The sequence below is a fragment of the Trichosurus vulpecula genome, chromosome 3 (genome assembly GCF_011100635.1).
Source record: "Trichosurus vulpecula isolate mTriVul1 chromosome 3, mTriVul1.pri, whole genome shotgun sequence".
NCBI classification, from domain to species: Eukaryota; Metazoa; Chordata; class Mammalia; order Diprotodontia; family Phalangeridae; genus Trichosurus; species Trichosurus vulpecula.
In genome coordinates, this window is record NC_050575.1 from 114,453,752 (window position 1) to 114,597,930 (window position 144,179).

General features: G+C 44.0%; 1 protein-coding gene across 1 annotated transcript; it reads right to left on the minus strand.

The window, feature by feature from the left end:
* Positions 1 to 27,386: 27,386 nt before the first annotated feature.
* On the minus strand, positions 27,387 to 95,140 carry ANGPT4 (angiopoietin 4). Its single transcript, XM_036751699.1, has 9 exons — positions 94,841 to 95,140; positions 49,970 to 50,125; positions 47,622 to 47,743; positions 45,901 to 46,133; positions 40,744 to 40,859; positions 39,970 to 40,071; positions 35,066 to 35,232; positions 29,294 to 29,424; positions 27,387 to 27,913 (listed from the first exon to the last, which is right to left on the minus strand). The coding sequence occupies exons 1-9, from the start codon at positions 95,138 to 95,140 to the stop codon at positions 27,753 to 27,755; spliced, it is 1,488 nt and encodes a 495-aa protein (XP_036607594.1). The 3' UTR covers positions 27,387 to 27,752.
* Between the last annotated feature and the right edge of the window lie 49,039 nt (positions 95,141 to 144,179).

Sequence of the window (144,179 nt, forward strand, 5' to 3'; positions counted from 1 at the left end):
GGTACAAGAGAGTGAAGGTTCATGGGGTGGTGTTCTGAAGTCATGTCCAGAACTTATTTCTTTATCTAAACAATGCTATTCTTGGTTCTTCAGTTATTTAATTCATTCCAATAAACATTTATTAAGTGCCTTCTCTGTGTCAGACACCATGTGAAGTGCTAGGAATTGTGACCTTTAAAAGGTTCAAGAGATGCAGTCTCTGGGTGATTAAGCATTTTATTAATAGTGCTAGAATTTTATTAATAAAAGGGTCAGTGCCACTCTTAAATGCCAAAGACCCCACATGGTGGTGGGCTCACAATTTATATGCCCTTGGAAGAGTGGGTGGTCCTGAGGATGGCAATCAACTCTGATTGGTTAACAAGTAATGGGAAGTGGGCTCACTTCAGTGAGGGGCTGGGAGAGTGAGATATCACTCTTGGACAAAGAGATTGTCTCTGCACCCAGACCCCCCCCCCAGACTTGGGCAATCTAGACAAAGGATCTACCTCCACTAAAACTTGCTTGAGTGGAACACAATGGGCAGGAATTCACCTTAGATTAGATTCCTTGTAAGGTTGGGTGACCTTACGATTGAGGAGAAAGTTAGTTTAACCTTCAGAGTCTTGAACTTTGAAATGAGGACTTTAGAAAAAGGGGCAATTCTGTATCTCCCCAAATCACTGATTGTTAATAATTGTTTCTCTCAGGATACAAATAAGAAAAAGAAAGATAGTCCTTGCCCTCAAGAAGTTTGCAATCTAATGGGGGAAGACAACACAAAAGAAAGCTGCAAAGTATGTGTGTGGGAGGGCCACCAGGAGATACCCAGTGGAAGGGGTGTGATGTTCCATGAAGTGGAAACCAAGCCAAGCTGCTGAGGGAAAGTGGAGAATTACCTGGGCTAGCCTACAAAGGCTATTTTATCCATATCACAACTGAAATACCATTCATATGCATTAGAAAATAAAGTGCTAGAAAATAATATTGTTGCAAGTGGGTACTGTTTCAGGAGTGGGGAACCTGTGGCCTCCTCGAGGTTCCCCACTCTTGGTTTAGCCACAGGATTTATATCTTCCACAAAAGTCCTATCTGGTGCCTCGTTTTGTTGGGGAGGTGGTGGTGTACTCTCTGAGTGTGTGAGTGTGAGAGTATGCTCTCTGTCAACTCCACAACTCCCAAAAGGCCTTGAATACAGTACTGGAAGCAGATTGCCTTTACTGCCCAGGGTCCTCACCAACAAAGGAAAATTTAAAATGAATCTCTGTCCTTTGCAGCCTCGATTTCTAATTCCTGACACTAGATGATGGAGCAGCAGAAAAAGGTACAGAGTGCCAAAGATTGCACTGTTTTTTATGTTGTCTATAAACAATGATAGGTGTATGCAACAACCAGAAACTCGGCCTGCTACTATAGGAACTGATAGGACTAGTGATTTTACCTGTGATTTCGTTGGTATGAGGAAGTCCTGGGTGAGGAACCTTCCTATGCCAGTGCAGGTCAGCACCTTCCCTGCAATGTGTTGCCTTGGGGTACTGATTGAGAGGTTGAGTGACTTGCCCAGCCAGTATATGTCAAGGGCAGGACATGAACCCAGATCTTCTTCCCTTCTCTGTCCCCTACTCCATGCTGCCTCTCAGTAGGAAGAGAAGCACAGCAACACTGACATTCTTGGTATAAGTGAAGTCAGAAGGTAAAAGGAAGCTGTGGCTAACTGAAAGTAGAGCTCATGGATTCTCCTTGAAGAGGCAGATGAAGGAAGTAAAAGACATCATTCCATGGGTCATCTCACCTTGCATTGGTCTGGATGAGCAAAAAGCAAGGAGGCTAAGAAAACTGACCAACATCTACTGCAGAGGATGAGAAAATCAAGAAGATCCATGAAGAACTTGGCAAGATTCTCCCAGCTAAGCCCAAATGGACACGAATATGCTGTGACTTCAATGCAGAGCAGAGTATAGGAGAAGAGAGCAGAAAACACAAAGGGAATGTGATTCAGGACTAATAAACAAACAAGGCCAAGGGCTTGGGAGAATAAATAGAAGCCTCACACCTCTAGGTGCTTTTTTTTTTTTTTTAAAGAAGACAATTGGAAGGTTTTGGTTATGGTGAGTTCTGAACACGAATGAGATCTTATCTTAGCAGAAAGGAACTCTCTCCTTAATGTGGGAGTACCTGCTTGTAGTCAGACCATCGACTTGTTAGAGCAGAGGCGTAACCTTTTTTGTATCATAGGTGGCTTCCTGGGAATAATGTTTTTAAATAAGTAAAGTGAAATTCATAGGATCATAAAGGGAACCAATTATATTGAAATATAGTTATCAAAATTTTTTTTGGAGGCAGTCAAGGTTAGGTGACATAACCAGGGTCACACAGCTAGTAAGTGTCTGAGGCAAGCTTTGAACTTAGGTCCTCCTGACTCAAGGGCTGGTGCTCTATTCACTGTGCAGTCTAGCTGCCCCTCCCAAATATATTTTTCTGAAGTTCGTAGACCCCAGGTTAAGAACTCCTATATTAGAGCAAATTAAAAATCATTATTAAGAACAAATAATTAGAAGAAAAGATGAAGATGAGAAGATACAAAGTACAATTACAGCAAATCCAATGTGACCTATTCAAACAAGGCAAATTCTCTGTCCAAAATGTAATAATGAAAAGATGTTGACATAGATTATTACCATTTCCTGCCAAAGTTTAGCCTACGTAGAACAGTCATAATAACAAGAAAGCCAGAAGAGCTGAAAAACTTCCTCAGCCGACAAACATTTGCTTTCCTTATCAATCATAGAGACATGGCAGCCAAGGGCAGCACCAACTTGGAATATGAACTCATTTGTTAAGCCTTACTGGAGAGGATGGTGAAAGCTTAGGAGCAGTGTCATCTCATAATGGAGGGGAAAACAAGCTTGCCAAAAGCTAGGCCTGAGGCCCAATTAAGTTAAGAAGATATAAAGATGGTATTGGAAGGAAGGGCAATGAATAGATGAAAAATGTACCTATTAGTATAAAAAGAAACTATTTCCTGAATCAATGTGAGGAAGTAAAATTGGCACTAAAGAAGACAAAGATGGGAAAATCAGCTGGACAGGACCAATTATACATCAAGGAGGTCTGTGCTAGAAGCAAGAGGATTTTGAGGACTATGAAGGACTGATTTTCAAGCTGTTTGCAAGAGGGGAAGATACTAAATAAATGGAAAAGACATTCCTACAGAAAAGAGGTGATTGGAAGGACATCAAGGAGGCAAAGCCAAGAAGGTAGAGTAGTAGGAAGAAGTACAACCAAGCTGTACCTCCCCAGCTCCTCCAAATAGAATACATCAGGCTCAGTCCTGATCTGGAAATCCAGGGGGATTTGTCATGGTGAGTCATTTTTCCAGCTCAGGTTGTCATAGGGAGATAGAATGGTCTACAGACATTAGGAAGAGTCTAACCAGGAACACTTGCACCAATCATTCCAGGGAGGCTGGCACTAGGACAAGAAGAGCATTGAAAGGCTTAAACTTGTGCAGGATTGCAGGTATAGGTACAGTCTAACGGCTCTATTTGCTTACTACCCAGCTCTTGGTCACAGATCTAGGGCTAGCTAAGGAGAGGACCTTTGTTTAGGGGTGGCATTCCAGGGTAAAGAGCTGTTGTGATCTGTGTACCAAGCAATAGCAAATTCAGAAGCAAGCAACAGCTTTGTGACTCTGACCTCAGAAGTGGAGCAGGATATTCTAGCTTCCAGCTGAGTTTTAAGCCTGCAGTGGAATAACCGAGGTATTAATCCTAGACCAAAGAGGAGTCTGCAGTTATGTCATTCTGAACCAATAGAGCTTTCCAGTTGGCTGATAGAGGCTGAGTCCAGCAGCAGTATACTGGAGTTCCAACTAGGGCAAGTCCACTGGCGTGGTGCTCAGATTCAAATCCAGACTAAAAATTTTCAGGTCATAAAACTGAAGAATTTAGGGCAGCAATCAGATTTTGTCCTGGATCAGAGCCCTTTGTAAGCACTAAAAGCTTGCAGGTCTCCAGCCTGAGCTGTCCCTGAGATCCTGGAATAGTGTGATACTGCACACCCCAAGAAAACAGTAGCAGGATGAATCTAGGCATTCCCTTCAGAAATTGTCAGAGCCAGGCCCTAACATCACGTCTGAAGTCAGGAAGAATAGGAAACAAACAAATAAGAATTCCACCATAAAAAGCTATTATGGTGAAAGGGACATCCAAATCATAAACCCTGAATATGAGAATGACTCTAAAATGTCTACAAGCAAAGAAAAACACAGCATGGGCTCAAATTCAAATAGAATTATGGAAGAGATATATTTTTTCTAATAGTATAAAATGGTTTTATAAATGAGAGTGCTTGTGGGGTAGATGGGATTGGGTAAGAAATGAGAACTATGAAAAAAAGACTTAGAAAAGAAATTAACAGCTTGGCACAAAAGGTACAAAGCCTTGCACAAGCAATAAACTCCCTAAAAATTATAATGGATTAAATAGAAGATAATGATTCAATGAGACAACACGAAGTAATGGACAAAGTCAAAAGACAGTTTTTAAAAAAAGCCAGAAGGAAATGGAAAGTATCTCATAGTAAAAACAAGTGACCTAGAATCATTGTATTACCTGAACTCTATGACTTAAAAAAGAGCCTAGACATCATATTTCAAGAAATCATAAAACTACCCAGATCTCTTAGAATCCAGGGGCAGAGTTGAAATAGAATCCACCAATTACCTCCTGAAAGAAACCCCCAAATGAAAAACCTCTGGGAACATTATAGCCGAAATCCAGAGTTTCCAGGTTAAAAAATATATTGCAAATAGCTAGAAATAAGGAATTCAAGTATGAAGAAACCACAGTCAGGATAATACATGCTTTTGCAGCCATTCCTCTAACGTAAGTTCCCAAAGTGGGCAATACTGCCCCCTGGGGGATGCTGGACCTATGGTGAGTGGTGGTGGGGGGGGGTAGTAGCCTCAGGTGCAATTGAGGGGCGTTGAATAAAAATAAGAGGGTGGTGGAAGCATAAGGAAAGAAGAGAAGAAAATTTTGAAAAACTGTTCGTACATGTTTCATCTGTTGTGTAACAGAGTTAAAGTCTTAGTGATTACATTATTTTCCAAACAAACACAGAAAATGCAAGTTATAACCAATCAGTGCTCAAGTCCTCCAACAAGCAAGTGTTGGCAGGCCAGCATGTCATGCATTGGCAGGAATATGTATGTAATGACTTGTTTACAAGACAGTAATATATGGTTACATGACACAATATTGCATCATCAAAATTTCAATACAGGAAAAACCCCACAAATTTACAATAAATTATTCAATTTAAGGTGTACCATTTAAAATATTTTATATTTTTTGAAATGATGCAAATTTGAAAAAAAAAACTGTTAAAAAGGGTTAAAGACAGTAGATTTCCAGGGGGGCACTGAATCATTTTATTTTATTTTTTTTTTGAAAAGGGGGTGGTAGGCCAAATTAGTTTGAGAACCTCTGCTCTAAAAAATTGGAGAATTTGGAGTATGATATTTCAGAAGGCAAAGCATATAGGCGCACAACCAAGAAAAATAACTCGCCCAGCAGAACTGAATATATTCATGATGAAAAAAAATATTCCTAATGAAAAGACTCCACCTGAATAGAAACTCTGTAGTACAAACACAACAGTCAAGAGAAACATAAAAAGGTAAACATAAGAGATCAATCATAAGGGACTAAACAAGGATAAACTCTTTCCTTCTAATAAAGGGAGATGGTACATATGTCCCCTCAGAACCGTATCATCAGCACTCATAGAGGGGGATCTAACTAGAGATCATGGGAGTTGTTCTGTCATGTCTTAATGATCTTAAAAGAAAAAGGGGAAAGGAGACAAGGAATATGTTGGGTGGGAAGTGGTGGAGCTGGGGGGAAGGGATGGGGAAAATTATTTAACATCATTAGGGTGGGCAAGTAGAAGTCTATAAAAACAAAAAGATGGAAGAGCAATCATCTTTTGGACCTCACTTTGATCAGAAATGGTTGAAGGAGGGGAGAATACACATACAGAAAGTTGGGTACAGAAATACATTTCATTCAGCAAGGAAATGAGAGAAAAGGGAGGAGGGGGGAATAAGAGGAAGAGAAGATTAATGGAGGGAATAGTGCTAAGTAAAACAAACTCTTAACTAAGGATATACAAAAAGATTTATGGCAGCTCTTATTGTAGTGGCTAAGAATCAGAAACTGAGGAAGTGCCCACCAAGTTTGGGAATGGATGAACGAGTTATGGTATACAAATCTGATGATAAACTGTTGTGCCATAAGAAATGATGAAGGGGATGACTTCAGAGAAGCCAAGACTTGTATGAACTGATGCAGAGTGAAGTATGCAGAAACAGGAGAACAATTTATATGCAATGACAACACTATTGTAAAGACATTGACTTTGAAAGACTTGGGAACATTGCTCAGTGTAATGACCAATCATGATTCCAGATGAAATGTGCTGCCCACCCCCAGACAGAAAGGTGAAGGACTCAGGATATAGACAGTTTTGGGGGAAGGAGGTACAGATTTTTGCTAACTGAAAAAAAAATGAAATGAATTATTTTAAAAAAAGAAAGTACATTAAAACTTGGGATTCAAGAGAACTGAAGATGAAACATAGCACCTACCTCTTGCCAGAGAGGTGATAGACTTAATCTGCAGAGAGAGAGGTGTACATTTTCAAGCATGGCCACTGTGGGAATTTGTTTTGCTGGATTCTGCATGCGTATAATGAATGAGGGTTTTGATTTCCTTTTTTTGTTTTGTGGTTGTTTTTGTTATTGTTCAATAGGAAGTGGGAATCAAGAGGGATAGGTTAAAATGCATGTAAAAGTAAATAAATGAATTTATTAAACATGAAGTATAGGTAAGTTTATAGGACATCAATTACTGCTGAACCATATTCTTTTTCATCTTTTAGAAATCTTTAAAAAAATCATATTGATGTCTTGTGGTACTGCATCATAGTCATTTTTGGAGATGTAGCCCTATCTTTCAGCCTTGCAATTTAACTTTCCCTTGTAACAACAACCAACCAACTAGGCACGAAACAACTAATACAATGACTCCGTCTGATAATTTATATAACAACCTATTCTCAGAGTCCCCCATCTCTAGGCTGAGAGCTGGGAAGTATGTTTCATTATCTGTTCTTTAATAATGCTGTTGGTTTTTCAGTTATTTGGAGTTAGGCCTCCTTTTTGTAATCTTTTAATTTACATTTTATTGATCATGTATGTTATTCTTGTAGTTCCACTTATTTCACTCTGTATCAGTCCATGAAATCTTTATGAGTCTGATCCACTTGTGTATCCAGGGTATTCTTATGAAAACATGAGAAGGGAACAGGTTGGCTTTCTTTTTTTTTCTTTAATTAAATTTTATTCTCAGATCTGAATTTTCTTTCTGCCCCCCCCCATTGAGAAAACAAAAATCAAAACCTTTATTACAAATGTGTATTGTCAAGCACAACAAATTTTCCACCATTGTCCACATTTTTAAAAAAAGGCTCTATCTGCACTTGGAGTCCATCACCTCTCTATCAGGAGGTAACATGCTTCATCCTGAGTCTTCTAGAATTGTGGTTGGTCTTTTTGTATTGATCAGAATCACTGAGCCTTTCAAAGTCGTTTGTTTTTGCAATTCTGTTTCTATTGTGTCACTTGTTCTCCTGGTTCTGCTCACCTCACTCCGCTTAGCTTCATACAAGTCTTCCCAGATTTTTCTGAAACCATAGCCTTCAACCTTTCTTACCACATACTTATACCATAACTTGGTCAGTCATTCCTTAATTGATGGGTACCCCATTAGTTTCTATTTCTTTGCCACCAGAAAAGAACAGCTATTAATATTTTTGTACCTATGGGTCCTTTTCTTATTTCTTTGATCTCTAGTAGTAGTATTGCCAGGGCATGGGGTGTGCAGGATTTCGTAGCTTTTGGGGCACAGTTCCTAATTGCTTTCCAGAATAGCTGGACCAGTTCACAGCTGTATCAACAGTGTTTGAAGATGCTGAAAAGGTAGACTTTCACGGAAGATATTTTAGTGCTGGAAGATCATCTATTCCAGCTACCTAATTTTATACATAAAGAAACCAAGGTCCACTCAGGTTAAAGTGACTAGCTCAAGGTCATACAAGTAGCAAATGGCAGAGTCTGGATTTGAACTCAGGTCACCAGATTTCCAAACCAGCACTCTTTCTCCTGGGCAGCTAGGTGGCACAGTGGCTAGAGTGCCAGGCCTAGAGTCAGGAAGAACTCCTTTTCCTGAGTTCATGTCAGGCCTCAGATACTTACTAGCTGTGTGACCCTGGGCAAGTCACTCATCCCTGTCTGCTTTAGTTTCCTCATCTGCAAAATGATCTGGAAAAGAAAATGGCAAACCACTCCAGTACCTTTGCCAAGAAAACCCCAAATGGGGTCACGAAGAGTCGAATGTGCCTGAAATAACTGAACTCTTTTAACTCACCGCTGATCATGTCTTCACAGCTATAAAATTTAAACAAATAAGATCCCACTATGCATATTGTTGATTATTTTTAAAAAAAGCCTTGATTTGGTACAGCAAATAATCCTTTGAATTCTCTTCTAGGCAGTTATATAGAAATGACATAATGCATAAAACACTGGGACTGGAGTCAGGAAGACCTGACTTTAAATCCAGCCTTGGACCTTACTCGCTGTTTGACCCTGGGCAAGTCACTTAACCTCTGTTTCCTCAACTGTAAAATGGGAATTGTAATAGTTATTGTGAGAATCAAATGAAATAATATTTGTTAAGTGCTTAACACAGTGCCCGGCACATAGTAATTGCTTAATAAATGCTTATTTTCTTCCCCTTCTCTAATAGGGTATCTCCTATGAATAAGTTTAGATCATCCAAAGATCTTTGATAGATGCAACAAGCAAACTAACTTTGGGAGGTTATACTCTGATTATATCAATAGCAGTATGAAATGAGACATAAGATAGAGAGACTGGTGCTTAGCAAAGGTGTTTGCCCCTGTTCTGGAGGAGGTCCAATGTAGAGTCCAGACGGAGGAGAGATGACTTACAGATTGGGAAGCCTTTCTCATGCTTCTGCTGGTAGGTGACACAGTGCCAATTATAACAAGCCCAGGTGCATTGCCACGTCTCCTAAATGAATTTCAGCGCTACTCTAAAGGCTCCATCCAGTCTAATAATCTCCATGTGAATTGAGTAGAAAAGGCTCTGTTTGGCATTCAAAGCCCTTCCTAACCTAGTGCCTCCTACCTCCAGTGTTCTTACACCTTACTCCTCTACATTCTCAGATCCACTGACACTGGCCTCCTTTCCATAAACAAGACCCTCCATCTCTTGACTCTGGGCATTTTCTCTGATGGTCCCTCATGCTTGGAATGCTCCCTCTCCTCTGCTCTGACTCTGACCTCCCTGGCTGCCTTTAAGTCCCAACTAAAATCTAATTCACTACAGGGAGCCTTCCCCAACCCTGCTTAATTCCAGTGCTTTCCTCCTCTTAATTATTTTTCCTTTATGTAGCTTGTTTTGTATATATTCATTTGCATGTTGTTGACTCTCTTGATAGAGATGCTCCTTGAGGTCAGGGACTGTCTTTTGCTTCTTTTTATATGCTCAGCACTTGGCACAGTGCCTGGCACATAGTAGACACTTAATAAATGTTTATTGAATTGAATCAATACCTTTTGTCCAGACTATGGCATATAGTTGGATGGACAGTTCATAAAACAAGCTCATTAGAACATCTATTTTTAAAATTTTTTCCCCAGTAGATAGAATTTTATTTTTTTCAATTACACATAAAGATAATTTTTAATATTCATTTTTTATATAAAATTTTGAGTTCCAAATTTTCTTCCCTCCTTAAGACGGTAAGCAATTTGATACAGATTATGTAAGTGCAATCATGTGAAACATATCCATATTAGTCATGTTGTGAAAGAAGAAACAGACCAAAAGGAAGAAAAAAGGATCATTGTGTTTCTGAGAAGAGCTCAGTCTATCAAAGTTGGTCATCTCACAATGTTGCTATTACTGTGTACAATGTTCTTCTGGTTCTGTTCACTTCACTTTGCATCAGTTTGTATAATTCTTTCTTGGTTTTTCTGAAATCTGCCTGCTCATCATTTCTTAGAGCACAACAGTATTCCATTACATTCACATACCACAACTTGTTTAGCCATTCTCCAATTGATGGGCATCCCCTCAGTTTCCAATTCTTTGCCACCACAAAGGGAGCTGCTATAAATATTTTTGTACATATTGGTCCTTTTCCCTTTTTTAATGATCTTTTTGGGATATAGACCTAGAAGTGGTATGGCTGGATCAAAGGGTATACACAGTTTGATTGCCCTTTGGGCATAGCAGAACATCTATTTTAAGCAGACACTGCATCTGGATAATTATCTGTGCCCAGAATTGAATAGAAGGGAAAGAGCAGACCAGATTGTGTTTGGGAAAATGTATTTTCAACAGTCCCAATTTGGCTCCCTGACACAAATGCCAATCTTTTAAACACCAGTATTCTTTCAAGGTTGTTACATGATTGTGAATCATGAAACATCATAATTGTCCAGAAATCACAATTTCCAGGGACCCAAAAAGGCAATGAAAAATTGTTCAGTGAGCATAAATAGACTACTATTGTATTACCATCAATGCCTTGCATTTAAATTCACTTAGGAGATAATATGATCAAAAAAGAAGGTGGGCCAATCCTGAATCAAGAGCCAGGGATGAGAAGATGGATCCCTGGAGCCAACACAATGCAGTGGAAAAAATGCTGGATTGAAAGTCAGAGTACCTGGATTTGAATCCTGGTTCTGCCACTTAGTACCTGTGTGACCTTGTCTAAGAAACAACTTCCCTGGCATTAGTTTTTTCACCTCTAACATGAGGGACTTTAATAGATGACCTCTGCAGGTCCTTTCAGCTCTAAATATATGATCCTATGTACCTGTGTCTCACACAGTTATCTACATAATGTTAAGAGACTTAGGAGGAGGTATTGAGCATACTGGGTGACCTTTGGGTCAAGGACTTGTGGTAGGACATGGACAAAAGACCCACAAGATGAGAAAGTAAGGATGACCTGAAATCTACACCATTGGAAGGAATCCCACATTGATGAGATCACAGATCTATGGATTAATATGAATTAATCTTTATTTAGCATTTCAGTGCTTACAAAGCACTTAAAATTTATCACTTTATTGGATCCTCACTACAACTCTTAGAAGAGAGTGCTATTATTATGTGCCCCATTTTATATAAGAGGAAACTGAGGCTGAGAGGGTAAGTGACTTACCCAGAGTCACATGGACAGTAAATCTCTGAGGTGGGATTTGAACTCAAGATTTTCTCACCTCAAATTCGATACGCTATCCATTACATCAAAGTTAATTTTGGTGGGCTAGCCTGGGAAGTTAAACTACTCTGAGTTAAATGAACTTTGGTGGGCTAGAAACAAGTCACATTGTGAATTAATTTGTATGTGGGTGTGAGTAGAGGGGTTAGGTATTGGTATTCTAACTAAGCCATATTATGAGTTAAATGTGGGCTAGCCTAGAAATCTAACCTTTATGTATAACATCGTTTCTATGAGAAAATACGCTTCCAATATTTGGCTTACAAATGAATTTTTAGGTAATATTTGAGACAGGGGGAGTCTTTACTTCTGTCTCCTTTATAATGCCTAAAATAGGATTGGGTATGTGTATAAACTACTATGTTAGGTTGCCAAGATAGTAAACAGGCAGCCAACGGATCTTGTTTTATTGCACAACTCTGGGTATACAGTAAGCCTCTTTTTGTTGCTTACATTTCCCTAACACTTGTCATCCTTTAAAATCCTTTCTTTACAAATGCTAAGTGAGTAGGCAGCTGATAAGGAACTGAGGCCTAGGGAGGGGGCGTCATTCCCTAATGGTCGCACAGCTAGTTAAGTAGCAAAATTGAAACTCCGTGGGCCTTCTCGTACCAAGTCCATCACAATTTCAGCTAGGTCGCATTTACTCTATGATGGAGTTCGATTCTTAGAAAGCATTCCTTCAGGTGAAACATGTTATGCCTCTTTTTTCTCCTCAGGAAATCAATGATGCATCAACTGAGTACAGGTTAAGAGATGCAATCTTGGGCCATGACTTACAAAAATTATTCAAGAAATTCCTAAGCTCATGTTGCCACATCAGGGCTGGTCTGCAGCAAAGCAGACCACGGATCATAAAATCACAGAAGCAGAGCTGTGTGACCTTGGATAGGTATCTCCCTTCCCTGGGCCCTTCTGCATCTCTAGTCTCAGCTTCCTCCAGTAGCAAGGATCATAGGCCCTGCCACCACACCTGGCTCACCTGATTCTTTTTACACTATTTTATCACTATTCTGTCACCCTAGTGTATGCATATCAGTGCATATATTTGTGTGCAGAGGTGGGGGTAAAGGGGCCTATGAGTTGCATATCAGGTTTTGGGTGGAGGGGGTAGTCCGTGATGGTTTTTCCCTACTCCCTTGCTGAAGTGTCCCCAGGACCTCCCTCTGTCCAGGAGCTCAGTGGCCACTCTGCTGAGCTGGCAAATTGGCAGCACTATTCCTGAACCATGGGCACATGGGGGAGGCAGGTGTGTTGTAACTGTTGTCTTTCAAGCTTTTTTCAAAAAATCCAATTAGCAATTTTTTTAGTCTCCCCATCAGCACAAAGCACAGAGGAGACTCAGTCTTAGGATGCTTCAGCTAAATGAGACTTTAGAAGAGAGAATGTAGAATATCAGAGCTTAGAAGAACCTTAGGAACCATCTTCTTAGAAATTTGCAGTTGGCAGAAACCTCAGAAGCCGTCTAGACCAACTCCCTCATTTTATAGATGAAAAAACTGTGGCCTAGGGAGCATCAGAGACTCACCCACGAAGTAAACGTCAGAGGCAGGTTCTCCAAGCCCAGAGCTTAGTATTTTTTCTACTATATGATATCATCCGTGGTAACATGGTGAGTTAGGGTCTCATCTGGAAGTTGAAGTATCCAGACTCCCAGGTTAGGACTCTTTTATACATCCCACTGTCTCAGGTTGTAAATCATTGAAATGTTGAATTTTTGGAGGGGGAGTACAGATATGCGTCTTTCCACCACATGCACACATACGTACACAGATTCGAGTACACCATAAATTTTTGCATGTACATGTTAGACATATACACACACATGCACAGTCACAGAAGCACATACATAGGCAAGAGAACCAGTCTTCTTGAGCCAGCAGAGGGCCTCTTGGTTCAGGGTTTATTCTGAGACTCCAGGCTCAGATAAGAATGGGAAAAGCTAAAGGAGATAGAAACAGCCCAACAAGAATAAAAAAGTGTGTGTATATGTGTGTGTGTGTGTGTGTGTGTGTGTGTGTGTGTGTGTGTGACAGAGAGAGATAACTAGACAGGCAGAGAGAGATGGAGAGAGACAGAGAAAGAGAAAGTATTGATAGTATTATCTACCTTATTCCAGCTACCATGCTAGGTAATGGAGATATAAATACAAATGTCAGACAATCCCTGTCCTCTTGACACTTGTACCCTAATAGGGTGACACAAGACAAATTGGGGAACCGGAGTTTTCATCTGTAGAGTCACAGGGATTGGTGGGGGAGGTAGTGAGTAGAGCCTTAGGGTAATTGATTGTCTCACCTTTCTAGCAGTAATGGGGTAATGGTGCCACTGATCAAGAGCTGAGGTGGAAAGGGCTTGACAAGGGTATCTACAGAGCAGTGGGACAAAATGCCTGCAGCGCCTAGGCCCTGGTTTCCTGGTGGATGGCTGTGACACGTCTGGTTCATTCTGACTCGAAATCTCTGTTTCTGTGAGCGTTGAATGTTAGAGCTGGGAAGTTAGAAATTCAGAAATTATTTAGTTTAATCCCCTCCTTTAATAGAGGAGGAAACTGAGTCTCAGAGAGGGAAAGTGACTTGACTATAGTCACATAGCAAAGTATGGCAGAGCCGAGATGGGGTCTCGTAGTTCAGAGCAATCTCCACTGTGCCACACTGCCTCTCATGTTCATGAGTTGCTCTGTGTGAAGCCCTGGAGATAGGAACTAAGAGCAGCTAGGTGGTGCAGTGGATGGAGTACTAGGCTCTGGAGTCAGGAAGACTCCTCTTCCTGATTTTCAAATCTGGCCTCAGACCCTTATCAGCTGTGTGACCTTGAGTAAGTCACTTAACCCTGTCTTCCTTCAGTATCTCTGCCCAGAAAACCCCAAATGGGATCACGAAGTACCGGGCATGGCTGAAAGGACTGAACGACAATAGGAACGGTAACCACACTCCATAGGATCCCTCCCTTGTGGGTTTCTCTAAAGATTGGTTTCTTAAGATAGAACATAGAATGTCAGAATTGGAAAGGGCACTAGATCATAGAACATAGAATGTCAGAGCTGGAGGGACTTTGGAATGTGGAACTGTAGACTTGTAAGGAGACCTAGGACATAAAATGTCTAAGCTAGAATGCAGAATGATAGAACTGGGAGAGAACCTTTCACCTTGCTCTGGATTGGCAGCCAGATGGTTCTAGCTCTGGTTCTACCACTAACTTGTTGCGTGAAATTGGATAAGTCCAGAGGTATAATGGGGTGAATAGAGCTTTACTCCAGGCCTCCCATTTCCAGAGTTGTGTGTATGTGTGTGTGTTTATGGATATATTTCCTTTCTGCGTCCACCACCATTCTTGTGCTTGGCTTGGAGGTCATCTATCACCCTACACAGAAATTGAGTTCTGTTGTTGCAACACAGTTATCCCCAGCTCCCAAGGGAGAGAGGGGGCAGATGCTCGGTGTTCCATGATGGAATTCAATTGGACTACCCCACCTACTATTCTTTAAACCAAGCTTTTCTGTCCCAGGTGGGAAGAAAAAATCATAGCTACAACTCTGGGTGAATCCTTTTCCCTCTGTAGGCCTTAGTTTCTCCATTTGTAAAATGGGATTGTGCTAGATGGTCTCAAAGGGGCCCTTTTGGCTCTAATGTTTTGTCTTGTGTTCTAAGGTACATTTAAGCTCTGCGACCAATTGATTAAGATGGACTCTCCTTCCTGGCAAGGATGGAGCCCAGCTGGTTGACCTCATAGGGTACAGGGCAGAAGCCTCAAGGGCTGTGACGTTGGGAGCTATGGAATTTGAGCAGTTGGATCTTATCTCCAGCAGGGAATGGAAAGCTTGTCCAGTGCCCAGGGGCCCTAGGACAGAGGGCACATTCAAATCAATCCAAACAAGCACATTTTGTAGGCAGGGCTGGGCCCCAAGGGCCTGCCACAGGCCTGACAGAGGAAGGCATTGGCCCACATCCTCTGGGTCCCTGCATGAGAAATCTGGTTTCTGAGCAGAAGAGTCCTAACCCCACCCCTGAGAGCTCCATGCATGAGATGGGCTGATCTGGAGGGGCGGGGCGGGGGGGGGGGGGGAATGTGTTTTTTCTCAGTTACATATTGGTTAACTTACTGTGTAGGAGATACAAAGATAGATCAGACTTGTGCTCTGTCCTTTGAGGAATTCATAGCCTATTTAGGGAGACTGGACTCACACAATTGCATACGTTGACTCAAGACTGGGTGATGGGGTGTATAAATGACCAAGTTGATTTACCATCCAATGTTTCAGTTCCTTCACTTGCCAAGCAAGGAGATGAAAGAGAGTATCTCCCTGCTCTGTGGAAGGGGACTTTGTCTTTCCAGAAAAGAGGCCTCTGGTCCTGAAGCTCCAGAAGACATTACAGGTTTCCCTGCTCCATTTGCCTTTGTCCAACAACTCTGACCAGCTATTCTGGGATCAAGTTATCTCTTCAAGGCTGGTTGCTAATATTTTATAAAGAATAGCAGGTCCGCACAGTGAGATGTGGTACATCCCCCGCTTTGAAGGCTCCCCATGGCCTCCTATTTGAGCATAGCATTTGGGATATTCCCTTTTCCCAAGCCTTTCTTTCCAGCCTTTCTTATGTTGCGTCCCTCCATATACCGTTTGACCCAACTAGATAGAACAAGTGATTGTCCCTCAAACTCAAACTCAAATGCCCTTGCAAACTGCTATCTCTGAGTCTTTGCTTATGGTGTGCTTCTGTTTAGAATGCTTGACATCCCCTGTTCTACCTACCTGTCCAAATTCTACTTCAAGGTCTAGATCAAGTCCTCCTTCAGGAAGACCTTCTCCCCTCACCCCAGGTCATGGGGAACTACTCTTCTTCCTCTGAATTCTTCTAGCCTTGCCTGGTAAAGTTAGTGATCTCTCCACGTGTTTGAGTTTTCACTCCCTTACTAGATTGTAATCTCCCTGAGGGCAGGTACAAGGCTTTAAACATCTTTGGCTTCCAACAAGGCTTAACCTAAAGCCAAACAGCTACCAGAGATCTTTCCTGCTTCCCCCCAGGCCACTAATGCTTTCCTAGCTCGGAGTCCCTCTGGTCTGGTCTACAGTATATATTATCGTTTAGTCATATCTGACTCTTTCTGACCCCGTTTGGGGTTTTCTTGGCAAAGATACTGGAGTGCTTTGCCATTTCCTTCTCCAGCTCATTTTACAGATGAGGAAACTGAGGCAAACAGGGTTAAGAGACTTGCCCAGGGTCATACAGCTGATAAAAATCTGATGTGAGATTTGAACTCAGATCTTCTTGACTCCAGCCCTGGCACTCCATCCACAGGGCCACGTAGTTGTGGCTATATACTCTGTATTTTGTGTCTACCTTGTTTGTTTACATGTCCTGTCTCTATTAGAAGATAAACTCCTTGAGGACAGGGACTGTGTTTTTGCCCTTCCTTTTATCCCTACTCTTTAGCACTCTTTAGCTGACACATAGTAACCATTTAATAAATGCTTCTTGACTTACTGACTGTCTTCTGAAGCCAAGACCCCAAGGCCCTTGATTGAGAGCCAGCTTGGTATACGTAGAAAGAGCGCTGGATTGACAACCAGACACCGGGCCCCCGATGCCAATGTTTTCAAGTTATATGATTTTCAGCAAGTCATTTCTTCTCTCTGAGTCTCAGTTTTTACATCTAAAATACGAAGACAACGATCCCTGTCCTGCACCCCTCCAAGGGATACAAGACCAGGGCAGTGTTGGACCTAGCTCCAACTAGTTCCTGATTAAATCTTCACTGTGAATATTTACACATTGGAAATCGAAAATGCCACAAATCCAGGCTTTGTTGTATTGTGGATTGTGTAGATTTAAGAAAGTGATAGAGAAAATTTTAATGTAGATTAAACTGAAAAGTGTGTCTTGCATACATTTCCCCTCCAAAGACCTGGTTGTTGGAGACACTTGTATGAGGCTCAAATGAAGTCATATACGTAAAGGGCTCCAGCTCCTTCCCAATACCCAGCACATAACAGGGGATCTGTTAAACGTTGAAATTCACCCTTTTCTGCCTGTAAACAATGTCCCCTTCAAGAATACATGCATTTGGGCTAACCCTGGTTTTTCTCTTTGTCCTGAGGACCCTGGATTGTGTTGGAGGGGAGGAAAGTGGGACTTGGTGGTTAGAGAAGGGGGAAGCACAAAGCTTGTGCCTTGAGGCCCCTTAATTCAAGTCCCTCCTGTAAATTGCATTTGTTTCCCTTACATTGGATGTCTGTTGGAGAATAGGGGAGGGTAGCAACAGGAGCAGAGGGCCTTAGAGATGCCTGGATACCCGCGGTTGCCTGTTCCTAAGAAGGTAGTCATCAGTGTTGGGGGCCAGGGGTTCAGGAACAATCTTTTATTTGGGATTAGTAGACAGAATGGGTTGTTGAAACGCAGCATCAGAATTATGCCAGATATGGAAGGATCTTTAAAACATGGAATCTTAGGGCTGGGAAGAGACCTTAGGACATAGAATGTTAAGAGGGGAAAGGACCATGGTACACACCGAACACAGAACTTCAGAACTGGAAGGGAGTCTCAGGGACCATTTAGGTTAGCTTTTGCCTTTTCCCAGTAGATTGAGGCCCTGAGGGAGGAAGTTATTTGCCCAATAATTTTGCCTGGTCATTTAGTGCCGGAGCTGGGGCTTTTCCTTCTGTACTTTGCTGCTTCTGGGCAGCTAGGTGGTGAAGTAGATGAGGTGCCAGCCTTGGAGTCGGGAAGCCTTATCTTCCTGAGTTCAAATCTGGCCTCAGGCACTTACTAGCTGTGTGACTCTGGGCAAGTCACTTCACTCTGTTTGCCTCAGTTTCATCATCTGTAAAATGAGCTGGAGAAGGAAATGGCAAACCACTCCACTATCTCTGCCAAGAAAACTCCAAATGGGCTCATGAAAAGTTGGACAAGACTGAAAAGAACTAAACAACACGCTGCTTCTCCTTTTGCTCCCCATGGTAAAATTCTTTCCAGGGAACGGGGAGGGAAGGATTCTCAGCGTGTCTCCCAGCCTAAGTTTGTAAGGGAGCTAAGGCCATCCAGATTGCTTGTGGACTAGCTCCCCCTTGAGGTGCTGGGCATGTGTGGGGAGCCAAATAAAAGGAAGCAGCTCCCTCCTCCTTATGCAGGGTTGGGAAGCTGAGATCTGGATTTTATCCACCTCCCATGGATGTTTCCCAGCCCCTTTGGCTGGTCTCAACTCCATTCTCTGGCCTCAGGCTGTTTTGAAGGAGGGCCAAGGGTGAGGAAAATGGATGGCTATCTCTACTTGTTGTCCTTCCTTAGGAAGGAAGGGGACAAACCGAACCTCCTTCAGGCAAAGGTTGTAGGTTTAGGGGGTGGGGTAAACTGTCTGAGGAGATGGAATATCCCCCAGCCTTCTGCTGCTCTATTTCTCCAGGAATGCTTTCACTCTTCCCCAGCCCCATTCTGATCCTTCCTTCTCCTCCCTCTAGGCATAACTGAAATCCCATCTCCCCCAAGAAGCCTTCCTTGACTATTTCAAATCACAGAGATCTCTCTTTTCTTCAATTCTTGTAGGCCTTATTCCAGTAACATAATGCCAGAGCTGGAAGGGACCTCAGGAATAATTGAGTCCAACCCCCTTACTTTATAGATGCAGGTTCTGAAGCCTAGATGGGGGAAAAGTAACACTCAAGTTCAAACTGTGAATTAGTGGCAAAGCTGGGATTTGAACACAGGTCTCATGACTTCTTTCCACCACATGACTGCCTGTACCCTTCATCTGGCCTGGCATTTGGAGTGTGAGTCCTGTCTGCTCTAGGGCACCAGGAGTTCCCTGAGGGTTGGGCCTGGGACTTAGACATTTTTCTGTTCTAGCAGGTGCCAAGCTCTGGGGTCTGTTGTAGCAGAAGGAGCTCTTGTCTAGAGGCCAGGGGAGCCAGATTCAAGTACTGGCTGGGCTGGTTACTAGCAATATGACCTTGGGCAACTCCCCTCTGATCTTTGAACCCCAGTTCAAGGATTATAGGAAGGGGAGTGCCTTGCAAATCTGAAAGCCTTACAGAAATGGGAGTTATTACAAGAAATTCCCAAAGAATCCTGTGCTTGGAGTCCAGAACTGGCTTCTTGACCTGGATGCACTACTGAAGGGTGGCATGGCCTTGAGGAAAATCACGTCCCCTACTCTCGACTCCAGTTTTATCATCTATAAAATGGGAATAATCTTAGCCTCGTAGGATATTAGGGGGATCAATGAAATGCAGCACCACAAAAGTTTAGCTACTGTTTTTATTATTATTGTCATTGCCAGCAGCTCAGGAGCTGGTCTTCTCCCAACTGTGCACTCAAAGACCCCGTTTCCTGGTAGGCAAGCAGCAGAAAAGGGAAAGGGTGGATCTAGTTTTTCCATCTGTGCCCTGGCAAAGTACAGGCACTCAGCTTCTGTTCATTAACACAGGTGGCTTTCTCAGAGCAAAAAGCCAAAGGCCTGCTTTAACCACCCTGGAAATAATTCACCAGAAAGCAGCAAGTTTACACTGTATATGGCATATACCAGGGACTTATTTTGGGGAAGTGCTCAGGAAAACATTTTCCAATGATGACGCAGATGAGGGCGAATGGCAGGGGTCCATCATTTCCCCCGAGCTGACTGACTGGATCTTCTCTCCACAAGGAACTAGACTCAAAAGGGCACAATCTGACAGTTCCCAAACCTTACACACTCTGGCCTCCATGGGCCTCACATTTTCCCTCTCCTTTGCATGAAGTGGCAACATCACACCTAGATCAAAGAGACAGGGTGATGTGTCTTGGCCTTCTGCTCTCAGTGAGCAGCAGGTGGCCTGCCTTGTCTCAGGAGGAGGGGAGGGGAAGGGGGGAGGTTCCTGGGAGATGGGAATTCCAGCCTAGTGTGGGAACGGTTGGTTGCCCTGCCAGGGGTGAACCTTAATGAATGAAACCCACCATAGGAAGTTTCCCCCTCCAGCCTCATGCCCTAACATGGTTCAGTATGGGCCTGACTTCTCTCTGTAGAATTATCCTTTCTCTTGCCAAGAACTTGGGTTGGGAGAAATGGGGCAAGTGAAGAGGACACCCCTTAGAGATCTCAGATTCCAGATCTTGGAGCAGGACCTTCCTGCTTCTCACTTTAGGAGGATCTCTCCTCCCTCTTTTCATAAGACCCAGCCTGTGGTGAAAATCGCATACGCCATAGCCAAAGCATGATGTTATGTGTGCTGTCCTGGCTCCTTCTTAGGCTTCCAGAGATGTTCCCTCAGAGCCCAGCATCTCATTATAATAACACAGGAAGGGCTCTCGGGACATAGAACATTAGAATGGAAGGGAGATTAAAACAAAATGTCAGAGCTGAAAAGGATCTCAGAACAGAAAATAACAGAGCTAGAAGGGGACTTGGACTCTAGAACATAGAATGCCAGAGCTGGAAGGGACCTTTGAGGTAATCTAGTCAGACCTGTCTGTTCACCTTTACGATTACTCACTCAAAGTCAGTGATCCAGCCTGGGCTTAAACCTTTCCTTTATGGGATTATTATATATTCCTCCCCTTGAGATACCCTATGGTTCAGTCAAACTGACCTTTGACTTTCCTTACATGCAATGTTCCTTGTCTCTAGTCCTTTGCCCTGGCTGTCCCCCATACCTGCCATGCACCCCGCTCCTTGCTTAGGTCTACTGGCATCTCTAGCTTCTGTCAAAGCTCAGCTCAGACCCCATCTCTGGGGGACCTTCCTGAGCCTCCCAGTGGCTTCCAGCTCCCTTCCCCTAATACCTTATATTTACTTTCCATATATTTTGGGTGAGAGGCAGTTTGGCATAGTGGATAGAGAGTGACCCTTTGGGTCTGGAAGACCTGGGTTTGAATCTCTTATCCAACACTACTGTATGAATGACCCCAAGCAGATTACCTAACCATTGTACCTCTGAGAAAGGAGCTGCTCTGCACTGGAAAAGGAAGTTTCCTCATTAACACTTTCCTAAAGCAGTGAAATCACTGATCTGGCCCAAAAGTATATATTTTGTGTATACTTATATATGCACCTTTTGTCTCTCTACCCTCCTAGTTCTGTGAGGGTAGGAAGTTATTTTATTTTTCTCAGTATCCCTAGCAACCTGGCACACATTAGGTGCTTAATAAATGCTTGTTGATTGATTGAACCTAGGTCTCTTGAGTCCCAGTGTAGGACTCTTGGCTGCACCATGCCTCGAGTGACTTAGAAATGAGTTGGCCTCAGGCTGGGCACCAATTTGTGAAGGCTGCTGGTGGTTTGGGTCTATACTTTCTAGAGCTGGAGAAAGTAAGTGGTAAGGGAGGAGGGGGAACCCAGAGGGAGGCTGAGGAAGGAGAGCAGAAAGCGGCCCAACTCCTGGGCAGAAGGAGGAGAAGAAGAGAGGCAGAGAAAGGGAGGAGAAAAGAGGGAAGGAGATTGAGTTAACCTATTACAATGGAAAAAGAACTGGAATCAGAGGCAGAAGAGCAAAGTTCAGATCCTGACTGATCTGGAGGCTTCCTTCTTCTGTGACCTTGTGCAAAGCATTTCTGTTCTCTTGGCCTCAGTTTCCCCATCTGATCTGTAGATCAGGGGTCTTAACTAGGAGTTTGTGGATAAATTTCAGGGGATCTGTGAACTTGGATAGGAAAAAGAAATTACATCTTTATTTTTACTAACCTTTGGTTTTCTTTGTAATTCTGTGTATTTTATTTTCTGCATTTAAAAAACATCACTCTAAGATGAAATCCATAGGCTTCCCCAGATTGCCAAAGGGGTCTGGGACAGAAAAAAGGTCAAGGACCCCTGAGCTAGAGGATCTTTAAGGTCTCTTCCAGATTTTGAGAGACAAACCATGAGGGGGCCTTGTGATCTTCCAAGGAAAAATTGGCCCCTTGGTTTCTGCTTCTTTTTTCTAAACACAAACTGGGCAGAAGAGGCAGCCTGGGGTCTAAGCTTTCGTTTCTCCCCTAGGGAGTTGTTCTGTTGGGTTAGGCCAAGCTTCTCCTCCCAGGCTGGGCCCCAGCCCCTAAACCCCCATCATGGCTCCCCTCCCCAGCTGCTCCCCCCACCAGTGTCCCTTATGCCCTGCTTATACAATCTGAAATACAAAAATAAATATTTGTCGATATAAAAATAAAACAAGCACTTTTCTTTGGCCTGCCTTGGAGGAAAGGGGGAAGGGAGGGAGGAAAGTTATGAGGGAACAGGCTTGCTTCTCTCCTTGCTGCTCTGAAAATGCAGGGTTGGGGGGGCTGGAGGGAGGCTGGAACCCAGGGAGAGAAGGCTCCAGTAGGGGAGGTCTGGCCCTGACTCAAAAGCAGATAGCAGGTTCCCTGTGTGGCAAGGACAGAATCTGGGGCCAGACTTCAAGGTCTGCGCTCAGGTTGGTCTACATGTAGCTTTCCTTATCTATAAAATGAGGTGGTTGGGCTAGTCATTCTTTTTCAGCTTTAACATTTTATGCTTTAAGATCCCCTCGAGCTCTGACAGTCTGTGTTCTGAGGTCCCTTCTAGCTCCAATGTTCTCTGGTCCATACCTTAAAGTCCCACTGGTGCACTCTCTACCAAACCTCAGTAACACAGATATTCTGTTTCATGCTCTATGGCCTGATCCAGCCCCCAGTAGTCTGTGAATGCATATGCCAATGTAAGTAGCTGGCTGCTTCTACCATGGAATATGAGGGACTCTGGACAAGCCCACCTACTGCCCACAGGCCCTTCATACTGCTTTAAATTCCATCATTCAAGAATCATCTTTTTGGTACAAAGGGCCTGGCATAGGGAGACAGAGCTGTGCCCTGGGGGACCTTCTACCCAGCCAGCACAAACTCCAACTGAACTTACTATCAGGGCATCTGCTCCATTGGGCAGTGGTGGGGCTTGGTGCCTGGGATGGATTCCTGAGAGGAGGGAGCCCTTCTTCTGTTCCCTTCCTCCTGCCTGGCTGTGGATATTCAGTAACTGAGACAAGCCCTAGCTGTTCTCTGCCATTCAGAGGAAGGAATGAGGAGCCTATGGGCATGGTCTCCTGTCCTCGGCTCAGAGAAATGGCCCCTGCAGCTCCACTAAATGCATAAGGAGCCCCAGCCCCAGGCAGCACCATTATCCAGAGCTCCTCACCTTTCTTTGAAGGGGAGAACCAGCAAGTTCTTTCCTCTTAGCAGAGAGGCTGGGAACTAACTAGAGGAATGGAAGAGGCATTTTGTATCAAGTAGGGCCAAAGTGTTGTTTGTTTTACTTAATTGTATTTTTTTGTTATGGGCGGAAAAGTGGTCATGGGGAGTGATGATGTAAAAAAAGTGGAGTAGATGTGAGATTTTCTCGCTATAGGGAACAGCAGGTGAGAAAACTCTCTTTGCTAATGGCTGGCACTTTCTCTGTAACTGGGTCTTAGAGAATTCCCTAGAACACAGAGAGGTTAAATAACTTTGCCTCCAGTGAGATAGAGATTTGAATTCAGATCCTCCTGGCTTTGAGCCAACCCTTTATCCACTAGGCAGCTCTTAGGAACACACCAGAGGCCTGAAATCCAGCCTTCTCATTCAACAGAGAAGGCAACTGGGATCCAGAAGGGAAGGGACTTGCTCTTGGTCTTACAACCAGTTAGTGGCAGAGCTACCACTTGAACCCACATCTTGGTCCTCCAAGCTCCCGGCTCCTTCCACTACACAAGCAGCAGCCACGGTTTAGGCTCTTTGAGGGGAGGGGTGGGAAGCTGGTTCTAGTTGTATTGTCTTCCCCAGCCCCAACAACTGAACTCTTTTCCCCACAAATCCAAAGTATTGGACCCAACCCACAAATATTTATCACCATGGACACCAAAAAACCCTCTCCCAGATAGGAGGTTCTGCCTGACTACAGACTTTCCTTCTTTGCTCCACTCCCCTACCCCAAGGCAGGCCTAGATCACTAATCTTCTCTGGGTTTGAAAACTAGCTGACCCAACCCACAAACACTAGTCACCGTGGAGACCAAACCTGGTTTTCTGTAAAGTTAAGGGGTTCTGTACTGTTCCCCCATCCCTCCCTCCACCTCGCTTTCTCAGGCCTAGGACAGTAATCTGATTCCGAGCTGGGAAGGACCATAGATCATAGCCAATTAGAACTTTGTCATGGAATCCCAAGAGCAGCAGGCCTGGAAGGGACCTCAGCAGCCATCTAGCCCGAGCCATACCTGAATGAGAGTCTCTGCTACAAAATATCTAGAAAGTAGTCATCTAACCTCTGTCTGAAGACGGGAGAAGTCCATGACTTACCAAAGCAGCCCATTGGAAAGCTGGAATTGTTAGAAAGTTCTTCCTTATATCAAGCCTAAACCTGCCTCTCTGCAACTTCTATCCATTGATCTTAGTTCTAGCCTCTAGGGACTAGTAGAATAAATTTAATCTGTCCCTCATCTCTCCTAAGTATTCTCTTCTCCAGGGTTAAATATCTTTAGTTTCTTCATTCATTCCTTCTATGGTACAATGCCAAGGCCCTTCACTTTCAGACCCTCCCTTGCAGGCTTTCCAACTAATCAATGTCTCTCCTGGAATGTAATACCTGGAATTAGTGTGATGTTTCAGATGGGATCAGACCAGGGCAGACTACAGTGGGATTGTCTATCTCCTCTCTAGTGCAGACACTAGGTTTCTCTTAATGGAGGCTAAGATAATGTTAGATCTTTGGCTACTATACCAGACCTGTTGCCTGGTATTTTTTTTTCAGAATGTGCCAGAGCCAATTCATACCTCAGCTCCCAAGAGCCCAACTGTTAAATTTCTAGTGTGAGCTTGGAAATCAGCAAATACTACAATTAGGGCTTGATGTATTGTTTTGTTGTCTAGACTTTAAAAAGTGCTGGAAAAATGTTAATAATGCAGATTAAACTCAAAAGTGAGTGCCATACATTTTTTGGAGAGTCAGTTGTTAAACATTTACCAGCACACCCTTGCTTATAATCCCCTAGCACCCTCAGATCTTTTTCAGAATGGTAGTTATTTTACCATGCCTTCCCCATCTTATACTTGTGAAGTTTATTTTTTGAACCCAAATGTAGGATTTTACGTTTTTCCCAATTTCATGATTATAGATTTCAAGCCGGGAGGGATTTGAGAACATTCATCTAGTTCAACCCTCTTTACTTTACAAATGAGGAAACTTAGACCCAGGGAGGTTATTCTTTGTCCAAGGTCTAGCAAGCTGGTAAAGAGTGAAGCTGAGATTCACATGCAGGCCCTAATCCCAGAATACCATGCTGCCTCCCTAGTGAGCAACTGAGATTTGGCTCAATGATTTTTGTGATCCAGACTCTGGCATCCAATGTATTAAGCCATCTCTGAATCAAGGACAAAAACGCTTTCCTAACTTCTGTTTTCTCTTGCCTTTCCCTGCCCCTCTCTACTTACCCAAATCCCATTCTTCCTCTGCACACAATTCTAGGCTCCCCCAATCTATGCTGTGCCCTCTCCTTCAGAAACCTTCCCTGATTATTCCAAACCCAATTGATCTCTCTCCTCCTTAGAACCTACTGTCCTGTCTGGACCTTAGTAGCGCTAATAACAACAAGGGTCTCACAGACCATTACCCAAACCACAGGATCAAGGATTTGGAACTAGAAGGGACCTTAAATCCTTTCCTTTTTACAGATTGCCTTCCCGTAGCGCTATGATATATGTGTCTTCTTTTTTCTCTTCCTGCTTATGGAGCTGCTGTCTCCAACTAGACTGTGAGTACTTGGAGGGCAGTATGCCCTCTTCTATGCTCCTCACAGCAGGAGCACAGGGCTGGCCTTAACTAGAGGCAGAATAGGAGGCTTCCTACACCTTTGGACCTTCCCTAGCTAGGATATCTCTCTAATGGGGACAAAGCCCTCCATTCCTACCTCTTCCCTTTGTCATCCCCTCCTCCTCAATAGTGGCCATATTAAGGATGTAAGTTCCCTCAGGAGAGGGAACACAGGGCTGGGTAGTTTCTGAGAGAGATTAGTGACATCTCACCTCTTTTCCAGGAAATAGAGGATGTGGGGAGGGCACAAGGTATTGGGGAAATGAAGAGGGGAATCACTATAGACAGAGGAGGACTGCATGGCAGAGGGTGGTACTCCAGGCCAGTGTGTCTCTTGCATATTTCTGTTGCCCAGAGAATGGGTGGATGACCGATCCAAGAGAAAGCTGGCCTGGCCTGAGGTGACTAGCAGTTGCCCAGTGGAGCAGCTGGGTCCTGAAGTAGGCTCTGCTGGATACCTAGGTGGCCTTCTTGTCTCTACCAGTGGGCCCACTGGCAGAACATGACAAGAATCCTCAGGGCCAGGGATCCAGCTGTCACAGCTTTCCATACATCCCTTTCCTCCCCTGTCAGAGTCTCTGCATGACTCATTCTCCAGGTTTGACTATTTCCACCCACAGGTTCACCTCTCTGAGGTCACTAGTTTCCCTCTACCCTGACCCTCCTGGCCACATCAGGCTCTCCCTTCTACCTCTGGGGAGACAGATGCCCTTAAGGCCATATGGGGCTGATGAGTGTTTCTGAGGAGTCAGTTCATTAAGGCCATCCCAAGGTCTTCCTCAGTGGGGTCTGCTTCTAAGATGGAGAGAACCACTTGACAATCCTATGCTAAGTAGAGGTTTTCAATCATCTCAAAGGCAGAGAGCCAAAGGGATACCCTTCTCCTGACTTCAGTTTCCCTTATGCTCAACAAACCAGTCTACACTGCTGGGACTCCTAGCCAGGGAGCCCAACAGAAACCAAGGACTTGAAAGTTTTGTCTTTTTGAATGAAGATGCTTCTCTGGATCTAATTAAAAAGTGTGTGGGTGGGGGTGGTAGCGAAGAGAGATGGAGCCAGCTCATCTGGCCATGTAATGAGGATCCTGGATGGTAGCACTGAGGACAAGGAGGGGCCGCCCAGACTGAGGATAGAAAGGATAATGGGCTGGATGCAGAGAGTATGGTTAAGGCCAGGAGAGGATGGGAGACAGTGGGAAGAAGAGGTCAAAACAGAAGTAGAATTAAGTGGGGATTGACATAAGGCAAGAGGAAGCCTCTCTTTCCCAAAGTGGGGTTTGTGTCCAAGGAGCCCATAAGAAACTGCTCGGTGGGACCTTTCCAGGATGAGGGAACCACAAGAATCTGAGCCCTGGAGCCAATGCCAGTGTGGCCTCCAGGAGACAGTCTGGCCATTTTGGTAAGGCTAGTCCAACTCTGACTGCCAGCACCTTGGTGCTATCCAAAGCTGGTCTTGTTTTGGAAAGTACAAATGAATTTGTGGAATCCAGCAGTCTGCTGAGGTCCTGCTCCTCCTGCAGGCAGACCTTCAAGCATCTCAAACAACCCTCCTGGTGTGTTGAGCTTTAGGTAGTTCTTCTCGGGTTGGGGGAGTATCTCTGTCCCCCTGATCGTCACTGATGGCCTTCCAGGCCTGGGCTGTCATAGCTCTAGAAGTCTGTGGGCCTCACCATCATGCGTGTGGCCCGAAGTGAGTAGCTGGGGCCCTGGAAGTAGTGCCACCGGATACCATTGAGTTTTCGGACATTGTGCCTGGCTGGATAATAGATACCATTGAGGTTGGAGAGCCCACAGGCATCAAACCACCATCCTGGAAAGAGAGAACACTCTTTTAATCTGGCTCAGATGCCTCCCAGGATATAATGTGCAGTTTTATAGATATTCTCCCCTGCTCCCCCTGCCCCTGGGTCCTACAAATAGTTATGAGATACCTACAAATGTAGAGAAAGCAGACCAGGCCCTCTCTCTTACACCGATATTACTGGCTAGCTGAGCTGCCAGAGAGTTAGTGTCTGGTTTTAATTGGTTGTCATCAATTGTTTGGCTAGTGTATTAACAAGAGCACTAGATTGAGGGTCAGCATACCTAGGTAAGTTCAGATTCTACTAAATTGGTACAACCCCCAGCAAATCACTTTTTTCTGTTGAACTTCAATTTGCCTATTGATAAAATGGGGAGATAATAATTTGCATCGGTTATCTCTAGGCTGTTGTGAGGAAGAGAACTTTTAACTGTAAAGTGCTATAGAAATGTGACCTATAGTTTTTGCCAGCTCAGCCAGAGAGTGACAGGGGAGAGTGGAAACCTGGGCCTAGCTTCCTTGTCCCCTTCCTTTCCACTGAATTCAGCACAAGAAAGAGGACCGATATATAATGTAGGTATACATTCCTGTTCCTGAAATGAGACAGTGAGTGCAGACATAACCACATTTTAGAATCATAAAATGTTCAACCTGAAAGGGGCCTTAAGATATAGAATGAAACAATATAGAATCTTAGAGCTGGAAGGAACCTTAAAAATAGAAGACAGGAGGGACCTTAGCACATGTACAGAGCATAGAACCGTAAAGCTATAAAGGACCTTAGCTATAATCAAGTCTAACTCTCATTTTAGAGATGTGGAAAGTGAAGGAATGTGATTTGAATTGTAAGAGTCCATGAAAGACAATGTTTCCTTCGCCACTTTGTAAGGAGCTCAGGAGGAAGGAGACTTCCATTTGGAGCCAGTCTGTTGCCAATGGGGTAGCATCTTCCCAAGCCCTAGAATGGTGGCAGCTTTGCCCTGGGGAGAACCGGAGACTCTTTGAGGACTTGTCCATGTGGACGTGTTGTACCAAGGCCCAGCCACCTGCTGATGGTGCCTGCCTGTGGGAGAAGTTATGACTTAGTTATGTAATGTTATGTATATAGATATTTATGTTTGTGCTTTAACCTTCACCTTACCCTATGGCAAGCTCTTGGGTACTTGGGCTGAGCACAAGATGTCTAAGATGTAACATGTGGTTAGCTAAGTACATTTTTTGCTGAACACCGGGCTCTTTAAGGAGTAGGTAGTTGCATAAATGTTTGTTGAATGATTGCTGATGTTGGACAGAGGTTTAGTAGAAGAGGGGCATTAGGTCAGGCTCCCGCATTTGCTTCTTCCCCTTTCCCTCCCTCTCCATCTCTCTCTACTTGGCTCTGATCCTCACCTCCAGACAGCATCTGGGCACACTTGCAAAGACAGTTGTCATTGTCAGAATCTCGGGTGCTAAAGTTGGTGCCCTGGAGGACCAAGCCACTCTGGTGACCGGCTGTGCCACTGTACTCCTTCAGCGTCAACCTGGAGATCCCAGTGCCCCCATAAGGGACAGGTCAGAGGGGAAGGGGAGAGAAGAGGTTGGAAGGAAAGAAGAACAGAAAGAGTAAGGAATGAGAGCTAGGCCAGAGCAGACTCAGCCTGTGAAAATATTGCATCTCCAGGAGGGGGAAGGGTGGGGAGGGCTTCCTGCAAGCTTCCATCCACTCAACTGGGGTTGAGTTTATTAAGGGATAGAGTCTGGAGAGGCACAAAGAGCTTATCTCTAAGGAGATAAGGCTGGATGGGCTGATGTGAGGGAGATATGGGGTAACTATGAGCCCTGTGCCCTGGAGGGCAGGTGTGTGGCATGTAGTGTTTAAAACCTTGGAACTTCTTACCTCTCTCTGTGCACCCTGTCTTCCATCTCCCTGCCTCTCAGGATGCCCCATCCCTATCAGTCTTTCCAAATTCTGTAACTCTTTAAGGCCCAGATGCTCTTCTCTAGGGAGCCTTCCTCGACTGTGCCAGCTCCCAGTAAGCTCTCCTTCCCTTGTGTTCCTACAGCACTCTCTGTCTGTAATCCTCACTGGGACCTGAGCAGAAAGAATCTGCCCAGAATTGCTAGTGGTCTCTTCAGCTAGGCATGCTGAGCTCTCTTGGGACAAGATCCATGTCTTAGGACCTTATTCTTGCTTTCTCTCCACCCTTACTCCCACTTCCCAACTGGCATTTACCTAGTCCTTTAGAGAAAAGGTGTCCCAAAAGTCTTAGTGCAGTTAATATCTTTAATAGCTTAAAACTGCACTAAAATTTTTGGGACACCCTGTATGTACATCATCTTCCTTGACACTCACCGCAGCCCTCTGAGGTACTGTAAGTCACTACAGGTATTTTAATCTCCATTTTACAGATGAGGACACTGTCAGAAGAATTAGGTGACTTGCCCATGGTCACAAAGCTAGTAGGTCTCAGAAGCAGGTCTCTCCTGATTCTAAGTCTAAGGGTCTTTCCCCTATTTCATAATGCCCTTCAAGCACAGTCCCCATCGTATAGCAGGCCCAGGGAGGGGTGGCCCTTTCACTTCTCTGTTTTTAGAAAAACTGAATCGATTTCCAGGAGGCTTGCTCACAATAGGTTTGGGTTTTAGACCATTAGTCCTTTCTGTGAATATGCCATGTATGTATTGTGTATGTGTGTATATATGTATATACACACAACACATGTATATACATATATATGACATACGGTGTCACCTATTTTTTCCTCTGTGTTTGCCTCTCTCTGTGTTTATATTTGGGGATATGTGTGTAGTTGCATGTGTGTTTACATTTTTCTGCATGTATATTTTTATCTGTGTTTATTTGTGCATATTTTGGTGCATATGTTTGTGTTTACATATGTGTGTCTGTGAGTCTTGATGTGGGTTTGTGGAAGTGGGGTGTGAGTGTTTTGTCTCTTTGCCTGCCTGTGTTTGGCTATGTCTGTTTGCATGTGTCAGTGGGACTTAGTATATTTGTGCCTCTGTGTATGTACAGGCATAAATGCCTTTGTCTGTGTTTGTATGTGTCCCCTCTGGCTTCAGTGTTTGTCTGTATGTATGGCTGTAATAGTCAACAGGTGTGTGTTCCTTGCATTGGGGAGAGCCTGCCAGGTTGACTCAGCTCACATGTGTATGTATCTACCCCAGTCCAGAGTTAGTTGGTTTTTCTCAGCTGTGGGAGGAAGTGAGAAGTACTCCCAGACAAGCAGTAACCCAGGGGCCCACTGGGGAGCCAGGCTTCTCACAGTCTTCTACTTGGATGGGAAGCAGCCAGACTGTAATGTCCCCCTGGTCCACTGAGGCCTAGGCAGCCTGGCCCAAGAATCCTTAGGCCCTCCCTAAGAGCCTCTGGCCTTCACTCCTGGCTGGGGATTGGGGGGCAGGGGAGCGGGAGGTATCTAGAGCAACCAGGGAGTACAAGGGGAGAAATTAAATCCCAGATACAAATCACCTGTAGCTCCCCATTGCCTGTAGGACAAAGTCTGAACTGATGTTCAAGGACCTCCACCGTATGCCCCCAAATCATCTTTCCTGGTTCCCCTTCCATTGTAGGAAGCCTCCTCTGCCTAATGAACACAAAGACTTCACTGTCTTCGTCTGACTCCACACTGTTAGCCACTCAGTGGCAGCTTCCTACAATGTGTGGATGGATCTGGACACATCAGCCCGCATCTCACCTTCTGCAGTAGAGCTCGGCAGGGCACTTCCCTCCCATTGCCACTCCTCTTTCCCAGGTGCCTTTTCTGAAAGCGCTTTCCATCGACTCTGGAGATATCTAGTATGTGTGTAGTTATTTAGAACGTGAGTTCCTTAAGGGCAGGGACCACATTTTTGCCTCTTTTTGTATCCCCAGCTCTTAGGACATGCCTATCCATGGTAAGATTATTGAAGAATGTAACGTTTATTGAGGAACAGATAAAGGCAGTGGACCATGCAGTCAGAGTCTTTGCCTTATGATGATAAGATATAGCGCTTAGGGATGTAATGCCTTGGACCAGTCATTTGTACTTCCCCATACAGTTGCTCCACTACTGCCAGGCTGCAGTATTCTGGGAACAGGCTGGGATCCTTCTTTGCTTCTCACTGTTCCCCCTAGCCTGAAGGGCCCTCCTTGTTCGTTTCTACCTCTATAATCCATCTACTTTTTAAGCCTCAGCTCAAGGGCCTCCTTCCCTGGGAAGCCTTCCCAGACCATCTCAGCCCATTCCTTCCTCCCTCTGAGCTCTCAGACATGGGACTTTGGTCTCTGTGCTGGGCCATTATCGCAGGGGAAGAGGAAGCACAAAGTAGGGGAGTGACTCTTTCACAGTGAGGTGGTCAGGCCCCCTGGCAGTTTACGGGAGGCTCAGGTTTTTGGTGCTTTTTCCTCTCCCCCCTCTCCCTCCCATCCCTAAGGTTCTTCCTGGATCTCCCAGGCAAAAGGAGAGCCCCTCCTTCTCCCTCTATAAGGTGAGCCAGGAGTATAAGCTTTGTTGGGCCTTGCACATTGTACACACAAGTCTAACCACGTCACTCCCCACCTATCTCTCCCCTGCTCTCAAAACTTTTTAGTTCCCTATTGTCTATAGAAAGAAAACAATCTGGTTTAAGCCTATTGTCCTAGCCTTATCTCGCATGGTACCTGGCAAAGAGTAAGAGCTTAACAGAATGATCACCAAACAGTCCTACTCTCCTTCATGCCCTAGGTTACAGTCAGCCTGAACTACCAGGTATCCTGACACCTCATCCCTCCCTTGACTTTTTCTCTCACAGGCAGTCTCCCCTGCTTTGGAGATCCTCCTTCCTACCTCCTGCATGAAGCCCTCCATGACCATCTTCCACTACCCCCACCCTGACTCCACTCCCTGCCCCCCCTGAAAATTCTAGCTTGTTCTCAGATTTTCCTAGAGCATTTGTCTGGATTTTTCCTCTGTCCCCATTGCATTCTATCTTGTGTTATATTTGTGTACAGGTGGTATCCACCCTACCTTTATAATAAGAACTAACTATCATCTCTATGCAGATAGCTCCCCAGTTTATATATATCCAGCTCAACCAGGGGTGTGTTAATAAATGTTTAGAAACCAATTCTGAGGTACCCAGGACACACTTAAGTGTAATCTGCAATATTAACATTTCTTTCCCCATCACTTTTTAAAGTCTAGACAATCAACAAAACAATAAATCAAGCAATAAATCAAGCCTTGATTTATGGTATGTAAATGCTCCCACTGAAAATTTGACAACTGATTCTCACACACAGGTATGAACTGGCTTTAGCATGCCTCTGAGCCCAGCTGTCTATATTTATTGAGCTCTAGTCTCACATGACCAGCTGCCCATTGAAAATGTCAAACTGGATGTCCAAACTGGATGGGCTGGTCAAACTGAACACGTCCAAAGCCAATTCATTATCTTCTCCCCCCACCCCTATCCATTTCTCTTTTGAATTTCCTTATTACTGTCAAGGAAGCCATCATCTTTCCAGTCACCCAGGTTTGGTGTCATCCTCTACCCCTCATTCTCACTCATTGTTTCCAAATCTTATTTTTGCTTCCACAACATCTCTCCCATTTTTCTCCTCCTCTCCACCCACAAGGCCATCATCACCTCTCGCTTGGGTCATTTGCAATAACGTCTTAATTGGTTTCCCAGCCTCAAGCCTCTCCCTCCTCCGACCCAACCTCCACACAATTGACAAAGCAATTTCCTTAAATCACAAGGCTGACCATGCTACTCAACAAACTGTAGCTCCCTATTATCTGGGATCAAATATAAATTCCTCTGGTTAGGATTTAAAATAATTTACCTCCTGACCCCATCCTCCCTTTGCAGCCTCATGACACACTTACTTCCCCTCTGTGCACTCTACGGTCCAGTCACATTGGGCTTCTTGCCGTTCTTCACACGTTACTCCCCATCTCTTAGCTCTATTGCTTTGTGCCGTCTCCCAGACCTAGAATGCCTAGTCTTGAAATTCCTGGCTTCCTTCAAGGTTCAGCTCATGTCGCATTCTTCAGGGGGCTTTTCCTATTTCTCCTGGTTGTTGGTACCTTCCTTCCCAGCAACCCCCCACCCCAAGCTACCTTGTATGTGTTTTGTCACCCTCATTATTATATCCAGAAAAATTCTCTGGGAAAATCTGAGAACAAGATATGATTTTAGCTGGGGACAGGTAATGGAGGAGAGTGGGTAGTGGGAAATAGTCAAGGAAGCTCTTTGGGGGTAGGGACTATCTGGATTTTGTCTTTGTATCCTCAGCACTTGGTACTATGCCTGATACACAGTAGGTACTTAATAAATGCTTGTTGAGTGATAAACTATAATGATAATTCTCATTCCTAGCCACGTGAGGCTTAAAAACCTTTCCTCTGGACAGCACTAAGGGCCTGATTTGTAGAGCCATGGAGTGGAGAGTATGGTGGACCTAGAGTCAAGAAGACCTAGGTTCAAATCCTACCTCCTACACTTACTAGCTGTGTGACCCCTGAGTTATTTAATTTCTGTTTACCTTGGGTACCTCTGCAAGATAAGTCCCTAATAAATAGCAAAAGTTTGCTGAATTGATCAAGACAAGACCAGTCTTGGGAACAGTTTTCCTTCCCCTTGAAATCCAGCTCTCCAGCTTTATTTTGCTAGGTCTCTATTTGCCAAAACTTAGAACCAGCATTCTCTGTTTGGTTGAAAGGTTCTAGAGTCCTGGGTGCTAATCCTGACTCTGCTACTAACCCCGGACCACTTCGTTACATCCCTTCTCTGCACCTCAGTTTTCTCTGATAAATGAGGAGGCTAGACTTAATGAGTTCCAGTGTCTTTTTAAGCTCTCTTATTGTTAGTCATTCATTTCCTGCCCCCTCTCTTGTGGGCCAGAGGGATCTGGGTGCTAACAGGCCTTCTCCTCTATATGACTCCACTGGGCACAGAGCCTTGGAACTGCTGCATCCAGAGGAGGGGTCCCCACTCTCTTGGGCGCCTAGTGACGTGAGTCTGAATGGGGGACATATGGCGGTGGTTGGTCCCACCCAGGGCCTGACCTCCTGTCCATTGTCTCTGACCAGGCCAGCCCAACCATCTAGAGCCTAGTGACCTGGGCTGGAATTGTAGGGAATTCCCAGAGAGATCAGCATCCCCTTCCCAAGCCCTAAATCCCCCTTTGTTTCCCACCTGTAGAGCTGCTGCTCACTGCCCAGCTGGATTCGCTCATACTGGGCGTAAGCCTGGTTCCCTTCCCAGTCCAGCAGCTCAATCCTCAGGGCATAGGATGACTGGCTGGTGAGCTGGTGCAGCGCCTCATTGCCCAGCCAGTACTCCCCAGCAGCATCACCAAAGCCCTGTGAGGGGAAGAAGGGAAAGGAGAACAGATGGGGTGAGGTGAGCTCCGGACAGGGCCGGGCTGTGGCTGAGCCAGAGATCTGTAGCTGGAGGCTGAGCCAGCACGAGGGAAATCTGTCCAATCAGCATTCAGCGGCATCCTTCTCGGCTGTTTCCCCCCATCCTTTTTATCTCCTTTGACTTCCGTTCTCTCTTAGGGACCCCCCACCCCCTGCCATGTTTATGCTTGCCTCCCCATCCCACTGGACCTGCTCTCAGGCAGGCTCTGTCACCACGTACTGACCCTCTGAGGGCCGGTCAGCATCAGCCTCTGTCTTTTCTCCCTCCCCCTGCCCCCATCAGCCTCCTCTCTCACTGGGGGGTAATGATGGTTATAGTAACTCCCACTCCTTTAGCCCGGAGGTTCTTAACCTTTTTGGACGTCATAGACCCCTCTGGCAGACTAGTAAAGCCTGTGGACCCCTCCCCAGAGCCATGTTTTTAAATGCCAAAAATAAAATACATAGCAAGACAAAGGAAATCAATTATGGTGAAATACAGTCATCAAAAAAAAAATTTAAAGCAAATTCACAGGCCCCACCTTAGGAACTCCTGCTTTGGCTCTTTAAGGCTGACGAAATGCCTTCTTTGAGGCAGCCTTGTGAAGCCTGAGGCCCATTTTAGAGAATCTCAGATCTCCTTCATTCATACCATTTCTTATGGTCTCCTAATCTTCATTTTAGCTTCATTTTCTGACTATTTTCTGGGTAGTAGGACTCAGGTAGTATTGGATAGTAGCACTCAATTTCTGGCTCTCCCTCCTTCTGCCGGCTATGCCCCCACACCACTGCCTGGGTCTGCAGCTTTCCATTATCTGTTTCTAAAATGTTGTATTCTCCCATTAGAATATAAGCTCCTTGAGGCCAGGTATTACCTTGTTTGCTTATATTTGTATCTATCAGCACAGTCTCTGACGTATAGTAAATGCTTAATAAATGTCTCTGTCTCTGTGTGTGTCTCTTTCTGTGTCTCTGTCTCTATCTCTCTCTGTCTCTTTCTGTGTCTGTGTCCGTATCCGTGTCTGCCTCTTTCTCTCTCTTTCAAAACCCCTCAGGGATCCTACATACTCCCTCAAGCTATCACTACATCTCCATTCCCTTTCACAGCCAAATGCCTGGAAAAAAGCTGTCGACACCATCTGTATTTTTTCTCCTTTCACTCACTTCTCACTTATTGCAATCTATCTTCTGACCTCATGGCTTGTCTGAAATTGTTCTTTCCAGATCTACCAGTGATCTTTGAATGGTCAGATGCAATGGGCTTTTTTTTGGTTGTTGTTGCTGATTCTTATCTTTCTTGACCTCTGCAGCATTTGATATCATCGAGCAAGATCAAATGGGCAGTTAGGTGACATAGATAGAACCCTGGGCCTAGAGTCAGGAATACCTGAGTTCAAATCCACCCTCAGGCACTTATTAGCTGGGTGACCATCAGCAAGTCATTTAACCTGTCTGCCTCAGTTTCCTCATCTGTAAAATGGGAAAACTAATAGTACCTAACTCCCAGGGTTGTAGTGAGGATCAAATGAGAAATTTGGTGTTTCTTGCCTTCCTTCCTTCTCCTCTCTCTACACTCTGTTTTGGTAACCTCCTCTGTTCTTATGGGTTTAATTATCATCTCAATGCAAATGATTTCCAGATTATATTTGCAGCACTTAGGCTCTCCCCAGAGCTCCAGTCCTGGAATGTTTTGGGCATTTCTCTTATCCAGCTTCTTTTGGCTCACATGGCTCCACCCTTGTTCAGGCCCCATCACATCTCACTTGGACAATTGCAATAACCTCTGAATTGGTCTCCATGACTCAAGCTTCTTCCCTCTGCCGTCTGTTCTCTACATGCTGCCAGCATGGTGTCCCTGAAATCCACATCTGACTACATTATCCCCCTGCTCAAAAAATCACAGTGGGTCCCTGTTAGCTCTAGGATCAAATTCATACTCCCATGTTTGGCATTTAAAGCCCTTTCCCACTTGGCTCCAATCTGCTTTTCCAGTGTGGGTATGAGTTCTTTGGTCCAGCCAAGCTGTCCTACGTATTCTTCACACGAAGTATTTTGTCTCTCACCTCCATGCCTTTGCTCTGGGGTCACTCCCTCATAATGCCCTCCCTCCTCACCTCCACCTTGTAGAATCCCTAATCCCTGCTCAAGTGCTCCCTTCTCCATGAAGCTTTTCCTGACCCCCTCAGCTTGATTTGGAGTGCCTCCCCCAACAAAATTGTGGTTATTCAGTCATTTCAGCTGTGTCTGATTCTTTGTGACCCCATTGAGGGTTTTCTTGGCAAAGATACTGGAGTGGTTTGTGATTTCCTTCTCCAGCTCATTTTATAGATGAGGAAACTGAGGCAAACAGGCTTGAGTGACTTGCCCAGGGTCATACAGCTGGTAATTGTCTAATGCCAGATTTGAATTCAGGAAGATGAGTTCTCTTGACTTTAGGCCCAGCATTCTATCCACTGCACCACTTTGCTGCTCCCCAACAAAATTACTATGTATTTATTTTGGCTGTACTTATTTACATATATGTTGTCTCTCCCAATAGAATCTAAGCTTAAAGTCAGTCATTATTTCATTTTTGTTTTTGTATCTCAGTGCCTGATAAAGAACTTGGCATACAGTAGATGCTTGATAAATGCTTGTTCATTTACACAAAGGAACAAACAGATTCAGAGAAAGGAAGTGACTTGCTCAGGGTCACATAGTTAATGTATGTTGGAGTCAGGATAAGAGTCCAGGTCTCCTGATTTCAAGATCATCACTCTTTCTACTCTTCCCCCATCTCCCTTTATTTTTTTTGGGCTGGATGTGGGATTTCATTGGTGTATGGAACTCCCTTCACCAATGCACATTACCATCCTGTGGCCTGAACCAGATGAAAATGTAATTGAGAAATAATTTAATGAAATAAGTGGAAAATACAATAGACCATAGATAATGTTAACATGTGGTTTTCTAAGTCAACATGTGATAGGAAGAATCCTTATATATGGTTTAGTGGCCCCTTTTCTATTTGAGTTTGACACCAGTGTTTCATGCCACATTTCTTCTCTCTCTCTCTACTAAACCACACACAAAGAAGGCCTTTTTGTCCTTACTTGTTAGGCACCTGATGGGTAGTAGGCTCTAGAAGGCTAGGCAGTATACCAAGGTTGCTCTCTGGTCTCCTTGGAAGGAGACCCTATGAGGTCTCTGAAGTTGTTGAAGAGTGACACTAACACAGAAAAGAGAATCCATGGTCTGGAGAGGGAGGCAGGGAGGGAGGCAGACAGGCACAGATAGACAGATGACAGACCACAGACAGATGACAGAAGGATAGAAGACAGACACAGACAGACAGATGACAGACAGACGACTGAAAGAAGACAGACAGACACAGACAGATGACAGACAGGTGACAGACAGACAACAGAAAGATGGAAGACAGACAGACACAGAAACAGACAGACAGGTGACAGACACAGACAACAGACAGACAGACAACAGAAAGATAGAAGACAGACACAGACAGACTACAGATAGACAACAGACACAGACAGACACAGATGACAGACAGATAGAAGACAGACAGACACAGACACAGACACAGACACAGACAGATGACAGAAAGATAGAAGACAGACACAGACATGGACAGATAGACAACAGATGCAGACAGATGACCAGACAGGCAGGCAGACAGACACAGACAGATGACAGACACAGACAGACCACAGACACAGACAGACAGACAACAGAAAAATAGAAAACAGACAACAGACAGACTACAGAAGGATAGAAGACAGACACAGACAGATGACAGAAAGATAGAAGACAGACACAGACATGGACAGAGAGACGACAGACAGATAGACAACAGACACAGACAGACAGGTGACAGACAGACAACAGAAAGATAGAAGACAGACAGACACAGAAACGGACAGACAGAGACAGATGACAGACACAGACAATAGACAGACAACAGAAAGATAGAAGACAGACAGATGACAGAAAGATAGAAGACAGATACAGACAGACACCAGACAGAAGACAGACACAGACAGACGACAGACAGGCAGGCAGACAGACACAGATGACAGACAGATAGAAGACAGACAGACGACAGACAGGCAGGCAGACAGACACAGATGACAGACACAGACAGATAGACAACAGACGCAGACAGACAACAGAAAGAGGGAAGACAGACGATAGACAACAGAAAGATAGAAGACAGACACAGACATGTACAGACAGATGACAAATGCAGACAGATGACAGACAGTCAACAGACACAGACAGGCAACAGACAGACAACAGAAAGATAGAAGACAGACACAGAAATGGACAGACAGATGACAGACACAGACAACAGACAGACAGATACAGATGACAGACAAACCACAGACACAGACAACAGACAGACAGATGACAGAAACAGATACAGACAGACAAATGATAGATGACAGACAGACAGACACAGACAACAGATAGATGACAGATACAGACACAGACAGACAAATGATAGATAACAGACCGACACAGAAATAGACAGACTACAGACATAGACAGACAAGACAACAGACAGATGACAGAAACAGAGAGACAGACAAATGATAGAAGACAGACAGACAGAAGGACAGAAAACAGACTGCTTCCCAGGTTGCAGGGAGCTTCCTGCCCCTTGAAGCCAATGGGCCTGGGTGTCTAGGTAGACATTACCTGTTTGTAATCTTTCCAGTTCCTTTGGAAGTTTACGCTGCCATTCACTCGGCGCTGAATGAGGGTCCACCCCCCACCACTGGTCTCCATGTCACAGTATACCTGGTGGGAAAGAAACTTTCTGGGGTCACATTTGAATGAACAGGTGAATGAAAGAAAGGATAAAGGAATGATTGTCTCTTCTATGTGTCTTCTCCCACCACAGGAAATTCAATCCTCACAGCAGACCTGGTCAAGTCCTCCTATAAGATTCTCTGTCCTAGGAACTGCTGGGGTCGGAGTGCAAGACAAGAAGTGATAAAGAGGTTCTCCATTGTTGCCCCCTCCCACCCCCACACTTCTCTCCCTGATGTAACAGTGTGTGTTCCAACTGCCCCGACTTTCCCACTAATATTCCTGCTCCTCTGTGGTAACTCTGACTGAGGAAACCCCCAGGGATCTAGCAGAGAAGGGGGTTCCTGTCTCTCTCTGGGAGCTGTAGGCTCCAAGATCTACAGGTATTCAGGACAGTGAGGGCAGGGGGACCACAAGATAGTGTGGTGTTAGAAGCAGAGCCTTTGTTCAGGAGTCAGGAGATTTGAGTTCCCGTCTCTGCTTCACCACTCCCTGTATCTGTGACTGGGCCTCAGTTTCTTAGGCTATAACATGGGTGGGGCTCGAGGGGTGGGGTGGGGGTGGATTAGGGCTCTTGGAGTTTGGTGAATGACATCCTGGCTTGATGGCCCTGGGTAGAAAGTCAAGGAGGCTCCCCCACCCCTCCCCTACCTCCCCCACCTTCTTGGGCTCGGTCCAGTTAGCCACGTGGATAGTGTAGACGCCACTGATGTTGACCCCAGAGAGGCGGATTTCCCAACAGTCCTGGAAGGATTGCTCATCCTTCTGTAACAGAGCTGGAGTGTACAAAGGCAGAAAAGGGAAGGTGGTGAAAACCAGGGAAAGAACAAAGGATCAGGTCAGCCCTGGGCAGGGAGGGCCCTCTCTTATACCTGCGTCATCCTTCACAAATGCATCTCCTGTGATCCTCACAGCAGTTAGGTGAGGACTGCAGGGTGAGGACTAACACCCCCATTTTATACATAGGAGAACTGAGGCTTTGGAAAAGGGAAGATAAATTGTCCCAGGTCACAGCCAATTAGTGGTGAGTTAGGGCTAGAACCAGGGTCCCAGGCTGATGCTCTTTCCCCCACCCTGGCTTGGGGGATCCCTAAAACTCCAGATAGTCTCCACAACCTCCAGCTACTGCCAACCTCCCATTCTATCCTATGGATACACACCCACAGGCTCCCACAGGAGAAGGTCACACCTGGGTCCTCTCCCACCATGTTGTTTCCTCTCTAAGATCCAAATGGCACCTCTGAGTGATGGGTCCTAGGATCATAGATTTGGGGCTGGAAGGGACCTTAGAGGTCATCTAGTCCGCCTCTCCCCAACACACACACTTTTCAGAGGAAAAAAATTGAGGTTCAGAGATAAGTGACTTGTCCAAGGTCACACAAGCAGTAAAGAGTTGAGTCAGTATTTGAACCCAGGTCCTTGAATTCCAAATCTTGTGTCTGTTTTTTCCCCCTCCATCAGATCACACTGGTGCCTCCCACACATGTGGGAGGCAGAAATTGTGGCCCTACCACTAACTTGCCGTGTGAGCTTGGGTCAGTCTCTTTTCTCTGTAAACTGAAGGCTTGGCTCCATGGTCTCTAATGTTCTTTCCAGCTCCAGTATTCTACGTTCTAAAATCTCTTCCAGTTCTAATGTTGTATGTTCTGAGGTCCCTTAAAGATCTACCACTTTTCTGTTTTATGCTGAGGTGTAACAGAAAGAGGACAATGGAGCTTTTCCTTAGGATGCTGAAATTTAGAAAGCACTTCAATAAGTAGAAACAACTGAGTTTAACACCCAGTTAGTAAGAACAGTTAGTGAAGAGGAGAAAGATATCGGATGACACCAGTCCTTTCCCCTCTTCCTTCCCTCTTGTCCTCTGGTGAGCGCCAGCCCTCATGGGCCCATTCCATGGTCCCGGGCTCACTTCCAAGGGGCAGTGTGGCAGGTAGGATCCTGGTGGGAGCTAGCAGGAGGTCTTGAGAACATACATTAAGCCCTGGGCAGACCTTAAACGGCTATGTAAATGCTAGCTATTTATCATCCTCCACCTCCCCCCATCATCCCTGACTTCCCGGAGTCACGGTTTTTGGTCCTTTATGTAGGCACTGGAATGGCTAGTTTCCAGCTCACATGTTCTATGATCTAAGGTTCTGTGACATCCTGCTGAGTCAGTCTGAACGTGACCTGAATCCACTTCGAGAAGTCCTGTTCCCTCAGGACTGCAGAGACAAGGTCTTCTCAAAGATCCCGGTCCCCTGTCCTCAGCGATCCTCTCATCTGCCTGCCTCGTGCCTGCAGTCATCCGTTATCATCTCGTTCCTTTGAGGACTGAATGCTTTTCTATCCCAGCATTATATGATCATAGAGCTAGGGCTGGAAGAGACCTCAGAGACCACACAGTTCATCCCTCTCATTTTTAGATGAGGAAACTGAGGCCCATGGAGGCTAAGTGACTTTCACAGGTAGTATAATACACAGCTAGAATGATGATGATGATGTTGCAGGTAGTAAATACCCAAGGTGGGATTTGAAGCCGGTTCCTCTGAATACAAAGCTATTATTTTGTACCTTTCTGCCTCCTCTTGTGCAGCCCAAGTCATGTAACTTTCTTGTTAATCTTTGTTTGCCTCAGTTTCCTTAACTGTAAAATGGAGATCATAACAGCACCAACCTCCCAGGGCTTCTGTGAGGCTCAAAGGAGGTAATTGTAAAGCTCCAGTGCCTGACACACAGTAGGTGCTTAATGAATTCTTGTTCCTTCCTTCCCTCCATTCTTGTCTGTCACTGGTGGCCCCTGCTCCATGGACCCCAGTTTGTACAACTCTCAGGATGGGGAGGGGTGAGCTGGAAAAGCAGAGAAGGGCCCACGATGTCTCTATCTGTCCTGGAGGAGCCCAGATCATACTGAGCTATTTTCCATTCAGCAACTGAGAAATAACATGGTGGATCTGGCTCCTGGGGATCCCCACTGGGTGAATGACACAGCATTTAAAAACAAACAAGTGGGGAATGTTAACAACTTCTACCCCCAAACTATTTGTTTATTGTAATCTCAGAGGTGGCTTTGGCTAGGAGACTACCCAAACTCTGGCTCCTCTGAGGCTTGGCGGGATCTCAAGACAGACAGGGGTGATGGCCTACAACTGACGGGTAGTCTGGCCAATGAGCTGAGGGGCTGGGGCTTTGTGCTTTTGACTGCTCCCCTGGAGGAGTGGGGTGGGGGGAAGGGTCCGAGAGTTGCACATAACTCGCAGAGCACATAAAGTATTCTTGTTCCACCCACAGATGAGAAGTCAGGGGGTCATTCTGGGGTATCCTAAGGTCTCTGATGCTCAATACCTATGGGACTGTGGACATGTCTTGGGACCACTTAGGACCTAATTTTTTTCTTCTGTAAAATGAGGCAGGGCCAGGTCACCTCTAAGCTGATCCAACAGAACCAGCCCATTGAAGACTACTGTAACTGATAGGCCCCACAGAGATCATCTAAGCCAACAAAGGGCCAGGCACACAGCTTGCCGGCTTAATCAATACGTCTTGTTAGTGTTGCAAATACAGCATGTGGCCAAAGTCTCGGTGTAGTTTTAAGCTTTCACAGTTTAAAATCGCACTCAGATTTTTGGCTACCTCAATTATCCCCCTTTGGTGGATTTTCTCCCGTTAGTGATGTAGATTTAGAGCCAGAAGGGACTCTTGTTCAGTTTTTTCAGTCTTGCCTACTCATGACCCCATTTGGGGTTTTCTCGGCAAAGATACTGGGGTGGTCTGCCATTTCCTTCTCCAGCTCATTTTACAGATAAGCAAACTGAGGCAAACTGAGGCAAACAGGGGTAAGTGACTTGTCCAGGGTCACACAGCTACGAAGTGTCTGAGGCCAGATTTGAACTGAGGAAAATGAGTCTTCCTGACTCCAGGCATGGGACTCTATCCACAGGGCTGAGAAGAGACTCTAGATGTTATCTAGACCAACCCCCTGATTTTTCAGATTAGGTAACTGAGGAAACCCCAAGGAAGGAAGGAAGCAGGACAAGCAACAGATCAGGGATTTGAACCATTAGTTCCACTTTACAGAAAAGGAAACTGAGTCTCTGAGAGGGAATGACTTGAGATCACACACAAAAAGGAACCCCTGAGCAGGAGATTGGATCTTTCTTTTCTTTCCACCCACCATACTTAATACATGGAGGTCCATACATAATGGTTGCTCATTTTATGCATTGACTGAACAACAGAATAGTAGAGGCCTTCCTCAGAGAATGGGCATATGCTCTGTTTCCCCGTGGGTCAGTCTGACTGTGTACTGGGCTGGGAACCAGAGATCTCCTAGGTTCTGTTGGGCAGAGCTACAAACAATAGGAACAAAAGAGAGACATGGATCAGTGGGAAGGGGCAGTGTTGTGGGAGTTTCTTGGGTAAGGAGTTCTGAGGTGGTAAGAAATCCCACTTCTTCTAAGGGCTTCCCCATCCTTCCCCCTAACATCAATCAGGTGAGGCTGCCTTGCCTCCTGGAGGCCTGCCCTGCAGAGTGCCTGCAGCTGGAGTCTGGGCTGGGAGAGATGTGAGGCCTGGGCATGGTGCCCTGGGTAGGACAGCCACACCTGAGATCCATTTAAAGAGCTCCAGGTCCAGGGCTTCACAGAATCCCCTCGTGCAATTATGCCTTGTGGTTTGGGCAGCTCTGCTGGAAGACCCCATGCACCCTGCTCTTCTAACCCCCAGGACAAAATTCAGTTCCTTGCCTTTCTGGTTTCTCTGGTTGTAGGCTATGCTCACCAATGCTGGCCCCAGGGAATGCTGGGAAGGTAGGGACAGTGCTGGCAGGATCCCCTATACCTGGTGTATCTCAGAGAACAAAGAATGTCAGAGCCGGAAGGGACATTAGAGATCTGGTGGAAAAACTAAAGCCCCAGAGGGAAAGTGACTTTTCCAAGGTCCACAAGGCAAGTTATTTGTTATATAAAGCCAGCAATAGAACACAGGTATCCTGATTCCCAATAGCAATCGGAGACTGCACCACACTGCCCAAATTCCAACATCAGTGTTTCTCTGCTTTTTAGCCTCCCAGCCAGAGGTTACTTGCTGTTCAGTCATTTCAGTTGTGTCCCCATTTGTGGCCCCATTTGGAGTTTTTTTGGCACAGATACAGGAATGGTTTGCCATTTCCTTCTCCAGCTCATTTTACAGATGAGGAAACTGAGGCCAACAGGGTTAAGTGACTAGCTCAGGGTCACCCAGCTGGTAAGTGTCTGAGGCCGGATTTGGACTCAGGTCTTCCTGACTCCAAGCCCATGCTTTCTCCACTACTCCACCTAGCTGCCCCCAGAGGGTTCTATTAAGAAGCAAAGAGCCTGGAGGGAGTGGTTGAGAGGTGGGGGAAATGATAGTTCCCGGATTTTGCCAAGGGCAGCCCCAGGGCTCAGGAAGAGCTAGAAACCTAGAGCTTGGTGACATTGGACAAATGTTTTGACCTGTTAGGGCCCTCTGACCCTTTCTGTCAAGTGGCGACTTCTTTGCTTCCATCTTTCCATGCAACTTTGGGAGAGTCCCTTCCCTTTGGACCACGGTTTGAAAAATGAGGGGGTTGGCATAAATGATCTCTAAGGGCTTTTCCAGGTCAATAGCTCATGCTTCCGTTCTAATGGTTATTGTGCCCATTTGACAAGACAAAACCGAGGCTCAGAGTAACTTGTTCCAGGTCAAGGACTTACCCAAGCAGAACTGGACTTTTAAGAATTACAGAACTCAAGTATGGAATATCATCTAGCAGGTGTAGTTCAAACCCCTGAGGACTCCCCCGGGCTTCTCTTCCCTGCAGTCCTCAGGCAGCCTCACCTTTGCCGCTGGAGACAATGTGAACCAGGCGCTGCACGGAGTCCAGGAGCTGCCGCTGCTGCCTCTGAAGGAGGCTGGTGTTGCTGTTGGCAGCATGCAGGCTCCTCTCCAGGCCCTCCAGCGTGCTGCTCTGACGATTCACCAGGCGCCGGAGCTTCTCCCTCTCGCCCCGGATGCCCTCCAGCTCGCTCTGGTGCTTGCTTTCCATGGCCCGCACTCGTGTCTCTAACACGCTGCCCAGAAGGAACACACAGGGTGGGCAGAGGAGCCACAGGAAGCCTCTGTTGGGGAGCCAGGGTCTACCACCCTCTACTGGGGGAGCCTGGCTATAAGATGACGTTGGGACCGGATGCTACTCACTGAGCTTCCTTCTGGATCTGAGGTTAACGTGCTCTAGGGGCCATTCCATTCTAACATCGTGTGTGCTACGTTCATAACATCCTGTGTTCTATGGGCCTTTCCAGCTCTGACATCCTATGACTGCAAAGAAGTTTAGGATTTAGGCCCACACAAAGTTGGGATGGATTGAGCGGCCAGTACCCTGGAGTTTGCTTCAGTTTCCCTTCGGAAGACCCTACTCACAACCAGCACCCTACACGGGGGTAGGGAGGAGGCAGCTGGGAGCCAAAGATGATGCCTTGATGGTGAGAGAGGGGGTACATGCCCTGCGGCCTGCCCAAAGTCTCACTGGGAGTCAGTAATGATAGCTGGCATCCCTATAGTTCTTCAGGGTTTGCACAGTGCTTTACACAGGTTAACTCATTTGGTCCTCATAGCAACCTTGTCGGGTAGGTGCTATTATCACCCCCATTTTACAGGTGAGGAAACTGAGGCACAGAGCTATTAAGTGACTTGCTCAAGGTCGTACAACTAGTAAGAGTCTGAGGTAGGAGTTGAGCTTAGGTCTTCCTGATTCCAAGTCTTAGGCTCTATCCATTGCACCACCTGGGGTCCCCTGACTCTAAGGCCAGTGATCTCTATTTCTACCTCAATCTCTATCCCTACCTCTATCTCTGTCTCTGTCTCTATTTCTATCTTTGTCTCTCTATCTCTATCCCTATCTCTGTCCCTGTCTCTGTTTCTATCTCTTTCTCTGTCTCTATCTCCTCTGTCTCTGTCTCCATCTCTGTCTCTATCTCTGCCTTTATCTCTGTCTCTATCTCCATCTCTGGATCTCTGTCTGTCTCTTTCTCTGTCTGCATCTCCATCTGTCTCTATCTCTATCTCTGTCTCTGTCTCTATTTCTATCTTTGTCTCTCTCTTTATCTCTGTCCCTGTCTCTGTTTCTATCTCTTTCTCTGTCTCTGTGTCCATCTCTGTCTCTATCTCTGTCTCTGTCTGTCTCTATCTCTCTTTATCTCTGTCTCTATCTCTATCTCTGTAACTCTGTCTCTTTCTCTGTCTTTATCTCCATCTCTGTCTCTATCTCTGTCTCTCTTTCTCTATCTCCATCTCTATCTCTGTCTCTATCTCTGTTTTTATCTCTGTCTCTTTCTCTGTCTTTATCTCCATCTCTATCTCTGTCTTTATCTCCTCTGTCTCTATCTCTGTCTCTGTCTCTATCTCTATTTCTATCTCTGTCCCTGTCTCCATCTCTGTCTCTGTCTCCATCTCTCTCTATCTCCTCTCCTGGATTCCCTGGTCGCACAGGCTGGGCAGGCCAGCCCACTGAATGCCTGTCCCACTGCTCAGGTTCCCTCCCTTTCTCTCTGGCTTTGTACCTGTTCCGATTCTGCAGTTTGTGGATTTCATTTGTCTGCAGGAGCAGCTGCTTCTCTAGCTTGTTGGTGGACAGTGAGTTCTCAAGTAACTGGAGCTCAATCCTGGATGTCTGGTTCAGTACCTGTGCAGGGGACAGAGGGGAAGCCCACTTGTAGCTTCCTTGGTGACCTCACTGTGCTCTCTGTCAGCAGACCTAGGGGCCTTTGCAAGGGAAGTTCTTCCTATGCCTGACCTTAGTTCTGGCAATTGTCCTGGCAGTCAGGTCAGAAAGATTATTCTGCCCATTTGACAGAAGGGGAAACTGAGGTCCAAAGAGGTTAATAGTGATAATTCCTTTCATTTGTATAGGGATTCACAGTTCCAATGCACTTTCCATGTGTTATTTTATTTGAATCTTACAACACCCCTGTGAGACAGGGTGTGACCTGGGATCAGTCATTACTTTAGCCCTAATCTAGGCCATAATTTTCTTACCTGGGATCTTTGGGTTAGATGATCTCTAAGGTTTCTTCCAGCTCTGAAAGCCCCAAATCTATGCTTTAGATGAGGAGGGGCAGAGAGTTTAATAGTAATAATCTTTGATACGTACACTGCACTTTTGAGGACAGGAGATATTGCCAAAGGCCTCTTTGGTCAACTGGGACTCAGAGCCAGGTCTCCTAATGCCCTGTCCAGGACTCTTTCCATCACTACCCGCTCTTCTCTCTCAGCAGGGGGAGGTGACTTGCCCAAGGTCCCAGAGGGTACAATGACTGAGTTTGGATTCTAGGCTTCCTGACTTCTGACTCTAGGCTCTGCCTATAACTTGCCCTACCACTGAGGCTGATTCTCTGCTCTGGGCCCAAAGGGTTTGTCTTGGTACCTCATTGTGTCCCTGCTACCTTATGGGTGTGCCCAGCTTGGACTCCAAAACTTCCCAAGGGCCAATTAAATTAGGTTGACCTGAGGAGGGGCCAAGAATGGTGGGTGGTATGTGGGGTGGGGCCCTGAAACTAGTAGCCCCTGCCTAACTCTGTTGTCCTTCCACACCAGCCCCTCCACACCAAAAGCCCTCCTTCCTATAGGAGAATTCTTCTGAACCCTTGGTCACTCCCAGCATCAGGGATGGCCGGCAGAGGGTCTCCCTCACTCTTTTGTCCCCCTTATGACCAATGCCCGTATCAGTGAGATAGCTGGTTTTGGTGAAGGGGGCTGTCTGTGGAACAGGACAAAGCCAACCGGATCCCAAATGGACCAAACCCTAGGCTCTCAGCAGTCATAGTGAAGGAGGTAGGGGGAGTCACAAAAGTCAGAAGACTGATTCAGGAATGAACGTGGAGGGGAAGAAGAAAGGTTGGTTTGGAGCAAACCTTAGGAGTTCTGGGAGCCAGGAGACCTTGGTTGGAGTTTTGAATCTAACACTGACTTTCTGTGTGATCTTGAGCAAGTCTTTCCCCTATCTGAGTCTCAGTTTCCCCCATCTGTAGAATGAGGGGCTTCTATGTTATGCTTTCTAAGGTATCTCCAAGTTTTAATGTGATCTGGCTTCAAACAGCCTCCCTGACCTGCCTCATTTGCTGACAGTAGGGGCTGCCTATGCTTTTCTCCACAACGATTCCCTGTCTTTTAAACCACAGACCTCTAAGCCTAAAAGCTGCCTTTCTCTGAAGGACTGCTAGGACAACGGGCAGGAGAAGAGGACTGGTGAAAATGGCCATGTTCCCCACTTTCTCACAGCCATACCTCTCCTGCCGATTTTCCACCATGGTCTTAGATATACCATTGACCCCTGTAGCTACTGTGGGATTTAGAGCTGGAAGGGGCATTAGAGATCATCTGCTCTAACCTTTTGCTTTTACAGTTGGAAAAACTGAGGCCTCTGATGCTTACTATCTCTATGCTCTTGGGCAAGTCCTGGGCCTCAGTTTCTTTGCCTGTAAAATGAAGAGGGTTGGGTAAGAAGGCCTCTGAGGTAGTTCCCTTTCAGTTCTAAGTTTAGTATCTAGTGATTCCAAGTCACAAAGAGCATAGCAGGGATTAAAATTCAGGTCTTTTAATTTTACATTCACAGGTGCCATGACCTTAGGTGGGGGCTAAGAATCCTGGGGAAGAGCTTGGTTAAGCTCAGGGAGAAGGCAAGGATGGGGCTTCCATTGCATCACTGGAATACTTTGAACTCTGACTTGTCCCATGCTCCTAGGTCTTTCAGACTTTCCCCCTCTCTTTTTCATTCTCCCCAGTCTCTCCCAGTATCACCTCCACTCTTCTTCCCCATCCTCATTCTCAACCTCACCTACTAGATGCCCCTCTGGGTGTGTCTCCATGTCTTGTCTGTCTGCCCTCAATCCTCCCGTCTCGAGTCCCATACCTGGGCTTCCACATCGGTGAGTTTCCTTGTTTGTTGGGCTGTCTGGTTGAGCAGGTTGGTGCCAAGCTCAAGCATGGTGGCTGTCTGGTTCTGGACCACATTCTGTTGGATCTGAACCATCTCTGACTTCATATTCATCTGGATGTAGCTCTCCAGCTGAAAGCAAAAGAACACAGTGACTGGGTCATGGCAGAGGGCTGGGTTCAGCCGTGCCGTTAGCATACACCCAGTGGAGATTGCCCACTACGGGGACAGGAAAGGATCTTGTCCTGGAGAATTGATCCAAAGGAGGAGTGAGCAGGCCTTTGTTTTTGTTTCTGCTGTTGTTTTCAGGATAATGACTTCATTTTTTCCCAACATTCACTTTTACAAGATTTTGAGTTCCAAATTTTTTTCTCCCTCTCTCCCTCCCCTCCTCCTTCCCCAAGACAGCATGCAATCTGATGATATAGGCTATAACGTACAATCATACTAAATATATTTCCACATTAGTCATGTTGTGAAAGAAGAATCAGAATGAAAGGGAAAAACCACAAGAAGGAAAAAAAAGAGAGAAAACAGTCTGCTTCGATTTGCATTCAGACTCCATAGTTCTTTCTCTGGAGGTGGATGGCATTTTCCATCATGAGTCTTTTGAAATTGTTTTATGTCATTGTATTGTTGGGAAGAGCTAAGTCTATCAGAGTTGATCATCTCACAATGTTGCTGTTACTGTGTACAGTGTTCTCCTGGTTCTGCTCACTTCCCTCAGCATCAGTTCATGTAAGTCTTTCCAGGTTTTTCTGAAATCTGCCTGTGAGCAGGCCTTTGGATTTTCAGTTCGTGGCCTGTGCTCCTAGGGAGAGTCTAGCTTAGGAAAGGGAGTCTCACATGTTGAAAGAGTTTGGGGATTCCCTGGTAAAACAAGCATAATGGTTAATTTTAAATATATCTTATTTATCGAGGATATCATTTTATTTATTAAGGATAGGCAGACAATTACAGTGGAAAGAGCAAGAACTTAGAAGCAAGACGGGGTTTAAAATTCCATCTGTATCACTTCTTTAGTCATGTAACTGGGCACAAGCAGCTAGGTGGCTCAGTGAATAGAATGCTGGGCCTGGAATCAGGAAGATCTGAATTCAAATCCAGCCTCAGACACTTGCTGACTGTGTGACCTTGGGCAAGTCACTTAACCCTGTTTGCCTCAGTTTCCTCACTTGTAAAATGAGCTGGAGAAGGAAATGGCAAACCACTCCCATGTCTTACCCAAGGAAAACCCCAAATGGGGTCACGGAGAGTCTGAGATGACTGAACAACAACTTGGACAATTGTGGACAAAAACAACTTTTCTGACTCTTACTTTCCCCATCTATAAAACGGGGAGGATAATTTCTGCACTATTTGCCTCATAGAGCAGATGTAAAGAAAGTACTCTGTAGATTGCAAAGTGCTATAGAAAAGCAATATGAACTCTTGTAACTATAATTTATCTGAGTAGGGCTACCCAAGCTTGAGAGCCTGACCCACGGCTGGCCTCTGGGGACACCAATGTTAAAATTTCTGAGGAGAGAATATAAGCTGATGGACCTACCTGGGGTAGAACCAAGGTGTGATGGTAAATGTTTAATGACTGTCTCTCCCCGCTGCCCCCCCCCCCACAAATGGTATTCACCACACTTTTAAATTTAATCTGCTTTATTGACATTTTCTCCATCACTTTCTGACATCTAGACAATCAATAAAGTAATAAATCAAGTCCTGATTTGTAGCATTTTTTATTTCTGAAGTGTAAATGCTCTGAAATTTTAACAACTGGCTCCTTAGAATAACTTTGAGCCAGCTCCACCACTGGAGAGAACCTTAGTGGGAGACCACAGAGAGTGGGAGAAGGAATAGGGTGGTAAGTTTTGTCCTGCTTCACTGCTAACTGATGTGTTGTTATGTAGTTTTCACCTTCCTGTTACGAAGTGCTCAAGTGGACCGTGAGAAGGAACCACAAAGGATCCATGCTCCACTTCTTCCTAGATGCACTGTTGGGGCTTAAGCCCCTGACCTTCAGGGTGCATTCACTTTGAGTTTTCCAAGAGGGCCTTTAGCAAGTCAACCTAACCTCCTTGGCCTTCAGTTTAGTGGGGTAGAGGTCTGCTCTGCAAGAGAGCAGGGTTAATCATTCTCTCCCACCCTCATCCTTACATTTGTGAGGATAATGCTTCCAGTGACTCCCTTGGCCACCCCCCTCATGTGACTCTTTTTCCAGTCTCTCCTTCAGCTCTTCCCCTAAAGTTTTCCTTTAGAACCAAACTGGAAAGTTGTAGCATATGATTATGATGAAGTACTATTGTGCTATAAGAAATGACACAGGGTGAGGGGGGGATTTCAGAAAAACATGCAAGACCTGTATGAACTGATGCAAAGTGAAGTGCACAGTAACAGCAATGTTGTAATGATCAACTGTGAAAGATCTGGCTATTCTGATCAATATAGTAATCCAAGACAATTCCAAAGGACTCATGAAAAAATGCTATCCACCTCAAGCGAAAAAAGTAATGAATTCCAAGGCCAAGTTCAAGTATAATTTTCTCACTTTCTTTTTCTTGCTTTAAAGACAAGTATGGCTAATATGGAAATGTTTTGCATGATATCACATATATAGTTGATACCATATTCCTTGCCTTCTTTGTGGGTTGGGGATGGGATGAGAGGGAGGGACAGAATTTGGAACTCAAAATTTAAAAAGAAGAGAATGCTATAAAATAAGTAAAAATGTAAAAGCAAAAAAAGGCAAGATAGCATAAACCCTGCCTGTAATACCATCCCAGTTAGCTAGAGTGCTCCCAGCCTGACTAGCAACTTTTCAGTACTAAAAGAGAAGAAGTACGTTTTCTCTCTTATTCTTTGCTCTGGGAAGTTGTTGTTTTTTTTTTTTTAAATCAATAATTTTTCTTCAGCTCTGAGCCCCCAACCATAGAAGCACTCTGGCAAAATGCTATCATTGTAAATCCATCTCTCATGCCTGGCACTGCTCTCTGCAACTTCTGCTCTCTTGGTATCTAAATACACTTCTTGTCATGGTGGCTCCTCTCCTCTCTCCTGCTTCTGTGGGCCGCTCTGGTGACAGTACTTCGTCCCTCCACTCTCACATGGCTTCAGCTACTCATGTTCCTCAAGGCTAAGAGAGCAGGGTCATGAATCACATCATCCCCTGTCCTTCCATCCCAGGTTAGGGCAGATTCCCAATGGAATCAAGAAAGGGAGAAAGGCTAGGAGACTCATACCTGAAAACCAATAGGCCTCCATCTCCAGCATCTCAATCTCCTTGGCAATACCAAGGCAGTGCTACTAATAAATGAGGGGGTGGGAGTAGAGGAGGTCCTCTGAGATCCTTCTAGTGCTGACTCCATGATCCTACTGCGCCTAAGGCATACCGAGCATACAAAGACAAACAAACTGTAGAGGAGCTTATCATATGCACATATATGTACATACATATAAATACACACATATACATATCTGGGAGTATATGTACAGGATGCTCCTCTAAGGTTTATGCATACATGTACATGTATATGGATAATAAGCTCCTCTAGGAGCTTACATACGTATATATATTTAGGTATATGTATGCATGTATATATATTTGTGTATGTGAGTATACACACACACACACATATATATATATACACACACATGTAAGGAGGAAAGTATATACATGATAACTTGACAAGGAGGAAGAGAGCTAGGAGGATCAGGACAGATTTCTGTTTGGCGATAGCACCCGAGTTGAACATTGAAGGACTCTAAGGATTCTAAACAGGTAGCTGCCCCCTGTCCCTAGTGACCACCTTCCCCCTTTACCCTCTTACTGGTTTCCTGAGGTTGTTGAGGTCATGTAGAATCCTGGCATTACTCTGTGCTGGTCCAGTAGACAGAAGGATTAGCAGAACCATAGCCTCTGAAGAAATCACCCCCGCATACAGGGGCTACCGCCACTAATTGGGAACATGGCTTATCAAGTTCTCTCTGTCTCTGGGAGAACAGGGTGCTTGCTTTGGGGCTCAGCAGGTCTGGGGGTGCTGCTAGGGATGGAGGTTTTTGGTGCACAGAATCATGTTTCTGTGGTACCACCTTCAGGTCAAGGGTCTGTGATAATTATAATAATGGCAATAACAACTCAGGAAAGCCATCATGGATAAAGAAGAAATCTCAATCAGGTAATCAGCGAGCATTTGTGAAACACCTACTACGCGTCAGGCACTGTGCTAGGAAGACCTGGGATCCTGGGATCGAACACTGCCTCTGACATGTACTAGCTGAGTGATCTTCCCATGTCACTTACTCTCTCTGTGCCCCAGAAAACTCTAAGGCTCTGAGTGGCAGAGCCAGTGCTGGTCTGTGCTGGGGGAAGAAGTCTCTTCATTGGGAGTTTCTACAACAAAGAAATCTCCGTCTCAGTCAAAAAAAAAAAAGAAAGACAGAAAGAAAGAAAGAAGGAAGGAAAGAAAGAAAGAAAGAAAGAAAGAAAGAAAGAAAGAAAGACAGAAAGAAAGAAAGAAAGAAAGGAAGAAAGGAAGGAAGGAAGGAAGGAAGGAAGAAATAAATAAAGAAAGAAAGAAAGAAAGAAAGGAAGGAAGAGAAGGAAGAAGGAAGGAAAAAGAAAGAAGGAAGGAAGGAAGGAAAGAAAGAAAGGAAGAAAGAAGGAAAGAAAGGAAGAAAGAAAGAAAGAAAGGAAGAAAGGAAGAAAGGAAGGAAGGAAGAAAGAAAGAAACCTCCACCCTAAAGCAAAAACAATTACAACTAACTTTCAGATTTCTGAAATACTTTCCACATAACCAGTCCTTGAGATAAATAGTGCCAGCATTATTACAGCTATTATATAGGTGAGGAAACCAGTCTGGAGAGAGATGGGTGGGGCAGTCCATCCAAGCCCACAGCTACAAAGTCAGGCTCAAACCTAGGCTTTCTGACTCCAATTCCAGGGTTCTTTCCACAATATGAGCTACAGTACCAAGACCCTTGTCTAATGCAAAGCTACCTGAAACCCTACCTCTGCTTGAGAATAGAAAGGAATAGAACAGGGAGCCAGCCCCACAGGACACGGAGTTTCCTTAAGATGGAGGGCTGGCCCAGATAGCTTTTATCATTTGCCCAAGGAGACTGCTGGCCCCGTCTCCCAGCTGCAAGTGCAGGTCACCAGCTGTGCTTGGGAACAGGATAAAAGACAGAATGGAAGGCTGCCTCCTCTCCTCCTTCCTCCTCACCCTGCCCTCCAACACATGCACACAGCTGGGAGGCATCATTCCACACTCCACAGCAGCCGCCACACCACAGGAATGAAAGGGAAGGACCAGGGACCCATAATACTCCCTGGACTCTTCCATCTTTCCTCCCACCCAACCTCAGCCCTGCTGGTGTATGGAACTCAGGAGAATAGACAGAGACCTGTTAGAATGACTTGGGAGGGAGCTGGGGTCACCAGTTGGAGGAGAGGAGACCTATCTCATCCTCAAGTCAATCTGGGATCCAGGCCTTCCCCCGTGCCCTTCAAACCACAGCTAGAGGATCTGTTGGCTTCTTCTCTCCTATCAAGTTGGGACTGGGGGGAGGAGAATATAAGACAAGGTGAAGCTGGAATTTCTCTGCCTTCCATAGAATGTCAGAGCTGGAAGGGCCCTTAGAACAGAATGTAGAGTGATAAAGCAGACCAGGACCAGCTCCCCTCAGACCTCTTTGTCAGTCTTGTGTTGAGTTCTGGGCACTATAGTTTAAGAATGACATTGGTAAGGGAGGGAATATAAAGAGGAAGCTAACCAGGATGGTCTTGAAGGTCTGGAGTCCATGTCATATGAGGATTAGCTGAAGGAACCAGGAAGGTTTATCCATGAGAAGACTCCAGACTGACAGCTGTGTTCAAGTACTTGAAGGGCTGTCGTGTGGGGGAGTGACTGGACTTTTCTGTTTGGCCCCAGAGGGTAGAACCAGGAGTAAGAGGAGGAAGCTGCAAAGAGACAGATCTTAGGCTGGATGTAAGGAAAGACATCCTATCAATCTGAGCTGTCTAAAAGTGGAATGAGCTGGGAGAGGTGGGGATTTCCCCTTCTTTGGGGCTCTTTGAGCAGAGGCTGCAGGACCACTCCTTGGGCATGTCATTGGATTCCTTTAAGGTTGTGCTAGATGCTCCGTGAGGTCCCTTCTACCTCTCCAATCCAGGGATTCTGTGACCTTAGACATAGACTGGAGCTGGAAAGGCTTTCAACAATCACCCGGTTCAAGCTTACTCATCAGGGAAACTGAGGCTCAGGGAAGACAAGAGTCTCTATGAAGCAAATTGGATATCACCTTGATGAACCTCACCTCATTACTGCTTTTGGTCTGGTTTTGACCTTTCATGAATATGCTGGATGCCCTTGGCTAAGTTACCAAATTTTAGAACTGGGACAGTGTCTAGTCCAACCTCCTATCCTATACAACAATCCTCTCTATGGCTTCTGTGACAGCCTAATCCCTATCTAACAGATCTAATCACTTTCTGAGCCTCAGTTTCTTTCTCTGTAAAAAGGGAGTCTCAATCCCTGCCTCCCTCCTCCCATGGGGGTAGTCAAATTCAAATGAGACAGAAGTTGGGGAAGCGCTTTGTCACCTGTAATGTTTCCCTTGAAGTGTTATTTCCTCTGCATTTCAGAGCTCACCCCTCTGCTTTGTCAATTAGGCAATAAGCATTTATTAATTGCCTACTATGTGTCAGATACTCTCCTAAGTCTGGATGCAAGGAAAGGTAAGAAGACTGTCCTTGCCTGCCAGGAGCTCACAATTTAACGGGAGAGACACCATAAATATTGTAAGGGCTGGACTATTCTGGAAGGGACAGGGAGTGTGATCCAATGGCAAGAGCCTAGGTTTGGCAGCCTGGAGAAATGTGCTCTAATCTTGACTCTGTCATTGACCCACTGTGTGACTTGGGTCAAGTAATTTTTCCCTTGTGTAGCTTCCTTTCCTTTGCAAAAGAAGGGAGTTTGGCTAGGTGGTTCCTCAGGTTCGTCACAATGGACAATCTATGCTTGAAGGTCTGTCTTTAGTCTAACAGTTTATGTTTTGTGTTCCATTCTCTGAACCAAGTTCCCTTCCAGCCTTACTTATCCTAGGAAAATGAACTGCTCTTGGTCCAGAGAAATGGTTCTCAAATTTGTCCACACTGATAGAGCCCTTCAATTTAAACAAAGCTTTGGTGGAACCCCGTAATAAAGTCATCTAAAATAATTATTTTTAATGCTTATTAGCAAACAACAGAAGATTCAATAAAAACAAACTTGGGTATTTCAGGGTTCCTTATAGCACAGTTTGAGAAACACTGGTCTTGAGTTCCTTCTCCCAGGAGATTCCTTGAGGGGACACCACAGCTGCCATGCAAAACACACTGAGGTTTCTTAGGGGCGCCACTAGGCTCTGAGCCTGGGCTGGGAGTGAATCATTGGATTTAGAAGCTGGAAGGGACCTTAGTCTTCTGAACATTTCTCACTGGATCTCCTCCAGATTTGGGGCTTGGCCTCTCTGGGGCTGTGCTTTAATTTGGGGAATGAAGAGGCAAGCTGGGCAATAGGAAGGTCAGATCTTTCATCCTTCCTTGCCACAGGACCCAGCTGGTTTGTGAATTCCTTTCAAAACAGTAAAGAGGTTTTGTTGAGAGAGGCTCGGGCCCAAAAACCCATGAAGCTACCACTGCCACCAAGAGAACAAACCGTGGGTCTTTGTTTGGGGAATGGAAAAAGAAAGATGAAGCAAGAAAGTGTCACTAATGAAAGTACTGGAGAAGGACAGGCCCAGACAGCAAGAGCCTGTTAATGAGTGAGATGATCCAGAGGACCAGGGGAGAGGTTTCCCAACCATGTGTTGGGCAAGATATGGGGGAAGGGAGAATGTGAAGTAGAGATATTCAGAGCTGGAGAGACCTTAGAACAGAGAATGTTAGAGACAACAGGCTCCTTAGGACACATCATCAGAGCTAGACAGGATCTCAGAACACAGAATATTAGAACTGGAAGGGCCCTTATTACCCCAAACATTGGCTATGACATCTGAAAGGGAGTTTAGTAAGCATCAGCTTCATTTTGGTGCCTAGAAAACTGAGGTCAAAGAGGTGAGAGAAATGATTATTTCTCCATTATATTAATAACCAATTACTATTGTGGAGAGCCAGGATTTTTTCCCTTCCTATTTCCTCATTCTCTACTAGGTCAGAGCAGCCCCTGCAGAATAGGGCTGATAATGAGATTGGATTTAAACTTCTCCTTAATCTTGCTCAGACCTCACCCAACTGGAGAAGCCCATCATGTTCTACTCAGGCTTGGGGTTGGGGGGCAGGGGAAGTCCTGATTGGGAGAGACTCTTTGTCTAGATGGCCGGACTGCGGGTAGTCTGGGAATAAGAGTGACATAATCAAAGTCATGGTCCTCCAGTCCCTCATTAGAATAGGCCCACCTTTCATTAAATATTCATTATTCTCATAGTTAACCAACTGAATTGATTGCCTCTGTCCAGAACACTAACTCTTCCAAGGGCATATAAGCATCAAGAGGCCACCATGATCTTCTTTGGTTTATGGGAGATAGCCAAATGGCCATCCTTTTATTAATAAAATAAATAATCAATAAAATAAATAATTAATAAAATATTAATTATCCCCAAATGAAATCTCTTAACTTTTTATATACCACAGAGGAGAAGTCAGACAGAGAGTTAGTTACACATGGCCTGGGATCACTGATTTTGAGCTGAAAAGGATCCTAGAGGCTATCTAGTCCAACTTCCTCATGAGGATGACACATGAGGAAACTGAAAACTAGGGAGCCAGGATTGTGAGACAAGGGAACTGCCTTATACCAAGCTGTGATGCTGTAAGTGGTCACCTGGGGTCCCCAGAGAAAGGACAGAGAACAAAGAAATAGAGAATTCTGTAGAAAATAGAGACCAGAGAGATAGAGAATAGAGAAAGGGGGGAAAAAAGGGCAGGGACAAAGGGGTATCAGAAGAATTGGGGCTAGCTAGGATCAAGACCACCTAACACCTTTAGGGACATTTCAACTTTTACTAGATTGTTAGAGGGGAAGGAAATGAATGATGGGAAAACTGACATGGTAAAGGATCATCAATATAGACCTGATGTGGGAAATGACCTCAGAGGTCCCCTAATCCAACCTCTTCCTTTTCTAATGGGGGAATTGAGACACAGAGTGGTTAACTGAGTTGTCCAAGGTCACGTGGATAGTGAGGAGCAGAGCTGGGGTTTAAGCTCAGGTTCTCTTACTCCCAGTTCTGGGTTCTTTCCCACACTGCATCTATTATCTAATTTGATCCCACAACAGCCCTGTGAACCATATGCCATTACTACTCTCATTTTACAAATGAAGCCATAGTGGGAAGAGAAAATGCAGAAAGTCTTATGACTGGGGCTAGGAGAGAAAGCAAGAAGAGGAAACCGAGAATAGTTCAGTGACTGTTACTTCCCTCCTATGCAGGGACTAGAGTTGCTACATCTTATAATAGTTGGTCAGACAGCAGGAGAAGAGCAAGGGAACTCCTCCTTTTCAATTCTTGGTTGCCACAAGCTGAGGGAAAAGAGAAAGGACTGAGGGGCCAAATGGAGACCAACCAGCCCACTGCTCCCCAACAACAGGCTCTTCTTACTCTTGGAAGATTGTTGTGTTTGTCCTTCATTCTTGAAGAGGACCATGACATCAGGGAAGTGATGACATGACTTGCTGTTGACTTTGATTTGAGTGAGGGAGGGCTGTGCAAGGCCACCAGCCTCACTTTCTCCTCTAGAGCCATCTGGGTCCAGTGACCTGATATTCATCAGGACAACTGGAGATGACTCAGGAGGCAATGAGAGACTCTCACCTTTTTAGGCTAAGGCCTTTTCATGTACTCACTTAGAGTGAGGTAACGCCCATTCAGTGAATAAGTCTCTTTAAGAAGTGGGTCAAGGGAGGATGGCCATTTTAATTAGAAAAAAATTAAAAAAAATCAAGCTGGGAGAGGAAGACCCTCAGGGTTGCTGTTCCAAAGAAAAATAGTTACCACTGACATTCACCTTAAGCCAGGAGGGCCCAAAATACAGCCATTAAGTAGAGCTTGGGCAGGAACCTATTATGGTCCAATCTATGAGCTTCAGTGTGAACTGGGTTGAAGGTTTTGAGAGAGAGAGAGAGAGAGAGAGAGAGAGAGAAGCGATGGAGGGAGTGAAGGAAGGAAGAAAGGAAGAAAGGGAGAAAGGAAGGAAAGAGAAAGAAAGGAATTGGCTTAAGATCAATTTGGTTCCTAACCTCAGTGAAGTTTAAATAAATGAAAAGCAGGGAGAAGTGGAAGCCAATGCTACCTTCTCAACTTTCAGTCATTCCTACCTGCTTAGAAGGAGACTAAGGTTAGGCAGGTAGTCCTGGAACAGTGGAAAGTTCACTGCCTTTGGCATTGGAGGACCTGGGTTCAAATCCCACCTCTCCCACTTCTGACTCTTGTTACCTGTGTGACCTTGAGTAAGTCAGTTTTCTCACCTGTATCTGAAGCCAGGACCATCCAGATGCTGCTATGGGGGACTAGATATCAATTCTGTCCGACCATGAGGGAAGTGTTCTTTCACACCTTGGTCCCATTTATCGCTGCACAAGTTTGGTTCAGCTCAGCTCCTATTGCGTTCCTTAACAACCAGATATGAAGGGGGGGTGGGGGGACATCTTCCTCCCAGCCTCCCTCGGTCCAGAGTAGTTCAGACATGGAAGTGACGGAACCAGCCTTAACCAGCTTTCAGAGAGCTCATGGTTAAATTTTCGGTATGAGCATTTACACATCAGATATCTGCAATTCCCTACAAATCCAGGATTGATTTATTGTTTCGTTGATCATCAAGACTTAAGAAAGAGCTAATATAATGCAGATTAAATTTAAAAGGATGCCTGCATACATGCCTATACCCTCCCCTTAAACATTTCCTGGCACACCCCCTTTATTGGTCTATAAACACTGCTTGAGCTCAGCAATAGAAGTCTTGGGGAATGAAGTCATCACCAGACTGGAGACCTGGGGACTGGAGGATAACAGCATCAACACCAACTGGCATTTATATAGCGCTTTGTGAAGTGTTTTACACATATTATCTCATTAGGGCTTCACAATAGCCCTCAGTTCAGGAGATCGGGACTCCCATTCCTCCCTTATAACACCAGATGGGGCCAGATGGGAGAGTAGCATGATTACATAAGACTGGACAATTAAGACAATTAACAGAGAGGCAAAAGTGAAAGTAATGCGAATACTTCCTTCTCAGGAGATAGGCAAATCCCTGCCTTGGGTGGTGAAGGGGCTGGATGCTGGAGCTCAGAATAAAAATCTCTTCCCTCAGGGTTTCTCAGTTTACAGGATCTCCAGTACTTTCCTAGATACTTATCTTTTTTCCACAGAGGTCAGAAGGGGACCCCTTAGCTAGCCATCTTCTAGGTGTGTCCATTTGGGCCAAAAGTGTGTCCGAAGCCACAAAGGTAACTAGTAGCAAAGCTCAAACCAGACCCTAGGGCTAGAGTGATAGAATCATCACAATTTATACTTGGGTGGGGGGGACCTTAGGGTTCCCCTGGGCCAGCTCCCAGGGACAATAAGTGAATTGCCCGAGATTACACAGCTAGTTATTGGCAATATCAGAGCTAGGAAGCCCAGATTTTCTGACTCCTAGACTAATGTCTAGGGCAACTAGGTAATATAGTGGATAGAGCACTGGGCCTGGAGTCAGGAGGACCTGAATTCAAATCCAGTCTCAGACACTTACTAGCTGTGTGACCCTGGGTAAGTCACTTAACCCTGTTTGCCTCCGTTTCTTCATCCGTAAAAAATGAGCTGGAGAATGAAATGGTAATCCACTCCAGTATCTATGTCAAGAAACCTCCAAAGGGAGTCATGAAGAATTGGATATGACAGAAATGACTCAACAGCAAGAAGATATTAATGTTAAGAAGCATTGCCTTTGTGATTTCCAGTGACTCCAGAAGCGCATCCTTTCCTAGCTGCTCTTCTATTGTCTTGAGTTCTTTGTGTCTGTGCTCCCTGCCATTGGTAGGAATCATTGAAAATTACCTGAGGGTCGTTGAAAAGTTCATTCTGAGGAAGATCCTTGAACTTGGAGTTATGCGGGCCTGACTGTGGCCAGCTACGAAACTGCTCCTCGCTTACTTTCCCTCTCTCTGAGTCCACTCAGGAAGGATTTATTGTTGTTGTTCAGTTGTTTCAGTCATGTCTGACTCTTCGTGACCCCATTTGGGGTTTTCTTGGCAAAGATACTAGAGCAGTTTGCCATTTCATTCTCCAGCTCATTTTTTATAGATGAAGAAACCGAGGCAAATAGGGCGAAGTGACTTGCCTAAGGTCACCCAGCTAGTAAGTGTCTGAGGCCAGATTTGAACCCAGGAAGAAGAATCTTCCTGACTCTAGGCCAGGCACTCTATCCACTGAGCCACCTAGCTGCCCCAGGAGGATTATTCCCTGATAATCTCCTTCAAGAGATGGTTATAAGGAAGGTCTTTTGTAAACTGTAAAGCCTACAGAAAGGTGATCAAAGTCCTGTCTTATTATTAGTTTGTCAGAGTCACAGTGGGAGCTGCAGATCAAAGATCTCCACCGCCATATAATTGCTAAGGCTGTCCTTAGCTGCCAGACGTCTCTTCCTCCAACGTCCACCTGTCCTTTGCTCCCTTCCCTGTTCCTCTCCTCTCCTGCCTCCTACCACAAGCTCCTTGACTCTTTGAGGAGAAACATGGTGTGTAGACTAGAGAGTACCAGGTTTGGAATCGGGGGCCTGGGTTTAAATTCCAAATTCCCTCTACTCTTGTGACTTTGGATTCAGTGGTAGAAGAGTCCAGCCCTCCTCATTTTAAACAGGTGAAAACTTAGGCCCAGAGAAGTTAGTTGTCTAAGGTTACACAGGTAGCAGAGGTGGGATTCAAATCGAGGGTCTCTGATTCCAAATCCAGTGATCTTTCTGCTTCATTAGATTGTGTGCCTTTCTGAGCCTCAGTTTCTTCTACTGTTAAATGACGACGTTGAACTGAACAATCTCAAGGAGTCTTTCCAGATTTAGGCCCTATGATATTTATTTAGAGGGGAGGCTGGGCCTAAGGAATTCCCAGACCCTCCAGGCCAAGGACTAAGACCTCAGTCCTGCCCCCCTGCCCCAATTGGAAATGTGCTGGACTTGTTTTTCTTATTTTATCTAAGTGGAAGGAGCACAAGGGGCCAGGAGCACCAGGCTTTCCATCTGGCTATTTTCATCCCTGGGAGAAATTCATTCTAGTTGGACCCAAAACCCTGAGTGGAGCTTGCAAATGGAACAGAATGGAGGGAGCCACAGAGTAGAGAGAACCCTTAACCAAGCGGACTCTCCTGCTGAAAGCAAATGATTCCTGCATCTCAGCTAGACAATGAGTTAATCAGTTGGTCAGGGCACAGACTTTACCTGTAAAATGAGGTGGGGGAAGGGCAAGATTGGATCCAAATTTCTTCATTTGGCAAATACTTATTAAATGGCCATTGTGTGAAGAATTCTGTAATTGGCACGCTCTAGATCAGTGGTTTTCAAAGTGGGGAATGTGGCCTCCTGACCCAAATGGGCTTGTGATCAACCAATTAGATGGTGGGAAGAGGGCTTCCCTTCCCCAAAATAGTCCGTTATGTCTCTAACACAACAGTACCTACCCATGTCGTCCAACATGCCAATACGGCAAGATCCCAACCTCCCCCATTCCAAACTTGGCTTTGGCCACTCAAAAGCAGTTAAATAACTCATTTGATTTGATAGTAGCAGTTGCATCAGTACTATGGGAAAATCCTTTCCTTTCCCTTCCCCCTGCCTCCCCCACAACATCCTACTTCCACATTACCTCCAGGGGCACCGAATGGTGAGTAGGAAACTCATTTCTCCATTTTCAATTTGGGTAGAACACAGTGAGTCACACAGGATGAGCAGGCATTGGTGGGTTGTGGTCTTCATTGCAGACTTCATTACAATATTCCCTTCCCCCTCCCTGCCTCCATTCACCTTTCTTCCAGACATCCCTATTTCTCTCAAGGAAACCACCATCCCTCTAGACTTGCAGGTTCCCACCTCGGTATTGTCTTTGATTCTCCAGTCTCACTTACCTCACAGATACAGTCAGTTGCCAAATTGTGTCATTTTTACTTCCACAACTTCTCACAAATGTCCCCTTCTCCTTACTCACATGGCTGCCACCTGAGTTCAGGTTCTCATCACCTATCATCTACCTGGGTGGGGAACCTGTGGCCTCAGGGTCACATGTGGCCCTCTAGGTCCTCAAGTTCGGCTCTTTGATTGAGTTCAGATTCCATCAAAGGGCTGCATTTGAGGACCTAGAGGGCCACATGTGGTCTCAAGGCCACAGGTTCCCCACCCCAGAATTCTAGACTATTGCAACAGGCTCTTAATTGTTCTCCCTGCCTCATCTGTCCTTCTCCAATCTATCCTTCACGCAGTCTCAGAAATGATTTCACTAAGACACAGATCTGAGCACGCCACTCCACTACTCAATAAACTCCAGTGATTCCCTAGTATCTCTAGGATCAAATATTATTTTGTCTTTGTCTCCTCATTGACATTTTTGAATGTCAGTTTTGGGGTATTTTTATAATATACATAATTATTAGTGTAGTAGTATGTGTGTATAATTAATAAATAAGTAAATATGCATATATTGAGAGTATGTGCTTGACATTAAAAAATTATTTTTAATGTTCATTTTTGAAAAAAAATGGAATTCCAAATTCTATCCCTCCCTCCCACCTATTGAAAAGCCAAGAAATGTGATATCAATTATACTTGTGATATCATGCAAAATTTATTTCCATATATGTTACAAAAGAAGCAAGAAAAATAAAATGAAAAAAAATGATGCCTCAATCTACATTCAGACTCCATTGGTTATCATAAGTCCTTCAGAATTGTCTTGGATCATTGTACTGCTAAGAATGGCCAAGTCATTCACAGTTATCATCATATAATATTGCTGTTTCTGCATACATTCTTCTCCTGGTTCTTCTTACTTCACTCTGCATCAGTTCATGTAAGTCCAGGTTTCTCTGAAATTCACTGCTTGTCGTTTCTTATAACACAATAGTATTCTATCACAATCCTATACCACAACTTGTTCAGTCATTCCCCAATTGGTGGGCATCCTCTCAATTTCCGATTCTTTGCCACCGCAAAAAGAGATGCTATAAATATTTTGTACATGTAGGGTTTTTTCCTTTTTCTTTGATCTCTGTGGGATACAGAACTAGTGGTGGTATTGCTGAGTCAAAGGGTATGCACCATTTTAGAGCCCTTTGGGCATAGTTCCAAATCGCTCTCCAGAATGGTTGGATCAGTTTATAACTCCACCAACAGTGCGCGTCCTCAACATTCTTTTACTGATGAGGTGCATGATTGAAAAGGCTTGGAGTCTGTAAATATAGACGACTGGCAAGGTCTCTTCTAGTTATGATATTCTTTGCTTTATGTTCTAAAGTCCCTTTCAAGCTCAGATATTTTATGTTCTAGGATCCCTTTGTTATTTTTATTTCTCTTTTATGGATTTGGAAACAGAGGCAGTTTTATTGATGGAATAGCAGAGTAGGGAGGAGGGAGTTCCAGGTTTCATTTACAAGTAGCAGGGGCAGCAGGTATAGGAGTCAGAGCTAAAAAAAAAGGCTTGAATCACTTGTCCCTGTGATTTGTTATGAAACCTGCCTTGACTGTGGCATCCACCAATGTATGACTGCCTGGCTGACAGGGTTCATCTTTGGGCCTTAGGATACAATAATAGTCATCCCAAACACTTGGATAGAGCTTTACAATAGAAAAATAAATGCCATTGTTCATATATAAGGAGGGGTCTGGATGGGAACAGGAGCGGAGAAATAGGAAAGATATACTGCCTGGGAATTCAATTCAGATCAGTGTCATTTATAACTATAACACTCTGAGAGGCTCTCTGGAGGAGCTTTAAAGTTCCTATTTCCGTAACTCATATTTCTAGGGTAGTTAGTTTATACACAGCCAGAGAGAGAGAAAGGCCTTTGGATACCAGCTAGTCTAACTCCCTCATTCTACAGATGAAGAAACTGAGTCACAGATTAGTAAAAGACAGTTGCTCAAGGTAGTAAGTAGTAAGTCATTCAGTCAGTTAGCAAACATTGATTAAACACCTACTATGGGACTGAAAGACCGCCCGAATCTGAACCCAGATCTTCTGATACCAAATCTACTGCTCCTTCTACTACAACACACTATTTACTTTAAGGTTTACAAAGCACTTTTCTCACAACAACCTGCGAAGTCAAGAATGCAGGTGGTGTTATCTTTATTTTGAAGATATTGAAAATGAGACTCAGAAGTTAATGAAATTGCTTTGGGTCACACAGCTACTAAGGGTTGGAGCTGGGATTTGAACCCAGGTCCATAGCTCTTTCTACTATTGCTGTATTGCCTCTATCATAATGATAACAATAATTTCTTGCCTTCTCACTGGGTGGGGGAAGGGTGGAGGGAGAGAATTTAGAAGTAATAACAGTGATAATAACAAGAATAACTACTTTAATAGATGTCACCCCTCAGGCCCACCATGGAAAGCCTCCACCTCCTTGAAGGAATAATACCAAATTTTGGCCCCTTTAAAGACCTCTCCCTAAGGGCTTTCCATCTTCTTCCAGGAGGTTTGGTTGAAGACTCCCCTTCCCTCATCCACGGTCTTAAACTCTCTACTAAATAGCCTAATTTACTTCCCAGTAAACTCTCACTCTCAACTTATCTCTCTATATCATTCAAAAGCATAGCCCCAGTAATTCCTCCAAACGCTTTCTAGGAAGAAGCTGTCCTAACCTTGGGGAGGGAGTGTGTGTGTGTGTGTGTGTGTGTGTGTGTGTGTGTGTGTGTGTGTGTGTGGTGGTAGGGGTGGGGTGAAAAGGTAAATTGCCAATAGAGTGGAACATGAACCATTTTCCCCTGTGTTTCATGGATCTTTCTGAAGGGACAAAAACCTCAAAGCTTGGGTGACCCAGCATAGTGGATGGAATAAGGATAGGCTAGAGAAAATTAGGGTAGCTAAGGGGTGGTAGTGGATAGAGCTCTGGGCCTGGAACTGAGTTCAAATCCAGCCTCAGACACTTACTAGCTGTGTAACCTTGGGCAAGTCACTTACCCCTGTTTGTATCAGTTTCCTCATCTGTAAATTGAGCTGGGGAAGGAAATGGCGAACCACTTCAGTATCTTTGACAAGAAAACTCTAAATGGGGTCATGAAGATTTCGAAACACCTGAACAACAACGGAGAGAATCAACTGGGACTACATCCAAAAAGTTGTCTGTCCTGGTCAGGTGTTTCAACAATCTGGCTAGCAGCTTCTGTGGGGGTGTAAGATCCACCCACAGCCAGCACCTGGAAAGCTGCCAACAGCACGGGTTCTTTTAATCTGCTTCACTAAGGAAGGCAAGGTGAAGGGGCTGACAAGTTTACTTTAATCCAGCATACAGACAGCATTCACTTAGTCCAGGGAAAAAAAGCCAGCACACTGAACTTCAGAGCAAATTACAAAGTACAAACATCAACAGACAGACCCAATACAGATTCATAGTTACCAACATCTAGGTTCAGCCCGGGAGCTCAGAACAAGGGCTGGCCCAGAGTCACGAGCCACCACTGCTGCAGCAAAGAGCTCCAAGGAAGAGACTGCCAACCCCTGGTTTTTATATCTTTTTCAGCATCAGGGGCGACTCACCCACATGAGCTAAAATCGTCACAAAGAGGCAACTTAAACCCACGTGGTCGAAGAGCCTCTGCTGTCCCAGACATGTAAACTAGGCCCTCCCTGGAGTTAGCCCCACCTTGGGCCCCATCTTAGTTGCCAGTCCACACCCACATAGGTTCCACACCTACCGGGGGTTTGGGCCTGGGACTTAGCACCTAGTGAGGCTCAATGAAATACACTGAGTTACTCAAAAAAAACAAAGGCCATTTTGCTTACCAACACATCAGGTAAGTAGTAGTTCATGTCTCTCACGACCAACCTGGGACATAGCAGTGCCTAGATTATTCTCATTTTATAGGAAACCAAGCTCAGAGAGGTCAAGGATGGTTAGGATGCGACTGCAAGCTTCAGAACCGAGATTCAGTTTTCAAATCCAATTACTCCACTACACCAGGGTGTGCTGGAACTACACAATGTCCCAGCTTTGCTCTTTCATATAGCCTGGAGGCAGAGGGGACCATATGCACCTAGTTGTGATACACAGTACTACATGATAAGTGCATAACTAGATTGTTATATAGTGCTATGTAAGGTCTGAGGGGAGAAGTTTGTTACCAATGAGAGGGATCAGGGAAGGCTTCATGGAAGAGGCTGAATTTGATTCGGGCTTTAAAGCACCAGTAGGATTTCAGCAGTGGCAAACTGGGAGGGAGGGCATTCTAGGCAGAGGAAATAGCCCGAGGAAAGACGCTGAGGCTTGAAAGTTGGGGTATATAGGAGGGACAGCAAGGAATCCATTTTAGCTGGGGCATGAACAGAACCAGATGACTGAACTTCAACCTAGACCAGTTTAGAAATAGATCTGGAATGCCCAAAAGGGCTGTAAAAAATGTGCATACCCTTTAATCCAGCAATACCACTTCTAGGGCTGTATCCCAAAGAGATCATAAAAATGGGAAAAGGACACACATGTACAAAAATATTTACAGCAGCTCTTTTTGTGGTGGCAAAGAACTGGAAATTGAGGAGATGCCCATCAACTGGGAAATGACTGAGCAAGTTTTGGCCTATGAATGTAATGGAATACTATTGTGGTATAAGAAATGATGAGCAGGCAGACTTCAGAAAAACCTGGAAAGACTTATATGAACTGATGCTGAGCGAAGTGAGCAGAACCAGGAGAACATTGTACACAGTAACAGCCACAGTGTGCAATGACTGACTTTGAAAGACTTAGATCTTCTCAGCAATGCAAGGACCTAAAACAATTCCGGTTCCTCATGATGAAATGCCATCCACATCCAGAGAAAGAAATATGGAGTCTGAATGTAGATCGAAGCATACTATTTGCTCTCTTTTTTGTTTTGTTTTGTTTTTCCTTTCTCATGGTTCCTCCCATCCATTCTAATTCTTCTTTACAACATGACTAATGTGAAACTGTGTTTAAAAAGAATGTATGTGTAGAGTCTATATCGGATTGCATACTATCTTGAGGAGGGGGGAGGGGAGGGGAGGGAAGAGGAGAAAATTTAAAACTTATGGAAGTGAAGGTTGAAAACTAAAAATAAATTAATTTATAAAAAAAGAAATAGGACCTGGAGAGTGACCATTTCTTGGGGAGACACCCAGAGAAGAAAGGATATTGAGGGCAAACTGGTCATAGGATCTAGAATAGTTGTATCCAGAGCTGAAGATTCCCTAAGCAAGATTTATCATCGAGGTAGTGTGATGTAGTGGACATTGAATCTGTCCTCAGACACCTATTAGCCCCTGGCTAAGTTACTCTGTGCCTCAGCTTTCTTATCTGTAAAATAAGAAAGTTGGACTTGAGGGATTCTGAAGTTCTTTCTAGCTCTAAATCAATGAATCTGTGAAAGCGGCCTAGATTAGGACCCAGAACACCCAAATCCACTTCCCGGCACTGATCCAAGTTGGGTGACCATCTCTGTGTACCTCAGTTTTTTCATTAGCAAATGAGGACGATATTCATCACACTATCTAATTTTCAGGGATGCCATGAAGAAGTTTTATAAACCATAAAACACTGTGGGGATGTGAAGCCCTTTTATTATGTCTTAAGGTGGAAAAGGCAGAAATCTGCAATGGCTCTCCATTGTATCCCTAGTTCTTGACTAGTATAGAGTCTCTGTTGTGATCATGTCTTCTGTGGAGATCAAATGTATCTCTATTGGACTGGCATGAGCAAGAGCTCATCTGGCCCATGGATTACTCCAAGTAGAGGGATTGGAAATAAAACTGTAGATCTAAGGAAGAACCCCAAGATCTTGGGGGCAGCGAAGGTAAAGGGGAAAGAGTCACCTGCCAAAGGCTAGTGTCCCTCTCTTGGATGATGGGGGTGGGTGGTGGGAGCTTGGCATTCCAGGAGAATGTCTTGTTTTTGCTGAGCTAATGGAATCTGGCAGAGTTCAGGAAGATCTGGGGGGTGTGAGGTAACCACTCCTTGGCCACTACCCCAGCTCCTGAACAGGATGAAGTTACATGGGGTAGGGTTGAACTCAGCCCAGGTTCCAGCTGAGAGCAATATTGCAGAAGTGAGGGCAGAAGGGAAGGAGGGTAGTTTCTCCCTAGCCTCTCCCTTTCCCAGGGACCTCTTGTTTGGCTCCAGTCCCAGCCTCCCCAGAGGGTGCTGGAAAGGGTACAACTGCCCTATAGCTGAGCCCTTGGACACTCTGCTTGGGGCCCAACCTCTGGAAGATGAGGGCTAGCTGATTGCAGGAGAGACCTATTTAACTGTCCTAGGCCAAAGTAAAGACTCTAGCAGGGAGAATGGAGTAGCATAACGGAAGCTAAAAACATTTAGTGGGTAGGTGGCCCAGGAGGGGAAGGAGGAGCTGTATACATTTCACATTCTTCCTTACCCCCTCACCCTTCAAGCTGCCTCCTGATCTGGGACACCCTCCTCCTTCCCTGCCTCTTCCCATCAAAATCCCATTTGTTCCTCCAAGTCCAGCTCCAGTATGTGTGTGTGTCTGAGAAGAGAGAGCTCTTTGTAAGCATGAAAAATAGGAAGGGCTTCCTGGAGGAGGTTTCCTTCAAGTGGAACTTCAAAACATAGACAAAGGCAGAGGTGAGGATGAGACTGGGAGGTGAATTCTAGGGCAAGGGAATGGCTAAAGAAAGATAATTAAGTGGAGTGGAAGAGGTGCTGAGTCTGGAGTCAGGGGACTTGGTCCCTACAAGCTGTATGACCTTTGGTAAATCATTTAATTTCTTTGGAACTCAGTCTTCATATCCGTAAAATCAGAGGGTTGGATTATATAATCTTTGAGGTCTCTTTTACTTCTAAAATACTCTGATTAAATTTAGAATCTAGAAGGCCACTGAGATCCAATCCACTTGGGATCAGGGCACCTGCTCCCTGGCAACCCTGCACTCTTTGTCCTGGGGTAGCAATTATAAGGAAAGTCGTAGGGCTAGAGAGTTCTAGATCCTGGGATCCTGGACATATTACAAGTACAGCTTGGGGGGGTGGGGTGGTATCTTTTGGTCAGTAAGCCAAAAGGTGATCACTCACTTACCATGTGTTCAACATCCGTTAGGGTATGGGGGAGCCAGGGTCTTCTCCCTCTAGTCTGAAGTCTGCCACTAACAGTGCCACTGACCTCTCTGGAGGCAGAGCCTGTAAAATGATCCCAGGTTTAGAGGCGGAGATTGTCCATCCCAGACTTCTCCTTTGATAGATGAGATAAGGCCAGGCAGGGTCAGTTACCCGTCCAAAGTAATATACATCATACTGTAAGTGATAGGGCTGGTGTTCCGAGCCGGCTCTTTTCACTAGATCACACCGTGCTCTCAGGTCTGGTCCAGGTATTACATCCTGCGTTCTATTGTCTACCAGTTCTAACGTTCAGGTTTATGTTCTAATCATTCTAAACACGTCCCTTCTGGCTGCTAACATTCTTATGCCTCTACGTGAAACAATGTATGTAAAGCTTCTCTGGGTGAAGGACCAGATGGCATGGCTCAGACTGTACATGTAAATCCAGCTCCCGGATCATTTTGGGCTAGAGGTGGTGCGGAAGGATTGGGGAGAACTTCCTGGAAGAGTTGACATTTGAACAAGGCCCTGAATAATAAGAAGGATTTTAATCTATGTTCTATAGTTGATCTATGATAGATGAAGATATTTGGGGGAAGTAAGAGTGATATTCCAGGACAGTGGAATGGTATGTGCAAAGATGTGGGGGTGATAAATCAATTGATTAATTAACAAGCATTTATTAAGCACCTACTTGTACCAGGAACTGTGTTAAGCACTGAGCATACAAAGACAAGAGTAAAATAGTCCCTGATTTTAAGGAGATTGTATTCTAATAAGGGAAACAGTATGTACAGGTATAAATAGATGCAGAATAAAGTGTGTCCTAAAAGTCTTAAGGCAGTTTTAAGCTATCAAAGCTTATAAAATAAATACAAGGTAGTTTTAGGAGGGAGGGCTATGGTAGCTGATTGGGGATCAGGAAAGATTTCATGTAGGAGGGGGGGACTTGAATTGAGTTTTGAAGGAAAGGAGAGATTCTAAGGGAAAGGACACAATGTGTTTGTTGGGGAGGAGCAGTCTTGGGAAATCATAGGAAATGAATTCGAGAAAAGTAGGTTAGGTGTCAGATTGTAGAGGGCCCTGAATGTCAGGCTGAGGTGTCTGGATTTTATCCTGTAGGCCACCAAGAGCCTGTTTCCCTAGCCTGCTGTTGGCTTAGCAACGGAGAATGTAGCAATGATTAATACAATGAAAAGAACACTAGACTGGAGAGCCCTGGGTTTTAGGTGTGGCTTTGCCACTAACTCATGTGTGACTCTGGGTAAGCCAATTCCCCTTTCTAGGTTGTAATTTTATCCTCCTGTAAAATGAGAGTTGTGCTCATGGGTCCCTAAGACTCCTTCCAGCTCGGATTCAATGAACTATACAATTGTGAGCTAGTATCTTTAAAGAGAAAATTGAGGGGACAATGCACCACCTCCCCCAAACCATCCCTTGGTGCCTCCTCAGAGAGGGAATTCTGGGACTGACCCTGGGGCACGTTCCTGAACAATCTCTTTAAATCCAGGCCTCAGCTGGGCCGGTATCTGGCTCCTTGCCGGGAGGAGCTGAACTGCAGAAATATTCCGGCTCGCTCCCTGGGAGACTTCCTGGTTCCAACCACTTAAGCAAATAAATCCATCATTCTGGGCGAAGCTGACTGAACAAGCCATGGAGCTGACTGTCCGGTGCCCCCTGCCCTCTTAGAGCAATGCTCTGGAATCTGCAGGCATTTGGGGGGGGGGGTGCTTTTCCTGCCTCTCTGAAAATCAAGATGGGACTGTAGCTGTCTTCCTAGGGGCACTTCCCACCCCCAAATAAACAACCACCTAAGAGAAGAGCCAATTATGAAATTAAGGAAATCTTTCCTGAGACACCATGTTCACTCACAGGAAATTTGGCTTTTGTTTGACTAGGCAACAGGGGAGAACTGAGTTAGGGGGTAAAGGAGAGACCTCTTTGGCCTTCATGAAAACTGGCAGTACCCTGAGTCAGGCCTCTGAGAGGACTTTGGAGCAGAACCCAAGTTTTTCGCCATCTACCCTACAAGGGTTTCTAGACCCACGAACTATGGTTCCTGTTTGCTATTCTCATTCTGGTTAGATTTGCACATGGAGGGAAGGCTTTGGGACCCTCTTAGTCAACTGGAGATGGACGGTCAATTGCCTCCCATTCTAAGGCCGGAGCTCAGTTAAGTGCCCTTTCAGAAACTCCCCTTTCTTGGAGACTGTTCTTCTTGGCTCCTCTTCTGCCTTCTCCCCCTCCCGGCACAGCTGGCTCCACCTGGCATGGAGAGAGAGAGGATGGGTGCCAGAGAAGAAATGAGGAGGGCAGGATGGTGGGTAAAGGAGACACAGAGGTTCTGTAGGAATGGTGTGAGCAAAGGTGTGGAGGTATGAAATCAATCAATTAATAACAAGCATTTAAGCACCTAGTTATGTTCCAGGAACTGTGCTAAGCTCTAGGTATACGAAGACAAAAGCCAAAGAGGCCTTGGGGGACTCAGGTAGGGAGACCTGGGTTTGAGTCCTTTCTCTGCCAACTGTGTGACCAGGTCATTTTCCATCTTTGAAGCCTCAGTTTTCTGCTCTATAATGCAGAAGGAAGGAAACAAGCATTTATTAAATGCCTACTGTATGCCAGGAATTATTCTAAATGCTTTATTAATATGACCTCATTTGATCATCACAACAACCCTGGGAGGTAGATGTTATTGTTATCCCTATTTTATAGTTGAGGAAATTGAGGCAGTCAGACATGACCTGACTGACCCAGGGTCACGCAGCCAGTGTCTCAGGAAGAATTTGAACTCAGGTTTTCCAAATTGCAGGCCCTTCGAGCCATATATCCACTGCTCTGCCTCACTGACTGCGAGGTTAAAGTGTATGGTTTCTACCAGCTTCCTCCAAGCTCTAACATTGAAGATGTTCTAGATAGTTAGGGTTGAGTGAGAGGGAAGGTTAACCGGAGAAATGAATAGGAAGGAGTGGAAAGGCTCTCAAACTCTGGATGGCCTGCCCTTGAATCCAGCCTCTGCCGTTTACCAGCTGTGCGGCTATGAGCAAATCACTTCATTTCTCCAAGCTTTAGGTTCCTTATCTGTGAGATGGGACAACAGCCACCCTCACAGCGGTGTTGTGAGGTTCAAATGAGACAATATGTGGCAATGGTTTGCAAAACTTTAAACTCCATCTGATGTTGACTGTTACGATCGCTACTGAACCCATGGAGGACCAGGAAACCAGAGTCAGTCTGAAGCTAAACAGAATTCTAGCCATCCGTCAAGTCAAGTCAAGTGAAGTCAACAAGCACTAGTTAAGTGCCTTCTGTGTGCCCGTACTAAGTACTGTAATAAGTGCTGGGAATATAAATACAAGCAAAAAGAAAGGCAGCCCCTGCTCTCAAGCTTACTTCTAACGCAAGACAATGCGTGATGGAAGGCTGAACATCAAAGAAGGAGATGGGGAAAGACAGAGGACTCAGCCTTTTCCATGAAGCCTTCCCCCATGACTCTAGCTTCCCTTGCTCGTTCCTCATCATCTGAGCCACAGGTTAGCCTTTAATCACAACCTGTCTTCAGTTGTTTGCTAGATGTTCCATGGGAATGAGCCTTGTCCCTCAGACTAAGCTATGAATTTCTTGAGGACATTTATGGTTTCTTCTAGAATCCTAGAATGTCAGAGGAAGTAACCTCAAGGATCATCTAGTTCAAATGAATCACTTCACAGAAGTTCAGACTCAGCCCAGAGGACAGTGACTTACCCAAGGTCCTGTGACTTGTATCCCTTAGCAAAGGGCTGAGAAATAATAATAGATAGCATTTACATAGTACTTTACGCGCAACCCTGAGAGGTAGATGCTATGATTATCCTCATTTCACAGAGGAGGAAACTAAGGCAGACAAAAGTCAAGTGACTTGCCCAGGGTCACACAGCCAGTAAGTGTCTAGGGGCAGATTGGACCCCTAGTCCTGGTGCTTTACCCATTATACCACTTAATTCCCTTATAAATGATCAATATATACAATAAGGAATTAATTTGATCACATATATATAATATGTATATATACACATGTATGCGTGTGCAGTTCACATACATGAATGCCTTTGTATTTAATGATAACGGCAGCAATACCTTGACTTTCTATTGTAGTTTAGACTTTTCAAAGTGCTTTCTCGGCTATTATCATACAATTTCCATTAGGGAGATAGGGCCAGGGATATGATTTCCATTTCCAGTTCCATTATTTCCATTCCAGAAGAGTAAACACAGACCCAGAACATGGAAGAGACTTTCCCAAGGTCACAAAGCTGAGTGTGTCTATTGCAGGGAGAAGTTTTGAACTGCCAAGAATGGACCAGGTTGGTGTGTCCAGTGGCAGCTCAGTGTTTGGGCTCTGGGTAGGTGGGGCGCAGTTTTGCTGCGATGGCTGAATTGCACTTGATGGCTTGGGTATCTGAGAGGACCAAGATGCCTGTGGAAGCCAGTGCCTGCAGGAGGGGACCCATCGTCTCAGTAGGCAGGGAAGGAGGGAATAAATACTGATGAAGCTCCTACTATGGGCCTGGCACTGTGCTCATTCATCATTTCTGCATCCCTGTGCTCTCCATCACTGTATCACTATCCTCTATGCTCACTGTGCTCATTTACGCATCATATTATCTCATTTATCTGAGTAATGAGAATGCTGAGTTGAATTAAGCTGGAGGTCACGTTGCCCTGGCTGGCCTGACTGGTTCCTGGCCGGCCACAGCGTCTTACCCAATGGCAAGACATTCCAAAGGCTGAGACATAGCACTGAGACCTGGGAGCCAGACGTGAATCACTGAGCCAAGAGGCAACATCCTTGGGCTACAGAGATGGATAAGGGGGAGGAAGCAGAGGAGGAGAAGGGGGAGGTGGAAGAGGAAGAGGAGGAGAAGGAAGAAACTAGGAGGCAGTTAAGGTGGAGGAAAAAGCAGAAGGAAAAGAATCGAGGGAAGAGAAGGTGGAAAGTGCATCAGGTGGAAGACTCTGTGTCTAGGCCACAAACTGGGCTCTAAACATCTAAACATGTTCTCTCCTCCTGTGTCCGAATGTCTTATCTCTGACTCTGTGCCTTTCCACTGGCTGTGCCCCATGCAAGTCCCCCATGCTCTCCCTGTTCTATGCTGCCTGTTGGATTTCATGACTTCCTTTAAGCCTCAGCTCAATCCTACCTTCTACAAGAAGCCTTTCCCATTCTCCTTCCCCTCTCCCCGTGCAAGTGTCTTCTTTCTCAGATTACCTCCAATTTACCCCTATATGACATTTATACATAGTTGTCTGTCTGATCACACTGCAGGCTTCTTGAAGGCTGGGACTGTTTTTGCCTTTGTGTGCATCCAGAGCTTAGCACAGTGCCTGGCACATGGTACATGCTTAATAATTGCTTGTTGAATTGTTTGATGACCAACTTTGATAGCTATAACTCTTCTCAGCCACACAAGGATCTAAGACAATTCCAAAAGACTTATGATGGAACTGATGGAACTGATGGAACTTCCAGAGAAGGAACTGATGGAGTCTGAACACAGATCAAAGCATACTATTTTCCCTCTCTTTCTTTGTATTTTTCGTTTTGTCCTGTTTCTTCTTTTACAGCATGGCTAATATGGAAAAATATGTTTTACATGATTGTACATATATAACCAAATCAAATTGGTTACCATTTTAGGGAGGAATGAGGGAGGGAGAAAATTTGGAACTCAAAAATTTTGTAAAAATGAATGTTAAAAATTGTTTTTACATATAATTAGAAAAAATAAATGCTATTTAAAAATAATAATTTCTTGTTGACTCGTCTCAACCAGACCATCAACTCCCTGAAGGCAGGGGTTTATTCTCTGTCTATAAGAAAGCAGCAAATCTTTTCTGCCAGCCTCAATTCCAATACAAGTCCTTCTTCCAACATTTATTGAGTGAATTCGTGAGCCAAAGGGAGAGGTAAGATCACCGTGTGTCAAAGACTAGAGCAAATAGGAAAGAGCTGATTGTTGATGGCTAAAACTGGGTTCTTATTTTCTGTCACTAATGCAATGGTCAACATCAGTCATTGGTCAGAATGATGGACTCTAGATGTAGAATGAGACACACATTTTTGGACATGACCAATGTAGGAATTTGTTTTGCTTGACTCTGCATATTTGTTAAAAGGCTTTTTATTATTATTATTATTTCAATGGGAGGAGGTAGAAGGAAAAGAAAATAAATTTTTGTTAATGAAAAAATTCAAAAATAAAACCAGGTTCCATTCTACTGCTAACTTTTTGTGACCTTGAGTAAGTTCTTTCCCTTCTCTAGGGCTCAGTTTCCCCATCTGTAAAATAAGGAGGTTGGATTAGAATCTCTAAGGTTACTTCTAGCTTTGGCCATCTCATGATCCTATAGGAGGAATATCTCAGGTGGAACCTTTGGGAGAAAGAGAAGAGGCTGTACTTCTCAGTCATTAACAGATCCAAGGTAGGGGGAGGGGGAACCACCCAGATATCTGAGTAGAATTGGGAGGAGAAGGCAGAGCTAAAGAAAAATGAATTAGTTCCATGGAGGCTGGGGACCCCTCAGACTAGGAAAGCAAGAGTGGTCAGGACCAAGAGCAAAACAAGACAGGCCTTGAAGAGAGAAAGTTTAATGTGAAGATATATGTAGAAACTACACCGGATTATAAGCCATCTTGGGGGTGGGAGGGGGAAGGAGAAGCAGGGGAAGTAAATTTGGAACTCAAAAACTTGTGGAACTGAGTGTTGTAAACTAAAAATAAAAAATAAATTTATTTTAAAAAAAGAAAAGAGAAAGCAGATTTGGAAATAATGGGAGAAAAGGACCTGGGCTAGACTCAGGTGCTTGGGCCCCAGGAGGTCTCAGTTCCAAGCTGAATTCTGCGTCTCTCCTGGGAAGCTATAACTCCCAACTACAGTATCGTGTATGCTTTTATCAAGTCTTGAGTCTGGAGTGAAGGATTTTTCTTTCTTTCTTTTTTTTTTCTTTTGCTGCAAGAGGAAGGACAAGAAGTAAAGGGCCATATTTCTGGGGGGAAGAGGGATTAATAGTAAAGACAAAAAGCCTAACTCATGTACAAGACTTGGATACTTTGTATTTGGCCAGGACTATGGCCAATCTGGGCTCCATCTGTGAGCATTAGATTGGGGTCTCAGGTCACACTCTCTACATGGTGGGCCAGAAGGGGGCCAGATAGGGGTTCATAGATCTCAGAATGTTGTTGCTTCAGCTGGAAGGGACCAGAGAAATTAGAAAGTCCGGGAAATAACATTTTGGAGCTGGGTCATCTAATCTGTCTCATTTTATTGATGGGGAAACTGATGCCCAGAGATGGAAATTGCCTTGCCCAAGACCACACAGCAAATAAATAGCAGATCTGGGACTAGAATATAAGCTACTTGGCTCCCAGTCCTATGTCCCCGTCCTCTTCTTTCTGGTGATGCTGGTTATTTAATTTCCCTTCCACTCCTGCCTTCCTTTATTAGGCTTTATCATCTTAGATGATCCCAGAGTAACTGGGGCTACAAGGAGGAGGGGTCAAAGATAAAAGACACCAAGAAGCCCAAGTTTTGGAGAATTGACTGAACACTTAAGAAAGAACTTTGTGGTTTACACAGAGATTCATGCAATGACATACAAGCCCTTTTCTCACCTAATATTCTTAGCAGAATTCCGGTGCTCTGTTAGGTCAATATCAGCCTTGTGATGCTAACAAGCTTTGTCACCTTAGGCAAGTCACCCATCCTCTCTGGGCCTCAGTTTTCCCAATAGCAAAATGAAGCAGTTAAGACTCTATAATCTGATTATACGATCCTATGACTTTGTGGACCACCACAACAACCGTAGGCCAGCTCTGCCATTTTGTATTCCATGGTCTTTAAGGTTGTTAAGGCCCCTCCCAATTCTAATCATTCTCCATAGTTCTATGAAATCTTCCACTCCTGCCCAAATTTAAGCATCACCACCCCCACCTTCCCAGAAAACCAGGGAAATTTTATTAAAGGGAAAATGGAGTCAGTTTCCACCCAGGGTGGACATCACATAACTGGGATATATAATAACTGGGAGAAAATAAAATTCTAAATAAGAATGCAACTACAAGAAACAAATCTTGGCAGTATATTTTCCAGAGATGTACCAGTGGTGATAAGGTTAGTTCACACGTTGCCAGAGCTAACTCAGCATTTGCCGGGCTCCAAAAGATTGTGTGGGAGAGAAGAGGTATTAGGCTGCCTACAAAACTGAAGGTCCACAGAGCTGTTGTGCTGACCTCATTGTTGTATTCCTGTGAAACCTGGACAGTCTCCCAGCGCCCTGCCAGAAAATTGAACTGCTTCCATTTGAACTGTCTTAGGAAGATTCTGAAGATCACCTGGCAGGATAAGGTACTGGCCACTGAGGGCCTTTATCAAGCTGCACTGCCAAGCATTTAAACTCTACTCAGAGAGTACAGCTCCAATGGGCTGGCCACATGGTTCAAATGTCAATCGTACGTTTGTGCAAAAGACTATTTTACAGACTCACACAAGGCAGGTTCTCACACGATGACCAGAAGAAGTGATGCAAGGATACTCTCAAGCTCTCTCTGAAGAACTTTGGTATTGATTGTGAGACATGGGAAACTCTAGCAAAGGATCGCCCGGCATGGTGTGCCCGTTATCAAAGAAGGCACCATACTCCAGGAGCAAAACAGAATTGCAGTAGCTCAGAAGAAATGTCAGATACACAAATTTAGAGACATCTCCCTCCCAAATAGTCATTGGACTCTTTGTGCCCAACGTGTGGTAGAGACTTTCAAGCTCATATTGCTATGATCAAGCACAGCTAGATACATCATAGGACCTGTAGGAGCAGATAAAAATAATGACGACTGGGCTTCTGCCCTTAGGGAGCTTTCAGTGTCAGGGAAATTAGAAAAAAGGGAGAGGAACTTCTGCAAATCAACCCAGAAAGTCAGTGGTTGGGCTAAGATTCTGTCCCGGGCTTCATGGCTCTTGGCCCACACCTTGGGGTATTTAGCACAGTGCTGGATTTTGAGTTAGAAAGATCTGAGTTCACTTCTTGCCCCAAACACTCAATAGCCATGTGATCCCGGGCAAGTCGCTTAAGCTCTCTCAGTTTCCTCATGTGTAAAATGAAAATAATTAATAATAATAATAATAGCGCATGCCTCCCAGGGTTGTTGTGAGGGTCAAAGGAGTTAACATATTGAAAGCACTTTGCAAACCTTAAAACCTATACAAATATTAGCTATTATTTGTCCGGGCCAGAGCAGTAACTAGGATTTTTTTTTTTTGTCTATGACAGGTGACGTAAGATGTACCCTCAGCTGAAGGAAAGGGGGGCTAGTTGGGATGCTATTCTGAATTGGGGAGAACCCCTCAAGGCAACTGCTAAGGAGACTTTGGGGTGGGACCAGGATGGTGGGAAGCAGAGCAGGGTTGGAACTCATCCTGGCTTCTTCTTTTAAATAATTATCCTAGACACCGAGTTCCATTGTTTCTATATGATTGCAATCCTAAAAGTTCTGTTAGTGCCATTTAAATTCAGCACCATAAGGCAAAGCCCTAAGGGCCTTGGCCTAGTTAAAGCTTATGCTCAGGTTTGGGAGATCCTTTTAGATGAGATCTCAAGCCACTGGCACTTGTATTCAAAGGAATGGCAATTGGGGTAGTCTCACATTATTAGAATGTAGGAGCTTGGAGGGACAGGCCTTGGAGACCATCTGCTCTAACCCCTTCATTTTGCAGATGAGGAACTGAGGCTCAAAGAGAGAGGTGATTTGGTAAAGGTCACATAGCAGGTCCGTTGCAGAGCCAGGAACAGAATGGAAGCATTCTGACTTTAAGCCCTTGGCTCTCTCCACCCTTCCACACTGTTTCCTGATGTAGCAGCACCCTGGCCTAGGCACAGGGAAGAATTACATTGTAAGTTGAGAGTCGCCTCCAATTAAGGCCTCTCGAGGAGAGGTCTCATGTCCCAGAGGGAGGAAGGGTGATCTTCAGGGGGTTGTGATTTCATTTCTGATCTTGAAGGAGGCTAGTCACAGCACTGGAACTGAGCCAGTTCTTGGCCTCCAGCTCTGTACAGAAAGCTCTGGTTTCCCAAGGGGATCTCCCAAAATTTTAGTAGAATGAGAATGGAGCCATTAAAATGTCATCCCCAAATTTGGCTGTCCTTGCTGAAACATTCAAGGCTGCAAACAGAGTAGGGGGCTGGCGGGGTGGGGGGGTGAGTAAAGGCTAAAGGATAAAATGTCCAACAAAATCTGCTGTGAATTATACTAAAAATAAAGTGGCCCCCATGCCATGCCCTGAAGCTTTTTGTTTTCCAAATGTAGTGTAGGAAGGATGCTGCCATGGAGCTGGGGACTAGCTAGGAACTTCTGCTAACTCATAAAGTCTTAGGTGATCCCAGGCCTGAGAGGAGCCACCCCAAAATGGCCTATCCTTGCCCCCATCTCCCTCATCTTTCCCCCAAATGCCCTGATAGCAAAGGAGGCAGACCCAGTATAGGAACCATGGTGTCCACCAAAGGTGGTAGGGCTTGAGGGGCCTTGTGAAGGTCTTCTGTCATGGTGTTGGGAAAACATTCCGAAGTTAGAAGAACTAGGCTTAAATATTGTTCCTATCGCTTTCTACCTGTGTGACCCTGGGCAAGTCCCTCCTCCTTGCCTTGTCCCTCAGTTTCCGCATCTGTAATATGAGATGGGGGAAGCTGGATAACTTCTAAGGTCCTTTAAAGCTCTAATGTCATGATGAATGAGTATTATTAAATATACTTCTTAAGGCATCTCTCCTTCTCTGCAGAGGTAGGAGGCTATGGGTATGGAATACACGTCAGATTATTTTCATGTATTGGTTGGTTTTGCTGAACTGTTTCCTCACCCTTGCTTCCTTGAAGTCCGAGTTACAAATCTCACCTTCTGCAAGAACTCTCCCCGTCACCCTTAATGTTAGTTCCTTCCCTCTGACATCACCTCCCATTTATCCTACCTACGCTTATATGGACATAGGTACTTGTATGTTGTCTCCCCATTAGACTATGAGCACTTTGAGGGCAGGGACTGTTTTTTGCCTCTCTTTGTATCCCCAGCATTTAATACAGTGCCTGGCACATAATAGGTGCTTAATAAATACTTTTTGACTTGACTTATCTCTTTTTTACTCTTTGTTAGAAGGGATGACTTTCTGAAAGAGGAGATGTAAGGGTCATGTTGGTTGACATATAGATGATACAAAACCAAAAGCTTTCAATATAATTTAAAAAAATAAATATACTTCTCAATGAAGGAAAAAAATAATTTAATGATCTTTACTAGCTTGTTGCTGATGCCTCAGGTTACACCGTTGTTAAGTCCAGGGTCTCTTGAGTTGGGACACATATCCCCCTCGGGAAATGTATTTAATCTTATGAACTATATACATTTTAGCAGAAATATATTTCTCAGACTTGTTCTGATCTAAGGTTTGGGTAGAGAGAGAAGGGCTTGAGAGAGAAGCCTGGAGTAAAGGGTGCTCTCTAGAAGGGGTTCCTGATCAGCTGGAGGCAGGGTGGTGGGAGGCAGTGTGGTCCAGTAGAAAGAACTCCAGGTTTGAGGTCAAGAAACCTGGGTATGACTGTAAGTTCTACCACAGGGCTCCTCATTGGGAGGTTGAGAGTTGGCTCAAGAAGCAAGAAGCTGGTGATGTTTAGCCCATGAGAAAATGGAGTGGAAAGCATATGCAATGGAATGGAATAGAAAGTGATCTGACTTTCAAATCTCCAAAGGGGGTAGCCTATGGAAGAGGCATCCAGTAGAGTGGGAGACCCTGGGTTTGGAGGCAGAGCAGCTGGTTTCTAATCCAAGCTCTTCTGTTTGGTAGCTCCGTGGTCCTGGGTAAGTCACTCTCTGGCCTCAGTTTCCTCATTAGGAAAATGAAGGATTTGGACTAGGTAATCTCTAAGATTCCTTCTGGTCTTAAATCCTGTCATCCAACAACATCGCTACTAATTTATGAAGCTTACTCATCCTTTCTTTTAGTAATTGGAAAACTACTCTTGTGCTAGGTTGTAGAGACCATCAGTCACAATTGCTCTTTTTGATTATTTAAAGCAACTTTGGAGGGATCATGCATTGTGGGAGATTCAACTGGACCTACTCTGGAGGTTCATGTGATGTGTTAAAACATAATTTGTCAACAAAAATAAATCCCATATGAGAGAGAGAGAGAGAGAGAGAGAGAGAGAGGGAGAGAGAGAGAGAGAGAGAGAGAGAGAGAGAGAGAGAGAGAGAGAGAGAGAGAGAGAGGGAGAGAGAGAAAGAGAAAGGAAGGAAGGAAGGAAGGAAGAAAGAAAGAAAGAAAGAAAGAAAGAAGGAAGGAAGGAAAGAAGGAAAGAAACAAAGGAAGACGACTCTAAACTCCAAGGTTTCGAACATGGATAAAATAGTGGTGTGAGAGAAACAAGGAAGGCAGGTGAGAGAAGTGTCTACATTTACTCTGCTTAACCCTAGACGTCAGAACTGGGATTGACAAGCACTGGGGAACAGATTTGGACTCAGTACAAGAAAGAACTTCCCATCAATTGTCCTATAAGTGAGTGAGCTGCATGGTGAGTTAGTGAGTTTCCTATTGGACTTTTTTTTTTTTCATTTTTGAGATGGGGTCATCCTATCTCACCCAGGCTGGAAGAGCAGGGATTATTCTTCTACTACTATCTGTATGGAAGCCTCAACTTGCTCTGTTTCCAAACTAGGCCCGTTTGTCCCTCCTTAGGTAGCTTGGTGGCCTTCTGTTCCCAGAGGCTCAACATTTTGGTCTTAGACTCATCATGGATAGCTATGGACCATAGAATCTAACAGGACGGCTATAGATTACAGAAGAAGGACATCAAGCTAGAAAGGTCCTGAAGGTCACTACAATCTGGGTCACCCTAAGTATAGACTGTTTGGCAGTAACACCCTCTGTCTCTATTATTTGCTGGGGAGACCTCCTCTACCCTCCACCCCCTCCCCAGATATGGAATGCATAGAATGTGATGAGTTTAGGCTTAGCATGCCGCAGAGGTGGCCTCACCTAGGTGTCACTGAGGGATTTGCCAGAGGATTTCTCTCTACTTTATCCACTAGCTTTGAAATGAATGAACCCATATTTGGAGATGGATTTGGGTATCAGAGCTGATAGGAAGTGGGAGCAGGTTGCTAAGGGAGACTTGGAGCCCATAACATCCTAGAATGTCAGAATTAGAAGGGAGCATTGAGGTCATCTAGTCCTGTGGGGTCAAACTCAAATAGAAACAGATCCCTGCATGCCTCATATTGACTTAGAAAACCACAAATTAACATTATGTATGTTGTACTGTATTTTTATTTAACATTTCCCAATTATATTTTAATCTCATTCTGTCTGCATTAGGGTATTTTGCAGCAACTTGGGCCATGAGTTTGACATCTTGTATCTAGTCTAATCTTTCACCCAGGGAAAGAATTCTGTCTATATTGTTGTTCACTCGTTTCAGTCATGTCCAACTCTTCAGTTGAGGTTTTCTTTGCAAAAACGTTGGAGTGGTTTGCCGTTTCCTTGTCCAGCTCATTTTTACAGATGAAGAAACTGAAGCAGAACAGTTAAGTGACTTGCCCAGAAACACACAGGCTGGATTTGAACTCAGATCTTTCTGACTCTGACCCTGGCAATCTGTCCATCGTGCCACCTAGCTGCTCCTAGCCTCCCTAGTCATCCTCATTTATAGGATCTTAGCAAGCAGGGATTCTGGATGCGGATCACCCTGCCTGTAGTGCCTGTGAGGAAAATTCCAAGAAATATGGTACAGAGATATTCCATTGCCCCGGGCAGACAGACCATTCTAGAGTGGATATGTCAAAGGCAGTCTCCTGGGGCTTCTCTGCCCTATCCTTCATAACTCATGCCATGTATCCTGTTCTGGAGATCTAGTCTCTGAAGAGGTCTAAGGGCTTTCTCAGCAGATCTGGGCTGACACGATCAGGACTCAGCCTCGGGGGCTGTCCCTTCCCTAAGCATACCATACCAAGGTGGGATAAATGGGCAGTCCTCCAATGCCTGGAATGCTCTGTTCCCTTAAACTCAAATTGAACATTTTAGCCTCCTTGACTGCCTTATAAGACTCGGCTCAAACCCACCTACCCCTCCCAGCTGCTGATGTGTTCCCTCCTCACCCCTTCAAAATCCCTTCCATCTCTCCCGGATATATCTTGTATGTACCTTGTGGTTTATATGTTGTCTCCCCCAATAAAATATAAGCTTGTTGAAGGCAGGGATTTTTTTTTTTGTATCCCCGTGGCTTACCACAGTGTCTGGAACATAGTAGGTACTTCAAAAATACTTGTGGACTGACTTTCAGGGCCCTCCCTTGTCCAAATTAGAAAAGGAAAGAAAGCTAACTTCTATTTCTGAGCATTTCCTCCCCTTTTACTAATGTTGGATGGATGTGATGATAAGAGACCGGGCAGAAAGTCTAATGAAGGACAAGGCACTAGATAAGAATGGTAGTTAGTTAGAGAGAGTCGGGAAGTAAACAATGGCTGTGTCAGCTGTAAACCCAAGACCATTTATAGCCACCATACTGAGAAGCAGAACTCTCAGGATCTGTGTGGGGTTTCACTGATTGTCTGGCTTCCAGGCAGAGAAGCCAATAGTTCCATATAGAGCCATGTTGACTGGGAGTGACTGATGTATCTTCCTCTCACTGTGTTTGGGAGTCAGCATGGTGTCTGGAAGCTGAGATTAGCACTCCTGGCGTGGTACCTATGACTACAGCTGTTATCTGGTAGTGGATATGAGGCTCGTACCACTTAGTCAGTTGCCTGTTTTTGTCTAGTTATTGTTCCATTAAATGTATTTGCTTTGAATTCATGGTTATCTGGCTGGATCTGAGAAAGGATTCATTGATGTTGGTTGAGGAGCTATGGATTTGAATAGATGGCAAGATAGTTATGGATTTGAACAGTAGCATGGGCGTTGGTAGAGCAGAAAAGGGAACTATATCAAAGAGTCTTGGAAACCGCATTAGAATATGAAGCTAGATGGGCAAGCCAGAGAGTTGGTCTATCAGTGCACATATTTTGGACAGACAAAGCAGATGGAGAACAAACCAGGTCCGGAACTAAATAAGATTTAATAAATAGAATTATATGTGAGTCAGAGTAGATGGCTGTTAAAGTCCCTTCCAACTCTCAAATTCTGGGATTCTGGAAGGAGAGCAGGCTCAATTGCTTTTGGGAAATTTATGCAGTGCTTGTAATGACCCCAAGCTTCTCCCTAAAACAAAGGGCCATCTTTTTAACATCAACATTCTTCTAGGGTTACTGTGAGGCTGCAAGTCATAGAGTACCACAGTCTCCAAAGAATTCAAGCTGTGGGTCATCCAAAGGGCAGTGTGGGTGGTGGGTGACAGGAGGCACTACAAAATGTTGCCAGGGCACAGTTGCACAGAAGAAGGGGCAGAAAGGACATTATCAGAGAGATTTATAACCAGAAAAAGAGATAGGCTTGTCAAGGCATCTGGGTGGCACCCTGGATAGTGCTGGACCTGAAGACATGAAGATCTGTCAAATCTGGCCTCAGGTACTACCTAGCTGTGTGACCCTGGGGAAGTCATTTAACCTCTTTCTATTTCTGTTTCCTCAAGTACAAAAATGGGGATAATAATGGTGCTTACCTCCCAAGGTTGTTGTGAGAATAAAAGGAGATATTTGTAAACCTGAATGTGCTATCTAAATATTTGCTCTAGAGAGCAAGAAACAAAAAATGATGGAAAGCCGGCATACTCTTGTGGTGGCTGAACAAGAATCCTAACTTGTATTTCTGAGCATTTCCTCCCCTTGCATAGCTCAATGAAACTATGAGTTATGCCATGCAGGGTTACCCGAGCTGGACAAGTCATAGCAGAGAGTTCTGACGAAAGGTGACTGAGCCACCAGAGAAGGAAATGGCAAACCACTCCAGTATCTTTGCCAAGAAAACCTCCATGGATAGCACTAAAATGCTAAAAGAGATATATCAGAAGATAAACCCTTCAGGTTGGAAGGTGTCCAACGTAGAGTGGAGAACAACTACAAATAGCTCAACAAACATGAGCTTGGACAGACTTTGGGAGACAGTGGAAGACAGAAGGGCCTGGCATGCTATGGTCCATGGGGTCACAAAAAGTGGGACATGACTGAATGACAATAATGCTATATGATACATACAAAGTAGATTCAAGGTAACCTTAGAGGAGGGGGAGCCAGCAGCTTGGCGGGAGGGGGGACTAGACTGCTGTAAAACATGGCGTTTGAAGTGAGTTTTGAGAAAAACCAAGGATTCCAGGAGAAGAGGGAAAAGTTTCTAGGCCCATGCAAAGTCACAGAGAAATGGAGTGTTGGATGTGTGAGAAATAGCAGATAGGTCAGTATGGCTGCATTGTAAAGGGTGTGGAGGGGAGAAATATGCAAGAGGAGTGGAAAGGCAGGAGGAGCCAAGTGGTGAAGAGCTCTGAATGTCAAAGAGAGAGAGATTTATATTTGATCCTGGGTGTAATAGAGAGCCATTGGAGTTTAATGAGGGAGGGAGAGAGAGAGAGAGACAGAGAGACAGACAAAGACAGAGAAAGACAGAGAGAGACAGAGAAACAGAGAGAGAAAGAAAGAGGGGAGAGAGAGACAGAAAGAGGAGAGAGAGACAGAGAGAGGAGAGACAGGGCGGGGAGAGGGGGAGAGAGAGAGAGAGACAGACAGACAGACAGAGACAGACAGACAGAGACACAGAGCATGAGAGTATGTATGTGTATCTGTGTGTGTGTCGGGGGGGGAGTGTTGGAGGGGGCAGAGAGAGACATGAAAATAGACCAGATTGGGTTCTGATTTGGAACGTGGCATTAAACAATAGAGAATCTATTTAGAAATGTCCAATAGGCAGTTTGTGATTGAGGGCTAGAGTTCAGGAAAGAGGCTACTAGGGCTGTGTGTATAGATCTGGGAATCATCTCCATAGAGATGATAGTTGGACCTAGGAGAGACAACGAGATCACCAAGGGAGATAGTGTAGGGGGAAAGAGTCAATGGCCTGGGATAGAGCCTTGAGGGAGACCCATGGTAAGGAAAATTCAGAGGATACTGAGGAGTGGTCAGGCAGGTACAGCAGAATGAAGGACAAACAGTGTTACAAAACCCTCAAAACTCACGTCAACTACAAAGGACCTATGAAGAAAGATGCTATTTGCACCCAGAGAAAGAAGTGATAAATAGAAGTATGTAGAGAGTGATTTTACATGTAAATACATATTTATGTCTAATGGTAGCCATCTCTGGGGTGGGGATGGGGGGAGGGAAAAAAGGGGAAAAAGTTACATGGTAACTCGATTAAATATTTAAAAGGAACATCAAGCTTTACACAATAGATTTGCAGTTTCACATGTGATCTTCTTTTTAAAAATTATTGTTCTATTACGTAATGGAAAGACTTGTTTTATTTCTTAATAAGTTCAGAATAAAATAAATTTTAAAAAATATCCAGAGATGAGAAAGTGTCTGGGAGGAGAGGAAGGCATCAGCAGTGTCAAAGGCAGACTCCCTGTCAATAAGAAAACATCTACTGAAACATGGAGGTAATATTTCTCACCACACACAAGAGCTGAAGCTGCATTCACTCCTCTCCCCCTCCAACCAAGAGATGTCAGGGGGTTCAGCTAGGCTCTTCAGTAGTCTTGAGGTCAAAAGATCATAAACTTGGAGCTGAAGAAGACTTTAGAAGCCATCTAGTCAAACTCCCTCATTTGACATATGAGGAAACTGAGGTCCAGAGAGGTTAATGGCCTGCCCAGGGTCACCTAAGTGTTACCTAAGCAGTAGAGTCAGGATCTGACTCCACGTTCAGCAATTTTTCTACTATACCATACTATTTCCCTTAAGGAAATGTCTAAAACACATCGTTCAACAAATTCAGTTTAATTCAACAAAACGTATTGCATCCTTATGACATATAAGACACTTCCTCCATCTGACTTCTGTGTTCCTGTCAGTGCCACCATCAATCACACATTCTCCCACGTCTGTCACTTTGAGGTTACCTTTTATTCTTCTGGCTGCCTTACCTCTCATATCCAAAATCGTCCCTCATTCCAGCCGATTCGACCACCACAGCTTTTCTCGTCTGCTCCTTACTCTCTATTCCCATTACCATCCCCACCCCACCCACTGCTGTGTAGGTCTTCTTACCGTCCACCAGGACTATTGGAATAACATCTGAAGAGGTTCCCTCCCACCTCCACTCAGCACACCTTCCAAACCAGACTTCATACTACTGCTAAGAATCATTGCCCGTATACATACATACATCTGGCCCACTCCCTCTTGCTTAAAAAAAAAAAATCATCAGTGACTCTCTCATGACTTCTGAGTAAAATTCAAGTTTAAAAACGCCAGCCATTCAGAGCCTTAAGAATCTGATATATTACTACCTGATATTAATAGTTAATGACTCATGGTATCACACGACTCCTCGCTATTCACGGCAGGACAAATGATACTGTTAGAAGGAATCCAGGAAGCATAACTAAGGACTATGCAGTTGTTAGCAAGGAATGGAAGACGTGAGGTACGTAGCAAGCTTTTCTCGTCTCTTCAGCTGATTGAAGGCAAAGGTTTTAGAAGGTAAAGGCAGATTTAGAACATAAACAGAAGATGTCGGAGCAGACTGGATTTCTGTGTTGTTGCTCAGTTGTTTCAGTAGTGTCTGCTATTTCCTTCTCCAGACCATTGTACAGATAAGGAAACTGAGGCAAACAGGGTTAAGTGACTTGCTCAGCTAGTAAGTGTCTAAGGCCAGATTTGAACTCAGGAAGATGAATCTTTGTGACTCCAGGCCCGGTATTCTATCCACTATGTCACCTAGCTGCCCCTTGGATTTCTATACCATTGAGTAAAATTCTGAAATAACAGATTCTTGACTTGGGATGAGATAGACCTAATATACTCAAAAATATCTAGTGTTTTTATCAGTGTGGGTATTTCCCTCAGTCATTCTGTCAACAAGAATTTTTTAAGTGCCTACTATGTTCTGGGGATAGAGTGGGGCAGTGGATAGAGTACCAACCCTGAAGTCAGGAAGACTCATCTTCCTGAGTTCAAATCTGGCCTCAGACATTTACTAACTGGGTGACCCTGGGCAAGTCACTTACCCCTGTTTGCTTTAGTTTCCTCACCTGTAAAATGAGCTGGAGAAGGAAATGGCAAACCGCTGCAGTATCTTTGCCAGGAAAACCCCAAATGGGTCACGAAGAGTCAGAGACAACTGAAACAACTGAACCTGTGTTCCAGGTACTGTGGATGATACAAAGAAAAGCAAAAGATGTCTCTATTTTCAAGGGTCTCACAGATCACACCCTGTTTATGCCTGTCCATCCTGGGCAGCCTTCATCCATGGCTTTTCATCAGTTCACCCCCACAGTCCATTCCACACATTAGGCACCTTCCTCACTTTCTCATGACTCAGCTAATATGCCAATGGAGCAGGTGGATTGTGGGAAACTGAGCTGGGAATAAGAGTGCCCTCTGGAGCCCATCTCCTACATCTCCCTGATGACACTCTCTATATTGCTTCCCTTTCATAATTCTTCATTTGTAATGTGTCACGGCCTACTCACGTCCCTCATTTGCTTCTCCATTGCCCTGTGGGTCAACCACAGCTCTAATTGTTTGGAGACTGTAGTGCTCCTTGAGTTGTAGCCATAGAACAACACTAAAGTCTAAAGATGGACCTTTGTTCCAGGGAGAAGCTTAGGGTAATTAAAAGAACTCTGCAATTTCCCAGAGGCAGTCTGGCCTGGTTTCTACTCAGGTTCAATTCTAGGTCCAACTAATTGTTTGTTTATGTATGTGTGCATAACATATGTATATATGTATAATATTATACAGGGTGTCCCAAAGGCTTAGTTCAGTTTTAAGTTTTTAATAACAGAAAACTGCATTAAGCCTTTTAGGACAGTGTATATATATATATATATATATATATATATATATATATGTTTAATACAGAGTATGTATATCTGCATATATATATTATATATGTACATATAACATCCATGGATAAGTTCTAACTGATATCATAACTTTGACAATGGGCATCTTCATCCATTTTGTTTTTCCTGCGTGGATGTTTAGGCCAATTCTTTTAATTGATTATGTGTCTCATTTAGGAGGTTCTGCAATGTTCTAACAATGTTTCTGTTGAAATCAATACATCATCCATAAACAGAAACATCTGGAGGACCTCATAATCCACAGGGAATCCTTCTTTGATTATGGCTTTATTCCAGATCTCCTCTATAGAAAGGGCAAATATTTTTGGCTAACTTATATCTCTTTGTGTTATGCCTCACTTGAAATGAATGATTAAAAGGTCGACAAATAAACTTCTCTCTGTTATTTCTTTCAAGTTGTAAGAGGGTTCTCTGAGGGGGTGAAGATAAGACTCACAAGTGAATAATAAGGTGTTACTGACCAGAAAATAAATTGTGGGGTACTCCACTGAGAAGTGGAGAAAGGGTGGTATCAGAGTTTTGAGGAGAGAAGAAAAGGTTTGGAACGAGCACTTTGGAGAATGTGATTCAGTTAATCTCATAAGCACAAGATGGGAAAGGCATGGTGAGGTAGAAGTTTGTATGAAAAAGATCGGCGGGGGAGGGTCTTAGCGGACTCCAAGCTCAGCATGGATCAATAGTTTAAGAAAGCAAACAAAAACACTATTGCGATGCCTTAAGAAGTGAATACTGTGGAGAATAAGGGAGGTGATAGGCCCATTTCTGTTCAGTTTTAAGGGCTACAGTTTAAGAGTGAGATTGACAAACGTTCACAGGAGAGGGTCCACAGGAGGACAACCAGAATGGTGAAGTATCTTGGGATCCCATCATATGAGGAATGGCTAAAGTAGCGGGGAATGTTTAATCTGTGGAAGAGGACACTTGGTGGTGGTGGTGGGTGCATGGGAAGGGTTTTTGAGCGTGTGAAGGGCTATCATTTGAAACTAGAGCTATCCGAAAGTGGAACAGGCTGTCAAAGAAGGTAGTGAGCTTCCTGTCATTGGAGGTCTTCAAGAAAAGGCCACTTTGGGGATGTCGTAGGTGTCAGTTGGACTAGCTGACTCTAAGGGACCTTCCAACGCTGAGATGTGGTTGGGATTCTGAGATACCTTTCCTGCTCCACCATGGACCGCTCAAAATCATTTTATATGTCCTCCCACCCCCCTCTCCTTTGCTCAATCAGTTTCTTATGCCTAAAATGCCTTTTTTCCTTTTCTTCCCTCCCTACCTCCATCTCTGCTTTTCGAAATCTTCTCATCTCATTCGCTCCTTAATCCATCAGAAATGATCTTTCCATCCTAAAGGCCTCTTTGGATCTCTCACTACCTTCTATGTCACATTCACTGTACAATCTTGTATGTTTGTGTTTGTGTCCTATGCCCCCTGGTTACCCGGGGAAGCTCTGTGAGGGTACGGCCCACTTCTTTGATGATCTTTTTTTAACTTCTCTGCTGCTAACCATAGCGTCCTGAACACATTCAGTACTTAATAACTGGTCCTTGGATAGGTGAATAGCAGCATCCATGTAGTAGTTATAAAGTCTTCAGGGCATTTTCCAGGGCATCTTATCTGAGCCTCAAGATAATTCGGTGAAGCAGTCACTGAAAATCTTAACCTCATTTTACAATGAGGGGATTCAGGTGCAGAGAGGCTAGGTGACTTATCAGTGGTCAGAGGTGAGATACCATGCTGTCTCTGCAATGAATGTGGCAGGGAGAATCCTGGACTGATGCCAGGAGATGCAGGGTTCTGGTCCCTGCCATGCCACTGCCCTTCCCGGGGCCTCATCTTATAGACGAGTGATTATAATCTTACGTTTCCCTCCATTTTTTTGAGACCCAACTTATGTGTGACTTCCTCTGTGATGTCTTCCCTGATCCTCCTACCTTCCCCCAGGGTCTTTCCTGTCTCAAATTCCACAGAGCAGATTCCTTGGCTCTCTTCTCTGCACTTATCTCTCTCCCCCTAGTATTCTTTATTTGTGTACTCACTCTTCCCCTAATTGGATTATAGGAATCATAGGTTTGGAGCTGGAAGGGACCTTAGAGGCAATCTAGTCTAAACATCCCCCTCCTCCTCTTTTTTTTTTTTTTTTCCACTGGTGAAGAAATTAAGGCTCGGAGAGGTTAAGGAACTTGTCCACAGGCAGAAGTAGCATTGGAACCCAGGTCCTCCTGGCTCCAAAGCCTGGCACTCTATTGTCTACAGCAGGGCTGTATCTGATCTATCCAACACTGAAAACAGGCCCTACTATGTAGCAGATGCTTTAAAAATGTTTATTGAATTAAATTGAATGACAAAAATCCCATTGCTATAAATCTGTAAAATGGGGTGAATGATCCTAGAACTACCGTATCTCACAGGGTTGTTGTGAAGAAAGTGCTTTGTAAATAAACTTTAGGGACTATATTAAAGAAAATAAACATAGGAATGATCCTATTTGGTCAGGATGCAGTCGATAGTGCCCCAAGCTGGGACACAGGAGACCTGGTTTCTAGCTTCAGCTCTGTCACTGACTCCCTATGTGAGCTTAGACAAGTCACTTCCCCTCTCGATCTGAGCACATCTGTAAAATAAGGGTTTGGACAAGATGCTCTATAAAGTCTCTGGCAGTGCTAGTGTTTTATGTTGATGGCGGTAATGGCAAGAATAGCTCACATTTCTACAGCTTTCCTCTTTACAGAGCTCTCCTCACCACCAAGGGAGGTCGGTACAATGTGAATCGTCAGCCAATTTAAGAATCACAGAAACTCTGAATCCCTGGCTCGCAGAATCCCAAAGATGGAAGGAAGCTCAGGTACGGTTTTGTCCACTCCTTACCTGAGCAAGAATTCCCAGACACGTGGCCCTGGATCCCCTGCTGGAAGACCTCCGATGATTGGATACCCTTCACTCCACTCCCTCCCCACACCCCGCCCACTGCCCGCCCCCTCCCCCCGCCCCCTCCACTTCTGGGCAGCTCCAATGGTTAGGAGGCATTTCCTTACATTAAACCAAAATTTGCCTCTCTGGTCCTTCCACCCTTTGCTCCCATAGCTACTTTCTGGGACTTAGCAGAATCTCTCTTCTGCATGACAGGCCTCCACATACTTGCCAGGAGCTGTCATGTCTCCCCGCTTCCTTTCAAATCCTGATTTCTGCAAACGGCATCTCAGGCTCCCAGAGGAGAAAGGACTTGCCCAAAGGAACAAAATTAGGAAGCAGTCACATAGGGACTCGGACCTGGGTCTCCTGATTCTTTCCACTGCACCAAACTGACTCTCCTGAGGACCTTCCATCACCAACATTTGATGACTAGGATTATTCTTTCCCCTTTGCTCTGGTCTGATTTCTTATCTATTAATGACGGTGGAAGGAGACTCCAGATTTCCAAGGGCCCTAAAACTGCCCAGACCGGCCCCATGGCCTTGAGGGTCCACATCACCTCTTCCTCCTCCAAGCAGGCTTCCCCTCCCCCCGCCCCCCCATGCCCTTCCCCCAACTCACCTTCAGCAGCCACTGGGTGTTGTTCTCCAGAACTCGCTCTAACTGTTGCACCCTCTGGACTGACCAATCACTCCCCCGAAGTGCTTCTGCCGGGGAGTCCCGCTGCAGGGTGTTGGCACTGCTGCCAAAGGCCTCTGGCCCTGGTGGGCATGGTTCAGGTTCCGGCAGGACAAACGTGTAGCTGCACTGACCGTGCTGGACCCGATGGGACCGGCGATGGGCATTGCCCTCGGCCCTCCTCCTCTGGGCGCTCACTGTGGCCACAGTGGTTAGGACTAGGAGGAAAGTGCCGGTCTGCATGGTTTGGCTCAGGGCCTCCCAGGTTGTGGAATGTGACGTTATGTGTCTATGTGGAATGTGTGTGTGTATTGATATGTGTGTGTGTATGTCTAAGTGTGAGTAGGTGTGTATTTGTGTATGTAGAGGTATGTATGTGTTAGGGAGGTGGCACAGTTAAAAACCTTTCATGGGTCTCCCCTGTGCTTGGTCAGGCTGCTCTTTTCTGTCCCTGGTCAGGTTGGGGAGATGGACAGACAGACAGACAGACAGCTGAGGAACCCTGCCGGCAGAGATGTTCAGGGAGGCTGTGGTTGGGAACCACACAGCTAGGCTATTTATATTCGCTCTAAATACCGAAGCTGCTTCCTCTCCCCCAACACTCCCCCTCTTCCCCCCACCCTCCCTTCACCTCTATTCTTTCCTCATCTTCCCCTTCCTTCCTCCCTCACTCCCTTGCTCTGCAGTCTCTTCCTCTCTCCTCCGCTCCTATAAGTCCTCTTAACTAACAGCCGCCCCCCCCCACCCCACCCCGTCCCCTTTCTACCCGGCCGCGTATCCCAGTAAGGAAAAAAAAAAACCACAAACACACCAACCCAAAATCTCTCTTTTCTTCCCCCCAACTCCACTGCCAGAGCTCAGAGATCAAATTTCAACCTCCCTCCCCCTCCCTTCCCCACTCATCCCCTCCCTCCTCCACTCCCTCCCTCCCTCCTCCTCCCCTCTCTTCTCCCCCCCCCCAACCTCCCTCCCCGCTACTCACACAACTTCTCCCCTTCCTCCACCACTCTGGGGCTTTCTTACCCCACCACCAACTTCACCCTGCTCTTGCTTAGCATTAATCTGGCTGGCCACCTATTGGCCCAGAACTGGAATGACCCCAAGAGAAAATATTTTTTGGGGGGGGGGAGGAGGGAAGGAGGCTTTTTTTTTTTACAATGTCTATGTAGGGAGAAAACAATTTGGAGAGAAGAGGCTTGAACCCCAGGTCAGATCCCCAGCTCTTCCTCCCCTACTCTCCTCACACCATGGACACAACCCAGGAAATCATTGTGTGATCAGGACCAGCTGGACCTGGGGAGGGTTACGGAAAGAGACTTTAAGGAGAAGATGATTCCTTGGCTAATCCGCGCTGGTCATACATAACGCAGTTTTTTGTGAAGATCGTTTGTGCTTCCAGCTGTGGGGATGCAAGACTGAAATGAGGGAGCCAGAGAGGTTCAGTAGAAACGGAGGTGGGGAGGCAACAGAACAGATTTGAGTCTGACTTGTGTGAACTTCTGAAAATCACTGCTCCACTCTGGCCATCAGTTTCTTCATCCCCCATCAAGGCCTCAGTTTCTCTCTCTGTCAAATGAGGACACATTTGATCCCCGTCCTGCCTCTTTCACAGGTGTGTTGGATGAGGAAGTGTCTTGGGAAAAAATGTAGAATGCTGTATATTGAGGAAGTGACATTGGGTGGATAGAGGACTGGGCTTGTCGTCATAAGTTCTGGGTTTGGTAGCTGGCTCTTTTGTTTACTTTTTGTGTGATTTTGAGCAAGTCACTTTATATCTCTCTGAGTGTCAGTTTTCTCATCTGTTACATGAGTGAGAGGGTTCGATTAGTTGATCTCCAAGGTCCTTTATAGGAAGAAGGAAATGAGCATTTGTTAAGTATCTACTATGTACCAGATACTGTGCTAAGTACTTTACAAATATCTCATTTGATCTTATTAATGACAACGATAATAGCGAACGTTTATATGGAGGCAGTGAGGTAGTTCAGTGGCTAGAGTGCTGGACCTGGAGTCAGGAAGACCTGAGTTGAAATTTGGCCTCAGACATTTACAAACTATATGACCCTGGGCAAGTTACTTGACCTCCATCTGCCTTAATCCACTGGATAAGGAAATGGCAAACTACTCCAGTATCTTTGCCGAGAAAACCCCATGGACAGTGTTGGCGGGTTATGATCCATGGATTCCCGAAGAATCAGATGGGACTGAAGGACTCAACAGAAACAACAGCATTTATATAGCCAGGCACTGTGCTTTATAATTATCATCTTATTTGACCCTCACAAAACCCCTGGGAAATAGGGGCTACTATTAATCCCATTTTACAGATGAGGAAACTGAGGCTTAATGACTTGTCTAGGGTCACACAACTTATTAAGTGCCTGGAGGACAGATCTGAATGGAGGTCTTCCTTTTTCCAGGCCCAGCACTCTATCATCCACTACACCACCTTCTAACGATCTCTCTGAAATCCTATCATTCTTTGCTTCTGTGAAGGATGACCAACCAACTAATCAATCAACAAACATTTATTAATCTATTCCTACATGGCAAGCACTACACTAGGTCTTGAGGATACAAAGTGAGATCGTCCTCGTCACCATGGCACTTGGGTTCTAATTGGAGGAATGCTACCTGTTCAGAGAGGAGTAAATAAAAGATGTACACAAAATGAACACAGTTAAGGGGGACTGGGAGGTGGAGGGAGCTAAAATCTCGGAGAATCAAGAAAGGTCCTTTGAAGGGGAGCAGAGGGGAGCGAGGAGAGCCTTCTGGGCATGGTGGGGAGTGGCAGCCAATTCAAAGGTCAGACCAGATGGCCTCTGAGGTCTCTTCAGACCAGGCCATTTTGTAATCATTTAACTTCAGGCTGAAGGTGTGAAGGTGGGAGATGGGATGTTGCTGCTGGTGAGCCACTTTGATTGGAGCTTAGAGTGAGAGAAAGTAATATGCAATCATCCTGGAAAAATAGACTGGGGCTAGATTGGGAAGGACTTAAAATGGCAAAGAGAATTTGTATGTTATCTTGAAGGGAAGGAACCACTCAAGATGCTTGAGCACAAGAATGCCATGATCAGAATATTAATATGACAGCTTGTGGAAGATGGAAGAAAGTCTTCCTTGGAGAAGGGTGAGGGGAGAAGGAGCTGGAGATGGCTACCCTGCCTCCCTTCAAGACAAACACAAGGACCACGTCCTTGCTACATGCACAGGGAGGCCTTCACCTCTGCTATCCACAGTTTCTGTTTTGGATAGAAACCTTTGTAAATGATCGGCATTGTGCCCTCCTCTTGCCTTTTAAAAATTCAGTTCTGAAATTAATCTCTCTTAATCTCAGTTTCTTCATTTGCAAAATGAGGAGATTGCATTAGAGAGCCTCTGAGATCATAATATTAAGATGTTGTGGGGGGGGGCGGGGACTGGATGCAGGTCAAGGAAAGAAGAAAATGAGAGATTATTAAGCATCTGCTGTGTGCCAGACACTGTGCTAAGCCCTTTTCGACATTATCATATTTGATCCTCACAACAACCCTGGGAGATAGGTGTTTTTATTATCCCTGTTTTTTACAGATGAGGAAACTGAGGCAAACAGATTGACTTGCCCTGGGTCACACAGGTAGTAAGTGTCTGAGGCTGGATTTAAACTCAAATCTTCCTGACTCCAGCCCCAGTTTGCTATCCATGTGCAATCTAGCTGCCTCTCTCCCTTGCAGGGGGAACAATGCTGAAAGTATTACAACAGTCTGGACCAAGGGGATTATAGTGTGAGTCAAGAGAAGGGGACAGATAGGAGAGATATTGATGAGGTATCATTGATGAGACTGGGCATCTGTTTGGGGTGGATGAATTAGAGTGAAGAGTGAAGAAGGATGACTCTTCTTTTTTTTTTTTGAGGGGGAAAGGCAGGGCAATTGGGGTTAAGTGACTTGCCCAAGGTCACACAGCTACTGAATGTGTCAAGTGTCTGAGGCTGGATTTGAACTCAGGTCCTCCTGACTCCAGGGCAGGTTCTCTATTCACTGCGCCACCTAGCTGCCCCTGAAGGATGACTCTTAGGTTGAAGACTTGGGTCATGGGAGAATGGTGGTGCCCTCAACAGAAATAGAGAAGTTAGGAGATGGGATGGGTTTGGTGGGAAAGATAATGGGTTCTAAGCAAGGCCTAGACACTGAACAAATGTAGGATTATTATAGGGAGAGGGAGAGGGGATGGACCAATAGTTTTTTAGTCTAGGGAACTCCCAAATGAGGGAACTTAATTCTACCTCTACTTACAGGCAACTTCTCCCTAACTTAGAGTATTATTAGAGTGATGCTTACGGACCTGTTAAGTCACTTCTCCAAGGTTATACCAGAAGATCAGAGGAAGGACTTAAATCCAGGTCTCCTGGCTCCAAGGCTAGGTCTTCATCTACAACAGTATGTAAGAGCTTAGGAGAGGCCAATGAGGTCTGCAGCAAGAAGCAACGGCAGACTTTTCACAGGAGAACAGATCCAAGTCTGGAAGGACTCCCAGAGGGCATTGCTTCATTTTACAGATGAGGAAACTCAGGCCTGGACCGGCCAAGTGACTAAGTACCTGAGGTCACACAGTGTCAATAGCGGGATTTGAACCCGAGTCCTCTCGCACCAGGATTCTTTCCACTATAGCTTAGTCTAGCCTAGACTGCTCTCATTCAGTGTAGGCATTGGTATCTACAATTATGTAAGTAACGACAAACTATATAGCATTTAAAATTTGACTAATGTGTTATATTTTTCAAACCAGTTCCACATGCTTTGCCACCCTCAAGTTCGGTGATATCCCTGTGAATTCGAAGTAGGACAGTAGCATTTCTAGCATCCAGATGGAAAAATCAGGGCCTAATGCAGTTCAACGATTTGCCCAAGGTCCCACAATGAGTTAGCAGCAGAGCAGAGACTAGTAGGCCAGGCGCGCGCTTGTGTGTGTGTGTGTGTGTGTGTGTGTGTGTCTGTGTGTGTGTTTTGTCATACTATGCAAGGAAGGGGATCCCCACAACAATCGGTGACACCCCACCTTTCTGGTCCCACTGGCTGTGCCCAGGAAGACCACTAACACTCGTTGGCTTCAACGCTGTGCTTGTCCCTAAGGAGGGAATAAGCATAATAAGTACCTACTGTGTGCCAGGCACTGTGCTCAGTACTTTACAAATATTATTTTATTTGATCCACACACCAACCCTGTGAGGTAGGCGTTATTAGTGTTGAGGCAGACAGAGGGTGAGTCACTTGCCTAGGGTCAGATCAGTATCTAGGGGAGGGAAGGAGAGGATGCACATTTATTAAACACCTACTGTATGCCAGGCACCATGCTCAGTGCTTTACAAATATTGTCTCATTTGATTTTCGCAACAACCCTGTGAACTAGCAAGTGTCTGAGGCTGGATTTGAACTCCTGTTTTCCTGCCTCCAGACACAGTGCCGTATCCTCCTGGGGAGGAGCTGAGGAGGTTAATGGGAAGGCCTGGATTCTCTCCTGGGTGGCCGGCTGCCTCTTGCTCCCTGCCAGCTGGGCTGAAGCGGAAATTTCTCTCTGCTTGTTTTCACGGAGAGGGAGCCGACCCTGGTGTTTGGCATTGTTTCTTTCCTCCTGTTTCCCAAACTTTGATGGTGTTTTGACCTGGGCAGGATGCTTGGGGGTTGGCTGTAGTCTTTGCTTTGCCAGCAACAAGGGAAGAGAAAAGAGAAGCCACTTCTGACTTAAGGACTGTAACCCCATGGGAGAAGATGAATAAACAAACAAACCAAAAAGCCAACCACCTCCTAGAATCAGAGCTACGAGGGGTCTTAGAAGGCATCTAGTTCACCAGCTTCCCTGAAGGAGGATCGCTTTACAACATCCCTGACAAGTGATCACTAGAGACCTTCAATGGTGGGGACAATGGCTCTCTCCCCTCCCCCACTCCAGCACATTCCACTTTCTACCAGCTCTTAGTGTTAAAGCATTTTTTCTGGAGCCAAAACCCAATCCTCTGCAACTTTTGTCCATTGCTTCTAGTTTTGCAATCCAGGGAGAAAGTGTGGACAGCAGAGGTGTCCTGTGCAGTGAGGCTCCACATGTAGTGAGGACTTGGTCCTTGTGTATGTCTTGAAGGGAGGCAGAGTAGACATCTCCAGCCTCTTCTCCCCTCACCCTTCTCCAGGGGAGACTTTCGTTCCTGCCAGGAGGGGAAGGAGGAGGTTGGGGCTGGAGGCTAGCTCTGCTCTCCTCTGAGAGATGGGGTACTGGGCTAGAAGTATATCTATCTGCTTCCTTAAATACTGTTCATCTAGGGGATATGATTGGGTTTGTTTGCTTCGTCATTGGTGAGGGGAGAAGCAGCTACCACCCAAGCTCTATATCCAAAGCTTGACCCTGTCCCCTCCTAATATCAGTTCCATACACATAGCAAATGAACACATATAGCAAATAGCAAAGAAACCCTTTATCTGAATAATAGTAAAACGGAAATCGCAGAAAGTCTACACAGAAGAATATATACCAGACAATACAGAGGGAACGCTCTCTCCCACTGGAAGCAGGTAACTCAGCTCAACCAAGAGAGGGCACTTGGATCTCACTCAAGGGGAGACTCCCTGAAATCTCTAGAGTAACAAGCTGGAAATAGGGACATGATAGAGCTTGCCCACTCCTCTCATGTCTTCCCATTTCTTTTTCTTCAGCAACCTGAACTGGGGTTGTCTCTTCCTTCCAACTTTCCTCTTGAAGTTAGAAGCCAGGAGAACCTGGAGTGTCTTAACACTTGCAGAAGACTTGAAGCTTGACCAGTCCCCCAGACACCGCCCCCTAGAATCCCTAAGGGGGACTGGTGGAGGCTAGAGCTCTCACCTCTCACCAGCTCCACCCTACTTTGCATGTAGAGCAGGCCCTTCATCTCCACCAATAAGGAGGAAGTTCCAGTGGGCCTTGGGACAGGAGTTACATATGGTTATGTGAAAATTTCCTTGTGAAGAAGCTGCTGGTACTGGATAAATGCGATATAGCATAGTGGATAGAGGGACGGGATTTGTGGCTGGAGGATCTGGGTTAAAATCCTGTTTCAGACCCACATTGTATGACTCTTTCCTCATCTGTGTGATAGGGATAACAATATCTTGATTCTTAAGTCACAGAGTTGTTGGGAGCACCAAATTAGTAAAGTATATATATGTGTGTGTATATATATATGTATATATACACATATACCTAATATATATATAATATACATAAAGTATATATATGCATATACTAGGTATGTATATATAAAGTATATACACACACACACACACACACATATATATATATATATATGTATATACTGCAAACTTTAAGGTACTTGATCAATATCAATTTAATAACCATGATAAGACTGGGCCCCGGTGGGAAGAGGGGACCAAGGGGCCTCTCTCAACTCTAGATCTGGTTATGCCAACCTGAGTGAGCCTGACTACCTAAAAGAAGGGTCGGGCTCTGTTTTCTCTTATTCTTTGTCTCTTTACATATCCTAGGGAAAACTTGCCTAAAACTTAGGTTCAGCTCACGTCTAAGATCAATAAGTATTTATCAAATGCTTACTATGTGCCTGGCACTGTACTAAGGTTTTCCTAAACATATGCTTTGAATAATTTGAGGGAAGTAGAAAGATACTCATTAATAGGACAGTTATTTATTTCCTCTACACAAAAAGAATATTAAACACACTCAAGACTCACAAGCATACATTGAGAGAAAAATATAAAATAGTTAAAAAAATTTTTTTTGAATTACATGTTAAAAACAACTGTTAACATTAAATTTTTTTTTCAGTTTCAGATTCTCTCCTCTATCCCTTTCCCTCATTGAGAAGGCAAGCAATTTGATATAGGTTATACATGTGCAGTCATGCAAAACATTTCCATGTTATTCATGTTGTGAAAGAAAACAGACAAAAAACCCCAAGAAAAATAAAGTAGAATAAAAGCCGGCTTTGATTTGCATTCGGACTCCAACAGTTCTTTCTTCAGAGGTGGATAGCATTTTTCATCATAAGTCCTTCGGAGTTGTCTTAGATCATTGCATTGCTGAGAATAGCCCAGTCATTCACAGTTGATTATCATACAATATTGCTGTTGCTACATACAATGTTCTCCTGGTTCTGTTCATTTCACTTTGCATCAATTCATATAAGTCTTTCCAGGTTAGAAAAACATAAAATAAACATTAGCAGTAACATAGTTACTGCCATACAGGTCTGGGCAGGTGATACTTGAAACATCAAGGCGTGATGCTGTTTGAAGGAGTCCTGAATGGTAATTTTACATTTTGCAACCCGCCCCACCCCCTTCCCCCCTGCCCCCCAACACTCCATACTCTCCAAACAGTTCCTTCCAGGACTATATCTTCTGGCACACCAGGCCATGGATTGAACTCCTCCCTGCCCCTCCCTGCCCCCCACATTAGTGATCACCCTCTCTGGTCCAGAAACTCCCCCTGCTATCAGTCAGCTCTCACTGAGGAACTCTAAATCTTTGGCCATCTTAAACTCATGATGTTGTCTCCAAGACTGGAATCATCCATTATGGGACTGCTGTTTGATAGCCAATGCCTCAGCAGAAGAGAGAGTCAAGGGTCGAAGCACCTAGGCACAAGCTGACCTAAATCCATGCATATGCATGTACTTTTGCTGCTACATTCTGACTGGGTGACATTCCTGCACTGCCTGTTCCCCTCCAATGAAAGACTCAGAGATTCCTGACATGATCAGCAGATGGGAAGAGAAGAGAGAGATGAAGATCAATTGAGTTCTTCTGATTCGGTGATCAGGAAAGGGATTGCATCATCATATCAAAGCATAGACCCTTCAGCACTAAACCCCACCTGTCCCCAAAAATTGTCAGAAGAGTTCTAGGTCATAATTTCTAACCTCATATATGCTTCATACAGCCCTGTTACACTATCTATTATTATTATTATTATATTAATTAATATGGGTAGGCAGGGAGGCAGAGTGGAACTGAGTCTTTCAAATCCTCTGCTGGTTCTCTTCCTGCCTATCTGACTCCTTTTCAGTCTCCTTCATTGGATCTTCATCCAGATCATGCCCACTAACCCTTGGTGCTCCACAGGTCTGTGTCCTGGGTCCACTTCTCTTCTCCCTCTTTACTATTTCACTTGGTGATCTCGTCAGTTCACATAGATTTAATTATCATCTCTATGTTGATGATTCTCAGCTATACAGATTTGCTTATCCAGCCCTAACCTCTCTCCTAACCACCAGATTCTCATCTCCAGCTTGTCGATTGGACATCTCAAACTGGATGTCTTACAGATATTTCAAAACATCTCATTATCAGAACTCATTATCTTTGCCCCCAAAGTGTTCCCTCTTCCTAACTTTCTTGTTACCATAGATGGTACCACCATTCTCCTAGTCACCCTCCCAAACTGTGGCCAAGGCACCTGTCAATTTACCTTTGTTGCATCTCTCAAACACACCCCCTTCTCACCTCTGACACTGTCAGGACCTTGGTACAAACTCTTTTCACCTCATGCCTGGACTGTTGCAATAGCTGATAGGATCCCTGCCACAAGTCTCTCCCCACTTCAATCTGTCCTCCACTCAGCTGTCAAACTGATCTTCCTAAAGTACAGGTCACTCATCTACACAAACTCCAGTGGTTTCCTCTCACCTCCAGGATCCAATGTAAAATTCTCTGTTTAGGGTCTAGAGACCTTCATAACTTGGTGTCCTCTTACCTAGCCTGGCTTTTTATACCTTACTGCTCCATATATACTCTTTGATCCAGTGATAACGGCCTCCTTACAGTTCCTCAAACAAGGCACTTCATCTCCAGACTCCAGGCATTTTCTTGGGCCATCCCCCATGTCTGGAATGCTCTCTCTCCTCATGCCCACCTCCTGGTTTCTCTGGCTTCCTTCAAGTCCTAGCTAAAATTCCACCTTTTACAGGAAGCCTTTCCTAATCTCCTTTTAATTCTAGTGCCTTCTGTTGTTAATTCAAATTTATCCTTGTATATATCTTGTCTGAACAGTTTCCTGCATGTCATCTCACCCATTAGATGGTGAGCTGCTTGGGGCAGGGATTGCCTTTTGCCTCTCTTTATATCCCTAGCACTTAACACAGTGCCTGACACATAGCAGGCACTTAATGTTTATTGATTGATTCAGTTTCTCCAGCAGCCTATCGAGTCCTTGGTCATTGGATTGGGAGCTGACATTTAGAGTTCTAACAGTTAAGTTAATGTTTACAGATGGTCAGAAAGCTGTGATTCTCAGGACTCTCCCATCTTTACAACAGACCCATGCACAGAACTGAGGGCTTCTTAGTGTTTACCCTTGTTTCGTGGCCTGCCATGTCCACAGCGTTCATCACCCGGTGGCCAGCCTACTGGTGATGAGCCCCTCTGTATTCAGCTACGTTGTTTTTCAGAAGGAAGTGGCTATATTTACTGTTGAGACTGAACTTGTGTTCTACTGACAGCCTTCAAAAACCCAGGGCCATCTCCACACAATAAAGAAACCCTAGAGTAAGACTTTTGTGGAGGGTTTCGATACAAACACTGAAAAAGAATCTTCCCTTTTAAAATTAGACTACACTCCAATTCAGAGAAACATGGAATGTGGATTGTATGGATGCAGAACGAAGTAAAAAAAAAAATGCAGGAAAGGGGCAGCTAGGTGGCACAGTGAGTAGAGTGCCGGCCCTGGAGTCAGGAGGACCTGAGTTCAAATCCGGCCTCAGACACTTGGGACACTTATTGGCTGTGTGATCTTGAGCAAGTCACTTAACCCCAATTGCCCTGCCATCTCCCCTCTAAAAAAATGTTTAAAAAAAGGCAGGAAAAAGAATGTATGTGGCCACAATAGTGCAAATGGAAAGAGCACTACTAAAACAAAGCCGCATGTCAAATGACTGTAAGGACCAATCTTCATCCTGGAAAGGAGGAAAGGAAATGGACTTGCCTTCTTTTGGCAGAGAGGTGGTAGACTCTAGATGAAGAATGGTGCATGTACTGTCAGACTGAATCGCTGTGTTGGTTTTGCCTATTTTCCTTGCCACAAGGGGAGGTTTATTGGCTGAGTAAGTGGGTAGTATATCTAGAAATTACGAGGGTGGATAAACAAAAGGCATTGATAAAGCTTTTATATAAAACAATTAACTAAATGAAATGAAATGAATGAATGAGACTGCTAACTAACTAAATGAATGAATGAGACTGCTCACCAGAAGAAAGCCTTATCTCTTGATCCCAGAGGCAGGGACCCCTTTGAGTTTTACAATATTCCTGTGAGAAAGATATAAGGAAAAGGTTGGCCCATTCCAAAGATTTTAAAAATACCTGAGGCCCAGAAAGCAAAAGTTGTTTACTAGAGAGAGGAACTTATTTATTCAAGGTGGCAGAGGGTAGCCCACTGTCCTCCACGAACAAGGGTTGGCAGAGGGAAGGAAGGTGTACTCTCCCCAGAAGAAACCCAAGGCTCACTCTTGGGACTCTGGAGGTATTGGGTGATTGTCCTCATTTTGACCTGAAGGAATTGGGTTAAATCAGCAATTCTCTTCTCCCTACCACCCTAATCCAATTTTCCTTTCCTATCCCCTTTTCAACTCCTTAAATAAACAGGGAGTGATAATTAAGGGATGAAAATCCAGGCAGCTTGAAGCAGACCCACATTCCTCTCCTCGGAGTTCTGTTTACATTTCTGTTAAGAAAATTACCCGGGGCACCTCTGGCATTATCTGATTGGCAAGCAGGGGAGGCTCTGGCAATCACCCTTCAGAACCATTAGTAACTTTGGAGAGAGACCAGCACCGTCAGTGCCCCTCCTGAGGGAACTGGAGAGCTGAGTGGGGGATGCTCCCCAGAGCCCCACTAGGAACAATCTTGATGTCGCAGGCAGAGAGTAATTTATAGCTTCAAAATCTTTTCCCTTAGCCACTCCAATTCCCATCCTCCCAGGCTGGCCCTGGATGGGTCATTTATAATAAAGGGGTCAAGCCAGAGCCAAGGAGACAACCTTAAAACCTGTTTAAATGTGCCAAAGATCTGAATTCTGGGTTTTCCATACAGGAAGCTGTATGGAATCAATCAATCAACAAGCATTTATTAAGTGTTTCCATGTGCCAAGCATGTGCTGAAAACCCATCATTAGACATAGGAGTTAGGACACTTGGGCCCTAGATTTTATTTAGCTGTTATCATCTGCTACATTCCATAGCCTCCCAATGTGAAATTGTCCCCAGAGTTACTGCAGTTAAATGTATTATGTGAATTTGAGGTGAAGAGGAGTGGAAAGCCTTGGAGTTGGGAGTTGGAAGACCTAGAATCACATCTTGATTGCCACCAACACAAGGAGTATTCTTGGATTAGAGGCAATATGGAGCAGTAGAAAAGATGCTGGACATAGAGTCGAACAGGCCTAGGTTCAATTCACCCTCCACCTGGTGCTCCTGTGACCTTCAGCAAGACATGACCTCTTTGGATGCCACTTTCCTCATCTGTAAAATGGGTGAGTTGGACTAGATGAAGTCCAGACTCCTTTACAGATTTAAATCTAGAGGGCTAGGTCATCTCACCTCTCCACGCCAAGCACTGTGCTAGGCTCTGAGGAGACAATGGTGAAGAATGAAACAGTCTCAGGGCAATTGTATTCTAATGCAGTGGTGTCAAACTCAAATAGAAATGTGCCACAAAACCGTACATAAGAATCCGTTCAGGCCTCATATTGACTTAGAAAACCACATATTAACATTATGTTTTATTGCATTTTTATTTGTTTTGTTAAATATTTCCCAATTATATTTTAATCTGGTTCAGGTGACTCTTGGGAATGTTGTGGGAAGCATGGTGCTCAGAATTATGTGTCTGACATCTCTGTAAAGGAAATTTAAGCAGAGCTTGTGAGCTCTAAAGTGTAATAAAATGTAAATTATGTATTTTTTATGTCATCGACTTTGCAAAATTAGTAAAAGCTTGTCTTTTGGCTTTCTCACCTCTGGCTCTTCTAATTCTTTCATTGGGGCTTGCTACCCTTATCCCTCCTAGACCTATCAATAACTACAGTTACTAAGGCAAGGGTTCTTGACTTGGGGTCCATTAACTTGGTTTTTCAACATTTTGATAACTATATTTCCATATAATTGGAATTCTATGTATTTTATTTTATGCCTTTAAAAATATGATTCTGAGAAGGGGTCCATAGGTTTCACCAAAGGGGTCCAGGACATACAAAAAGAGGTTGGAAACTTTATGCCAAGAGGACAATGTAATTTTTTCCTTCCCTCACACCTGGGAAATTTACATCCTCAAGGAGGATCCTGGGGAGTGTAAGAGATGATCAGAGGAAAGGAAATGTTAATTGTGGAAGCTACCGAAGGCACCAAAGGGTTGCTCTAAAGGGAGAGAAACTTTTGGGAAGGGAAGGGACATTTTTTTAGTCTCCCATAACACATAGGAAGTTAATCAACTACTGTGTTTAATGGGAAGGCCAAGCCTCCCCTCTGCCTTTGGGAAGGCTCCCTACTTAGTTATATTCAAGAAAAACAAGGCATCCCTTCCTCTAGTCCCAATTTTTTCCCTTAGTCTTAAGACTGAAGATGTCACAGTCCAAGTTCAATGGGATGCTTGCAATTTACTGTTTGGGGGTCCCATATGTCATGAAAAATGCAGATCTGCATATGTTACAGAGGTACTACTCAGCTGAGGTGGAAGGGGCTGGCAACCTGCTCCATCCCAATCTGTATCCAGACAAGTGGTCCTGTACCAATGCTAGGGGAAATCTAAACTCTCCTTAGTTCAGTGTTCAGTAACTTGTTTTTTTAAAACTGTATTTCAGTTTTCTTGATTTCCTTTGTAATTCTATGTATTTTATTTTATGCATGTAAAGTTATTCTTAGGAGGGGGTCTGTGACACACAAAAAGTCCAAGAACCACTGCATCAATGGACTGGGTTGCCCATTCTCACATGAATTGGCTCATCACCGTCACCTTGGCTTCCCCAGGGAAAGTTGCTGACTATAATAATAGTTCTGTCTCAACGTTTAAAAGATTCCCCAGGAAGAAGAGAAAGGAAAAAAAGAGAGATCGAATGCATAAAATGAATCAGGCATGGTAACAGTTTATCCTTACTCAGAGATGGGTTCTAACCTAGAAGAGTCACTGTGAATTAACAGAATGATTTAAACAGGACTCAGTAACTTAGCTTATATTTATGATACGGTTGACTTTGAGGCCTCATAAGAACATGAATCGATTTTTGCTGTAAGGCTTCTAATTACTGAGCATCAACTGATCAAACAGCCAAGCTTGATCTTCTTCACCAAGGCCTCCCAGACACTTGCTTTGGTTCCAACCTGTTCCTGTTTTGTCTGCAAATGCTGCCATTCAGGTAGATGAAGCTGAAAATGTTTGCAGACTCTACCTCCCCACCAAAAACCATTAAAACTCACAAGGTTATCTACAAGAGAAAAAATGCAAAAGTGGATGGGCAGCCAGGTGCTGACTGGTTAGGTCTTCCTGGCATGAGCCATCCTGTGGGTTGGATTATTGTGATATTAGGGTAGAGAAAGGACCTTATCTCTTCTCCACCCCTCTTTGTATCATATCTTGTTTTTTTTTCCATTGAGGGCAGGGAACAGGCTGTAGCCAAGAAGCTCAGCTGGATATTGTCGCTTTTAAAAAGGTCCCCCAAACCGTCAGCTCTTCTGGCTCAGCAGTCAGTCAAGGGACTCTCAGTAATGAACCACACATGGCCAGAAGCTGGACCCCCAGGTTTCCACATGGTCTCCCTGGAGCACAGAATGGGCACTGAGTACACAAGGGAAGCCGGGAAGCGTCCAGTTACATAGATATTAGAAGATGACTTTAGGCAGCCAGGTGTTAGTCTGCAAAGGGAATAAATACCCATACCTTTTAATTCAAGATCCCATTGCTAAGCACATGCCCCAAGGAGATCAAAGACAGAAAGGGAGCTCCAGGACACACCAAAATACGTATAGCGCACTCTTATGGTAGCTAAGAATTGGAAACAAGGTGGGTGTCCTAGCACAATGTGACACATCAATATATTAAAATATTTCAGCAGGGTAAGAAACAATGTGCATGAAGAATTCAGAGAAACATGGGAAGACATATACAAACTGATGCAAAACAAAGTAAGCATAACTAGAAATACAATATACACAATGACAGCGATAATGTAAACAAATAATATAGATAATATAATGGCCAAATTGAGCCCTGAAGAAGAGATAAGAACATGCAACTCCCTTCTTTCTTTGCAAGAGGGAGGGGACTGTAGGTGTGTAACATTGCATATACTGCCAAGCACAGATGATTTTCTGGCTAATTTTGATGACCTGTTTTTCCCCATCTCTTTTTTTATTGTTTATTACTAGGGGTGACTTTCTGCAGAAGGGAGAGGGAAATATCTGCAAACAAAGGTGATTTAAAACAAAAGAGATCAACAAAAGCAGTAAGAAACTTTAGGATATTATCAAGGACACGTATGACCTAAAAGGATGTGGCCAGTTGCAAAATGAGAATGAGGGTTGACAAATTGCCTGTCCCAAGTGATGTGCTCAAATCCACAGAGTATTAAAAGGTGTAGCGGAAAGTCTCTAGTGTGTTGGGTGGCTCTTTTGTGGGAAGAAGCATAGGATCATAGATCTAAAACGGACCTCAGAGACGACCCTCTCATTTTATGGATGACGAAACTGGAGCAATAATCCCACAGGATGTGTAGGCATGAATGGGTTATAATCTACACCGATGGGGGTGGGGTGGGGAGGTGTCCATGTGAAGGGAGAAAACTTGATACAGTAGAAAGAGTACTAGCTTGGAAGCCAGACGAAGTGGGCAAATCATAATGTGCCTGGGCCCTCACTTTTTCAGCTTTAAATTAGATGGCCTCTAAGGTCCATTCCAACTCTAGAGCTTTGATCCTATGAATGACTTCTTTAGCATTACATATATTAGGCTTTGGGGAAAAAACAAAGGCTTTGACAAGAAGGAAACAAGCAATTATTAAAGGCCTACAGTATACCAGGCACTTTGCTAAACTTTTATAGATTTTTCATTTGATCCTCACAACAAGCGTGGGATATAGGTCCTATTATCATCTCCATTTTACAGTTGAAGGAACTAAGGCCTGTAGAGATTAAGTGACTTGCTCAGGGCCATGCAGCTAGCAAATAGTCTAAGGCCAGATCTGAATTCAGGTCTTCCTGATTTCAGACCATCACTCTAACCACTGTACCACCTAGTTGCTTTGGTGTTTAACTATGACTGCTACTGTCAGTTAATGAGTATTTATTTTATTTTTTAAATAAATTTTTTGTTTTTAGTTTACAACACTCAGTTCCACAAGTTTTTGAGTTCCAAATTTTCTCCCCCTCCCTCTTCTCCCCCCTCCCCCCCGAGACAGCATGGAATCTGATATAGGTTCTACATATAGTTTCGCATTAAACTTACTTACACAATAGTCAAGTTGTAAAGAAGAATTATGACCAATGGAATGAATCATGAGAAAGAAGAAACAAAACCAACAAAGAGAAGAAAAAGAGTGAATAGCTTGCCTCAATCTACATTCAAATTCTGTAATTCTTTCTCTGGATGTAGATAGCTCTTTCCATCACGAGTCCTTTGGAGTTGTCTTTGACTGAAGTTGTATTGCTGAAAAGAGTCGAGTCTATCAAGGTTAGTCATCACAGAGTTGTATTGCTGAAAAGAGTCGAGTCTATCAAGGTTAGTCATCACAGAATCAACGTGTCTGTGGTTGTGTACAGTGTTCTCCTGGCTCTGCTCCACTTGCTCAGCATTATATCGTGTAGGTTTTTCCAGGTTATTATGAAGTCTGTATCATCCCCATATCTTACAGCACAATAGTACTCTATTACATTCATATCACAACTTGTTTAGCTGTTAACAAGCATTTATTAAGTTCTTACTATGTGCCAGGCCCAGTGTTAAGTGCAAGGAATACAAAGGAAGGCTGAACCAGTCCCAGCCCTCAAGGAGCTTACATTCTAAAGTGGGGAGACAACATGCAAACAGCCGTGTGCATACAAGAGATATTACAGAGTAGATGGAAGGTGATCTCGGAAGGAAGGCACTAGCATTAAGAAGGGGAAAGGCTCCAGGGGTCCCACCTCCTGGAGAGAAGTAATGCTTGTACCAGATCCTTTAATACTCTGTGTCACCATCTCATGGAAGTTGCACAATTGTGCAATTGCATCCATATGAAGTAGGGAACAATTTCAGATTATTTCCTCCGTATGAGAGACAATACGGCATAAGAAAAAATGCCTTGGCTTAGATTGAGAAGACCTGCATTCAAACCCTCGATTTTTATTGTTGTTCAGTCAATTTCCAGTTGTGTCTGACTCTTCTTTCTCCAGCTCATTTTACAGATGAGGAAACTGAGGCAAACAGGGTGAAGTGACTTTCCCAGGGTCATACAGCTAGGAAGTGTCTGAGGACAGATCTGAACTCATCTTCCTGACTCCAAGCCCAGTATTCTATCTACTGCACCACCTAGCTGTCTAGCTGGCTCTGTCGCTTGCTAATTATGAATCATTTCTGCTAACACCTCCTACTTGGGGAGTGGGGTGGGGTGGGAAATCTCCTTTGGCATCTAGCCCAATCTCTATCTGACCCTGAATCCTCTCCATAACTTCCCTGAAGTACTCAGTCTCTATTTGCTGACCTTCAAGTGACGGGGAGCTCACCACCTCATTTGTCAGAACCTGATTTGTAAAATAAGAATACTACCAACCACACTTCCAACCTCATTCAACACACATCTATTAAGTGCCTACTGTATGCAGACCATTGTGCTAGCGTAAGTAAGATACATTTCATGCCCGTAGGAGCACATAGTCTGCTAGGGCTGTTATAAGGAAAAGTGCTTTGTAAAGTGTTATATAAATGTGGTCTACCATTATTCAACTAATGCAGAAACAGGGGCCTGAAGAGATCTTGAAGGCATCTGGCAGTACCCTTCATTCTGCAGGGTGAGGGAGCTGGCTGGCAGATCTCCCTGGCTCAGCCTCATTTCTGGGTCTGAGCTTGGCAGTAGCTGCTGGGAGTTGATTAATGAGCCTGGTTGGGTCAAAGGGCAGTTCTATTTTGGAAAGTGAGGCCCTGAGGAGGGCAGGCGGACCCCATGACGACAGTGAACTGACAAATCCAAAACAAAGAACCAGGCTCTGGGACAGGGAGATTGATCATCTCTGCTCCTGGGGGACAAGACAAGTCACCCCCCTCTCCTCGAAGGCCAAGGGCTGGGATCTTTGTGGTGGGTTCATCTGGGAAGGGGAGAGAGCTGAGCAATATAATCCATTTCTGAAATAACCTGGCTTCCTACCAGCCTTTGAATTTGCTATCCACCTCATAATGCCAGAGCTGTCATGGCTGAGAAAAGAGGGTAGGAAAACAGGAGAGGAAATCTGATGACAAAGCGTGTTTCTGATCCTTAACCCCTCAGTGATGTCATCAGTTTCTTTATCTAGATTGCATGAGAGGGAGGATGGTATAGTATTAAGAGGACTGAATTTGAAGTCAGCAAAGACCAGGCATTTTTATCCTGACTCAGAGTCCTTACCACCTCTGTTGCTTTAACTGCCCTGAGTCTCAATTTTCTCATCTGTAAAATGAGTATAGTATCTGCCTTGTGTATCTCATAGTGTTGTTGTGAGAAAATCACTTTGTAGACCTTAACATGCTATAAAATGCTGCCAGACTCAGTTGGTGTATTGGTTGGGTTTTTTTTGACCTGCCCTTCCTTCCTTCCTTCCTTCCTTCCTTCCTTCCTTCCTTCCTTCCTTCCTTCCTTCCTTCCTTCCTTTTTTTTCTCCCTCCTTTTCTTTCTTTCTTTCTTCCTTTCTTTCTTTCTTTCTTTCTTTCTTTCTTTCTTTCTTTCTTTCTTTCTTTCTTTCTTTCTTTCCTTCTTTGTTTTTTTCTTTCTCTCTTTCTTTCTTTCTTCTTTCTTTCTTCCTTTCCTTCCTCTTTAGGCCAGAGGCATCAAACATGGTGGGCAGCATGTGGCCCACAACACTCCTGAGTGTGGCCCAAATTAGGTTGGAATATACCCAAGACGCGTTTAACAAAATTAATAAAAACACAATAAATCATAGGTCATATAACATTTTCAATATGCAATCTGCAGGGATCCTTACATATGGTTTACTGGCCCCCTTCTAGTTGGAGTCTGACACCTTTGCTCTTGGGTATTGCAGGTCAAGAAGGAAGCTGAGATGTCTCAACAGCTGCATGCCTCTCATTAGTAACAGAGAGATACTCACACTGATCATGGCAGAACTCACTTGGCAGCCTGTTTCTCCATTGTGAGGCAATGTAGTACAGTCAAAAGAATACTGGATCTGGACTTAAATGATGTGGGTTCAAATCTTGCCTCTGTTTCTTACTATGTGTGTGATCTTGAACAAGTCATTCGGTGCCTCTTGGATCCCCATTTCTTCATCTCTAAAGTGAAAGAGTTGGACTAGATGGACTCTGAGGTCCCTTCCAGCTCTAAATCTATGGTCCTAAGTCATGGCCCAATCTCAGTTCCCCCAGGGGAGAAATGATGCTCAGTTTTTAGTTCTAAAAAAGAAAGAAAGGAGAGAGAGAGAGAGAGAGAGAGAGAGACAGAGAGACAGAGAGACAGAGATAGAGACAGAGAGAGACAGAGAATCTGCTCCTGAGGAGATCAAGAGCCTTCCCACTACAGTTCAAGATGTCAAGATAGGACCCTGGTATCCTGATTCCTAGCCCCCTGCCCCCATCCCCTCATCTCCTCCCCAGAAGCCTTGTCACTCCCAGATTCAGACAATTGATCAAATGAGAGGGAGTTCGTTTACCACCTTCAGGGTTTGTGCTTGCACATAGAGTGTCCTTAACAAAGGATTAAATGTCAGAAACTGTGGAATCCCTGGCAAGCTGCTTCTGTAGCCTTACTGAGTAAGGTTAGCCTTGTCTTGATGGGGTAGTGGTTTCTCCTAACTGTTCTTTCTTCAATCATTCTCATAAGGTCACACATTTTGAACTAGAAAAGACTAGATAAAGCCATCTAGTGCAGCACCCTCATTTTATTTGAGAAGTCTGAGATTCAGTGTTAGATGCCTTGTCCAAAATTATAGAGTGGAAGTAAGTGGAAGAACCAGAATTTGAACCCATATTCATTGAATGAATCAGGCACTATCTCTGCCATGCCAGGCTTCAATCCACCCTGCATGTGTTGCCAAAAATCATCTTCTAAATGGACCCATCTTTTCATGTCACTCTTCTGTCATAAAACCTTCTATGGCTCCCTATAACCTACCAAACTGAGTATAAACTCATAAGTCTGACTTCCAAGAACCTCCACAATCTGGCTTCAATCGACTTTTCCAGTGTGATCTTATATATTCCCCTTTACACACACTCTACATTCCAGCCAAACTGAATTTCTCACCATCCTCATTTCCTGCCCTCCTCAAACGGTCTTTGATCAGGTCATTCTCCAGTCCTGGAATGTCCTTCCCTACCACCCTGTTTCAATCTGCATAAAATTATTCCCTTCTTTTAAGGTCTAGCACAACTGCCAGCTATTTTATAAATTCTTCAGCCTGATTCCTTTCCCCTTTGGTAAAGGAAAGAGATTCTTTTTTCATCAATCAATTAAATCAATAGGCAGCCATTAAACAATCTAACAAGGAACATTTATTAAGCCCCTACTATGTGCTGGGCAGAGCACTGAGGACACAATGCTTACTATGTGCTAGGTACTGTTCTGAAGTGATGAAGATACAAAGATAAATATAAACAGTATGTACCATCGAGAACTTTACCATATAGCCAGAGGAGACAATACATACATATATGGGCATATACAAAAAAGGATACAAGATAATTTTGAAGGGAAGTCACTAGTGGCTTTGCAGATCAGGAAAGGCTTCATGTAGAATGAAATGCTTGAGCTGAGGCTTGGAAGAAACTTTGGATTCTAAAAGGTGAAGGTGAGGAGGGAGTGCATTCCAGGCACGACAACCAGCCAGTGCAAAGATGTGGAGGCTGGAGATAAGCATTTTATGTAAGAAGCAGTAAGGAGGCCAAATCGGGTGAACCATAGAGTGTATGGAGGGGAGTAATATGGAATGAGACTATAAAAGGAGGTTAAGGCCAGATGGCGAGGGGCTTTAAATCTCACTTTGTATCTTCAACTTATCACAATCTGTCCAATATTATGGTTATGTGCCTGTCTTTTACATTACACAGAATCTCAGAGTTGGAAGACACTCAGAGACCATGTAATGTGTACTTCGACAAGATTCTCTGCTACAAATATCTCTGACTAGTGGTTGTCTAGCTTTGTTTGAAAGGCTTGAGTAAGTGGAACCTCACTTTACTCTCTGGTTCTAAGAGATCTGAGAAGTTTTCTTTTATGATCTGGTGAAATATAATGTCTTGGTTTTTTTTTTTGTCCATGGTTTTCAGGTAGTCCAATGATTCTTAATCTTATTGGTCTGCTAGGTGGCACAGTGAATAGAGCACTGGGCCTGGAGAGAGGAAGACTCATTTTCCTGAATTCAAATATGGCCTCAGATGCTTCCTAGCTGTGTGACCTTGGGTAACTCACTTAACCCTGTTTGCCTCAATTTCCTCATTTGTAAAATAGGCTGGAGAAGGAAATGACAAATTAGTCCAGTTTTTTTTTTGTTTTTTGCTGAGAAAACCCTAAGAGTCAGATAATAACTGAGAAATGACTGAACAACAGTGATTCTTATATGATCTCTCTTTCATTTGTTTTCCAGGTCAGTTGTCTTTGCCATAAGATACTTTATATTTTATTCTATTTTTTTGTCTTTTGACTTTGTTTTAATATTTCTTATTGTCTCATGAAGTCATTATCTTATTGGATCCATTCTAATTTTCAGGGAGTTTGTTGCTTGGGCAGGGTTTTGTACCTCTTAGCTAATGACTTTTCTAATTCTTTGTTCCTTAGTTCTCATTTTCCCTCCCACATTTCCCTCCTCTAGCTCTTTTGTTTTTTTTCTTAATAAAAACATTTAAAACCTTTTTTTTTTAAACTATTGCTCTAGTTCTTCTGGGAATTCTAGTTGAACTTGTGCCCATGCTGTGTTTTTCTTTGGTGCTTTGCTGGTAGATGTTTCGGAATCATTCTCTTTTTCTGGATTTATCTTGAGCATCCCTGTCATTATCATAATAACTTTTTATGGTGGTATTCTTTTAGGTTGTTGTTGTTCATTCTTCTAGCCCACTTCCTGACATCATACTTTATGTTAGGGCTAGGCTCTGACAACATCTGAAGGGAATGTCTGGGCTGCCCTTTGGTCTTCTAGATTCCTGCTGCTGCTATTTCGGGGGTGTTAAATGTTGTGTAATTCTGGGATCTCATTCTTTCAGCCTACTTCTTAATTTCATACTTTATGTTAGGAAAGGTTGACTGTACTTCTTCCTGTTATTCCATCATCTTGGCTTCACATAATGATCTGTTAACTGCCAAATCTAATGGAATTTTCTCAATCTTCACGCTGCTTGATCTCTCTGAAGCCTATGACACTGTTGATCTTCTCCTTGATACTCTCTTCCCTCTAGGTTTTTGTGGTTCTCTTTGTTCTCCTCCTATCTGCCTGACTGCTCCTTCTCAGTCTCCTTTGCTAGATCTTCATTCAAGTCATGCCTGCTAATAGGATAAACTCAACAGGATTCTGTCCAGGGCTTTTTTCTCTTCATTCTACACTATTCCACTTGGTGATATCATCAGTTTCCATGAAACCCGTTATGTCTATGCTAATGATTCCCAGGTCTACTTACCCAGTCTTAACCTCTCTCCCAATCTCCAGAGAGATATCTCCTAGTGGATATTGGAAATCTCAAACTTGATATCCCATAGATATCTTAAACTCAACATGTCCAAAAATAGTTCATTATCTTTCTCCCCAAACCCTCCTCTCTTCCCATCTTCCCCATTACTATCAGGTCACCATCATCTTCTTGGTCACCTAGGCTTGCTATATAGCTGTCATCCTCAGCTTTTCACTCTCCCTTACCCTGTCATATCCAATCAGTTGTCAAGCCCTGTCTACTTTACCTTTGTAACATTTCTTGTTCATATTCCTCTTCTCTCCTCTGACCTTGTTACTACCCTGGTCCAGATCCCTTATTACTTCATGCCTAGACTATCGCAATAGCCTTTGGGCTGATCTCTCTGCCTCAAGTCTCTCCTCACTCCAAAAGTGACCTTTCTAAAACTTAGGTCTGACCATGTCACCCCTATATCCACCTCCAGTGGCTCCCTGTCACCTCTAGGAACAAATATAAAATCTTCTGTTTGTCATTTAAAGCCCTTCAGAACTTGGTTCCCTTATATCTCTTTAGTCTTTTTATATCTTACCCCCATGTACTCTGAAATCCAATGACACTGGACTCCTTGCAGTTCCTTGTTAAAGACAATCCATCTCCTGACTCCTGGCATGATCACTGGCTATTCCACATGCCTGGAATTCTCTACCTTCTAAAAAGAAGCCTTTCTTGATCCCTCTTAATGCTAGTCCCTCTCCTCTGTTCATTATCTGCAATTTATTCCGTATATATCTTGTCTACACTGAATTTGTTTTCATGTTTTGTCCCCTGTTAAACTGTAAGGTCTTTGAGATCAGGAACTGTCTTTCTCCCTTCCTTGTATCCCTGTACTAAGCACAATGCCTAGGACAAAGTAGGTGCTAAATGAATATTCGGTGACTGACTTACTAATGCAATTTTGATGGAACTACCCCAGCATTTGGTGAAATAATTGGGAACTATGCTCCAAGAGTTATTAGGCTATGACCTTTGACCAGCACCAGGTCTATATCCCCAAATGAGGAAAAGGATGCATAGGTACAAAAATATTTATGGCAGGTCTTTTTGTGGTGGCAAAGAACTGGAAGCTGAGGGGGTACCTATCAATTGAGGAAAGGTTGAACAAGTTATAGTATATAAATGTGTTGGAATACTATTATGCTATAAGAAATGATGGAGGGGATGATTTCGGATAAACTTGAAAGACTCATATGGGTTGACACAGAGCGAAAAGAGCAGAACCAGGAGAACAATTTAGACAGTAACAACGACATTGTAAAGACAAACAACTTTGAAAGACTTAGGAACTTCGATGATGCAATGACCAGCCACAATTCCAGAAGCACCAAGATGAAACAAGCTGCTCATCTCCTGATAGAAGATTGACTCCAAGTGCGAATTTAAACAAAAATTTTTTAACATGATCAAGGTGGGAATTTATTTAGCTTGAGTGTATATATATCTACAACAGGGGTTTTGTTTTTCTTTCTCAGTGTAGAGGAGGTGGGAGGGAGAGAAAGAAGATTTTCATTATTCAAAAAAGTTAATGAATTCATTGAAGATTAATTTTACTTTCTTTTTTTTTTTTTGGAGGGGAGAAGGCAAGGCAATTGGGGTTAAGTGACTTGCCCAAGGTCACACAGCTAGTAACAGTGTCAAGTGTCTGAGGCTGGATTTGAACTCAGTTCTTCCTGACTCTGGGGCCGGTGCTCTACTCACTGTGCCACCTAGCTGCCCTGAAGACTAATTTTAAAACAGTTGTGGTACCATGACTCATATACAGTGCTGATTTCTGACTGGTAAGCCTGGCTGCGAGGTCTTCTCTCAGTGATACTCTGAACTTTGTGGATACAGACAGACCTTTCAAAATCTTGAAGTAAGGGCTTGGTAAAGATTGGATTATACAGATATCGGCTGCTGGAATCAGAAAAAGGAAAAAAGGATAAGTATGGCTTTTCTGGTCCATACATATGAAACAGATTCAGAAGGTAATTGCTTAATTCTCCTTTTAATGCACACAGCTCAGATGGAGCTGTTTCAGAACCTTGGGAGTTACTGTAATCCGAAGGCAGACCCTTCAGGCCTTTTTAGGTAATCTCCCAGTTTCTGAGGGAGATTCCTGGTATCTGGTATTCCTCTGGTTTAAGGAGGAGTGCTGGTTTCAGGTAATGCTCTCATATCTGGGAGGAATTCTAGCTAAAGCTAGCCTCTGGTGTCAAACCCATCCTATTTGGGGCTGACAATAACATCTCAGATTACCTGAGGGTAGTCACCATTCAGTTCTGTGTTAGAAAGTCCTGGAGCTTCCCTTTTGGTAGATAAGACTGTTTAGATCTAGCTAGTCTTGTCTAAAAAGTTCAGAATTTGTTCATCTGTTTGTTTGTTTTCCTGTTAGACAAGAATATTTAATGATAAAAATAGCTAATATTTATGTAATCCTTTAAGATTTGCATATATTTTCTCATTTGATCATTACTACAACTCCAGAAGGTAGGTGTTGTTATCATCCCTGTTTTTAAGATGAGGAAACTGAGGTTGAAAGGTTAAGGTGATTTGGCCAGAGTCATGCAGCTAGTTAGTTTCTGAGACAGGATTTGAACTCGGCTTTTTCTGTCTGCAAATCCAGTGTTCTAGCCAATGGGCCACCCAGCCGCCATCTAGGTATTTACATCTGACAATTTCTGCTGAGGACTTTGGAGCCTTTTTCCTGATCAATCCTGGTAGCTAGCTATGATTATCTAGATGTCTATTAACTTGTCATGTCTATTGCTGGCTCACTTGGGTTATAAGAAGGTGGAATGGAAGGATGGTGCAGAGAATCCTGAAGTTTCTACCTCCCATACATTGAGATCTGAACATATACGGACTATGGAGAAATTTGGAGAGAGTGTGTAGCTAGCTGTTAGCAGTGTCTTCTGGACTCCCTTCGGTCATCCTCCCCTATGCCTCATCCCCTTTACATCAGGAGCGGAGAGGAGGCCTACATGACTTTGCTGAGATCTCCCTGTCCCGTTTCTTTCATCATTTAGACACATGAGAGGTGGTGGTCTTGTCTGGTCCTGGCTCACAACTGACCATATCAGACCTCACGATGAAGTCAGCAGGAGCTTTTTTTTTTTCTTTCTGTAAGATATCCTTTATGATAGAGGCACAATCCAGCTTTTCTTCTGCATGAAAGAAATACCAGACTGAAAAGGATGTTTCTTTATCTTGCCTACTCATAGGACAGAAAGCATTTTCAAAATGATTTTAACTAGAAGCTGGTCATAGCAGATGAATGACTCTCAAATTAACTACATCCTCTGGGTAGCTATGAGAAGGAGTTTTGTTTTATTAGCTATAGGAGCAGATGATACCTTGGAGACATTTTACCTGTTGAAGAATGAAAAAAAATTATTTTAAATAGAAAAGTTATATCTCTGAGGCAAAGAAAGAAAAAAAGGTTCATCTCAAACAATTAGTGCTGAGAGCCTGCCAGAACAAAATTGGAATGGATCCCAGAAAAAATTATTAAACTACCAGGTATTGTCCTGTCTTCACTATTAATGATTAAATGCCTGCAAAAAACCTTTTCTTTTCTCCTCTAGTTTAGGTATCTGTGATTAACCCTTAAATGAAAATGAATTAAACATTGGAGTCTGTTTAAAAAGAAAATAGGAATTGTCCCCAATCTTTGCAGAGATCTTCTTCTCCCCTGTTATTGACCAATCAGAGGACAGGGGAAAGATCGTGCTAATTATATATGAAGTTTATACTAAATTTCATAATGAAATAAATGCCTCTGGTTTATTACAGATTGTTAAATTGAAAATTAATAAACTCGAATGTTTGTGCCCTACATTATTCCTTTATTCTCTCTTTTTCACAGAGATTGTAGGATGCAAATGCTGAACTGTATTCATTTAATTCTAGAAACAGTTTGAGCAAATCCTCTCTTCTTAGTTGTTATTACTACTGAAGGGGGAATTTTTTTTGAAAACCAGTCCTTCATTTTTAGTGGGAAAACTTTTCATTGACCACATTATTCTGAATAAATGATTTAGTTGAATTCAATTGTTTGGCAAATTGAAGAAATCTTGTACAGATCAATTCATACTTACTTAAATACCCCCCAAAAAAACTAGGTAAAGAAAAGCATATTTTGGAAAAAAATGAATTAGGCCTCTATGTAGAAAGTGCACTAAATTGAAGAGAGATAGAAACAATGGGAAAAAAGAAAATAGAACTAGTAGTGCAACTGAAACACATACAATACCATTTGGAATAAGAATAGTGCTGATGGTAGCTAGCATCTATATAGCACTTTAAGGTTTATAAAGTGCTTTACAAGTAGTGTCTCATTTTATTCTCACAACAATCCTGGGAGGGATGTACTAGTATTATCATATCCATTTTACAGATGAGGAAATTGAGGCAAACAGAGGTTAAGTGACTTGCCCAGGATCACAAAGCTAGTAAATATCTGAGACTGGATTTGAACTGAGGTCTTCCTGACTCTAGGTCCAGCGCTCTATTCTCTGTACCACTGGAAGCAACAGATCTGAAGATTAGGAAATTAACAGTAGAAAAAAAAAGGATAAAACATATAGGCATGAAAAGAGAAATTCAGCAACTTCCAACAGTTAGTCCAACTCGCTGGACATTTGGAAGCTATTGGAGATTCAGAAAAATTAATGGAAAAAATGATTCACAGAAAAATTTCTACCAGTTTGAACGTATTTAGGGTGACAGACTCTCTCTGAAAAGACAATTGCCCTTTAAGAAGTTGGGGAGACTTCTAATAATTTTTAAGTTTAATTTCACAGATGCTGGTATCCTGGTGTGGATTTGGAAAAGGAAGCGGGAATAGTGGAGCAACTTCGGAGTTGACCAATATAAGTCAAATTTACATTGGATTTCCTACATTACTTAAGGACAATTATTTCAATGGCAAAGTTGATGCAAGATATAGATAACAACTGACAAATACCTTTGCAGTTAGGAAATTATCTGTGCTGGGGTTTTGAGTGTAACCATCATGAAATGCCCCAACTGGGAGAGACACGCATGGCATTTTTTCCTCATCGATAATTTAAAAATATAGTCAACTGGATTAATGTTGCCAGATGAATGACAATGAGTTCTGTCTTATGTTTTATGATAGAATTGTTCTCAAGATTATTTTGGGCTAATGGTATGTTTATGAGGTTTAAGCATTATAACCGTGGAAAGTATTATAAAACTGTGCGGTTAATCCTTGGGAATGATACCCACTGTGTCATACATATGTAACATTAAAGGGCAGGATCCTCTTTGATCTCAGTGTTCATACATTTACATGGTTCTTCCTCTGGTACATCAAGAGTTAATCTGGCTTTGTTAAAATGGTGCAAGAGACCTTGAAAAATCTGAAGGTGCAATTATGTTTGCAATGGGCATTAATCATGATCTCAAATTAATATCTTCAATCTTTGATTCTCCAAAATCAGGAGGAACAGATATGACTTTATAGTTCATGAATTAGCTAAAAGACAGCTCAGTTGGCTGAAATATTTTCATGATTTTTCAGCTTAAAGTAAATTGGTATCATGAATTTTAAACCTAAGAATAAATTGAAATAGAAATGAATGTACATTTGGAGGTTCTCTGAACATGGTAATTAGAAAATTGGTTTAGACTTTAAATCTTCAGACTATGACAAAAAAGATTATATGAATTTCATAAAATTTATGTATTTGGAAATGGCTCTGTCTATACGGATCACCTAATGGTATCTGAAGCCTATCTCTGCATTCCCATCAGATTGGAAGACAACACTTTTACAAGCAATTTATTATGGAATTTGTTTGATGCATGCTTCAACTTCCTATCCCTTCCAGCCATTATCCTGGTCCTCTTTGACTTCTTCAGAACAACCCCCCCCCACCCCCTTCCTGGCTATCTTTCTTTTTTGTCTGTTGTCTTTCCCTAAAAGAAAAAAAAATTTCTTGAGGGTAAGGATTGTCTTTTTAAAATAAACAAAAATTATGTCCCCATCATGTAGCACACTGCCTGGCACATAGTAAGAACTTAATAAATGATTTTTCTTTAATTAATTGTATGATTAGGCATTGCCCCCTAAAAACATAAAAAGAATACATAGTTTGTAAGAATGGGAAAACTTTGGAATGTTATCGAAAGATTAAATAAGTTGTCTACCTTGCATTTAATAATAAACTTGAAGATTTGTCTCTAGGAAATCTGAAACCTAGTGTTTATTCTGTATTATGCTAGAGTCAGTTAAAAATTTATTAAGCCAGAAACTGTGCTAATAAGCTCTGGGAGATACAAAGAAGGGTCAAAGTCTGCTTTTGAGGAGCCTTCAACCTACTGGGGGAGCCAATATGCAAATAACGATGTACAAAGGAGCTATACACAGGATAGATTGGAAATAATCAACAGAGAGGAATCACTAGAGTTTAGAGAGATTGGGAAAGGCTTCCTGTAGAAAGAGAGATTTTAGCTGGGACTTGAAGGAAGCCAGGGAAGCCAGGAGAGGGAGCGAGAGCATTCCAGGCATGGAGGATAGCCAGTGAAAATGCCCATAGTTGAGAGACAGAGTGTCTTGGCTGCTGCCCTAAGGGACAGAGAAAGGAAGTAGACTTCTGACGACATTGATGGTGGGAATTCCCGGATAAGGAAACTCACTCTACCAATGCAGTTTGGTACCTTCCTTGCTGCTGATAGAGAGTTGTCTAGAGCATTGAGAGATTAATGACTTGCCCATGGTCACACAGCCAATAGGTGTCAGAGACAGCCTTCGAATTTAGTTCTTCTTGGTTCTCTATCCATTCCAATATTTGTTGGTATTGATAGGAGCTGTACAGATAATGGCACCTTGCTTTAATGATAAACATGGGAACTTAACATAGTCATCTCTTGGGACTGCAAATGTGATTTACTGTCTTTCTTTGATCCTGGTAAAAGTATCTAAGTTGATGAATCAGCAATTAAATAGTCAAAAGGAAAGTATTGAGAAGTAATAAATGATAGATACTGGTGGATATTGTCATGCCTTTTTTTGTCTCGCAACTTTTTATCATCTAACTTAACTTTTGTCTTCTCAATCCTGTTGTAAGATCACAAATTGGGCAGTCATCTATCTTTATTTGGATAGAGAACCTGCTTGGGTGTCCGTGGTCCCAGCCTCCTTTTGTGTACACGAGTAATAAAAATACCTTAGCTAAGCAATAGGCATGCTGACTTAATTCTTCAACAAACATTTTTTTTCCCCCGGCTACCATATCACACTGTTGACTCCTACTGAGTTTGTTGTTCTTTAAAACCCTCAGACATTTCCCACACAAACTGCTGTGCCTCTGACATCTTTTCTTTGTAGTGTTCTGCTTTTTAAATAGAAGTGTATCACTTTTTTATTCGTCCCTGTTAAATTCCATCTCATTAGATTCAGCCCAACATTCTAGTCTGGCAAGGCCTTTTTGAATCTTTATTCTGTTATCTGATGTGTTAGGCATCCAGCCTAGCTGTGAGTAATTTGCAAATCTGATAACCATGCCACTTAGGTGTCCAAATCATGATAAAAATGTTTTCTAATACAGGACCACACGTGGATCTCTAAGCGCTTTCCCAATGATTCCTTCCAGGTTACTCTGCTAGTCTAGCGATTCAGTCCATTCTCTAATTTGCTTAACCAGCAGCACTATAGTCCAGCCAGAAATGATCCATTTTATCTTCAAGAATAAAATGAGAAAATTTATCAAATACTTTGCTAGAACTCTGAATCTGTCGTTCTTGGTTAGTCAGTTAGTTGTGTCCTACTCTTCCTGACTCCCTTTGGGGTTTTCTTGGCAAAGATACTGGAGCAGTTGGCTCATTTTACATATGAGGAACTGAGACAAACAGGGTTAAGTGACTTGTCTAGGGTCACCCAGCTAGTGAGTATCTGAGGTCTGATTTGAAATCTGATCCTCCTAATTCTGGGTCTGGCACTCTATCCACCGTGCCACTTAGCTGCTCTATGACCCTATAGCTGGTTTAGTTCATTGTCTCTTAAACTATGGGGGCAACAGTAAAAGGTTTCTGAATATGCAACGACCAAAAATTAATTAAAAATCAAGCCCGTGATGAATCTGAGGTGTTTCTGGGAGCACTTGTTCGTGTTTTATCTGCAACTTCACTGCATCCTTGGTTCTGAACACAAAGCATGTGCACTTTGCACTGCCTATGCCCTCAGGCTACACAACACCAATGAACGCTGCCCAAACAAGAAAAGGGGTGGAGAGTAGAAAATGTTTAAGAAGCCCTGGTCTAGTTAATACTATTAAAAGAGCAGCTAGATGGTGATGTGAATAGAGCACTGGGCTTGGAACCAGAAAGATTCATCTTACTGAGTTCAAATCTAGCCTCAGACACTTACTAGTTGTATGACCCTGGGCCAGTCACTTGACCCTATTTGCCAGTTTTAAAATGAGCTGAAGAAGAAAATGGTAAACTACTCTAGTGTGTTTCCCAGAGGACCATGACATCAGGAAAATGATAACATGACTTGCAGTTGACTTTGATTTGAGTGAGGGAGGGCTGTGGCCTGATATTCAACAGGACAACTGGAGATGGCCCAGGATGCAGTGGGAAACCCTGGCCCTTTCAGGCTAAAGCCTTTTCAGGTTCTCACTTTGAGTGAGGTAATGCCCATTCAGTGAATAGGTCTCTTTAAGAAGTGGGTCAAGGGATGGCAGCTTTAATGAGAAAAAAGAGGGAAAAAAAATCAAAAGAGAAACAGGTACCATTGACATTCACTCTGAACCAGTAGGGCCTAAATTATATCCATTAAGTGGAACTTGGGCAGGGACCTATTGTGGTCCAATCTATGAGCTTCAGAGTGAAATGGGTCAAAAGAAAGAAAGAGAGAGAGAGATAGAGAGAGAGAGAGAGAGAGAAGGAGTGAAACAGAGAGAGGGAGGAAGGAAGGAAGGAAGGAATCTAGCCAGTAAATCCCAAATTAACTGGGAGCTTCCGGCCATAAAATTCACCTCCCTTTGGAGAGGAGAAGGAGAAGGAGAAGGAGAGGGAGAGGGAGAGGTCGAGGTCGAGCTGAGTTACCTAACTGGCTGGGTCCCCATTTAGGCAGCTTGAACTACACCTCTGCCAAGAAAACCCCAAATGGAGCCACAAAGGATCAAACACAACTGGACAGCTATCACAAAAGGAAATGCCTTTCTTGATGAAACCATTGCTGACTCTAAGATCCTAGCTCCCTTTTCTAGTTTTTCATCACCAATCAAAGTCAAATTCACTAGCCTATAGTCTGTAGACTCCTCTCCCTTTTTGACAATTAGGACCCTTGGCATTCTCCAGTCCTGTGCCAGTCCCAAGATGACTCACTCAGCAATCCCATCCTCCACTTCTTTCACTACCAGAAGGAGGTGGTGTGTGTGTGTGTGTGTGTGTGTGTGTGTGTGTGTGTGAGAGAGAGAGAGAGAGAGAGAGAGAGAGAGAGAGAGAGAGAGAGAGAGAGGGAGGGATAGTCCTGGGCTTGGTGACTTGAATGCATCAAAAGCAGCCTTATCTCCTTACTTATAAGAGATTTCTCTTACTTTCTTTTGGTCATTTGTGCCATACTTCTCTACCTCAAATTCAAAATATCCCAAACAGATCCCATTACTTTTCCTCTAAACCTACCTCTCTTAAAAACTGTCCTGTTTCTGACAAGGGTTTCAGCATTCTTCCAACCACCCAGGTTCACAACCTCAGAGTCATCCTTGATTCTTCACTCCCTCCCCTACCTCTACCCCTCACACCCATCATTTGCACATTCAATCTTATCAGTTCTGACTCTACAACATCTCTCATATCCCTCCCCTTCACATGGCCCTCGTCACATCTTATCTGTATTAAAATAGCTTGTGTATCTGTAAGACTGATAACACTAGCACACAGGAGGGCTGCTAGCAGGACAGGTCTTCCTGTTCTGGTCAGACAGGAAGATAGCTTCGGAGGGGTTAATAATCTTACTTTATTCTAGTCTAGTCTTCTCACAAGGGTTGCTGATAATGGGAGCACCAACTCCTACAGCCTTCCCTAATCACCCTTCTTACAGGGGCTGGCAAGAAGGGGCAACTACCCCTACGTCTTGAGACAGGCACAGCTTGTGCACTCTCCTAAATCCCCTCAAGCCTCAATGGGGGCTGGTTGAGGCAAACACAGATTTCCCCCAATACTTGATTGGGCCCATCAAGGCACACACAGTATTCCATCTTGTGCATTCAACCCTAAGGTTTCCCTGCCCATTAACCAGTGACCACCTGCTTTATAGGGCAACAGACAAAGAAGGCATATTGCTAGCAATAGCCTCACAAATTTACATCACTGAGCAGTCACAGTGCATATCTACAATTTAAGCATAAATGTTTAAATTATTTATCATTATCTAATGCTGCGCAAGCGGGCGGTGGAGGTGTTTACAAGTCACGAGCCTGGGAAAATAGAGATTATCATGGCCATGGATCCTGGGAAACCAAACTCTAAGAAAGAATAACAAAAATCCACCTTACACACACTAAAATCCACTTTACTTACAGTACCATAGTGGACAGAGCCCTGGCCTTGGAGTCAGAAAGACCTTGGTTCAAATCTTGCCTCAGACATATAGTAGCTATGGGACCCTGGGCCAGTCACTTCTACGTGCCTTGTTTTTCTCTTTGATAAAAGGTGGGGGTAGGGGGTGGGGGTGGGGAAGTAATAGCACTTACCTCCCAGGGTTATTGTATCAAATGAGACAATGGATGCAAAGGGCTTTGCAAATCTTAAAGCAATATATAAATGTCAGCTACTATTATCAATTACTTCCTAATTGGCTTGCTTGTTTCTCATCTCTCCCTTTTCTAGGCCATTCCCCCACAACAGCTGCTATCATATTCCTAAAATATAGGTCTAACCAGATCGCCTACCTGCTCAAGAAGCTTCAGTGACTCGTAATTCCTTTGGAATAAAAACCAAATTATTTTATTTGGTATTTAAAACCCTTTATAATTTGGTTCTGGGCAGCTAGGTGGTGCGTTGTTTAGAGCACTGGGCTTGGAAGCAGAAAGACTCCTCTTCCTGAGTTCAAATCTGGCGTCAGATACTCACTAGCTGTAAGTCACTTCACCTGGTTTGCTTCAGTTTCCTCACCTGTAAAGTGAACTGGAGAAGGAAATGGCAAAGCGCTGCAGTCTAGTTGCCAAGAAAACCCCACATGGGGTCATGAAGAGTTGGACAGGGCTGAAAAACAACAACCTGGCTCCAGCCTGCCTCCCTAGGATTACTTTCTATCACCCCCAAGACCACCACCTGTGCCAAGCAGGCTCTCCTCCCATGAGAATGGCCTTCTTACTGTTCCCTGTGCACGGCAAGCCATCCTCCACCTTGGGCCTTTGCAGAAATGTCCCCAAGTTCCAGAACACCCTCCAGCCTCAGTTCTGCCTCTTAGAATTCTTCATTTCCTTTGAGTCTCAGAGAGTACCTCTTAGACAAGGTCTTTCCCACTCTCTCCGTTTGTTAAATGTTCTCTCCTTCCCATAATACTTTGTATATACATCTCTTCAGGCCTGTCATAAAATCCTTGTGGACAAGGATTATTCGATTTTTCTGTCTGAATTCCTTGCACCTAGCATAATGTTTCACATTTGGAAGGCAATTTAACAAATCTATGGTGAATGAATAAAAGATTGCAATGAGAATTCAATTCCCTTCCCTGATCAGTTCTCTGTGGCTTAGAACTCAAGACTTTGTAGAGCATTGCTTCTGGGCACCTCTCAGTTGCAACTCAGCACAGGGGGCAGAAGAGGAGTACGAAGTGGGGCATGCATGGTGGGGGTGGGGAGTAGGGTGGAGTGGGTGGTATAATATGAAATAATCACAGAAAGGCCAAACAAAATAATTTGGTTTTTAATACAAAGGAATTACGAGTCACCGAAGCTTCTTGAGCAGGCAGGTGATACGGTCAGACCCATGCTTTAGGAATATGGTAGCAACTCTTGTAGGGGAATGGATTGGAGAAGGGAGAGATGAGAAACAAGTAAGCCAATTAGGAAGTAATTAATAGTAATAATAATAATGATAATGATATGCTACCCCAATTTTACTGTTATGGAGCAACTTGGGTGTGCTGGTAGGTAAATGTTTAATAACCAGCACTCTGAGGGAAAAAAAGTACACAGGGCACACTTTTCATTATAATCTGCATTATTAATATTTTCCCCATCACTTAAGTCTAGACAACCAATAACACAATAAATCAAGCTCTGATTTGTACAGGGTGTCCCTAAAGTCTGGACACACAGGCAAGAATGCATATTTTGAAATATTTGGAATATTAACAGACCTTAGTCCCCTTGACTTCTTTTTCTGGGGTACGCTAAAGCAGAAGGTACACTCACTCAATGAAAATCACAGATGCAACACACTTGACTGAACGCATAAAGAGTGAATGTGCTAAAACTGATGGCAATGTGCAGTTATTGCATCAAGCTCACGTAAATCTTGCAAAGCGCATCAACCTTTGCGTCACAAATGATGGAAATCATATTGAAGATGTTATTTGTTAATATTCCAATTAAATAAAATGTTGTTGAAAATTTCATTCATTTCATTTCTTGAAAATATCATCTTTGCCTATGTGCCCAGACTTCAGGAACACCCTGTGGTATTTGTGATCTCCAAGGTATAAGTGCTCACGTTGAAAATTTCCCAATTGGGCTCTCCAGTGCAGGTTTGAGCTGGCTCCATCACACCCCTGAAGCCCCAAACTCTATGGCAGGGTGTGTGTTTGTGTGTGTGTGTGTGTGTGTGTGTGTGTGTATTTGGAAGTAAGCCTTTCAGTATTTCTCAGGTTGAGGGATGACTACAGCTACCCTACTTTGCTTGTACCCAATTTCTCTCCTTTCCTCACCAACACTAAACCTAGAGTCAGAAACCCAGGTTCAAATTCTACCTCTGACTCTTATTAAGTAAGCAATTCTCCCTACCTGTCTGAGTCTCAGTTTCCTGATGTATAAAATAAGGGTAGTAATCCTTGGGTTACTGTAGGTTTGCTGTTAAAAAAAAAGATGGTGATAGGCTTTGCAAGTCATGTGGCACCACTTTGGAAATTTAAGTTGCTATTATGGTTTCAAAAGAGGAGGCTGGGCAAAGCTATTCCTTCTCCCCAGGCACCTGATTTTATCTCTTGTGCCTACTATCAGCCAAGTGAACCTACTGCCTATGAGGTCCCTCCCAGTTCTAAAATTCTTTGACCTGCCCATCTATTGAGGCATAGTTAAACACATTGTGGCACATAAATCTAATGAACTATTATTATACCATAAGAAACAATGAAGACAAAGAATTCAGAAAAGTATAAGAGGAGTTACATAAACTGGTGCAGAGTGAGGTATTCAGAACCAGGAAAGCAACTTAAATAGTGACTATAACAACAAAAATGGAAGGAGGGAAAGACAAACCTGAAGCTGAATGCTATTTAGTTATAATGATCAAGTGTAGTCCTAGAGAAAGGATCAGAAAGCATACCTCCCTCTCTTCACTGCAGAAGTGGGGGACTGTGGATAAGGAATGTTAAATATGCGGTCAGACTAGCCATGTGTTGGTCGGTTTTACTGAACTGCCTATCCTGCCTATCTTTTGTTAGGGGATGGCTATCCAAGTGAAGGGAAGGAAGAGGGATCTAAATAGAAATGAAGGAGGTGTAAAAACAAAAGATATCAATAATTTTTTAAAAGAATTCTATGACAAACTTCCCCTGCTCCACAATTTGGCTGTGGCTTAGTTTTTGTCAAGATGGTGGTGGTTGCTATGAGGATGGAGGAGGGATAGATGGGGAGGAAGTGAGAACGGGAGGATGATGCCCCCCTGCCCTCAGCATCCCTTCCCACCTGTTAAATTTGCTGATGCCAGGGCAGAGCAGGCTTGAGATGCTTCAGACCGATATGGTCAATCGCTTCTCAGTTATCAGAACAGGCAAGTTGGGGCGTTGCCCATAACCCCCGAGGATTCTTAGAACTCCAGGAGCAGATGGCAAATCCCTCAGCTATTACCAGAGCCGATAGGCATGAAAAGCAAACCTTATTATTGTAGAAAGAGAATCTGTGATTCTTATAAGAACTAAATGAACTCCTAACGCAGGCCAGGTTATGTCAGCACTATTCAATCACGCAGGGGCCTTGACTATAATGGACTATTAGGCAGAGACCCCATTTTCTTTCTAAGAGATTACACACACTCCTCCCCCAGCTTCCCCAACCTGATCTACCACCCCCAGAGCACGGAGAGAAAAAGCCAAGAATGTTTGGAACGGGGCCTGCTGTGGCTATGGGGAGGCAAAGCTGGTTGCAAATCAGAACCAGGTGGTACTGAGTGGGTCATGGGAAAAGGAGAAACTTGCCGGCAGGGTGCTGCTGATCTAGACACACAGTGGGTTAGGGGTAAGAGGGTGGGGGGAGGAATAGATTGCTTGGGTGGACCCAGAGATGTATGGGAAGGTTCAGGATGGCACAGAGAGAAAGGATGATGGTAAGATTCATGAAGCGTTTCATAATTTCCTGATTCTTCCATGCCTTTCCCTGACCACCCCAATCCGCACTAACCTTGTATGTTTTGGAATACGCATACTAATTGCATTTCACATTTCATCTCTGCCTCTTAGAATTTTCGGTCTCCTTCGAGTCTTAGCCTAAACATTGCCTTCGAGGCTGCAGTTTCTTAACCTGGGTCCAAAGACCCACAAGAGGTTTGCTGACAGATTTTGCAAATTACTGTGACAAGTGAGTTTCTTTTTTTAAATCTTTTGGTAACTGTTTTTCAACATAATTGTTTTACTTTGTAATGCTATGGCCTTTTTGCATTTACAAACATTTATCTGATAAGGGATCTGTAGGCTTCATCAGACTGCCAAATGGGTCCAGGACATGAGAAAAAGGAAGCATTCTTGTTCCATGATGACACCTTCCTCATTCCCTCAGCTGCTAGCGCCTTCTCCCGTTACCTTAGCTTTTGGATGGACTTGTATCTGTTTTCTCTGCTAAGATTATAAGCTTCTTAAAAGCAGGGACTACTATACTTTTGTCTCTGAATCTTCAGTGATAAGCACAGTGCCTGGCACTTAGTAGGAGCTCAATAAACACTTAATAATTAAGTAATATCTTGCCCTATATGGCTAGTGATCTTTTAATTTGTGTATTTTTCCCCTGGCAGCTAGATGGGCCTGGAATCAGGAAGACCTAAGTTCAAATTCAGTGTCAGACCCTGACTGGATTTCCTAGAGGGCTGGGAAAGGGGCTTTTGATGGGGGGCAGCTTAAGGTAGTAGAGTGCTGGACACAGAGCAAGGAGACATGAGTTCAAATCTTAACTTGGGCTCTTATGGTGACTTGGGGAAGTTGTTTTAATGTCTGTGACCCTCACTTTCAAAATGATTCTTGCTGCCTTCCCACCCTGCAGAAAACTCTGCCTGGAGGCCCACTCTCTTGATTAGTGACTCTCTAGGCCAGACCACCATTTCTTTAGGGCCCCTGGCCATTCTCATTTCACTCTTAGCTCAACTCTCTCTCAGAACTTCTCCCTTTTCTCACTAGCAGCCTTAGTCTTGCTCAGGTACCCTTCCTTCTTATTTCCCACTCCCCTTTCTTTATGAGTTGTGTTTCCCCATTTGAATGTAAGCTCCTTGAGGGGGTGACTGTCATGTTCATTTGTAATTGTATCCTCAGTGCCTGGCACTTAGTAAATGCTTCTCTCTCTCTCTCTCTCTGTCTTTCTCTATATGCCTCTGTCTCTCTCTCTCTCTTCCTCCTGTCTTTCCTCTCTTCTCCCTACCTCCTTCCTCTCTCTCTCTCTTTCTCTCTCTTATCTATCCATCCCTATTTGACCATGTATTATCTATCTATCTATCTATCTATCTATCTATCTATCTATCTATCTACCTGTCTGCATAGATCTATTTATCTACATTTTTCTGTCTACATCTATGTGTCTCTCTGTCTCTCTCTTTCTCTTCCCATCTATCTATTTATCCATTACAGACTCAAGGAAAGAGTACCTTGTAACTCATAGCATGTTACGTAAACTCGAATCGCTCTCATTTCCCTGCATCTTCCATAGTGCCATGGATGTAAGTGTTGGCTGTGTGCAGGCTCATGGGTCTCTATAGCCACATGGTACCTCCAGAAATCTATAGACAGGATCACTTAGTGTGGCGCCAACAACATTTACTGCAGCGATGAGTGAACAATTACCTCATTCTGGCAACTGAAAGCTCCCCAACCCCAGATTCCGTTCCGGCTCATCTCTGATCCCAGCCCCAGCTTTCTGGTTAAGTTGTATTCCTGGGCTTCCCCAGTTAGTAGACTCAGCTCCCCTAGGTTTTCCTGGAGCAGCCTCTGATAAGAACCCAGCTGTGCCCTCCACCCTATCTCAGCACTCCCAGCTGACGTCAGGATTATGGGAGCTCATTTCTGGCTAGCTCATAACAGGTTGACTGGGACCAATTGAGTGCCAACTCTGTGTGGGTACATAATAGCTGCAAAATTCTGCAAAAGGGAAAATGAAGCATTGCCAAATTTTTCCCTAGAGGGCAGTGAAAAAAAAAAGCCAGAAGGAAAAACCAGTAGAAACAAACATGGAGCTTTCTCTTTGGAGGTCTGGCGAGTCATTGGAACCAAAGGAAAAGGAGTTCATCAACAAGCTTTCATTAGGCACCTACCATGTGCCATGCACTGTGGTCAGCACTGGGGATACCAATACAAAGAACAAAATGTTCCCTCTCTCAAAGTTAACAGAAGTTATCTCTCAGTTATCTGTAGGAAGATAATCATAGAACATAGAATGTAAGAATGAAGAGGATCCTTACAACATAGAAGGTCTGAGCTGGAAGATCATCTGCCTCATCGATTTAGAGATGAAAGTGATCATTAGAGAACATCTAGTTAACATTCATTTTACAGGTGAAGAAACTGAGGCCCAAAGCTATTAAATGATTTGCTTAAGTCGCATGGCTGGTAAGAGGATAAGATTTAAAGTGAGAATGGACCTTATAGAGCATTTTAATTCAATCCCTTCAATTTGCAGATGAGAAAAATGAGATCTAGAGATGGGGAGTAACTTGCCCGAGGTCCCTACAAGTAACAGGTAGCAAAGATAGGACTTGAAACCAGGACCTCAGATGTCAAATCCCGTGCTCTTTCTACCCTGTCCTTCTGGAGATTGGACTTGAAACTGGTTTAGTACTTTATATGATACCATGAATAGATAATTTTAAATTCCAGGGTAGGACCCTTAAACATATATTTATTCAGCCTACTTTTATATCTATCTATCCAGCTATCTAGCTAGCTATTTATCTATCAATATAGATCTATTTGTCTACATTTATCTATCTCTATCAACGTAGATCTATTTATCTACATTTATATCTATCTGTCTAATCTATCTATCATGGATAAAGCTCAAATCACATGGCAAGGAAGTGGCAAAGCCACGACTCAAAGATTTAGAGCTGGAAAGGACTCTAGAAGTCACTGAGTCCTATGTTCTCCTTTTACAGATGAGGACTCTAAAGCTCAACCAGACTTGCCCAGGGTCACACAGTTAGTAAGTGTCTAAGGTCCTCTGACTCCAACACCAGTGCTCCTCCCTGCCCCCTCCCCATTGCTTTCACCTAGTATGGTCTCAATCAATACAAATTTATTTTAATAGATGCCTAAACAAAACATAATTAGAAAGAATAATATGCAGCTATTACAAAAATTCAGACAATGCATTCCACAAGACAAAGAGAGATGATGTTTGGGTTATCCACCCCCAGCTCCCTTACAATTAGTACAAATAACTGGGAGCTGACATACCTTGCTTGCAGACTACCTCCTTCCAATGAGTTTCAAGTCATGTAGGGATATTGTAATTATAGCCACAGACTATTAGATTTGGAAGAGACCTTAGCATTTTCTAGTCCAACTCCCTCCTTTTACAGATGAGATACAGGGGCCCAGCAAGGGGAACTATCTTGCTTGAGGTCTCACAACAAATCAATTTAGATCAACGGCTAAATTCCAGGCCCAGTGAATCTCAGTCCTTTAAGACTTTTATTACAAAATGATTTCTGGGGCAACATCCAAATAGGCCATTGTTTAAACACAGAGAAACAATGACATTATTTACTATAATCCACTCTGTCCTCTCTGCCCAGACTTTTTTTTTTTTCCCATATCACATTTCAATCTCTTGGTAATAGAAAAGTGTAAGTGTGAACAGAAATCTCCTCCAAGCTTTCTGCCTTTTCTTGGCCCATTTCTCTTCCTCCTTGCCCCTCCTGGGGGTTATTTCTCTCTCTTTCCCAAAATAAGGCTGGTGCCTAAATTGTTACAGATTCCTAATTTGTGGTGGGGCTCAAATGGATTCTAAAGATCACTCAGGAATCCCTTCATATTACAAATGGTGAAAAAGGCTCTGGGAAGGAAAGTCACTTGTCCAGGATAGCACAGCAAGTCTGATGCACAGCTGGAACTGGAATCTGCTATTTTAGGCATCAAATCAGTCTATTCACAAGTATCTACTGAGTACTTTCTCCATGCAAAGTCTCATGCTCTGAATTACTAGGTTCATGGAGATGAAGACATAGGCAGGTCTTGGCTCCCTCCTCCCCACCTAAATTTATAGTCTCATTAGGGAGACGAGGCACTCCCGAAAGAATTAGAAGAACAATTAAGTACTAAATAAACGGTGTTGCCCAAAATGTAGAGAACCCTGGGGTCAGGGGAAGCTTCCTGTGGCCTGGGGCGAGTGGGTGGTCTGGAGTTTGGTAAGTTGGGCAACAGATCCTACCTACAGACTATGTCAATCAGATTGGGGAAGGGGTGGGCCAACTGTGTGATGGTCAGACAGGTTTCCTGAAGTAGAATGTTTGAATCCCTGGCACTTTGTTTATTTTGAATCCTTTCAACCCTGTCCCATAGCCTAGATGGGGTGAGGAGTAGATGAGGGTATTAGTAGCCTGGGATTCCATTTAAAGTAAGTTTAATACTGGAAATACCTACCTAGGATACTACTTTCTACATAATGATATTAAGCAAGTGACAACTTCTCATCATAAATAGGGCTGGTAATTGCAATACCAGGCAACTAGGGGGTGCAGTGGAGAGCGTGCAGAGCATGGAGTCCAAGACTCATCTTTCTGAGTTCAAATCTGACCTCAGACACTTATTAGTTGTGTGACCCCGGGCAAGTCATTTAATCCCTGTTTGCCTCAGTTTCCTCATCTGTAAAATAGGCCGGAGAAGGAAATGGCAAACTGCTCTGGTATCTTTGCCATGAAAACCCCAAATGGGGCCATGAAGAGTCTGACATGACTAAAACGATTAAACATAGAGATGATAGTTAAACCCATGGGAGCTGATGTGGCAACCAAAAAGAGGAAGTATATGGAAAGAAGAGACAAGGGTCCAAAACCGAGCACAATGTGCATAGTCTGCTATCTGATTTCTCCATTTTCACGGGCTCTCATTTGTATCTTCCATTTACTCTCCCTTGTTCATTTCCTGTTAATATTCCCCCTTCTCAAGTTTGGAGCCTCCTTCTTTAGGAGCAAATTCTTCTGTCTCCTTCCCAGTTCCGAAGAGGAAAGGTGGAACGCAAAATGCTTGCAACAGTGCCCTTCCTTTAATAAAATTCACAGTACAATCTCGAAAGCATCTCCACATCGATCATTCCCCAGCCCTTCTTAGGTGAGAGGCAGAGTTGCTAGGCCCCGCGTTCCATCAGGCCATTCAAAACGAATCCGGAGGAAATGTAACTAGGAAGGATGCTCAGGCATCATCCAGCCCTCCCATTTTTCAGGGCCTTAGCCGTTACTTGCCTAAGGTCACAGAATGAGAGTTAAAGCTGCAGAACCCAGGTGTCCTGACTCCCAGATCAAAACTCTTCCCATTGCAGTCCATTGTAGACTTCCTGAGTGACCCTTCTGCCAAAGACTGAGGATGGGCTTTGTATCACTTATTCCTGCAATTCAGAATGTTCTCCATGCAGCCTAAGTTAGCACTAAATGGAGTTCAAATCTGGCCTCAGATACTTACTAGCTGTGTGACCCTGGTCAAATCACTTAACCCCGTCTGCCTCAATTTCCTCATCTGTCAAAGGAGCTGGAGAAGGAAATGACAAAGAGCTCCAGGATCTTTGCCAAGTAAACTCCAAATGGGGTCACAAAGAATTGAACACAACTGAACAAGATACAAAAATATAGCAGAAACATTGGATTTAGAGCCCCGAGAACTGGGGTTCAGATTCCAGCTCTGCTACGTATTTGGCCTTGGGAAAGTCAGTTATTCTCTGGGCAGGAGTTTTCCCTCTTCAAAATGTAAGTTTGGGCTAAATTCTTTTTAAATGTCTCTTTCAGATCTAAATCCTCCGAGCTTTTTCTTCCAAAGGAGATTAACCTCCAAGTGGGTACAAAGATCCTGTCTAATCTATCTGCTCCCTCTCAGGCTCAAGCACGTGACGTAAATATTCATTGAACTAACACGGACACCGAAAAGAAAAATGTCGCTAGTACAAGCCAACATTTAGGTACAAATTGAACCGTGCAGCATGGCAAGGGCTGCTGCAGGACTTCAGAATAGAGGGCTGAAGAAATGGCTGGTGGGCCCTGAGAAGGGCCTTAGAAGATGTGTCCAATTCAGATACACAGAAGTGGATTTGGGAGGGAATTCTGGGTGCAAAGGTGAGGAAGTTGGAAAGGACGAGGGAGACATCATGGAAACCAGGCTGGCTCAAGAAAAGGCATCATATAGAGGGGGGACAATGGGGACAGCCTGTGGCCAGGTTTAAATGCTGAGATCAGTCTTAAGGTATGTGGGAGCCACTGAAGGCTTTTAAGTAGGGGAATGGCCTAGTGAAAATAGCGTCTGGCACAGGGGGCAGACAAGAGGCCAAATGTCTTGATGTACTTAGGTTATAAGCTCCTAGAGGTGAGGGATATGTGTATATATGCCACAGGGCTGAGCATACAACAGCCCCGCATATAGACACATTGAGTGACTAATCCTTGCTTTGTTGCTGAGTCATTTTTCAGTTGTATCTGGCTCTTAGTCACCCCAGTTGGGGTTTTTTTTGGCAAAGATATTAGAGTGGTTGGCCATTTCCTTCAATTTCCTACAAATTCAAATTCTTACAAAATCCTACAAATGAAGAAACTAAGGCAAACACAGTTAAGTGACTTGCCTAGGGTCACACAGCTAGTAAGTGTCTGAAGCCAGATTTGAACTCAGGAGGATGAGTCTTCCTGCCTCCAGGCCAGGGACTCTATCCACCGTACCACCTAGCTGCCTTAATCATTCCCTCCCTGTCGCTATGTGTTGAGGAAGAAGCTCTGGACTCAGGGGGTCAAGAGACCTGGTCTCTTGCCTCAACTGCATGATCTTGGACAAATAACTTCCTTTCTCTCTGCTTCAGTTTTGTCCTCTGTAAAATGGAGGGGTAGGCCTAGCCAATACATAAGTTGATGATTTCCATCTCTGACATTCTGTGCTCTAGGATCGCTTCCAAGTCTGACTTTCTATATTCTCTGACTCTGAGATCATCCTCCATCCAACTTCCTGGTGAATCAGCCCTGAGGTCTATTTCCCAGATTATCCTGGAGTCTCGTAGTCTAACCTGTGGCTTATCCCAGTCTATCGGCTTTGTTATGGCTTTGCCAAGCCTTTCCTCATCTGCCCTGCCTCTTCTCCCAGCTCCTATCTGAGAGTGCTTTGCTTGTACCTCATGCAATGTACTCTATGTGCAATGTATTGTAGCATAGCTATCCGTGTTAGTGCCCTGTCTCCTTACTGGACTAGAGGCTCCTTGAGGGCAGCTTTGTACCTCCCTCATCACCCAGGACAGTGCTTTGCATGCACTACATGCTTACGAATTAACTGTTGAACTGAAATTGACTTCAATTCAATTAAGTATTTATTAATCACTTACCAGGTATAAGGTCCTGTGTTATATGTTATGGATACAAAGGTTAAAAACACCCTTTGATCCAGCAATACCACTTCTAGGGCTGTATCCCAAAGAGGTCACACAAGTGGGGAAAGGACCCGTATGTACAAAAATATTTATAGCAGCTCTTTTTGTGGTGGCAAAGAATTGGAAATTAAGGGGATGGTCATCAATTGGGGAATGGCTGAGCAAGTTGTGGTCTATGAATGTAGTGGAATACTATTGTGCTATAAGAAATGAGGAGCAGACAGACTTCATAATAACCTGGAAAGATTTACATGATCTGATGCTGAGCGAGAGGGCCAGAACCAGGAGAACATTATACACGATTACAGACACACGGTATGATGACTAACTTTGATAGACTTGGCTCCTCTCAGCAATGCAAGGTTCTAAGACAGCTCCAAAGGACTCATGATGGAGAGAACTATCTACATCCAGAGAAAGAACTATGGAGTCTGAATGCAGATTGAGGCAAACTATTTGTTCTCTCTCTCTTTTTTTCTCTTCTCTGGTTTTGTTTCTTCTTTTTCATGGTTCATTCCATTGGTTATAATTCTTCTTTACAACTTGACTATTGTGAAAATAAGTTTAATGTGAAAGTATATGTAGAACTAAATCAGATTGCATGCTGTCTTGGGGGGGAGGGGGAGAAAATTTGGAACTCAAAAACTTGTGGAACTGAGTGCTGTAAACTAAAAATAAAAAATAAATTAAAAAAACCCAAAGATTAAAAACAACATAATGCTTGTCCTCAGGATGCTTACCATCTGCTAGACTTTACGTGACATGTATGCCATGTATTTCCACTTACAAGTGGAAGTAGCTTGAAGTCAAGAAATCCTGAATTCAAATCCTACTTCAGACGTTTAGTAGCTGTATGAATTTTGGCAAGTGACTTGACCTCTCTCAACCCTAGTTTCCTCATCTCTAAAATGAGGATCATAGGCCTACTTGGCCTCACCAGCTGTTGTGAAGATCATATATATAAACCACTTTGCAAACCTTGGGGCATTTTATTATGTAAATATTAACTCTTATTATGATAAAGTGAGGAGAATGTAATAGAGATAAAAGAAAGATAAAAAAATGTTCTAGGTAGGAGTGACCTGAAGGGTGTGGGGTTGTGTGGGGGAGATAAGGAAAGACTGCACAAAATGGTTCCCAGAAGCAAGCTAAGCCTTGAGGAAAAGAAAGATGTTAACAGGGGGAGGTAAGGAAGGAATCTCACAGTTGGAAAGGCACCTATGAGACCATTGAGTTCAACTTGGACCTCGACTAGACTCCTTTCTACAATACCCTCAATGAGTAAGCATCCAACTTTCCTCTAAAGAGTTCTAGCAAGTCCCCTCAGTCCTCTCTGGTTCTTCCTGATTTTTAGGACATTTTTATATCAGACCCAAATCTATCCCTCTGCAACTTCTACCTGATGCTTTCTGGGATCAAGCAAAACAGATCTAACCTCTCTTCCCCATGACAGTTCTTTAAATATGGCAGCATGGTGTATCAGACAGTGTTAAGTGTGAAGTCAGGACTATCAGAGTTCAAATCCCCTCTGTGACACTAGCAATGTGGCCACGGACAAGTCACTTAACACCTCTGATGTCAGCTGTAAAGTGAGAATGGTAACAGCTCCTCTCTGACAGGGTTGCTATGGGGATCGAATGAGATAATGAATGTAAATCATTCTGAAAACTCTAAAATGCAAGATAAATGTCAGTTATTATTATTTCAAGACAGCCACCACATCCCTAATAAATGTGCATTTCTTCAGGCTAATCATCCTATTTGCTCAATCAGTCCTCATTTGGCAAGACCTTTCCCACCCTTAGTGCTTCCTCTCACAGTGTATCAGTGTCCTTAAAATGGGGAGGTGGGGAGTCAGAAATGACCATGATATTTCAGATATGATTTGACCAGGGCAGAATAAAGTGGGACTCAGCCTAGCTTGTTCCAAGTACTCTTCTTCTCATAATGTAGTCCAAGATCACATTTGCTTTTTTGACTGTCATAACCCCATCTTGGCTCACTCTGAATATGGTTCTCGAAGACTCCCAGATACTTTTCAGTTGAATTTCACCCTAGCTATATCTCCTCTACCTTGTACTCATGAAGCTAATTTATTTTCACCCAAGTGTGAGATGTTGCATTTATCCCAGTTATATTTCAGATTATTAGATTTACCTCAACACTGTTGCCTGTCAAGATCTTTTTCAGATTTTGCCTATCATCTAATATTTTTTGTTATCCTTCTCTCTTTGCATCATATGCAAATCTAATCAACACACCATCTATGCCTTTGTCCAAGCCCCTTCTAAAAATATTACACAGCAGAGAATCAACACATCCCTAGGGTACTGGGGTCATAGCCCACTATAGACCTTTTCACAAGTAGACACTGAACTACTATTGATGACAACTCATTCTGTGTGGTCCTTATCTACCTCCTAAATCCCCCTAACTGTGCCATCATCTAGTCCTTACCTACCTATATCATCCACAAAGACAGCAGACTTGTCAAACGACTTGTTGAAATTTAGATGTTGTATGTAGCATTCCCCCGATTTTCCACTCCAGGAACTATCTCAAGAAAAGAAGTTGTCTTAAGTCTGGAAGGACCTGTTCATCTTCTTTTTCTTTTTTAATGCATTTTAGCTAGGCAGCTGGCCTTTACATCACAGTTATTTCTGGAAAAGAGAAAGAAAATCTCTCTCCGATTGAATTCTCCTTTGTGACAAAGAATAACAATTAAACAAAGACATTTGACACACATGTCTATTGTTGTTGTTCAGTTGTGTCGCACTCTTTGTGACTCCTTTTGGTAGTTCCTGGAGTGGTTTGCCATTTCCTTCTCCAGCTCATTTTACAGATGAGGAACTGAGGCAGATAGGGATTTGACTAGGGTCACACAGCTAGTAAGTGTCTGAGGCCAGATTTGAACTCAGGAAGATGAGTCTTCCTGACTCCAGCCCCAGTGCTCTATCCACTGAGCTATCTGATAGACACAGTGACCACATCTAACAAGGTGTTTGACCTCCTCTCCTCTGCCTCTCAGCTGTGAGGAGGGATGTGTGTATGATCATGTATCCTCCGGACCTTCATTGGTTTTTCATTAACTCTGAGCTGAACTGATTGTTTCATTTATACGCTTTTATACATCGTGTTTGATTTGGTTCTTCTTATTTTCCTCTGCATCAATTCATACTAATCTTTCCACATTTCTCTAAATTCTTCATACTTATAATTTCTTACTGTGCAATAATATTCTAGCACATTCATATACCACAGTACTTTTAGCCTTTGCCCAAGTGGTGGGCACTCACTTTATTTTTAGTTCTTTGTGTTTCCCTCTTTGACTTTCTTGTGGCACATGGTATATATCCTGTTCTTGGTGAAGCCATGCTGACTTGGGCCTTTTCTAAAAATTCACCCACCATCCCTTTAGTAAAATGTTCTAGGAATTTGCTAATTTGCCAATCCAAATCCTATAAAAGAGTGCATCCTTGGCATGGAGGTTAGCCACACAAGTATACAAAGACAGCAAATAGTAAGAACAGACTAGAAAAAATAAGTGGCCAAGTTTAGCTGGAACAAAGTTCATGAAAGGGAATAATAAGAAACATCTGGAAAAATGAGTAGGAGTTGAACTATGAAGTACCTTGCTGAGGAGACTGTATCCTATCTTAGCAACACTTGGGAGCCATTGAAGGTTTTTGAGCAAAGGAGTGGCATGATCAAACCTGTACCTTAGGAAAGTTATTCTGGCAGCTTTATGGAGGAGGGATTGGAAAAGGGATAGACTGGAAGCAGTGAGACCAATTAACGAGCTGTTATAATGGTCTTCTAGAAAGGTGATGACGGCCTACGCTGGGATAGTAGCAGTGGGAGAAGAGGAGGAGGTGCTGTCACCATCTGACCTGCTTTAGCCAGCCCTGCTGACTTTCTCTACCATGCTTACCCCTGAGGCTGGCAGTTCCCTCAAGTCAGTGATACTATGGGGACTGAAGTTTCTTCTATGCCTCTTCTTACACTTGTGGACTCTTCCCTGGGACTCACTGAGCTTCAACCTGCCTTGATGCCTAAGAGCCCTCAAAGGGGAGGTGACTTGTTTCTTTCCCATGGTACACTGAGGACTCCCTTAGACCAGGCTCCCAGGAACAAGGGGAACACACAGTGCAATGGGCTGCTTGGGCAGGGGGCACCCAGGGCTCTCCACCACAGAGGCAATCCTGTCCAAACAATATCTTCCCCAAACTTCTGTACTGAATCTCCCCAACCTCCCATCCCCTCAGTGCCAGGTCCCCAAACTACCTCAAACCAAATCAACTTCATACTCCTATTCTCTCAATGGGTCCACCTCAACCCCAAAGTCATGTCCCTTCAATGTTAGTTTATTTAAATTATCTCCAGTCCCTTTAACTGTTTTCCTCAGCTTCTTGCCAGAAGGCAACCAACTCTAATGTA

Bases quoted from the DNA above. Each gene is read 5' to 3' on its own strand.
- ANGPT4 (XM_036751699.1), bottom strand. From the start codon at position 95,140: ATGCAGACCGGCACTTTCCTCCTAGTCCTAACCACTGTGGCCACAGTG. The intron at 50,126-94,840 runs GTGAGTTGGGGG...TTTTGCTTTCAG, and splicing joins ACACCCAGTGGCTGCTGAAG to CTGGAGAGCTACATCCAGAT. The intron at 29,425-35,065 runs GTGGGAAACAAA...TGGGATCTCCAG, and splicing joins AGTGAGCAGCAGCTCTACAG to GTTGACGCTGAAGGAGTACA.